The following is a 144,179-nucleotide window of genomic DNA, read 5'->3' on the forward strand; positions in this document are numbered from 1 at the left end:
CCAGTTTTTAAGGATTCTGTGTTATCGAAGGTGACGCCCTTCTATGGTTTAACAGAGAGCGAAAAAGATGGTAATTGGTCGGTGCAAGGTCCGGAGAATACGTCGAATGCTGAAGCACCTCCCGTTCGATCTCTTGGAGTGCGGTTTGACGACTTGTGCAACATGAGGCCTGGTGTTATCGTGAAGGAGTATGGTTTGACCATGTCGTTCTGGTATTTTCAAACGAAAAACCTTATTTACGTGGTGTATCTGATCAATGTAGAGCTCCTCGTTGTCCGTGGCATTTTTTTCGAGCATTTTCCAGTGCCCCATGCCCTCTCAATCCTTCTTTGGATGAAGAACCGGCTTGACTATCGGCTTTGGCGTATTTCCTGGAGCCATCCACACCTTTCATTGCTTCATATTGATGTATGTACACCATTCCTTATCTCCCAATTTGGGACTTTCTTTGTTTTTTTCGTTGAGCTCGTGAGGCACCCAGGCTCGAAATTTTTTGGTAAATCCCATTGAATGAAGGTGATTGACAATCGTTTTATGATCGCAATTAATTTTTTCCGCCAATTCACAACCAACAATGGTTTGAGACTTTCTTCATCCAATTCGGAAGGCCTTCGGTTGAGGACGTGTGATCCACGTCAAAACCACCATTTTTGAACTTGGCAAATGTTATCGGGAAGCCGTGGGCAAACAAACATATGGTAGCAGACTATGGACGTTTCAACAGGACTCGGCACCGTCTCACAAAGCTCGGGTGAACCAAGAATGGCTAAAAAATAACGTTCCAAACTTCATAACGCCCACACAATGGCTCTCAAATTCACCAGACGCGAATCCGATGGATTATTCTCCTTGAGCCATTTTGGGGAGCAAGGTCCGAACTAAAAAATTCACCAGTCTCGAGGCGCTGAAATAAGCCATTGTCCGCGAGTGTGCCAAAATACCTGCAAGTCACATTCGGGCAACTTCCGATTCGATTCTGGACTGTCTCAAGGCCATAATCAAGGCAAAATGTGGTATTATCGGGCAAAAATAAATTGCCTATTAATTTTGTATTATTTGTACACATTTTTTTAAATGTACATCCTTTTTAATTGGTTACACTTCGACTGCCGGACCCTGTATAATTAGATTATGAAAACAATTCTCAAATTCTGGCTTTGTGGAAACGTTTTATAAGCCTTTAAAAATCTTTATGTTCAAACGGGGTTTTTCGGACATTGATGGCTAATTTCGAATCTCTGCTGATCTCAGATCTAACTTTTATGTATGTGAATTTTTCAACTGAGTAGAGAATATACGAGTATACATATGGATGTGTGTACCTCTAGGACAGATGGCAACTCTACTTATTTTCGTATTAAAAGTATTGGGTTAATACAATTTTAGCACAGTACAGTTACAATAAAGTTGTGCAAATCCCTTAAATATTTTATGGACACAACCAAACAGTTCATATTGAAAAAAAACTTAAGAATTTACCTGTAATTATAGTTGTTGCAAAATTGTTGCCTGTGCGTGTGTGTATACTTTGGAACGTGTTTCTCCAAAATAAATTTGTGGATATACAAACATACATACATAATATGGCTCAAGGAAGGCAGGAAATGAACTGACGTTCACAGACTACTATTGAACTTTTTCAAGGCTTGTGGGCAGATCGCATGCGCAACGAATGCGAGACGACAGAGCGCATGCATGCTGCGAGCGAATACATTTATAGTTTAGCTACAAGCACATACATACATATACTTACATATATATGTATTGTAGATTTCGAAAGCGCACTTAGTTTGCATGTATATGTAGGTATATGGATGTGCACACATACATAGGTCCAAACAGCCAGAGGGTGTGAGGGCATTTTCGTCTGTGGTCACGCAGGTTCATTAACTTGTCGCGCACACATTTACATGTATTTACATGTACATGTATTGGTAAGTTCCGCTACCTTCTACTTATGCATACAACTGGTATTTTCAAATTGTCTGTCAATCGTCTGGTCGATGCCTAAACGCCTATGTGTTATGTCCTTTTCTTACCGAACTTTGAAACAAACTTAATATTTACTTTTTATAAAAAATTAACAGGCCAAGCATGCCATATAACTTCCAACAAAACTTATGCAGCCCATTTACTTATACATAAGCACGTACATACAAAACCATGTTTGTAGTTTGGTATATTCACTTCTCTCGCTGTCTAAGATCATCGATCAATGACCATCCGAAATACATATTTAGGTACAACGATCACAATATAACGCTTGCATGCACCGTCGTTCGCTGGATTGCCAGTCAAAACCATTATTACTCGTATAACTTCTTTGTGTACCACTTTGTTGTTGTCTTTGTTATTAGTTTTCTTTGCAAAACAGGCAATCAGGCGTCTGTCCCGTTTCGTTCTGAGCAATTGGAAAGTAAGGCAACTCAGACGAGCCAAATACGGAGATGAGGAAGACGAGGGCATCACACACAATTCGACCTCAATGTCACAGCATTCATATTCACGCCCGTCGACTGTTTAGCCGACTGAATGGCTGGCCAGTTATCGATGAATTTCATTGGAATTCTTATGTGTATGCGTTTGCCAATTTTAAAGCACATATAATGCGCTGCATGTGTATGAATTTGTGATTTAATTGCCGCACCAAAAGTTTGGTTCCTCGATTCCATATAAATTTAAAAGTGCGCCAAGGATACTATAGAAATACGTACAGTGACACATAAAACATAACGAGCTACGTCTAAGAATTAATAAAAAATTATTGCCATATAACTTTAAAAATGGCAAATAAAATGAAAAAAAGCCCTTAAAATTTAGTTTAATAATTATTTTTTATAATCGCATACGATTTGAATTATTAACAAACAGTTCAAATTTGTAACTTAAAAATTAAAAAAATACGCAAGTTTCCTTAAACCACGGAAGTTCATGCACTTATTGTAAAAAAAAAATTCTGAAAATACCCTAAATTTTCGAGCTCTAGACCACCGGGACCCCTTAAATTTTTAACATTTTCTTAAAAATCTTGTAAAAAAGTCTTTCCTGGAAACAGACATTCAGTTCAATTGAAAAAATTTATTACACGATTCTACAAAATTAATTTTTTTTTCGTATGGTTTCTGATGTATTTTTGTGCGCTGAACACCATTCTGGGGTCCGAAAGTGTCCATCACATCATGGTAATGTTTTTGATTATGCTAAGAGACTCTAACTTGTGGATACCCAAATTAAAGCTTAAATCGTATACTATAAGTACATACAGTTACCATATATTGCAAGTTCCAACAATAAAAAAAAAATAAACAACTTTGAATAAATTGTTCTGGACCTCGTTTAGATCCTGCGTAAGCTAAGACTAAATTTCCGCCTCTGTTAAAAGCTGTAAGCCTCATTGCATATAAGTTTGTTTGATTACAAAAACTAACAGCCAGTCAAATTAAATTTTACTAAATTGTGCGTGGGTGTAAAAAGTGTGGTAAAAGTTGATTCTATATACTTTTATTATGGTATTGCAGAATAATACAGAACGGTACTTGTTAATGCAAAAGATGCTAATGTCAATAAATGGCACTCACCGGTCGAAAATGTTTTATTCGACACTGTATGTATGTATGTATGCACATATGAACAGAAATGTATACATGCATGCATACATACGTACTTGAATGCTGTTCTATATAAGTACATACATAAATATGGATGTCTGCGCATAGTTTTGTATAGATGCGAAACAGTATTTTGCACATCTGAAACTCGTTTTGGTTTCAATCATTTTCTTATTTATTTGTATGGATTTTAAGGGCTCCAACACATGCTTTCATTCTTGTTGCTGTTGTGATTCTTTGACTTAAATTTAGACGCAGTTTAGTGTTGATGAAAATTGGAATTCCATATTTTTCATCTGTCACCATGGTTCATGGTTTATCGAATGCCATGCATTGCCCTCGGTTTGTGTTCTCTGTTTGGGGTTATGGCAAACTCAACGGAGTGGTATTATGGGTGTGGTTTCTTCGAAAAATGCTGTGCGATAGCAAAATTGCTGGAAATTATCATAGGGAGTTACATACATATATGTACGCATATGTATATGTATACATGAGTGTGCATATATACTATATACGTACGTATATAGTTTTTAAATTTTTATATGTACATGTTGGCATGGTGAAAAGAATTCAGAATGGGAGGCCAACATAAAATCTTTAACCAGCTCTCAGCAAGTTTGAAGGAATCAGCTGATTTGCTGACGTAACCGAGGTTATAACAACGGCTTATTTACGGCAGAGGTCGGCAAAAACTGATATTATTTTGGTGATAATAGAAAGAATGTTACTTCGGTGATGTCTAAACCATAGATGACTTGGTGCTAAACTCTCTCATTTTATGTGAGGAACTCGATGGACTGATGAACAGCTGATAGACAAAACGGCGAACTGCCAGAATAGCCTTAATTAAATTGGTTTTTAAAATTTCCATAAAGATTCTGCGACTTCTACTTTTAATTCATCTTGTGCACTGAAGCATGAACATATGTATATGTACGCATTTTGGTATGTTGCTTATGAGACCAATGTTAAATTCAACCATACTTTGCGGTATACATTTTGCATAAAATAGTCTTGCCATAAGTTCAGTTGCAAGTTAAGTCCGTTACAGAAATGAAATTATATTACTTTTTTAAGAAAGTTAGTTTTATTTAATCATGTAATTATTAAACATTTTTTTTTTTTGAATCGGCCACAATTTGAACTTACATAAGTCTTCAAACGATTAGGCCATTCAGCTGTTGCAGCACGCCCGGTTTCCATCGATATTGACGTCGCTACTCGAACCAAAGATTGCTTGAGACTCTCCAAAATCTGTGTGGTCTTTGACAGGCCATGCTCTCCAAATCTGACCACAAACTTAAGTCCAAGGGATTCAGATCTAGACTTCCAGGTGGCCAAACTTCTGAGACTATAAACCCAGGAATATTGTTTTTAAGCTACTGTTGGGACTGCTGGGTGGTATTTGCCTTATGGGCTGGAGCGGAATCTCGCTGAAAGATCCAACACTCTCCATTGAAGAGAGTACTGCTCAACTGCTTCCCCACTCCTTCTAAGTCATCCTCTTGGTACCTCTTTGCTCCGGTCTTAACCCTTTTTTCGCAGAATGAAGAGATGTAACCCCTTTACAAAACACTGCCCATCAAATCATTACGCTGAACCATTGAAACATTTTTTGCTTCCTTAGAAATTGTAGAATAGATTTTGTCGTTTTGCTTATTAAAAACTTCTTCAACAGTGAACATTTTCTCATCTGTGAAAAAAATATTTTCATGGTCGTTGCCTGCGTGCCACCAAAAAAGCTGCTTACATCTGTCGAGCCTAATTTTCTTCAAGCGCGTGGGCAAAAGATGACCAGTTGAGCGACGGAAGGCTTTCATGTGAAGATAATCTCTAATTAGTTTTGACATGGATCTGATCGTAATATTCATTTTCCTGTACATGATTTTCTGCCCACTTTTTATGTTATATTCGAAAATTGCTATATTTTATGTATTTCCTTATTTGTATGTTTTTCGTGTTCATTACTTCTCTAACAGTAAACTCTGCCCAGCATGTAAAATGTAAAATGTAAATGTGAACAAAATTCTGCTGCCGAGTCCCCGATGACTCTCACAATTTTGATTCGGATTGTCACACGAATGATAGCAACAAGATTGCGCCCATCAGAGAATGTGTGACGTCACATTAGTTTAGTTGTGCAGTGCTGCCAGCCCTTTGCACAATGAATAAAATGCGAATATTTTTGAATTCGGTGCTTGTTTTTCTCTTGAATTTGAAGCTACCGAAACGGTAAGTTAAAAAAAGGCTTTATAATTTAAAAAAGGCTAGAAAAGCCTGCATTTAATGATCAATGCTGTTGAAAATTTGTTGATTTTTATAAAACTTTATTTTTTGAAAGTGCAAATCTTTTTGAGGTTATGCAAGAATATTAGATCTACTTCTCTCAACTCTTCTTAGCATTTAAATCCTTTTTATTAATTTTAAAAAGCCTTTGAATTTACTGAATACGAATTAAAGCCATAGAGGTGTATTCATAGTAGAAATAAACAAAAAAGAGCAGATGATACTGAAAAAGCCATAACGACCTTTTTAAAAAAGGTTACATAACCATATAGCAAAACAGGGTTTTTCGACCATTTTCTTTCTCTTAACATATGTTTTAAATACAACGATGGATTCTTAAAACTGGTCTATTGGGCATAACCACATCATATTTATTTAAAAAAACCCACACCGTAAAGACAATTATCACGCATACAAAGTTCTTTAAGTAACTCAATAAAAATTTGGTACTTTCTTTTCTTTAAATTAGCATTTTATATCCCGACCTAATATTCGTACAGAAGATAAAATTAAGAAAATTAAATCTAGGCGATCTAACCTCTATCACCACTTTTCTTACCTTTGGCAACCGTTTGAGCCCGGGTTGTGAAATGAGTTTTCTTATTTTGTAATTTTGAGCAACAAAAATGTAGTTTCAACAAACCAAATGCACTTTTCGAGAATTAAAACAGTATGCACTCCTCTATATTTTTAACAGCATCGGGTACTTCCACTCGTTGTCACTGATTGAGTGTTGACGTTTACTACTCTAGAAGCTCTCTAACTCTCAATAATAAAAATGTAATACATAGTAAGTGAAAATAATTGACCGTAGCATCCGCTGCAAACTGAAAAATGATATCAAAGTCAAGTCTTATAAGACCCAATAGGAGCATGATCGCACACTAAAGCAGCAACAAGTCGGATTTGATAGAGTGAAGGAGTTGCTTCGCTTTGTCGAAAGCGGTCAATTTCCGAACATTGTGTTTCAAATTGAGCAATTCGTAAACTGCCAAAACGATAGGGTTTATTTGACCGACCGTTCATACGAGAATTTGAGTCATCGATTGGCTACCAGGAGGCAGCACCCGCCACAGGTAATGGCTTGGCTCGCTGTAACCGCAGATGAGCACTCTCCAATCGTTTTCATCGAGCCTGGCGTCAAGGTAAATGCGAGTTATTACCGGGAAAGTATTCTGGAGATTGCTTTGTAGCCATGGGCACACAAATATTTCGGTGGCAGACCATGGATCTTTCAACAAGACTCGGTAACATCTCACAAACTCGAGTGAACCAAGAATGGCTAAAAAACAACGTTTCGAACTTCATAATGTCCATACAATGGCTCTCAAATTCACCAGACGCTAATCCGATGGGTTATTCTCTTTGAGTCCGAACTAAAAGATTTACCAGCATTGAGGCGCTGAAAAAAGGCATTGCCTGTGAGTGCGCCAAAATACCTGGAAGTCACATTCGGACAGCTTGCTATTCTTTTCTGGACCGTATCAAGGCCATAGTCAAGGCAAAAGGTGGTCATATCGAGCAAAAGTAAATTGATTCTTAATTTTATATTATTTTCACACATTTTTTACTTTGAATTAAATAAAAGTAATTTTCCAAACCAAATTTATGGCCTTTTTAATTGGTTACACTTCGAGAGCCGGACCCTGCAATATTCATACAACTTGAGAGATTGTAGTTGTTATAACAGCGTTACTAAGCCCAACCTATGCATTTCGTTGACCTAGTAAGTACATATTATCCTAAAAGTTATTTAACGATAGTATAGGCTCAAAAAACATTCTGTTTCGAAGAATATAGACCGAGTTTATTTTCCTTTAGTATTGAGATGTTTGCTGTATTTGCTTCACAGACTTTACTTTCGAGGTTCCCCTGGTTCGAGGTTCTCTGGTCGTGTGTGGCGTGGTGCCATCTTGCTGAAACCATGTGTGTGTACTCACGGAAGGATGATCTCTCATTTTGGCCAGAAAATAATCGTTCAGCATTCGCCGATAAGAAGCACCATCAACAGAAATTGCTTGCTATCGACGATTAAAAAAAAAATATGGCTCAATTATTCCACTTCTTGACAATGCACACCAAACTGCCAACCCTGCCACTTTACGAGTAGGACTATAAAGTGGCTGTTGATGTTTTAATAGTGGGTTCTGTATTTTTGGTGACCAATAACGGCCATTTTACATAGCTTCTGCTCAAATATGAACGAGACGGTATTAATAAAACGGTCCGCGGATGACATATGTATGGCAAAAATAAATTTTTTGTTTTTTGGTAGGACTGTTATAAGCTTACATGGCAAATTTCAACATGATATGTCACATAGTTTGTTTTCTGTGCTACTGTAAACAAGTCAGCTCCAGTGTGTTCTTCGAATTCAACGATGGAAATTCAAGTTGAACAAAGAATTTGTTTGAAATTTTGTTATTCCAACAAAATTTCGGCTTTAGACGCCTTAAAAATGTTGCAGACAACCTATGGGGACTCTGCTCTATCGCGTGCACGTGTTTTCCAGTGGTAAAAATCGTTCAAAGAGGGCCGTACATCGGTTGAAAACTTGCCTCATGAACGTCTTCCAGCAACATCAGTAAACGACAAAAACATCGGAAAAGTAAAGGAAATTGTGCTTGAAAATCGCACAAATCGCAAAATCGGTTAACGCTGAATATTATTTAGACGTTTTAAAGCATTTGCGTGAGAACATTCGTCTTAAAAGGAAGGAATTGTGGGACAACAAGTCATGGTTCTTGCATCACGATAATGCACCAGCTCATACATCACGTCTTGTTCGCGATTAATTGAACAAAAATAATGTTAATATCGTTCCGCAAGCACCGTACTCGCCTGATATGGCTCCATGTGACTTTTTCCTGTTTCCCAAGCTCAAGTTGCCGCTCCGTGGAAAACATTTTGAGACAATTGAAGTCATAAAAGAGAATTCGAAGAACACACTCGATCTTGACTTGTTTACAGTAGCACAGAAAACAAACTATGCGACATATCACGCTGAAATTTGCCATGTAAGCTTATAACAGTCCTACCAAAAAACAAAAAATTTATTTTTGCCATATGTCATCCGCGGACCGTTTTATTGATACCGTCTCGTTCACATTTGAGCAGAAGATATTTACACTTCCATTGAAATGAAAATGGGCTTCATCACGTCTCAAGACCGTTTATATGTTTACCGTTCCAAATCGCTCCAAGATTGTCTCGCATAAATGTTTAAGCAAATTGTAACTGTTGATCTTAATCCCTAAGACGAGTTGAATTTTGAATAGATGAAGTCTAAGATCCTTCTTTAATGACGTGGATAATCATGTTGTATCGGACGGTTCAATATTTTTATTTGTTCTCGCTCTCCGGCTGGGCTCCAGCTGTGGGCTGTTTGCCACCGAACTTGTTGCCCGGAACCTTTGCACCTATGAACGAATCAAATCTTCACTTGGGGCTTCACGTAAACGTGGATATTGTAACGTAAACAAAATTTACGACGGTTTAATTGGACTTTAAAATACGTTACGATTGCGAACGCACTTTGTTCACCCGCACGAATAACGAACCGAACGCAGGCCCCACCCCGTACATTCGCTCAGCGGTTAGGAAGAAACTTTAAATTTCAAACTTATTTCTGCCACAGGACACCCTTTGTTAAATGCATTCAGGTCGAGCGACTGCCGTAGCCGAATGGGTGGGTATTCGAATGTATTTTGTACTTAGAAAAGACAAATTTATGACCTTTCTTTGATTTTTTCTGATTGTTTGCGAATACAGGCGAATACGGTGAGTGATTGACGGTTAAAATGCGATTTCTAGTCAAAAAATCAGTCACAAGAGTGGACCGATGAGACGGTGAATTATCATGCAATAAGCGCCAACTTCCTCCTTCGCGGTATTCAGGGCGAATTTGACGCGATGCAACAAACGCTCCAAAACGCCAAGATAAAAAATTACATTGACGTTTTCGCCCGTTGGTACGAACTCCTTGTGGACAATTCCCTTGGGATCGTAAAACCAAATGAGCATCGACTTGATTTTTGACTTCTCAAAACGCGATTTTTCGTATGGTGGCTCGTCTGGGGCCTTCTATTCGACATTTTGACGCTTAGTTTCAGGTTCATGTTGGGAACACCACGTTTCATCACCAGTTGCAATGTCGTAAAGCAAGTTCTCGTCTTTTCTCGCTCCTTTAAAGGGGTCTTTCGAATGTTGAATTCTGAGAAATTTTTGGTCCTCAGTTAACTTGTGCGGAATGATACGTGCACAGACATTTCGTAAGCCCAAATGATCAGTGAAAATGCGATAAATCGATGTTTTGGAGATATTTAATTCTGATTCCATAAATTTCAACGATGCTTTCGGTTAATTTTTGATAATCCGGTAGCCGAAGGCCTTAGCAGCCAGTGCTTGTTCCTTTTTTTTCTTACCTTTAAGTGGAATAATTATTTATAATTATTACTCTTTTCAATAAATAAATTTTTGATAAATTTACCAACAATTTCGATGGAGTTTTCGGTGATTACTGGTTTTGGGCGGCCCGTAGTTTCATTGTCATTTATGCCCTCACAACAATTTTTGAACCGTGTAAAACACTCATGAACTCTGGCACGAGATAGGCAATCAGCGCCATCAACTTTTTTCATCGATTCAAATGTTTCGGTAAACGTTTTAACGATTTTCAAAAAAAATTTGATAGCTATTTGTTCGAAAGTCATTTTTGTACCGATGCGCAAATATACTGACACTTTAGACGCAATAACTTCGCTTCCACTGAACCGAATGTCACCAAGCTTTCATTGGAAGTCAGTTAGGGATGTAACTTCCAACGCACTAACTCATTAAAAAGATGGCGCAATGGAAAAACATTTTTATGACGCCACTCTTGTTTATTTTGGACTTCTCCTTGTATTTTGAATAAACGGAAACAAAGTGTCTCAAATCTTAATTAGCCTTGATTTATTAATAGTGTCTCCGACCCAATTTTTTTTATGGTAGTTGTTTACGTTTCTAGGAAAATCGATTAAAAATCATCCAAAAATACATGAGAAATGTTCCATAACTTCTAAAAAAAGCTGTCAAAGAAAAATGAATTCATCACAATGAATTATTATTAAACACAAAAAAATCATTTTTAAAACATAATTTAAATTAAATTAGTAAAGTTAAAATTCACTCCATAATTAAACAACATATAAAAGTTTATGTAAATTAGAAACTAGGAATTAGAATGAGTTTCGCACGAATTTGTTGGTGGTAGTCAGCACGCCGAACGGCTGTTACATAAAGTTAACGAATGCCTTTTTTACGTTTCGTAGGAGAAAATGGTTGACTGTCTTACCGTTTGCGGAGGCTGGAGACTTTAGAGTGCGAAATATATTCAAATAGTTTTCTTTTATTAGAAAATTTTGGTTTCACTAACCGCCCAAAAATCTTAAGCACTCGGTAATTTTGATATCTCCACTATATGTAAATTTGATTCTTAGTGCACTTTTTACCGCCCCTTTCCAGTTTTCATAACTGTGTGGAACGCTCCTGTTCACTGACAATCAAAAACAAAATTGACACTAGAGGGCGCAGTCTAATGGGCAGACAAGACTCTAACTTGCTAGATAATCCTAACAAACTGCTTCGCGCGCCATCTACTGACGAATAGCTCTAGATGTGAGCTAATGCTCTTGTCAAACAAATGCCACAGAATGTTGATTGTTTTCTGTCATAGTTGCCAGCTTCCCACTTCATGAACTACCAGAAACATTGCAATTTTTACTGCTTTTCCTGAACTCACATTTATTTGTGTTGTTGTATTAATGATTCTTATTCAGTTTTTAGAAGTGTTGTACAATTGCTCCTAATAAATAGGATAAGGGTGTGCTATAAGCATACTAGTAAGCAATTTTGGTTTAAAAATTTAAACATGAAAATATAATCGCTATTCGCTCTCCCTAAGAAGCCGTATTAAATCGAAGTAAGCTGGATGCTGCCTCGTTGACATGATTTTTAGTCGCTGTTTCTGAGCTACGTCGAATTGCCTCGCTACTTCAGTCACAGCCAAGATCGCGAACTGAACTCTCATTCAATTCTAATGTATTTTACTAAAAGAAAGATATATTAATAGTGGTTCACTGATGTACTTACAAATTTTCAAAGAGTAAATAGAGCTTTCGAAGCAGCACTAATTACAAAATTAGTGCGGCTTGATGTCGAATTAAGTTTTTTGGAAGATAATATTGATGAAACCTTCTACCAATTTTGCTACTTGAGATAAACAAAATGTTTGCACATCCTTATAAATAAGTTCTGAAAAAAGGGCATTTCAAAAAATTCTATTGGATACATCACAATATATCAGATAACGAGGAGATATCTAGACCTCCCCGTAATTTTAAAATATTTATTGTAATAAAATAAGAAGCATCTCTCTTTATATTATCGTATTAACCCATTTGAAAGAGATACATATACTGCCATTGACGAAAGAATTTGTTACAGATTCTGAGACTTTGGCAAGCATTGGCAGTGGGTGGAAAAACACAATGGAGTCATCCCGGGTATAAACATCCAGCTCTTTGGTCTTTTTGCCATACAAACACGTTTATCAGAGTTTAAAGTATGACTTAAATTCAATTTTAAGGCCACAAGGTAAAAATGATGAAGATATGGACTTTGCAGTTAATTTATGATATAACTCCTCCATTTGTTTTACAAAACCATTAAGAAAGCATAAATTTTATGTTATTCTTGTTCTTTGATTTAAAAACTTTAGTGCTTCTAGTGTACTGATACGCTTTTCCCCCAAGTTTTAGTGCTCTTTGTAACTCAAAAGTTGGCAATACTGCTCTTTCTTCTTTCTCTTTTTCTGCTTTAACTTCATTTCTTTTGACTGCCCGTACTTTGTAGCGTCCCTTTTCTTTTGTATTCGTTGCTATATTTATTCTATATGCGATTTCCACTCATTCTAGTTTTGCAGTGCGAAAAGTAACTTCGTTTCTGATAACTAGTAGTAAAAGAGTGAATAATTTTTGCGCTAATTAGAAAGAAATATTGTTAACTTGTAAACTTGTGAAGACTTCATAAAAAGTGTACGTAAGCCTATGTAAACTGCATAAGTTCCCTAGTTTTCGCCAAAAATATGAAAATGAAAAAAGGTTGTGAAAAGAATTTCGAAAAACAAAAAAACCCATCGACAAGAAGAGAAGTGTGTGTAGTGTAAGAAGAAGCAGAGAGTGAAAAAGTAGTAAACGAGAATGCAAAAGAATTGCATGTAGTGCATAAATGTGGAAATATAAAAACAACAACAAAGGTTGGAGCAATTTGTGAAATAGGTTTGGGAATTATATTTGCTATTTTCAATGGTTAGATTTTGTGAAAAGATTCATTTGGTGAATCCGGTATAGTGACAGTCGTTGTCGCTATAAAACAAAAGTGACGACGCGTGCAGCGCAGTAGCGTTGGACAGAGGCAAATCGGTGAATGTAGCAGCGAAACGGAAGAAGCAGCTGATTACCAATCTCGCAACTGCGTTAGATGCCGAACTACCAACTTGTTTAGCAAGAAAGTAAGATTTGTTCAAGCCAAAAATTTATAAATGATTTATGTTATATATCTACCTATGTGTGTACATATAAATGTACGTGCATATTTAAATGTAGTTGAAATATCGTCACTTGACAACCTGAGCAGAAATAACCGTTTGATAATCGTTGGTACTCAACTAAATGCCCAATAAACGTTTAAAAAATCAAGTTTGTAAGAACCTTTCTTGAAAGCTGCCTCGCGTTTTTCCCAACAAATAAAATTTGGATTTTAAGGTTAAGCGTTTAATATTTACTATAAAACAAAATGTGTAATAATCTTAATGGTTGATAAGAATCGTCATAAATAATTTAATTCATATTGACTGATTTAGTAGAATAAAGGACAAAAGCCTACCATCTGACAACAAAATAAAACAACAAAAAAATTAAAAGAAAATTAAAAAAAAAAATATTGTAATAGTCTTAATGATTGATAAGAATCGTCATAAATAATTTAATTCATATTGACTGATTTGGCGGAATAAAGGACAAAAGCCAACCATCTACTATACCATTTGCATTAGTGTTGTTGTGGTATTAATTCTGCCAATGGATATGTGCATGTGTATGTATTACCTAGTTTGAATACATATCAAGTCGCACAAATTCCAAGTGGAGTAAAATTAGTCAAGAACGATGGGCCTATACTTAAACGCTGTCGGTATATGTACATATGTAGATCTCTGTGGATTTCTAGAACCTGAAGTGAACATGCAGAAATCGACTGTTTGTAAATGCTGATGCCATCTTGGTCAAAAAGTTCCCGGAACAACCGCCAGATGACGCTCTAAGACAGCTGATTTGAATTGGGTTACCGCATCTGTGATAAACATTCCTACCAAATTTGTATCGCCATTGACATTTGTAAAAATTCCACAATCTTGAGTAAATCTACCTCTGCACGTTTTTACGATTTTTTACAGTACTTCTACTTTGTATTAAATTTTGAACCAGAACCAAAAAGGTCACGCCGTTTTCAATCAAAAACGAAGTAGATGCTCACAGTTTTTATGGATTCCATCGGTATTGTACATCACGATTTTTTGCGAGAAGGTCAGACAGTTAATACGGTCTATTATTTGGGTGTTATGAGACATTTGTGAGAAGCAATTTGCCAAAAAATAAATTATTTATGGGAAAACACCTTGTGGATTTGCACCGTGAGAACGCACCAGCGCACAGTGCCATTATTATGTGTGAATTTTTTCCCAAAAATAAAACAGATACCGTCCAACAGCTATCAAACTCACCTGTTACGGCTCCCTGCGATTTTTATCTCTTTGATCGGAAAAAAAGTTCTACAAATGTTTTGAGAGCTGAAGCAAAACGCTGGCATAACTGAGTTCTAGTTGCTGGAGATCACTTTGAAGGCAATAATATGACTTTTGTGTTACCATAAACATTTTTTTTTTTGAATTTTCTGAATATGTTCCAAGAACTTTTTCATCAAGGTGGTATTCACACACGGATATGAGTATATCGTGATTTATATGCTAGAATAAGAAGAAAATTTAAAAAATTAAAATTTAGTCGATGTTTTCAGGTAGAATTGATGAATTACTAAACTATAGTAAGAATATAAATTAAGAAAAGGACAGTTGCTATAGGTATCATATGTCTAGTATTTAAATACGTCCATGTATACGTGGTGAAAAGAATTTTAATGGTGCGGCTAATATCAGACCTTAGCCGAGTGTCAGCGGATGGAACTATGTGAATCGGTTTGTTTGCGAAAAAACCAAAAATGTGTTAGTGATATACGAAAAAAATTAACACAGTGTCACTTCGTTGCTGTCTGAAGGGCACATTTGACGAATGCGTGAGTGTGTGAATGCATGTGAAATGATCGTGCAGTATTCGGCCGGCGCATCACCCCCTGTGCGTGGCAGCCGAAGTTCCTCTCACAATTTTGTTTTTCACCATAGTTATTGGCCAAACCTATGTAGTAACCTGTCATCCTTGCTTGCATACATTTATGTTCTGCTGTTTATTTACTTCAATGTTGCTTCTACAGTTCTCCCCACCCAAGCATACATACCTTTGCATAAACAAATGCGGCGTTTTATGCGCATTAGCTTTCAGTTTTAATACATCGTGAAATAATTTATATATAAATTATAAAAAATCATGTCCTTCATTTTCAAAATATTTCTGTGAGCCCCTGTATGTATGTATTAGGTTGGGGAATAATTTCGTATCGTTTCTACCGAAGACTTTTATTTAAACAAAAAATAATAATTGTGTCAGGAAGTTAATCAATTATGTATATATTCGCCGTTGCTGTTTACAACCTCTTCCCACCTCTCCGCGAAAAATCGCCTGGTCGTGTGGCGAAGAAGTTATTGAGCCAGTTTTTAAGGACCTCTTTTTTATCGAAGGTAACGCCCTTCAAATGCTTTGATAGGGAGCGGAAAAGACGGTAATCGGTCGGCGCAAGGTCCTTGTTGACCGTGGCCTTCTTTTCGAGAATTTCCCAGTGCACCATGCCCTCTCAGTGCCTCCAAACACATATCATGATTTTCTTTGGATGAAGATCCGGCAAGACTCTCGGCTTTGGAGCATCTCCTGGAGTCACCCACTCCTTTCTTTGCTTTATATTGATGTTTAGGCAACATTTTTCATTTCCCCTGACGATTCGGTACAAAAAGCTCTGTTTATGGCCGCGTGTTGCTCGATGGCGGGCGAGATGCTCAGAAGCAATTTGAAGGCGACTTTCTTTGTTTTTTTCGTTGAGCTCGTGAGGGACCCAGTCTCCCAATTTTTCGGTAAATCTTTTTGAATGATGGTTGTTGAAAATCGTTTTATAATCGCAGCTCATATTTGTTGCCAATTCACGATGGGTTTGGCGACCGTTCTCCTTCAAAATTGATTAGAGACGTTCGTCATCGAATTCAGAAGTATTCCCCTGCGGGACGTGTCATCGAAAGAAAGAAAAGCAGGTGTCGAAAATGTTGATTTTTGCTTCGTGAGTATTCCATTTCTAAGCCTCAAAACTAATAAGAAATTAAATAACTCAAAAATACTATTAACATTGTTTTGTAGATCAGAAAGAGTTCTATCGAATACTTACCCTTTGCCAAATAGCAAACAGGTCGTTGTAAAATAAAAGAAAATATAAAAATGCTATGAACATATTTCCCAACCCAATATCGTTTGTTTTTGCATATTTTCAAATCGTAAGCACCGGAGCAAGCTTTGCAAAGTTTAGATAGTTTTTTATTGACAAATGATTTATAAGGGGTAAGTTTAACAGAAAGGGGTAAGTTTAACTGCAAAAATAAGTTGTCAGTGTGATAACAACTGTTTTTTTTTAATATCTTCGTGCGAATGGGCAACATTTATAAATTGCCAAATTTTGACTTAAAGGAGCCGATTTCGTTAATTTACTGAGTTTTGCGATGAAAAAATTTGCATTGCCACCCCGACGTTGGTAATTTTAGAGGTCAAAGTAAGCGCCGCTGTGTTTTTAAAAGTACTTCCAAAAACGTCATTCCAAAGACGGTTAAAATAAGACTTAGGGATAGTAAGAGGCCCGAAAAAATGATAATTTTCAATAATTTTTTTTTGCCAGTCTATTGCTTTATTTTACAAAAAAAAGCATAAATACATCCTGTTTCAACTTGACATTAGCAAAATCTCAAAAAAGAAAAATTAATAATTGTAAAAGTTATCGCTGTTAGTGTGAAGCCCGTTTCTCCAGAAGTCCCTTGCGGTGATCATCACAAGTCCTTGGAGATTCATCTAAAATCAATCGGACAAAAGAAATTAGTTTTATAAATTGACAATGTCTTTTAAAATTAACAATATGGCGGCCTCAGGAAATATTTTTTAGATTTCCGAGAAAAAACCGACAATTAATTGTTAAAAAAAATCGAAATTTTTGAAAAAAAAAATCCTTCGATCAGGCCCGAGTTTTTTATGCTTTTCAAAAGAAGTATACATTTTATTGAAATCTACCAAGCGGTTTTTAAGTAACAGTGATCACCAGTTCATCCATAGTTTTGAGAAAAACGCATTTAAAGTTTTGCTATCGATTCCGGAGCGCCCGAGCGCCCTTTGTTAGTTGTTGAATAACTCGAAAAGTATTTGTCGGGTTCACTTCAAATTTTCACACAATAGTTTGAAGATATTATACTTTAAGAAAATGAAAAAAATCCAATTTTTTGAAAATTCTGACTACCCCTAACCCCTTAATTTGTTTCATTCTCATTCTCCACGTCGCCAAATGTTCATTGCAAAAGGTAAAAAATGTAAAAATTCCTCCCCCTGAAAATTATCGTATGGAGTTGTCTATTTCTAATGCCTGCAACGGCTGTAACACCTAAACAACTTAGAAAGCCACTACGCCTGAAAGGACTGCTGTGAAGTTTTAGCTTAGTTCACTCGTTATACATACATAAATATATCCACGTCTGTTTGCTGATATTTTCACGCCTTGCATTTAATACCTTGCGAGGTAATTAAAATTATACACTACCGAACCACATACCTACATGCATACGCATTCCTACCCCTCATTGTGTTAAGCGTTAAATAGTTCTAATTTGCATGCAAAGGGAGTTCTGCATTAGAGTGTCAAGAGCCTGAGTGCTTCACCTGCCACCACAGAGTGAAATGTGCCATTTGAATGGAAAAATGCATTGTATTTCACGAACTCCGGTACATTGAGACGCGCATGTGAAGGCCAATGTCGGTGTGTGTTGGTGTTATTTCCCAATGTCAGTGATGAACGCACATTAGTAGGAACTAACTTGTTGGTAAACAGAGAAAGAAAAGAGACTAGAATATATAAGCACTACTTTGTAGATATATAAATATGTTACGCGCGTCCTCGGGCGATAGATCTTATATCATTTGGCATAAAACAATCTCAGATAAAAACGCAATGTTGAACACATTTTTTCGTGACATCACTAAAGAACATGAATTCAAACCATGATTGATTGTAACAGCCTTAAATTGTCCTCTTTATTTTTTGGAGGGTACTATAAGCAGACAGTACTTTGCCCGATTTACATGAGAGCTGTTCCGGTGACGTGGAACCGACTGTCGGGAGATCGCGCCTTAATTGGCATTCTCTGGTTGGCCATGTAAACTTACTTTCTTGCTGAATTGTTGCCCTCAATAATTTTTTGTTTTTGTTTTAATTTGTGATGCCCTAAAAAATTTCTCCTTCACATAAAGGTAACACATAGGCTGAAAAGTCCTGGCCTTAACACATAGGTAGTAGTTAGTACTAACCCTAGAAAGACAGCTGTTAAAATTTCACGATATTCTATTCAATGGATTCGTCGTTGGAGTCGTTGTGCTACTTTTGTTATTTTCAAAACAATAGATCGAAAAGAATTTCTTGTTTTAATTTGACACAACTTCTTTATGGGAAAAATTCCGTTCAAGCGAAGCAATGGCTTGAAAAGTGTTATGGGGACTCCACTCCACCAGAACCAACAATAAAACTATGGTTTGCAGACTTCAAACGTCGTCGTAGAGACACCGATGATTCACACCGCGGTGGACGTCCGGTAACACCAGAAAACATAAAAAAAATCACAAAATCGATTTGAATGATCGAAAGATGAATTTGCGTGAGTTAGCTGAAATCGTAAAGATATCAAAGAACGTGTTAGCTTTATATTGCTCGAGCATTTGACTATGAGAAAGCTCTGTTCAAAGTGGGTGCCGCGTCTGCTCACTGTTTTGTTTCATCAAAACAACGCACAGTGTTACAAGTTAATCAAAAAAATGGCAAAACTATATGAATTAAACTTCAAAATGGCTCCCACATCTAACGTATCCGCCAGATTTGACTCCCGGCGACTACTGGCTGTTCGCAGATCTAAAAAAATGCTCGCCAGTAAGGAATTTCACTCGAGGTTGTCGCTCAAACTGAGGTCTATGTTGAAGCAAAAGACGAATCAATCTACAAATGTTAGTGCGGCGCTGGTTGATTGCGTTGTTCTTGGAGGAAATTACGTTGATGAATAGAGCTAATTTTGAACGAAAAATACTTGTTTTCTTTGTTACGCCTTAAACTTTTAAGTCCATGTCTTAAGTTGAAACTTAAAACTTGTTATGCACACAACGAAATCTTTTAATCGGTGACCACAATTACTCAAATACCATTAAATCGGCTATTTTAAAATCTAATAAGATTTTTCATCCAGTGACGGATCTTTTTATGCAAAACATTTTTTTTAACAGTTGAAAATCACATTTTTTAAATGAAAGTCAATCTTTCAATTCTAATAGGTCGCGATTTTGTTAAATATGTGTACATATAATATAATTTTTTTTAAATTCATTGAATCACTAGATAATCTTTCAATAAAACTAAATTCCAGGGGCTGTAATCATTATAAGTTCAAAAATATTAAAAAGCATTTAATTATTATTGTCTGATTTTTATTTATCTGAGCACAATTAATAATTATTTACTGATTTTGTTTTTTTTTTTGTTTTGATTTGATTAAAAGTAATTTTGTTTTTTTTTTTTTCATGAAAATTGCTTTAGTCTTTATTTCACATTTCGGATCATGGGTAATTATTATTATTCGATTTCTATTGATTATTATGCCCTAGAGAATGACGATTATCTTGTGATTTTTTTTTCGTGATTTTTATTTCTTCTTTCACAACATAAAACTCAAAATCTTATAGAAATAATCTAGGCCATGGGATTTATTGAATTTAACTTTTATGGCAACATACCTTTTAGGAATGGGTACCTGATTCTGTTATTGAAAAATTGTAAATTCTATCCAAAAGGCGGATCACTTTCTCTGTAAATGTCCGGGTGGGGCAGCTAGATGATTAAGGTCACTGGTTGCTCTTTTCTTCGAAGGTTCCATGAATCTTCTCCATTACATCCACAGCTCTGACTGGCTGTAGTTATCTGCCCGTTGGAGGTATTTGTAATGGTGTCAAAACGACGCTTTAATGCTACTTGGGGAGTGCCAGACTGGTATTTCACCCACATTTTTATGTACAGTAGCGTGCAGCTAATTAACATTGAAATATTTTGACTAGTTTTCCGTTTTTTTATTTGATGTAATTTTTTTTTTATAAAAATATAGTCCATTCTACAACAGATATCATATAAATCAGAGCTTCAAACTTAGACAAACAAATAAGGGTTCAAAATTATGGTTGATTTTTATAGTTTTTTTCCTTGGCGGAATTGTCCAGGTTCTCCATACAAAAAAATGTCATTGATTCGTTAAATGGAGAAAATGTGCAACACCGCCAAGGGAAGAAATTAACAAAAAGCAAGGAAAAATATTGAAAATTTGTAAACTCAAAAACGACGTTTTGACGACTTTTATCACATGTATATATAAATATATAAAATTGTCTTAAAATCTCCATAAAACAAGTTTTTTTCAGAAATACATATTTACATATATACATATATATACAATAGTTTATAACTATTCTTAAAATGTTTTACAGAAAACTTACTTTTTTCACGAAGTAGGTTTGAATTCAATATCGACATAAACAATATACGCTACAGCTTCAAGAAGCTTGTTATGCAATGCAATTATGTGAACTTTCTGCATTATAAGAAAGATCAACTATTAAGCTATTAAATAAAATTAAAATACGGTGTACTTTCTCTTAAATGGACACCTACGGGACTGAAAAATGTTCCCACTTATGGGAGGTGTCCGCTTATAAAAAAGTATACAAAAATTAAAAATATATTAAGGGTGGGCTAACGTGTTTTAGGGAGATTGTCCGCTCAAGAAATTTTTTTTTCTAAATTCTTAAGGATTTGTGGTATGTACTGAAAAAAGTATCCACTTATTGTAGGTGCCCGCTTAAGAGAGGTCTCCATTTGGAAAGAGTACACTGTACAGTGCCGGCAGGGACATAGAACATGCTCAGGCAGGTAATCGATACACCAAACGGTTAGTACTACTAGACACACTGGATATTAGAAATGCTTTCAACAGTTTAAGTTGGGACGACGTAATTGAAGCCTTAAAGGTAAATTTCAAGATCCCGAATAATCTGTTGAAGACTATTCGTAGCTATCCAAGCAATCGTGTGCTCTTATACGAAGCGCGAGAAGGATTCAAGACTAAACAAATAGCAGCAGATACCGCCCAAGGATCAATACTCGGACCTGAACTTTGGAATATATGCTACAATGAAATCCTTCGAATAGAGAAGCCTGAGGATGTGCATTAAGTGGGACATGGAGACGACATTGCAGCTTTAATAATCGTTAGAAACACTGACGAAGCCAATAGGAAGGTTAATCAGGTTATGATCCGAGTTCAGACATGGGTCCTTTCGCAATTATTTGTGCGAATGGGAAAAGTGAGCCTATCAAACTGCATATATGGAGATACTGAGTATGATGATGATTCTTTAAATGCGAGAGGTGGAGCATTGAGAGAACAGTTCTGCAACGAGCTATTGGTGTATTTACACCTGAAGAAATAATCGAGAAAATGATGATTGACGAAGAAAAATGGAATGCGATAGCGAATTTCGTGGAGGATATTATCCGAAAAAAGAAACGTGAAATGGAAAGTTATGCTGAAGAGCATTTACAGGCGTCCTTGGACAGAGGGTGAGTAAGTGTCCTTCTTAGGACGCAGTCTTGGCCCTCTGCCTCGAAGCAATGCGAAGCAGTCCCGGGGTCGAGGGAAAAATCTAAGAGAAGAGGAGGGATAGTTTTAGTGGAATCACCACACACGTAGTAGCGACTGTTACTATAGGATGCGTAGGCATTTTCGGCTAATTCCTCCTCGTTGTCTTTATAAAATCCTCTGGTGAATTTCCTTGCTTCATTTTTACAAGTAACTCTAATTGACTCTTGTTAGTAGTTTTTGACCTAAAAACAAATTTGTTTCATTTTTCCATTGAAAAGTTTAAATTTTTACATTTTTGTTTAGTGCTGGCTCACACTTCGCTGGCGGAAAAGTCCTTTGATACTTTCTTTTCTCCAAAACGTAATTGCCTTAATGGAAGTTCGTTTGTGATAAGAGGAAATGGAGAAGAGAAAAAAAGTTCCTAGAAATTTTTATTCGTGATAGGAGGAAAGGGGTAAACAAAATCTCCCTGGAATTTCTAATTAAAGTCGAGCTGTTTATTTTACTAGAAAATGCTTTTAAAAATTTACGAGTAGCAAATGGCTCTACTAAATTGGCAAGCCGCTGTAAATTTGTGTATGTACATATGTATGTAAAGGCATTACCCACTTAAAGGCACAATGTCTCTGATAAAAAAGAGTTTTTCATGGCAGAATTTCGCAAAAGAACATGCATTTATGTCAGTGTGTTCATATGCACATAGATATTCATATATTTCCTTCAATTAACTAGCAACTCAAATCCTCTTCGCCATGAATATTACAAGCTGGGCGGTATGCACATCTACATATTTATTTGCTTTTGATTTTCCTGCATTTTTGAGGGACGCTATGATTGAGCCTTGACCTTCAAATGCTGCACGCGCTTTAGCCGTGCACTCGTTAATGTATAAACAACCGGTCAAAAGCAAAGCATAAATATAAACTAAAGGGTATTTCAAAAGTGATATAGTGAATAAATCCTAAATGGTACCTTTTTTATGTCATCTTTGTTATTTGTCAAGTAGGCAGATGTACAATGTTACACGATAGAACGACTCGTTAAATTTATTGAAAGGTATTATAAAAATGGTCCATCTTAAAGAACAACATATCGTAAAATTCGTGATTTTTTTGGTGGAAATGATCGTTTAAATGAGTCGAAATTCAATATTTGGTGAACAAGTTTCAAGAAACTGGTTGTATCAGGGATAGAAAACAGATGGCAGACCAAAAATCGGAGTTCTGTTGAGAATATAGCAACGTGTTGCTGAACAACCCACACACAACAACATCGACATCTCGACGTTCTCAACAATTCGGCATTCATGAATCGACTGCTTAGCGAATTTTACCCTTAAACCTTCCCATGGTGGACATTTAAGGGTGGTCTAGAAATTTCAAAAAATCGGTATTTTGTTTTTTCGATATATCGAAAGTATAGTATCTTAAGATATATTGTGAAATTTTCATGCGGAAATTCTTAATATTATAGCTTCTACAGTCCATTAAGGTAGAGAGCGGTCCGTGCGCTCCTGTACCTCAAGCTTTAAACTCATTTATTTCGATACGACTTTTTTCGGTCTGGTGTTGTCAAAAAAAAAGTGCGCTTAGCGTAGTACACATAACAGAAGTGAAACTTTCAAGGCAGACAAGGAAATAGGGAGAGACCCGCCCCAAAAAGTAGGCACCGAAAATATATTTCCTACAAGTTTGCACGAACAAACAAGCGCCAAAAAGTAGGCAGTGTTATTTCTCACAAGAAATTTGCAACCACAAGAAAAAACTCAGGAAAAGTGTATCTAATATATATATATAAGGTATAGCTCTCTCTCTCCTTTTCCTCTACGTTATATCTTTTTTCTCTCTCGCGGAACGAAAATGCCCAAAACTTTGCATGGGCTTGAAATTTTGCTCTCCATTCTCGCTCGTCCATCGACGCCTAAGAAGTTTCACTTCAAAAACTATACAACCGAATCGTCTGAAGTTTTAATATGATGGGCACAACATCAATCGCTCTTACTAGAATCATATTATTATATCAATTATTTCGAATTTTTTTGAAAAAAAAAAACGATTTTTAGAGTATCAAATTCAAAACCGCGCCATTTTGTCAATTTTTTTTATTCTCATGGCTGGACATAGCTACAGTCATACTAATTAATAATGTTTTTAGTTTTTGTACAATATTTTAGATAAATAGAAGATCCAAAATGGACAACACCGTCCAGTCAACTTCAGTGCCATTTTTAAAATTATTATTTTTTTATTTTTGTAAAAAAGTTAAATAAAAAGCCTAAAAAATGTAAATATCGTTTTCCATTTTTATATTGTAAATAAATTCTTGAAAATATCCTAAATTTTCGAGCTCTAGACCACCGGGACCCCTTATGTGATGTCATTTTGCACTTATAATTGTTAAGCGCCGTATTTTCAATAAAAATAATGAACCCTGAAAGAATCTGAATTTTTACATTTTTATTTTAAAACAACATCTAGGAGCGTTTTTGAAGCACCCTTTACAATAAAGAAGTAACCAGGGGGCTTGCAAACGAAAGCTTCGCTTCCATTACATACTATTTTTTATTTTATGCTATGCAACAACAACAAGAACACTATTAATGCCGTCATTGTGAAAACACATTAAAAAGAACTTAAATATGTTTTTTTAATTCCTGTTTTAGAGTGTTTGCAAAAGGCGTTCCAATCGGGCATCAAGAAAAAAAACTAACATGAGTGCGAAAAAATAGCGAATGTGGGAGTGTATTTAAAGCGTTTATGTTAGTGGAATATAAGATCTGCGGCCTACATCAAATGATGATTTTACAAGCGCTTTGTTCTTTGGCAATCAGTTTGTCACCTGCAGCTTGTGGGCACTCTTCGTCCTACACTACCTGTAATATGATATAATTTTCATGACTGCTTTCTGTTCAACATCAACAACTCCATAATATGCGTGCTATTATATAAAGTGAAGTGCTAGAGGGAAAGGAAATCGTTTGCAGGCTTGTCCGGCCTCTACGTTTCAGATCACTTTCCCATAGTTTTGGTGAGTAGAGTAAATTTTTTTCTACATACTAATTATAAACTTTTTTGTTTCAAACTAGAAATTGTTAACTTTTAATTTCTTTCATATTTTCAGAGTAAAAATATTTGTTGGACTATAAAAACAACAACTTAATACGACATTTGCTTTATTAGTGTTCTGTATATTGAAAGAAGAGAAAAGTAAAAACAAAAAAAAAACCGTAAACAACGTGGGAAAAACAAGGGTTGCCTTGGAGTGACCATAATATTAGTAAGTTACAAAATAATTTTTACACTATTTTAATTGGCATATTGTGTGATTGAAATGCATTAGAATTGTGGATACAAAATCTGGACACCAAAACAATTTAAAGTTTGCTAAATTACATTATTGCAACCGAATGTTTTGATATTTCTTTTAAAGGAGAATTTGGGAAATTATTTTTAATTTATATTAAAATATTTAAATTTATACTAAAATGCGATTTGGTCAAAAATACAATGTATCTCCGCGGCCAGCAACTTCAAAACAAAAAGCTTAAAATCGTCACCCTGAAACAAATGAGAAAGAAATTTTCCATATAAAACCCTTAAGAAATACTTAGTATCATCGATTACCCAGTCGACCGAACCGTATTTGTATACAGCGGATAGGTAAGTATTTTAATTGCTTGCAGCAAAAAAGGTTAAACTGGCGGCAATCGGCAATTGTATCTCATATTATTTGTGGCTGTTCATTAAATTTGAGAATTACTAGGTTGTTCAATAAGTTTTGCGGCTCGATTAGAGAGGGTTTCGCTACTAGGCTAATATATTTTTGTAATGTTGGTACATTCTTCATATGAACGTATGTGAAATTTCATTTCAATCTGTCAATTGATTCACGTCATTTCATTCTGTCATTCATTCGCAAACCTCCGAGTGTATTTCTGCCATGAAAAAGCTTTTCAAAAAAATTTCTGCTGTTCGGAATCCGTTTGAAACTGTAGGTCCCTCCATTTGTTGAACAACATCAAGACGCGCGTCACAAATAGGAGGAGGAGCTCGGCCAAACACCCAAAAAAAGGGTGTACGCGCCAATTATATATATAAAAAGAATTTGGTTTATGGATTACACGCAAACTGGTAAATTAATAAATTCTGAATATTACTGTAACCTTTTAGGCCAACTGAAAAAAAAATCGTGAAAAGGACTCTGTTTGCAAAAGAAAACAACTATTTTTCATCAGGACAATGGACCGTCTAATTTCACACAAAAAGTTATGGAGTTTTGAATAGGTAACACTTCATATCGTTCATCCTGTATTTTATTTTATAGCAGCACCAATCCCTTAATCTATGAATAAAGAACTCGGACACCCAAGTGATATGGTTTTAAATCAAAAAATATATATATTAAAATGCAAATCTAATGCGTTTATGTGCCACATTTATTTTGTTCTTCAAGCCTATTTTTAAAAGTTACAAGCACCGAAGGCCCACGCAGCTAGTGTGCTCTGCTTTTTTTTTAAGTTAGTGTAATATTTTATATTATTTTAATAAATAATAATAATAATAATAAAAACTACAAAAAAACATTAACAAACTTCAGCAAAAACTTACAGGGTCGGGCACTCAAAGTGTAACCAAATTCAGACCGCCCGCGTAGCCGATGCACGGGCATCAGCTGTCTGTTAGTTGACTATTTGACAGTCCATAGTTCAGTCCATTGTTTACAAGCGGGAGGGAGCATTTTGCCGAGAGTAAACGCGAAAAAAGAATGCCAGTAATGGATTTCAAACCTTATAGTGTGATTGCATTATATTTGGCTGGAAATCACAGCCAGCAATTGTTCGTGAGCTCAAACTCCTTAAAGTAAATAAAATACGAGAATTTGAGTCATCGATTGGCCACCAGGAGGCAGCACCCGCTACAGATAAAGGTTTGGGCCGCTGTAAGCGCAGATGGGCGCTCTCCAATCGTTTTCATTGAGCCTGGCGTCAAGGTAACTACGAAATATTATCGGGAAAGTATTCTGGAAGTTGCTTTGAAGCCGTAGGCAGACAAACATTTCAGTGGCAGACCATGGACGTTTCAAAAGGACTCGGCACCGTCTCACAAAGCTCGATTGAACCAAGAACGGCTAAAAAACAACGTTCGCTACTTCATAACGTCCCAAAATGGCTCCGAAATTCACCAGTCGCGAATCCGATGGATCATTCTCTTTGGGCCAATAGGAAAGAAAGGTCCAAATTAAAAGATTCACCAGCCTCGAGGCGCTGAAAAAAGCCATTGGCAGCGAGTGGGCTAAAATACCTGCAAGTCACATTCGGGACCTTGCGTAAAGGTGGTCATGTCGAGCAAAAGTAAAGTGATTCTTAATTGTGTATTATTTTCACACATTTTTTACTTCGAATTGAATGAAATTAATTTTTCAAACTAAGTTTATGGCTTTTTAATCGGTTGCACTTCGAGTGCCGGACCCTGTAACAAAGTACATGACAAAAAAGAACTCGGACATATATATAAAGTAGCATTAGGCAAATACTTTTTAAGAAAAAAAATACAATATTAATATGTAGTCAGCCTTTATTTTTTTTCACAGCATTCAGATTCTTGCATGTTAAAGAATCTATTTTCCTCCAATCTTCTTCTAGTAACAAACTTTTTCAGTTGGTTTTCCAAATGAGCCCACAGATGTTCAATTACATTGATGTCTGGAGATTGCGGAGGGGTTTCAAGTACTTTAGGACAGTTGTAAATAAGCCATAGTCAGAGATCAAGTGCCTTATGCTTGGGATCGTTGTCTTGATAGTACTGGAAATTGCACTTAATTCCCAACTTGTCAGAACTTTGGACCAAATTTTCTTTCCAATTGTTAGGTATTGTTCGTGGTCTATATTGCCGTTACACAAATTTCCAGTACCAAGAGCGGACATATATGTTTAGCTGCCGGACGTAACTCTTCATTAGGTCTTCTCCACACATATGATTCTCCATCTGGCCTAAATATATTAAACTTGCATTCATCTGCAAATAAAGCATGCTTCCAGAACTCGAAATCCTTATTCCCATGACGCTTTGCGAATTTTATTCTTTTGTGTCGATTAATCACGTTGATGAAAGGTTTTTTCGTGCAACACTTCCATATAATTATTCTTTCGCCACATAATACGTATACTTTGGGGGTTACAGTTAATATAATATTAAGGTGTTGGACGACTTCTGTTGCGAGCTTAGGAGCACTTAGATATGGATTTTTCTTAATTCGTTGCACTACACGCCGTTCATATGCATCCGGAAACAGTTTTGGTCGTCCCTATTTCTTCTTATTTTTTCTCGGATTTTGTTTCCTTGAAACGCTCTGTCGCCTTGTATACAGTCGAACGGGGTCTATCTACTATTTCTGCGATTTTCCGAACGGTCTTACGCTTTTCGTGATGACTAATAATTAAATTTATGACTTGAATGGAGCTGTGTCCGCGCTGTTTACCCATATCTGGAATTTAATTCAATAAAACACAACTGAAATTTTATTTTAATTTATTACGTTTGGTTCTTTCTGTGCACTGTTCTACCGAGAGAAAATTAATTGTAGGATTCCCCGTTTTAAAGTGCCAAACAGCCGCAATAATGCCAGATGTCCGACTTCTTTTTTGACACCAATTTGGCGAATGCTGCATGATGACTTTTTTATAACAAGGAGGTAATAGATTGGTAAATTGTTATTACTATTTGAATCCTTAATAGAACATTAAAAAGTATTTAACTTGCATTTCTTACAAAAGTTTTGAATTTGAAGCTGCATGTTATGTGTGTCCGAGTTCTTGATTGAGCCACTGTATTTCTGTTTTTCCAGTAACTGCTTCATTGGTTCTTTGTCCTTTAGAATCGAGATCGTTTTCTCTTTCATGTCATTCAGCGAGAACGTGAAGATGTTAATGCCTATTAGTTACCTTCAGTTTGGGTTTCAGGTGCTTTCTTTCCCGCATCAATCTTAATGAATACTTGTCTCGCGTGCGTAGTATTCAGTTTTCTTTCAAGTCGATTGGTTTTGCCAGCTAAAAATGTAGACGTACATGATTCATAAACGCTTATTATTCTTAAAATTAGTAAGGACGCATCCCATTTGTTTCCTCATCACTATAGCAGCAGCCGAAAGAACTTAACTATCACAATTTCTCACTAGGCAGAAGCAGCACACTTTGATTGGCTGTCAACCTCACCTGTGCCATATCTAAATCATCTCATGGTGACTTATGCTGACTAAGTTGCGCAGCAATTTTTATACTCTGTGTAATATGCTTGTTTTTATGTACATACATACATTCCTACATATGTACGTCTTTACAATTAAGAGTTTTCATATTCGCAGAAGGATATATTTGATAAACATCAGCAAATTCTTTTTTTTTATTGCCTTATTTGCTTCTCTTTTTCGCTCGCATTACTTTTCCAATGTGCCTAACATATTCGCAAGTTTAACAAATTTTTCCCCAATTTTTATTTCGCTATTGTTGTGACGTTTTTTGTATTTCTTTTCATGTTGTACTAAGCTATTTTTACGTTAACCTGCTTTCAATTTCGCTGTATGAGATGAGATATTCGCGTTTCGTGTGCGCTGATACGCTAGTCGCTTGCAAGCAGCTGGCTTGTCTGTAGGAAAATGATGATCGGGCGGCCGAAACTTCTGCCAATGATTGCCTTCTGGGCATAGTTCACTTGTAAATTTACTCGATTTTTACAAAAATCGTACTAAATTGTTGGGTGTGCTAAAGCCTAGATATTCTTCTTCTCGGAAAGCATCTCATCACAGCAGGTGGATTAGGTGTTTTAACCATAAAAAACTACCAGTAAATAATTTCAAGTTGTAAATAATATCATCTGTTCAGTATGTCTTCTGATGTTGAGAGCACTAAAGTGTAGCAGGCTTTGTTGGCTCCCAATTAATGCTTTTGAACAGCACCTGCAAATGTTAAAACTTTATCATGACCGATTTGCGGGTATGGTTATCTTTCGCGGAGGTGGCGTAAATTGGATACCAAGATCGTGCGATTGGACTTTACAGACTTTTTATTGTGTCGACCGATGTTCTCAAAGTTAACACCACTTAGGAGTTTATACAAATTCAGCCGTAGCAACTATTGAAATCTTGGCTGGCATTTTAACGATGCAATAACGAGTCACGAGGAAAATACGAGAAATCTTAAGACGCCTGTTATAACAATACCTTATTCTCCCGAAAAGGAGACGAAAGTTTAGGAATTCAGAATTTTTTGTGGATCTAAGGGACACAGCTAAGTTAAGGATGCGACAGTTGTTCCGATTCGTTGACTACACACGTTGTTCATGGTTGGTGGGAGAGACTTCATCTATTTATGAGGTGTCGCAATGGGTCCAATCACAAGCCGCTTCCGTAGTCTATTGTTAGCCACTTCAATCTAATCCAAAAATATATTTGTTGCTTGTTTAACAACATTCTCGTATAAAATGAATACTTAATTCCCCACTCAGTTCACTTCTACAAATTGTCACGGTTTACTCCCTGCTGACAGAATCCGTATGATTAATGAATGCAACGGTAACTATCTGCGAAGACCTAACAAGTAATTTTGTTTCTTAGGAATACCGATACAGTCACGAATATAGTCAGCTTCAAGTGCTGTTGCTCCCGAGGTCCTACGGGGCTTTTCTACCACTTAGTTTCGTTTGCTATGTGCTGACAATGTGCTCACATACCATGCGCTTATCCACTCATTCATTTAAATTATGTAGGTATGCGCGATTATAGAAGCATAAATTAATCTACCCGTTTACACAGTCGGACTCAAGATTCATTAAATTAGCTGTCAAATTTGTGTTTGTTTGAAGATTTATGCTAGTTCATATTGGATTTGGATAAGTAATAGCTGCGTTTGAATAACTAACAACTTAGCGAGTAGGCGGCATATAATTTGGCAGCACTGCTTTATTTTTGTTTTGACAGTTTGCATAGTAAAAAATTTGTGGAACAATTTGTTGTGATCAAAGAAAAGCAAGCGAAACAGAAACATTTAAAAATATACAAATAGACATTCAACGATTAAATTTGGTAAGCAAATATAATTTAAAAAGAAATAGCCCTTGGAAAAATGTCGCTTGAGAGCTAAGAGGCTAAAAACAATGTTGCTTGAAAATCGATGAACTTTTGTTGCTTTCACATATGTAGGAATATTTCGCTTGGCGAGCAGGGAAGTGGTGAGTCGAACCCAGCTAATACTAACAATTTGGAAGAAAGGCAAAAACATTCAGCGAATTATTTAATGGCACAATTGATTGCAGTAGTAAGCAATTGGCAGATAACCGCTGACTGGTACATAGATACATGTGTTAGTTGCATAGGTTTCTCGATCTTTATTCGTTTAATTTGAATTTTTGTTGTGTCGGATGTTGAGATCGTTCCGTCTGAACGCTCGCAGCCCGGGGAAAATTCGTTTTTACTACGTTATTTTTTGTTTGTTGTTTGGGTGCTACTGTACAATAATTTTACTTTGGTTGCATTACTTTTGGCATACAGCCAAAAATCAAAAACTAAAAGAACAACAATAATATGAGCGAGACCACCAAAAGCAGCTGCTGCGTTAGCATTAGTGATGATATCGAGCAAGCGCACAAAGCTAACCCTGCTGTAAACATAGCTAGTTCTGAACTAGCGATTTCTCCACACTTCGGTGATCTTCATCATCAAAATTTCCTTGTAATCAACTGGAGAATTTAACGTTAAAATATCCTAGGCGAAGCCAGTTGACCTCTCTCTGCATTGCCATTCGTCAGCCACCTCGCTAGTACTGAAAAGCCAACTATTTCATTAGTGTCACCTGTCTTTTTTCGAAACAATCAACTAGTATTTGCCATACCGGATGTCAATTATCAGATTTCGATCAGAAATATACTAGTCTGATACTAGTTCTCATTATTAGTTCAATTATAGACCAAAATCAGTAATATGAGTAATTAAAAATTAATAAAAAATATCATGAATACACTATAAAACATTTTTTATTAGGTCAAATTTAAAATATTAAAAGGTTTTTACTGCCTTATATAATATTTACTCTAATATTAGTCCTCCCTTTCCTGAGTATTGCTAAAATGGAAAAAAACAATTTATAAATATTAAAGATTAAATAAAATCATTGTATAATCGGTATAAATTTGGTCTTTTTCGGACTAGTTCGATTTTAGTAAAGAAATTCTACAGGGTCCGGCAGTCGAAGTGTAGTAACCAATTAAAAAGGCTAGACATTTAGTTAGGAAAATTACTTTTATTCAATTCAAAGTAAAAAATGTGTGAAAATAATACAAAATTAATAATCAATTTCCTTTAGTTCGATGTGACCAGCTTTTGCCTTGACTATGGCCTTGAGACGGTCCAGAAACGTATCGCAAGCTACTCGAATGGGACTTCCAGGTATTTTGGCCCACTCGCGGGCAATGGCTTATTTCACCGCCTCGAGACTGGTGAATCTTCTAGTTCGGACCTTGCTCTCAAAAATGACCCAAAGAGAATAATCCATCGGATTCGCGGCTGGTGAATTTGAGAGCCATTGTGTGGACTTTATGAAGTTCGGAACGTTGTTTTTAGCCATTCGTGGTTCACTCGAGCTTTGTCCTGCTGCTTCAAAGCAACCTCCCCATAATATTTCGCATTTACCTTGACACCAGGCTTGAAAACGTTTGGAGAGTACCAATCTGCGGTTACAGCGACCCAAACCATTACCTGTGGCGGGTGCTGTCTCCTGGTGGGCAATCGATGACTCAAATTCTCGTATGAACGGTCGGTCATATAACCCTATCGTTTTGGGAGTCTAAGAATTGCGCAATTTGAAACATTTTCTCGTCAGAAAACGCAATGTTCGGAAATTGACCGCTTTCGGGCAAGCGAAGTTACTCCTTCGCCCTCTCAAGTCTGACTTGCTGCTGCTTTGGTGTGAGATCATGCGTCTTTTGGACCTTGTAAGTCATGACTTTGAGATCACTTTTCAGTATGCGGCGGTGGCTACGGTCAGTTATTTTCAGTTCTTTCGCCATTTGATTGGCACTTCATCGGGAATTTCGCTCAAGTCACTTCTTCACATTTTGAACCATTTCACGTGACGTTGCAGTCTTTTGATGATCACCTCCATGACGTTTCGCGGTGCTACCAGTATCATTGTAACGAGTAATGGTGCGATAAACAAAAACTTTATTTACTTTAAGGTGCTAAGGTCACGAACAATTGTTGGTTGTAATTTTCCAGCCAAATATAATGCAATCACACTATTAGGTTTGAAATTCATTACTGACTTTCTTTTTTCGCGTTTACTCTAGGCAAAATGCTCCCGCGCTCTTTTAACAATACTCTGGACTGTCATTTAGCCAACTAACAGACACTGATGCACGTGCATCAGCTGCGCGAGCGGTCTGAAGTTGGTTACACTTCGAGTGCCGGACCCTGTAATAGTAAACTAGTATGTTTTTCTCAACACTTTGGTGTTTCACTGCCGGGAACATGTGTGCACATACACACGCACGCCCAAAATATTTTTACAAACTGTTGGACTTGTTTACACTATAAGAAAAAATGATTTCATTCTATTTAATCGCATGGTTTATTTTTATTGTCACTCCGTCTTCGGGTGCTTCTTCCCTGCTGACACGCGTACCTCCACCGCCATATTGTACACAAAGTGGCAAACAGCCCATAACGCGGTTAGAAAGCTGAGTGCAGGACAAAAAATAGAAACTACAAAATCAAAGAAACAAATTAAAAATTAGATTCAAATCGGAAATAAGAGAAGCAAAACATTAGAAAATGAATGGTTATTTAGTACATAGGTTGCATTTTTTCAACTCATTTTAGATTTGTGCGCGCGCATTCATATATTTCATTGGCTTTGGCTGCGCCGCTATTTCGAGAATTTCATTTTACAAGTGGTCGTCCACAAATATATGCTGTCACACATACACTCACTCACCGAATACTATTTTTGCATTGCTAAAGGCACATTCTGTCAAAAAAAGTATCGAACATTCATTATACAAAAAAGCCCATTCAAATATTTGCAGGAAACTAACAAATTCACCGAAAATTTCAAATTTATGAAAAAAAAAATTCATAGATTATGCATCTCGATAATGCATAATCTCACAAAGCTGCCATTATCTGTTGTGAACGAATTACTGGACAAGGATCTCGACGCAGATCATCATGCATACGAGTACCATCATCATTTTCCCCTGATTTTTCGCGGCTGACTTTTTCTTCGCTCTGAAACTCAAATTATCACTTACCACAAGTCTGCAGAAGTCATAAAAAATAATACGCGGCGAGAACTGATGCCGATTTCGAAATATTTGTTAGACAAATGTTTTTATGATTGGTTTATTTGTCGGTTTATTATTCCGAAAGAGTTCCATCTTGAAAGAAATATAATGAATTTGAATGAATAACAAATAGTTCATGTTTTATTTACCGATTTCTGATACTTTTTTGACAAAAGGTACATGGAGCGTATCGCTGTAAGCTACAACCAAAAGAAATTGATTAGCCATTTTATACGAGAAAAGTCATATAAATTTCGGCAGCTATGGCAAGCACATCGAAGCATACAATTTGTAATTTCAAATATGATGAATCTATTCAACTGCAACTGTACAGGCATCTGTGGGTCGATGTGTGCCTATAAGAGCCAACACATTCACTTTGGCACAGTTTAGCGAAAACGTGTGCCATGTCGGATTTTGTGTCGTAAGTGTGCTGCGTTTGACTTAATCAGTATTAGAAGCAAAATTTTCGTTTTGACAATGAATGTATTATAGAATGACGTAAACTTTGAAAAAATTTTAAGTAGTTTTTGCCGCGGTATGCATTATAAAATATGTAGGAATAAGTTTATAAAAACGTATGAGCCTTGCTTAATGTACGAGGGCATTCAAACAAAAGTTTGCTCTTAACTAAAATTAGTTTGATAGCTAACAATTGAACAGTTTGTTACTATCACGGAGTACTCGCTGTCATACAATAACTGCTTGGGATGTTGGTCACTTAGGCGCATAACTACAGACTCGGTTGTAAGGGTCTAGTAGCCCGTGGAGAGTTTGTAGGTGCTCACAATGTCTGTCGTCTACTTTATAAGCCTGTCGTCTGTTGCGATCTCTACACGTAATCGAATGAGTACCAGGCGCATGATTTAAAGCTCGATCGCACGGATTTCTAGTGTCAAGTGCTTCACTTAAACTGGCAACTGCTTATTGTGTTTTTAAATTCTTCAAAAATGGACTCGTAACACTGTTCGAAAAATTGTTTTTTAAGCGAAGCAAGAAATTCAGTCGTTAAATATACATGAGATGCGAATCTCCCTTAATCAAAGTTTTCAAATCAACAAGTTTGTGATTCTGAATTGGGAAAAAAGGTTTCATATTACAATTAAAGATGAGGGACGGCACAAGGGCATGAAGCCTGGCCATAGGTCTTTTCACATCTACACAGACGTCTCGAAAACTTTAGACAGAGTGGGAGCTTGAATTTACTGCTTAAAACTAAGGATTAGGCAGCCTATCAAGGTGCCAGACCAGAGCAGTATTTTCCAAGCGGAAGTTTTTGCTGTGGGAAAAGCCGCAGAGCTAGCCTACACAAGAACAAGAAAGAGCTCAATAATTAATATATACGTGGACAGTCAAGCAGCTATAGACGCAATACGCTCATATTGTATTAAGTCCAAAAATGTTCAACGGAGCGAGGCCATAGAAAGGCTAGCCGAAAACAGAAGGCTGCATATCTATTGGGTACCTGGTCACAAAGCCATTATAAGCCAAAATGTGCTGTTAGACGACCATTTGAACAAGAGAACGACATACCAAAACCGCTAAATACGAAATAGACGACTACAGGAAAAAACGAATGGAAGTTTGTTGGATTAATCTGACCACATGCAAAACAGCAAAAGTCATATGTAGAACTAACGACAAAAAACTGACTCAATTCATATTTACGCTCTTGCGAAAAGACTGCAGAACTATCATAGGTATGCTGACAGGTCATAATCTATTGACTGCACAAGCGTACAAGATAGAATTGCTAACACGGACAAATGCAGGAAATGCAGAGAGGATGTTGAGGAAACTTTAGAACGTCTTCTGTGCGTCTGCCCTGCATTATTAAAAACGCGTTGAAAATGCCAGGGAGCCCACCGGATCTAACAGCTCTGCTTAGATTCGCCAAAAGCGTTGACATCATACGTGATGGATATCAGTATTCGTAGAGGTCGGTATCCATCTGGTATCGCTAGGGACCAAAAGGTCTATACGTGGCTTAATGTCAACCAGGCTAACCTAACCTTAGCTATATCGCAGCATAATTTGTTAGAACCCCAACCACATCTTTGTTGCGCACTTGTTGCCAAATACAAACAAAATACATATGGATGTTCATATCTCATATATTGAGATATGTTTTTGGGTGTGCAGTTCTCTCACCGGCTGACATCCCAAACTCGCACAATTAACTCAAACTCACATCCAAAGTTTGCTTACGCTTTGATTTTTGTTATGTGGGCCAAATGCACCACTGTCAGGTCATGTGGGCAAGTTACGTAAATAGTTTAATTGGAACATGTATATATGATACATACATTCTTATATACATACGTATGTATTTACGTGCGTCGTGCACATGCACTGTAAATGCTAGCCATTTTCTGTATATAAACCATTTTTTAATACATGGTAAGTAGTGCAACTATGTAATCCATGCGCACTTACATATGTATACGTGAACAGTAATTAAATTGCATACGTATTAGTATAACCTAAAAACTTCACTATTCATCGCAACTGCGAAAAAGCAAAGTTTTTATGAAATATACCCATAATTGTTCTAGTTATTACTCACTCACGTTGTTAGTCGTTATCAATTCTATTATCGCTTTCGCTTGTTTGCTTGCTTGTTGATCAGAAATCTTGCAACCCAACTCGATTCCTGGGCATCCCATTTGACTACCCATATTCATTTCACTTCACTTACGACACAATTATTATTTTCTCGCTCATTAACGCAATTATGTGTAATGCGCCACAAAACACCAGCCAATAGCAAATCTACACCTACACGCACACGCACACACCAATCTGGGCATACTCCCACCGCAAACACACAACCATAGTTGCAAACTATGTGCATATATAAATTTTAGCCGCACTCACATAAACCAGAAGCCCGCCAGCACGACGGTCTGTGTTGCATCCAGTTTTTAAAGGATGCTCATTAAAGTGTCGGCACTGCAGCTTCTCCTACTGCCATGTTACCTTTTACCCTGCACCGCTCACTATTTATCCATTGGCCTTTGCAGGCTTCGTTTTCCTCCATAATCGCGTGCATTATTTATTCTTTTGTTGGAGTTCCTGGTACTTGTCTTGTTTTTATCGTGTTTAAGTGAATTAATTAAAGCATTTTGTTGACATCATTTTAATTGAATAATAAAACATCCTACTTCACACTACATAGCAAAATGGGATTTATTATGAGACATTAAAGTTAAATGTCGTGTGTTTTATAATTATGATGAAAACGCCTCTGATTACCGTGGTAAGTAAGCGAGCATAAAGGGTTTTTCAATAAGTCCACTCGAATTGTCTCTGTGTGAAAGCTACCGCTGTCAAATTGGCGGATTGCAGAATATGTTCTTCAAGTTGATGGGGGTTACGAGAATTCACGGAAGCTCCATGCGACCGAAACCGAAAAATACACTGTTTTACAATCTTATACTTATTTTATTTACGCAAAGAGCTGCGCTTACTGTCTATGACGATCGATATCAGACGATGAAAGCAAACCTTTTTTGACCACAAAGATTGGCTTCTACAGAATGGCGCTACTTACCATACTGCGTGAGAAAGTTCCTATGCCTTTCCGTCCTTTCTTAGGCAAAGTTATGAATTATTTTAACAATTAAATAATACACGCCATTGGAAGCCACAACTTTACTCCATCTTTCAGCCAGCATACGGATTCCTGTGACGAAAAATTCGAGTTCTTTGGCTTGATCTATTCATTGAGCCAGTTCGCGATGCTCTCGTAAGAAGTGAACCGCTCTGCAATAAGTCAACCCTTGCATTGATCGGAACAGATGGTACTCCGAAGGTGCAATGTCTGGGGAATACGGCGAGTGGGGCAAGATTTCCCAATTCAGTACCTCTAAATAGTTCTGGGCCGATTTACCAACGTGTCTCGTGGCGTCGGCATGCAGCAAAATCGGTTTGTCATGTCTACCGTCCCATTCCGGTCGCTTTTCTTTGAGAGCTCGATTCAAACGCATTAGCTGCATTGGGTAACGATCGCCAGTGATGGTTTCACATGGTTTAAGGAGTTCATAATAGATGACACCTTTCTGATCCCACCAGATGCACAACATAACCTTTGAAGTATGAATATTTTTTTTTTTTGCTGTCGATGGACCTGGTTCCCCTGACAGAATCCAACCTTTTTGACCCTTAGGGCTATCAAAACCCTTTCTTTTCTGCCGTTCAAGAAGTATCGCGAACTCACCAAACGTCTCTCGATATCCCTCTCCTTCAATTGATGGGGCACGCAGTTACCTTTTCTTTTCTGGACCATTCTCATCGCGTCCAAACGTTTACCGGCGGTTGAAATGTCAACATTCAACTCTTTAGACATATCATTAAGGGTTCGACATGCGTCTTAATCAAATATTTATTGTAGTTGAGTAGCTTCGAATTTTTTCGGTGTCCCTTCGCGATCTTTATCACTTACGTCGAAATTGCCACTTTGGAAGCGTCGAAACCACTCTTTACAAGTTGTATTTCATGGAGTGTGATTACCGTAAATATTGATCAATATACGACACGCTTCAGCTGCACTTTTCTTTAAAAGGTAGCAATGAAGCATGACTTCCCGCAAATGCTGTATTTTCGGGACGAACGTAGAAGTTTTTGACGTCGGATAAAAAAGGATCTTTACGCTTCAAACGAATGTCAGCTACTGCGATCGAGACCTTACATATACACCTTCAAAACACCAGTATATACTAGAGCGAACATAAAAATAGTATCAACAGCGACACCTCTTTTACGAGGGCGCAAACTTATTCCCATGCCCAATAATTGAGAAATTCCAGGCCTTCGTCATCTTGGCATTCACTAACCACCGAGATCATATGACGTAACGCCGCTCGACTATTTTCCTTGGCGCTATGTACATTGGTTGATCTGTGCAGATACACCATAAACGTTTGCCGCCATGAAGGTCAGCACAGATCACAGCTCACACAGCTCCTCATCTGATTTGTGGTGCGCGTCTTGATGTTGTTCAGCAAATGGGGAAATCTATAATTTTATGCCACCTCCGAATCGCAAATGTTTTTTTATGTCCAGCTTTTTCGTGACGGAGAAACAGTCGGAGGTTCGCAATTGTCTGCTGAGAAGCGACCGCTACTAGAAAATACCTTTTCTTTCATGTGGTGTTACTGCCCACAGTGGTTTTCGAATCCGAGTAATAGTCATACACAAACCCAATCGACTACAGCGGCCGCCAACATATGAAATAAGAAGCCAGTGTGACGATATCACTTAAATTGTTTGCTTTATTTAATTTTAAAGTTCGAGCACTCTTAACGAAGAACCCTATGTATAATATATTCATTTTAGTGCCAGATATTCACACTTGTTCCGTGTGGCTATTGTAAATAGGGGTAATAGGGGGTTTATTAACCCTTTCGCGGGCAATAGTTTCTGGATTGACGTTTCGGTGGGGCATTTGCTATATATTCAGATACAAAGAAGGTAATCACTTCGGGATTGCAGGAAAATGATCGAAATCAATAATTGAATTAGCTTTTGCACATTATATATGCATTCTATTTTTACGAATATAGCCGTCCTTTCCTATTTGTAATCCAAACTTGATAGCATAGGTCAGATCGGGAAGTCCCGTGTTTGTGGCTTTTATCGTTTGTGTTAAATTTTGTTCCAATAATTAATGACGGGGGGCGGCCGCCGTAGCCGAATGGGTTGGTGCGTGATCACCATTCGGAATTCACTGAGAGGTCGTTGGTTCGAATCTCGGTGAAAGCAAAATTAATAAAAACATTTTCTAATAGCGGTCGCCCCTCGGCAGGCAATGGCAAACCTCCGAGTGTATTTCTGCCATGAAAAAGCTCCTCATAAAAATATCTGCCGTTCGGAGTCGGCTTGAAACTGTAGGTCCCTCCATTTGTGGAACAACATCAAGACGCACACCACAAATAGGAGGAGGAGCTCGGCCAAACACCTAACAGAAGTGTACGCGCCAATTATTTTTTTTTTTTTTATTAATGACGGGGAATGTCGTCCTGCTCTTATGTTATGGCGTTTGCCGGTTTGTCCGCGAAAGGGTTAATAGGAAAAGTGGAAAAGCAACAAGACATACATCACAAATAGGACGATGAGCTCGGCTAAACACCCAAAAAGGATTGTAAACGCCAATTATATACCTATTTATATATGTAATAAGTGAAGGAAAAGTGAATAATGTGATTATACAATAATACGACGTGGTAATGGATACCAAAAATTGCGTTCGACGCTCTTTTCTGCTGAAACTAAGGAAACAGTCCAAATTTGGCTAAGCCATATATTTGGTCGTCCTGTGTGCGCGCTTTCAGCCTAATTCGGATAAATTATTCGCTTACCAAAATAAAAGGAAAGTGTACAGACGTTTGCTCTTCCCTACAAATCTTCTTAGATTGGAATTTAGTAGTAGAGATATGGTTCCTGGCTCGGAAGAGTCGTACAGTCCTTTTAGCTAGATTCCATCATGAAATATGATGTTATATACAATATATATTAGTTAGATTAGGTTAAATTTTTGTGGCATTTGGCTTATGGCTCACTTAGACCATATAGGTCCGTTGTGGTGCCACTGTGTAACACGGGAACTTTTCTTGGAACTAGTTAGACCTTCTTATGAAGCGCAGGATAGGTTTTATCCCAAAACCTGATAGTTCCGTGACAGAGTCAAAATGGTATTTTCCTAACATCCTTGCTTTACTCCAAGCTAAGGCTGAGCAATTACAGAGGAAGTCTTCTACTGTTTCTTCCTGTTCCTCGTCTCTACAACTTCTGCAGTATTCATGCGAAAATATTCTTAGCCTAGAAGAGTGCCTACCAAACAGCCAATGACCAGTGACACAAGCCACGACCTTCGAGATGTTCTCTCTTGAGAGGTTAAGCAATTTTCTTGACCTTTTTAATCTACTTGCGCCCAAATTAGCCTGGTTGTAAAATACGTATTTTCTTCTCTCCATGCAGAATATTATTTTTTATCCCTAAGTTGAAGTTGCCATAGGAATTCCAATATTGCCTCTGTTTTCAAACAGACGAAGATTTGTACCCTTTCTGGTTAGTTCGTCGGCCTTACGGTTCCTTCAGTATCTCTATGTCTCGGAACACATATAAGGCTGACCCTGAAGACAGTGCTAATATCATTTAGAGCTGCCAGGCTTTCCCTTGATCTTAGTATAACTACCTCCATTGATTGATAATGTAGTCCAGAAGTCCGAGAAAAATAAAACTCCATAGCCTCTTATTTTCTAGCATGGATCTATCTTTGTAGAAATTAAGGGTTTAGGGATGGAAAATGGTTAAATACGTCAAGCTGATGTTTTTATTACTACTCAGTAGCACTCATAATTTATGTACATTCGAAGTAGTCCGCAGTTGAGTCCCCTTTCTGTTCTGTCGTGGCCTAAGCACATGTAAGATTTTTTAATTGGGACGGGCGCTGTGGATAACCGGTAAAGCGAAGATGACATGAATCGGCTTAAAAGATGGGGCGATTTGTGTGTAATTTAAAATCACCGGTGTATACCACAAGCGACCGATGCCCTTAAAGTTAACATAACTCAGATCTTTGCTGGCATTACGCGGAATCTATGTAGCAGAGGCATACGAAGTTGGACTTTTGGAATGCATGCTACTGAACGGTGCCATATTCCATACCTGATGGCATATACATGTACATAATCTGAAAGCAGAGATTCGTAAATACCTCACACATAGTTTGTTCACAGCTTGGCACAGCAAATGGTGAAAGTGGATAAGGACTTTTCGCCATCAATTATTACTGTAGAAATATGGGTTGCTCAATTTAAATGTGGTCGTACAAGCCTTGAAGACGATCCAACTCAAGGACATCCAAGAACAACAATAACACTAAAAATCGTAGAAAAAATACAGGATATCGTATTGTAAAATTGTCCAGTGGAAGCCCTAGGCATCTCATTGGGCAGTGGAGGCAATATTTTGACTGAAGTATTGGGTCTTAGAAAGCTGTGTGCACAATGGGTGCCACATTCGCTAACAACGAACAAAACCACCAGCAACATTTAGAACGTTTTCGAAAAGATAAAGTGGATTTTGTGCGTCGTTTCATTATTATGGATGAGATTTAGCTCTATTAGCATGATCCTACATTAAAATAAGAGCCTAAAGAGTGGTGTGAACCTAATTCTTTGGCTCCGAAACGAGTTCGTAACAAGAAATCAACCAAGAAGGTGTTAGCATCAGTTTTTTGGGATGCAAAAGGAATTGTTTTGTTTGTAGATTACTTGGAAACTGGCAAAACAATAACACTATTATAACATTTTAGACCAGCTGAAGGAAAAAATTCGTGAAAAAGACCTTGTCACAATAGCATATTAACAATGGCTGAAATCCATGAATTAGAGCTGTTGAAGCATCCACCGTATTCACCAGATTTGGCTCCTAGCGACTGCCATCTGTTTCCAGACCAAAAAACATGCATGCGTATAAAGCGTTTTTCGTCAAATGTTGAGGTCATAACAGCTGTGGAAGCATATTTTTCAGCCCTTCCAGATTCTCACTTCAGGGACTTATTGCACAACCTAGTAATTCAATTATTCAAAAGTAGTACAATCGATTCTTCATCCACCAGAAAATAGGTTCAGCACACAAGGTGCCACTTTTGACTCATTAGATTCCATTATGGGAAGTCCTTTCGAAAAAAATTAAATGACCTGAATGATTGGAACTTCAGTTAAAGTTGTGCCTCACTTCCTCCAAAAAATAACAACATCAACGCCATATCACCTACAGTCTAAAATGAGGAGACGTATAAGCAGCTAAACAGCCGATTCATAAGAAGGAAAATAGATACCATTTTTTTGGTTGGGGCGAAAATAATAAATATTAGTAAAAATGTTTTCAAAGTTGCATTACATATTCAACCCATTAGCGTTTGGGATATGATCCTACTTGAATATGTGTAGCCAAGAGCAAATTAGAGTAAAAGAAAACACATTGGCATCAATTTCGAGAATGCTCAAAGGCTTTTATTTCCTGGTAGACAGTATTTACTTAAATACGAAATCCATTGTGCACAGGTGCATTTGCAAGAATTTACATACATACACACATATGTAAGTATATGTATGCACATTTATGTACATACTTATTTGTAATAGTCGCATCGTGGATGCTCGTATCATAGTCCAAAATTCACGATCATTGTCGCGTGCTCATTGTTGCAACATACCACTCGTATGTAGTTTAGTTGTAAGCCAGCCACACCTCCTGCCTTAAAGCACACCCACACCAACTTACTCACAAATGCCTATATACTAGTGCTGAATTCAAATCAAATCATGCTCACAGCACAAGCATCAAGTCTAGTCAACTTAATGTCTGGCCAAGGCGCCGAATAGCATCGGATGCACGCCTCCTCTCGTACACCACACCATACCACCAATTGAATACTTTGTATGTATATGCAACAACGAATACTGCAACAGAAACACACACATATGTACGTATACAGCTTTATATTAATGCGTGTGTATGAGTAAGTAGCGTGTTCAGAATCTGCAATTGCAACGAAGCTGGTGCCATTGTTTCTGCTACTGTTGCCCCTACATCTAAATGTACAAATTTACGTGTGTATATATGTATGTGTGAAGTTTTCGTTTTGGCGGCGGCCTCGACACAGCATCACAGCTTCAATCGTGTCCTTTGTACAGGATTTCTCTATTTGCCTTTTTTATCACTAGTCCCTTCTCTCCTGCCGAGAATATTATATGTGCCTGTGTGTGTGTTAATATGTACATTTACAAGAGAACGCTGATTATATAACATGCTTTGAGTGAACACAAGCATATATTATTTACATATTACAGAGATTGTGTGACATTTGTTGTTGTGTGGGTCGTGTGACCTAAATACGAAGGCATAACAACAGAGCATAGTGCTGAGAATGATACTCTCTACTTTTATTATAAGGCCATTGAGTAATCTTCATTCTTCAAAATGGCATTCCTTCCATTTTGAAAATAACCACGCATATGCACGTACATACATACACATAAAGCATCGTTCATTTGGCAGATTATTTACATCCTATCAGAAGGACAAAAGAAAGCGATTTTCCAAGAAATTTACTGGAAGATATGTTAGTACATGTTGCATGTTGTAAACTTTGTATCGAAGTTGTTAAACAAAAATATGCACTTGCATAAGAATCCGATGTCTAGGCATGATATTTGGAAATTTGTTAATCAAAAATTTGAAAAGAAAAAATGCTTCATTAATAAAAATAAAAATAATTAATTTAATTGAAGTAACGAAAAAAATCATATTAATGAAATCGCGTTTCAGGCAGTTGGTCGAGAGGCAAATCTGTATATGCCTGCAGAGACAGCAAAGCTGTGCTCGTGGCCTTAAACAGCCCTGCAACCACTTTAAGGGTTGTTGAGTCCTGTAAATCCAGCCTAAACTATATCTTTAGACATAACATCCTGATGCTAACATGAGTCCCGGGACACGTGATTATCGCGGGACACGTGCGTACCTCTGACTCTTTAGCTAGAATAGGCTCCGAGCCAAAGAAGTTGGCCACTCGCTTCTGCAGCCATCAAAGCCGTGCTTAGCTTCAACCCACAAGCGAGTTGGCGAGCAGGCTGAGAGCGGCTCTCGCAGGTCCTCATGTTATTGAGCAGAAGGAGCTATAGGCAGCTGGTTGGACTGATAACGGTTCACTTTCTATAGGCGAAACAGACAGTGCACTCTGCCTACCATGTGGAGAAGAGGATGAGACGGCGAACCACTTTTTGTGCGTCTGCTCGACCTGCGCCCGAATCAGGCTTGAGGTCTTTGGCACTGATGTGTTAAGAAGCGACAGCCTTGACTCAGGTTTCTTCGGAAGTCGAGTAGATTTAAAGAAAATTAAAAAGGGAACCCGAGTGCAGTACAATGGACTAAATGGCGTGCATATGGGAATTTTTATCATGTCGCACGTGACCATGGTACACATTTAAACTGAAAAAACCGTCAGCCAAAACGTTCTTTTATTTTCACAATTTTCTTAGCATTTAGCACTTAGTCCACCAAAGTATTCGCACAGGACAAACCGGAAGTAGTTTACGCGAAAAATAATGCAAATGCCGATATCAGCGAATCTCATACAATATTTCGGTGTGACTAATTTTATAACATTCTGCATTGATGTATCATAAAAATGGTTTTGATTGTACCCGAAAACTATTTGTACTTTTGTTTTTCATTAAGTTTTAATCACTGTCGCACGTGAAATTTTAGTCCATCATGATATTTATGTTGTTTTACAAAATTATATGTAAATAAGCTTTGTAAAAACGTTTTTGAATCTACAGAAGTGTTCAGAGTATATACCTTCACATATAACAAACAAAAACAAATTTAGATAAAAGTAGTAGCAGAATTATTGCTTGGTTGATACGGACTGATTATGTTTCTTAAACAAAACTCAAGTAGGCAGTAGGAATTAAATGCAACTAGTGCGTTTTCACAACTAGACTTAATTCTCATAATTTAAGCGGATTAGGAGAATTTTGGATGGCAACACTGCCGAAAAATGGCAGTTAATATCTATCGTGATTAAAAAATAAAAAAAAACTTTTAAAGAGTAGAACAAGAAGAAGAGAGACTGAAAACAATCACTGCAGTGTGGATTAAATAGTGCTAGTTTGCACTAACACGATCGAAATCACATTAAATATGTGAAATAACAACTTAAGATTTTCGTTTTTTTAATAATTTATTTTTTAGTATCAGGGCATCTAATACCCATATTTGTTACCTAGGGTCCACCTTTTACTGGCAAAGCTATCCAATAAACAAATCAAAAGATCACTAATCCGCGTAACAACCATCTGTTACATTGCAACTTTAATCAGTATTAACTGCGCCTGTAATATCGATTGACGCCGCCATCTATCTACGCTATTAGACCACTGCCAAACCGTTGTGATACTACAGTAGCAGCTTACCAGCTACTTTTCTTAATCTGGCTGGCACTAGTATCCCTAAGGTCATTAGTATCAATCAAGAAAGACGAGCCAAAGTATCTCAACCTAGTGGCATGCCAGACAGAACAATGACAAAGAAGATGTCTGGCAGACTCTTCCTCCTCCTTATTCTTGTAGCTTCTGCAATATTTGAAATGACGGACATTCAATCCTTGAACATGTCGACCTGTGATCAAAGCACGTTTTTCCTTGACCGATTATGTAGCGCCTTTGAGCGCCTGCCGTCTCATTCTGAGGAAATTATTTTTGTATCATTACATGCCAGACTATCAACCCAGTGCCCCGTCTCGCTAATTTGTCTGCCTTACAATTCCCTTGTCAAGGTTGTTTTTTTTACTATGCTCTGGCGCCCATATCAAATGATTGCGCAAATATAACGCCATCTCGTTAAGAGATGCCCGACCTTTGCCATCAGTAAAGAACCATAAGCAGTTTTTCCGAGCAGGTATATTGTCACTTACGTCTAGTTGGAATTCTAGCACTAAATAACCTATTTAAATATAATTCATCCAAACATTAGTCAACAGGATTAGTTCGACCCAGATCGAGTGTTATGGCCAAGTGTGCAACCCCTAAATAGTGCCATTGATTCGTTACGACAAGAATAGCAGCAGTGTTACCTGCATTCTAACTATTTACCAACCATATCTAAGGCAGGTAAGAAAAAAAGAGTATTCAGAGCATCAGAGGGTGTGGTTCAAAGAGCCGATGGTACACACATATAAGCGCCGTACGTTGAACTTTCTGTAGCCTATTTCTAATCGTAGTCTTGTTGAGATCAGTCCACAAGACTATAATCCACTAAAGGAGGATAGGTCTGATAACGGTCCTGTACAGCCAGTGAGTGTTCTTCGGAGAAAGACTCTACCTACGGCCTAAGGCATTTTTGCATGAAATTAGAGCTACCGCAGCTTTCTCCACATTCATTTTCCAATTTGGTTTATTGTCGAGAATAATTTGTTTCTTAATAAAATTTTACAGTATTTAGCTATTAAACTTTAACTATTTTAAAAATTTACAGTATAAAGTGCCTTACAGACTGGACAAAAATATAAAGAAAAACAGGTCAAATTTGGTAACAAAAATATTAGCAATCAATATATGTGCGATATTAAGACACTAAATTTTAAATTTTTACAATTAATAATTAGATCCAGATAAAGCGAAATCAACCAGCCTGGAATTGGATAATGAATTATAGTCACGAAGTGCGCGAGCAATGGATATATTATTCGCAAATTTAGTCTTAAAGTTTTCCCCATAAAAAGTGTAAAAATTGCAAAGGCTTCTTTGATGAACATTAAAGCTTATCCGCTCAAGTAGAACTGGGCAGTCGACGATAATACTGAAAATAAATAAAAGTGAAAGGACTGTTCTTCTCTTTTCTAGGATTAATTATCATAAGCTTGTAATTATAGGATAGAACAGGGGCCTCAAATTGAAGTAAACGTAATGCTTGTTTAAGAAATATATTTTGAATATGTTCAATTCTATGTTATTCAAAGTTGGTCGCAAGGTCTCCAAATGATAAGTGAGAAGGAACAAGAGCCGTAAACAGTCGTTTATAGGTATACGGATCAGAAAATTAAGATGCATTGCGACATATAAAGCCTAGAACCGAGTACGATTGTGAAAGAATAAAATGTGACGACTGAAAGAAATTTCGTACTCAATAAAATTGTATGACCTTTAAAGTCCTTTACCCTCTGTAATATTATACATTCTTAGGAATGATGGCGGATGTGTTAAAAACGTATTGACCTTTCATGACCCTTAAACTCCTTTACATTATGTAACACATTCTTAGAAATGGTATCGGATGTGTTAAAAACGTAGTTACGCCTCACAAATGTTAAATGCAAACACCTAAATATTTGGCGCTATCTCCTACTTCTAGCCTCACACCAATTAATGATGGCTTCACAAATTGTGGATGTTTATATTTCCTCGAGTACTTTTAATTTTGTTTTGCATGTCGCTTGGAAACGCCTCCACGTTTTTACAGCTTGTGCCAACGTTGGATTGCATTTGTAAGGCTTGCTCGTTTTGCATTTCACATTTCTGCGAGCTTCTCCCGAATTTGTCTCAAGCATACGCGCTCATATCGTCTTTTATTTTCATTCATTATTTCATTTCATTGTTTCCTTTATCCAACGCTTTCCGCTGTTGCCTAGCATTCCGTATTCTTTTCGTGTTTTTTCATTTATTCTTTTGTAGTTTTGTTTGATCTTCCTTCACCTTTTCTCCCCATCGTTGCTTTCCTTATTTTATTCTCCGTCTTTTTGGCTCATCCAGATTTAAATGATTCAAAAGTATATATTTACAGAATGACTTATTGATAAATACATATAAATTTAATTTTAAATTTTTTTAGTTTCACCCTTACAATGACCTACTTTATATACGAAAGTACCAAAACCACAAATCTTCTTATTTTTCAGTACGATTCTTTTATTTTAATTATATAAAATACCTCGCTTTATGCTTAATATTTGGTGATTTTACTGCATGTTCCTTCGAGAAAGTGATAACATACATATAGTCGTTTTTCAGTGTCGCACGGGACATCGAAATATGCGATAATGCAAAGCAGAAACCTATATTATTTGCAATCAGATAGTTTACTTTTGTGTTCTCCGAAAGATTTAAGGGGGGATTCTACTGTAAAAATCAAATTTTCATGGATTTTGTTTTCATACTTGTATTAATTTAATTAGTAAAAAAAAGTTTAGGGTTACATAAACACAGGTCTTGAGTGTACAAAAAAATTTTTTTAATTTATTTTCATTTCAAAATGGCAGCTGTACAGCCGCTCCCCCGAAACGCCTTTTGAAATCTGCCCACACTGTCGCGCATTTAAAAAAAATCTGAAATGAAAAAAACCAAATTTTTTTTATTATATACATATCATTATTTTTAGTTGTTAAGCCTATTACTTGCAAAAAAAAATTTTTTTGTAAAATTTTTGAAGTTTTTTAAAAAATCGACATTTTTTTATTGTCATTTTGTTATTAAAAAAGGGGTTATAAATAATAAATTTTTTCCCACCATAGCTTTAAAAACTAGTAAATATTGTTAAAAATATACTATCAAAGTTTGAGCTTGATATGTTAATTTTTCACGGAGCTGTGATGTGGGCAATTTTGAAAACGTGGTTTCGAGAAAAACACGCTTAAACAATTTTTCATACTTACAGCTTAATCAGCTATTTCTGCCCCATATAACATTTCGTCTGCTCTTAGTACGAGCTTTTCGGGCTTCGTGGGTGGATTCAGAGCGACGTTTAACCTTTTTCTTCTCACGACGATTGTGGAGTAGGGAACGTCTTATCTCTTGATCAAGCGCATATGGCCGTAAACCGCTCGAGCGCTCAGTTTATACCTGCTTTGCTAAAGCTTTTATAACTTGAAAACTATTCAAGATTTCTTTTTAAGATTTTCATGGAACATTCTGGAGTTGTTTCTGAGTATGTTTCAACAAAAAGTAAAAAATCGATTTTTTTTTTAAGTTTTACAGTAGAGGCCCCCCTTAAAGGGCAAAAGTCAAGGCATAATGCCTCTCTTTAAGAACTTGGCAAAACAAAAAGTGCAATAGAGATATACAAATAAAAAAGTTGGGCTTGCACGACTTTGTACTCGGATTTTTCGAAATGTGTTATGAATACATTAAATATGATTGTTTCCATGTGCAAATATGCTAAATAATGTAATATTATTAATTGCTATTTAATATTTTGTCTGCGGTGGACCTACTTGTGTAAATGCCCATATATCGAAATTATTTTCCCGCAATTTACTTTTTTATGCAGAATTATTCTAAAACTCAAGTCAACTGGTAAAATAATTTATTGCTAATTGCCGTGCTTACGAAAATGAACGATATTCAATTTCCTCGTGTGCAGCACCCGTTTTTTTGAGTTACCAGAAAAACAAACGAAAGTTAGTAGTGACACTAAATGTAAAATAGAGCAGGCAAAGAATGAGGAATAAAGGCAAAATATTAGGAATTTATGATCAACTGTAAACGAAGAGAGACCGTAGTTTTCGTCTATCTGTCCTTCAGGTATTTGGTTTTTATATCCATGGACACTTTTGCCTAAGGTAGTTTTGCTCAAATAGCGGTTGCATTTAACAGCGTAAAGAAATTGAGATATGCAAAATGTTCAGAATGGTGAGAGAAGTCTGCTTAGCTATATACACATGCCAGTCCTTCTGTCTGTCCGTGTGGAAGATGACTTGAGCAAAGATTAATATTTTTGAATTATTCCGGTTTTAACTGCTTAATGATTTTCAACGAACAGCGCTCGTTTGCTGTAGACATACTCTCTTGGTACCAATCCGAGTGCTGCTCGTAGGTTTCGAGGTGTTTGTATTACATGCGACTCATGAACGAATCGTGCTCGGCATTCGCTACTTGTCATTCGTTATTTTTATTTTTAAATAATATAAAATTTATATGTACAAAATAAAAAATGATGATGCTTTTTGTTACATTTTTGTGATAAGACCCTTTGCGTCAAGTGGTTAAATTTCTAAATGATTTAATTTTTGTATGCTTTTATGCGTCACGAAACAATTATCAATTGTAAGCTCTTCCCTCAACAAAAATACAACTCTGGTGAAAGCATTATTTGCATATACATTTTTTGAATGGTTTCTTTTGCACTAATTCATATCTAAAGGAAGTACTGCGTATGAATTAATTTCTATCATCCAATTCTTGTTGGGACTGCAATCTGTAGTAAAGTGGATCTGTACGCTCTTTAGTTTTTATTGTAGTTACTATAACGTTATTGTTGGCATATATGTATGTATAGATTGCTCTGTAGCAATTTTTAGCCTCAGTAGGCCGATTACTGTATTAGCGGGTGTGCAGTAAAATAGGTAGAGCCAATATATAATCTCTTTTTTCTTTCACATTATACCATTCAGTCTGTAAAACACGGAGCTGGAACAAACATACTTACATATATGGGGTTATTTCTTATACAGAGAAATAGGGCCTTGATATCGGACGGAACCTGTTTAATATACATACATAAATATTTAAAGTAACACGATAATGCTTTCTGTTGAATGAAATTTGTTGTCTCTGTATTTCAATGAGATATTGGAAAAAAAAAATTATTCCAATAATATCAACTAATATCAAGGTGTTGAGCTGCCCTCTACATTAGCCAGACGTACTATAAATCCTGTCGAGTACTGGCTATTTTTTAAAGGTAAAAAATTATTCAATATGCATACTCCCACCACAATATGAAAAAATTGGTAATATTTATTTCCTAAGTTGTTATTAAAAATAACTCACTTCACTAGGCATTAAGGGGTTATATACCTTGTGTTTTTCAAAAAAATCAAAATAAATTTTATTTCTTTATCGTAAAGTAATCTCCCTTGAGAACATTTTCCAAAAATTTCATAGAGATCTGAGCAATAGATCGAAAGTTACAGCGTTTTAAATTGTGCGTCGTCACGTCCTGAGCGTACGGCCTCATGCGGCGCTTGAAACTTTAAACGCGATTATCTCAAAAACGTGTTTTTCCAAAAATGCTTTTGCGGTGGACGCGATTGCAAAAAAAGTATTCAACCGATTTTTATAATTTTTTTTTAAATTGTTCGTAATTGATGTCGCCTCTTAGTGAACGATCAACTTTTTATGTATAAATTTTTATTTTGCAGATATGAATTTTTTAATGCCAATTTTAGGACTGTAGAAGTGGAGTTTTTTAAAAACATGTTCCTATTTTCACAAAAATCAAAATATTTAATATATTGATCGTTCACTAAGAAGATATAACCCTATACTAATGAAATCTTTTCGATTTTTTGATTTCAGTTGACTTGGTGGACTTGAATCGCGTCCTCCGCAAGCCTCTTCCAAAAAAAGGGTCTTGGGGGAAAACGCCATAACTCCGCCATTTTAAAATATTTTTACACAAACAAAGCCTTTTTTTTTTCTTTAAACATTGTAATATCCAATAATAAAAACTTTTATACAATAAAATTATTGCTACATATCTTTAAAAAAAACCCAACTTTCGCTAATTTCACCGGACCACAAGGTATATAACCCCTTAAGAGAGCAGCTCCTCCAGACAACGATCAATAATTCATACATTTTTGCGAAAACTTGAGAGTATTTATTCTCTTAAAAGAATTACATAATAATATTCATGCTTAAATAAATATACAAACATTTTTTTGAAATAAAAAAATAACGACGCTACAGCTGCTCAAACGTGACTCCTTTAATTTGCGCCGTGGAATTTATAGCCTCAACTGAAATCAACCAGACAAAAATGTTTCTAAAATAAGTTATTCCGCTTTGCACTTAGCTATTTTTAACGAAAAAAAATTAAAATTTGAAGTGAAAAAAATTACATTTTTTTATTAACAAATTGATCAAAACAATATATTTAATGATAACACAGGTCTGCAAAAAAATGGGTTCGGAATGTTCTATAAAAGTGTAGTGTCATTTCCGAAGTAATTTTTTGCGTAGAATCCGAATACGAGGTTTAAATTGCTCTATCACGTCAGGATTTTGATATATCCTAACCTAACAGTGCAAAAAACGCTGTTTTTGCCCATTTTTGAGGTTATGTAGCTACGCAGATTTTGCTCTTCATAAAAAAGTAAACATAGTATTTTTTAAGTATAAGTCTTCCTCTTTTAAATGCCGTTGAGTTTGCTTAAATATCTTTATTTTTCACTGAGATATCGCATTTTGAAGTTTCCATGTTTGTGAATTTTTCGATATTCGAAAATCCATTGAGATAACATGAGACGTGATACGGTCGATTACATAGTGGCACAAAAAAAACAAAACATGGAAGCACGCAAAGTTTTTGATTGGTAGTGTTGCAGGATTTCTATATTCGATTTGCTAGCAGTTCCCCAAAGCTGTATACCGTAGGTCCATACAGGCTTTAAAATAGCTTTATATAGTCTTATTTTGTTTTCTAAACTTAGCTGAGATTTGCGACCAAGCAGCCAGTGCATTCGCTTGGTTTTATTTTTAAGCTGCTCTTGTTTGGCCTTAATATGGGATTTCCAAGTAAGGCGTCGATCTAAATGCATTCCTAAATATGTCACCTTGGTATTCGTTGGTATTACAGCATTATTTAAAAATATTCTAGGGTAGTTATCTTCTCTTAACGTAAAGGTGACATGGGTAGACTTGCCGAAGTTAACTTTAATCCTCCATTTATCAAGCCAAATTTCTAAAATATTTAGTTGGTTTTGCAGCAAAGTGGATGCTCTTGCAGGTGAATCGCTAGAAGCTATGAAGGCTGTATCGTCAGCGTAAGTAGCCACTTCCACTTCTTCTGTTATTGGCATGTCGGAAGTAAATATTGTGTATAGGACGGGGCCCAACACACTACCCTGGGGCACACCAGCGCTAATATTGTATATTTCTGAAGACGCATCTCGGTGTCTAACATAAAAGTGCCTTTCACTCAGATAGGATTTAAGAATCAAATAGAAATGTGCTGGCAGGAGTTTTTTAATTTTGTATAGAAGTCCCACATGCCATACTCTGTCGAATGCCTGTTGAACATCTAAAAAAGCTGCAGAACAGTATTGCTTCCTTTCTAACGCATCCCTAATTACATTTACAACCCTGTGGCATTGTTCTGGTGTGCCATGTCTTGCACTGAACCCAAACTGATGTTCGGGAATGATGTTGTGGTCCCCAACTACTGGTAACATACATAAGAATATTTAAGTGAGAAGTCCTTCAAGTTGTCTTGTTGCCTAGAGTGCAACGTTGCCTGCACTGTCGACGCAGTAGAGTGTCTTCAAAATAACTACAAAAAGCTTACCATTTACATACGTTTGATGGAAAATTGCAAAAGTCCAAGCAGAAGACGAATGAATATGAAATAAATGCGTTAAGCCAGCACAAGTCTACCCTGAAGGAAATGTCGATGTTTAAATGATTAATACATCGACCGTATCGATACACTATTGACCTGCCACCATTACTACTGACCAATTATACCCTAAGCAATGGTTTCTGCTGTAGCCATTCAACATGTGCTCATCATTGGGGTTCTACTAGTATGCTTAGATCTATTGATTGGGTAGTTCCTATGAAAAAAGTAAAATAACTTTCACAAATGTAAAATGGGTGCAAGTTTTGAGTTTCAGCCTTTTTGTGTGCGTTCCTTTTGATTGAAAGTTTATATGCAGGTACACTTATCTTATTACTCAATTAATACAAAACAAAAAACTAAAAAATCTGCATGCCTAATGCAATACATATTTTTTGGTATCAAATTGTTTCAAAAAAGTTCATATTCTACAAAACTGCCTAAACTTTTCAGCATTTTGAGTTGATGCAAAAATTATTGATCTTTGTCAGAAGTGTCGTCTTGGGCAGGCTCAACAAAATCTCTAATGTTTCAGCGTTCACTAAAATTTCTTGCCTCTTTTTCAATGTTTCTATTTGTGTCAAAATTGAATGCTTTCTTGTTTATATTTTGTTCAAACTACTCGATTATTTACTTTTTAAATTCACCTATTTTATATAAAAATTCAATTTAGGGGCCCCCACGCGTACTTCCAGCAAAACAAATTGAAACAATTAGCGTTGCAATTGTCAAAAATTTCTCTAGCCATTAGAAAAAAGTGTAGACCTTTGGTTGATAATGTAACCAAACAATTACCCAAAATAATTGCGGGCGCTCTAGCAGGGCATTGCCTAAAATATCGCTACACACTTAATAACGCATTTTCCCCATCCCTCTGCCTTACAGCGCTTCGTGCGCAACCCCCTTTCAATGTAAGGTAGTTTGCTTGGATTGGCAGTGGTCGCTCGTGTCTATAAAACGACGCTTTCAATCAGCCGGTCGTCAGACTTAGCCAACAGACACTGAGTTCGTCGGTAGCAGAAAAATAACATATTCCACAAAGACAACATTTGTTGGAATTGTTATTACTCCTACCTACTTCTGCAGCTGCTGCTAATGCTGCTCTTCTACACGTTCAACCATACTCTACTCACTGACAGCAATTCACGTAAGCGCATCTATTTTTTTTTTATGTTTGGGTGGAAGTGCAATTGCCTGTGTGTATTTAAATGGATTTTGTGTTGTTGCCTTTTATACGCATAATTTTACATCTGAAGTCAACAATAACTACTCTCACTCTTGTGCTGCTTTGTACTCCCTGCACATAATTTTTGTTGTAAAATATTTAAAGCCCAAGACGCTCCCTCGATAAATATGCGATATTGTTTCATTTACTTTCTTAGAGTCCTTTAATGATTCTTAAGCAGCGCTTTACTGCTCTAACTTGTCATGTACATACATATGTACGTATTACATAAAATTTTGTTATTGCGTATGCGTATTGGCGAATAATTATGCATGACTACTAATCGGGAGGTTCTGGATCCGATTCGAACTGTGTTCATGAAAAATCAATTCTTAGAAAAAGTTATTTTTAATAGTTTTTAACTTTTCTCCCATGAAAAAACTTCTCATAAAAGACGTAAATATATGTATGAACTTTGTAAAATGAACCATTTTACCCTTAGAAAAAGCTTTTTGAAATCAATTGAAAGTTGAATTTCCTGACTGAGGAGTTATAAAGGAATTGCTTCACCATTAAGTGCTTGAAAATGTCTTTTCAAATAAAGAAGTGTTGTTGATTTTGTAACTAATTAAAAAAATTGTTTCTGGAAAGTGTATATGCAGGGAGAATCAGCGATTAAGATATTCCGAGAAATCGGTTGAACGCACCGATTTGGGTCATATTGGGAATGGGTAGCAATTACCTAAAATAAGGACAATTTTATTTAGACAAACATTTTTTTCTTAATCTAGCTTTGTTATGCTAAGTGAAAACAATTTGCGGGTAGCGACTGGTAGCACTAATATACATAATATTTAAATCTTTGAGTCTGTTTGAATCTGCATAACATTAATCTTAAGTGGATCCAAATGACCTTGCTTTGGGTACAGGGCGCTTCACCTCTTGCTGATTGATGTGACAATCGTACATTTCTGTATTCACTTCCGCTAGGATGCTTACATCTATACAATTAGTCTTCAGCATTAACTCTAACTTACTTACGTTACTTTCATAAGAGATTTTTCGAAAATAATGCAAGGCAATGTAATTGAATTTGAGAAATTAAATTTTTTTCAAAAAGTTGCTGTCGAATTTTATTTGTACGTATGTACATACTTATGTACTTAGATAATACAAACTGCAGAAAAAACAATAAAGTCTACACAATAGAAAAATCACCCCATTATAAAGTTGCCCAGTTTTAACCTGTTTCACTATGAGCCTGAGTGTACGATACCTCTCCGTATGCTCTCTTCTTCTTTTTCTTTGCTCTCGCACATATTTTTATAAGCTCTAGCGCGAACGTTTGCATTTTTCCCACAAAGGTGCCGTTGTAAAAAATCTCTACAAAAATAAATTTTTTTTCAACTCATTAGTTTCACGATTTCAGTCGAGAGCATGCAAAGTGGCAATGATAAAGGTAGTGCCTCTCTCGCCAACAATCGGAAAATATAAATTCACTCACGCGCCACACTTGATTCTAACAAAGGATAAATACAGAAATGAGAAGAGCGCGGAAGGTAAGCAAGAATAACATAAACTGAATGTTGAAATAAATCTTCCCAGAACTGCTTGGCCCAGTATCAATTCGTACGTTCCCCATAATGTCTGTCATAATAGTGGATACGTCGTGGTCGCCTTGTATGGAAGCAAATCAGCAGAAACAGGAGTATAAAGCTCAGTTATTGCAATAGTGTTGTAGCAACCAAAACAAAAAAAATCGAAACAGGAAACAAATGTGTACAAAATTACACCAGCACTAGTAATGAAATGTTTGAATAAACTTGTATTGTTTTTCTACAAAAATTTGCACAATTATGCCCGACTACTCTGAAGATGTATACAAAGTTAGTTTAAAATCGAATTGAAATAAATTTAAAACGAAAAAAAAGTCAGCAATGCTTGAAATAATAAAAAAGGGTTAGAAATGTAAGTGGATAAGTGGTAAAACAATTTAAGGGAAATTAATGTAAAAATACTCGATATCTATTGCCTTCACCCCACGTAAACTTTGTGAAAAGTTGTGAATTGTTCGTAAAATATAGAAATATAGTGATTTTGTATAGAATGAAAAAATTTTCTTCTTTTTCCATCTAAACACACATACTAATGCAAATGCACAAGCACACATTTTTCGCAACTTCGTTGTCGTCGCCGACGCTCTCGTGATTTTGTTACTGGCGGACATCGCGTTTTCATCGTCGTGAATAACAATCAAGTACCAGGCAATCCGAACAGCTTGCTGCAACATTGTTTTTGTGCTGGTCGTCATTGCCGTCGCCGTTGTAGTTGAACATAGTGGTGTCGTTGGACGTACGGACGGACGAACAGTTGACGACTTGTCAGCCTCCATCCCTACGGAAGGGCACTTGCAATAAAAAAATCGAAAATGTAAAAGAAAAAGAAAAATAGCAATGGATTTTTTATGTAGATATGTAAATGTTTGGTATTCAAACACAAAAGTGTTTTAAATTTAATAATATCTGAGAAAAGTCTGATCAAAATAGAAAGGGGTGTGTAGGAGTGCTTGGAATATACTAAAAGTATTTAAATATGTAAATCAAAAATTCGAAGTGAAATTAATTATAAAAGTTATTTCCAAGGAAACAACCATTCAAATACTTTCGTCTAAAAGTCATTTACAAATAACAGTTTTTAATAAACAACAAAAAGTAAAAAACACCCATTGAATAAAGTCAAAAAAACTGTTTTTCGTGTAACCCAAAAAATTATATCCGGAAATGCATCACATTTTTCTTGCATGCGTAATATTAAAAACGACAAAAGCGCAACAACATGAAATGACAGGGCAACTGTGCTCCTGCCTGTGCCAACAAAATGTATGAAAACAGCAATGCACTATCAAAGGAGCTGTACAACAACAATCAAATGAAAAGTTTTCGGGCACAAAATAAGCAAGTGAATGAGCACACTTGTGAGAGATTTTAAGAGAATGGACTTGCTGTCAGAATTGTGGACTTTCTCAATTCAAAAAAATTTCACCACCCACTCATACACAGAATCCACAATCCGCTGTTTGCAATGCAACTGTCGATTAGCTCAGCAAAAGAAAAAATGAGAGGAGGTGAACAGTTGAAATGGGAAAACACAGTCTACATATTTAGTAGTGTTGCCAAAGTGTGAATATAAAGTAGAAAAATGTGCAGAAAAGTTAAAAGTCACTGTCAATGATTTTCTACTAACTTAATGAATAATTTAACATGCAATTCGAAATTATAAAAACCGCTTTTGCTTCCAATGGCTCTACTTCATGTTAGATTAAAACTGCTGTACTCTAGGATGGAGAGTATAACTTTGCTGTAGGAGAGAGAAAAAGTACGTTGAGTCTCTTCTAAACCGAAATTGAACTTTATAAGATCGATATACTCCACTTATCTTATGACTTCCCCGACTCGAAAGGCGTCGCCTGGCGGGAGCAGTGCACTGTCACAATGCAGCAAGATCGTTCTCTTCGCTTCTTCGTTTTGAAAATTTGTACTAAAACAACTTGTGTACATCTAGTCCGTATATACATATGTACATATTATGTCTGGATGTCAGATAATGCCTCGTAATGACAGTTGTTATTAAACAAATATTACTCATATTTAGGCTTATTAAGTTTAGTGCATTCAGCAGGAAGCGGTTTTTTTGTCAATTTTACAGGCATATTTCTCATGTATATTCTTCTCAAAAGTTTAGTGAGTTTTATTATTTTTCTATTAGATTAATTAGTGGAGCGCGTTTTGGTTAATTATTTCCTCCCATTTCGTTCCTCACTCAGTTGAACGGGGGGGTTAAGGTGAAAGCGCTATGGTTCTAACAAAATAATATATTTATTGCATGAAACATGCGATGACCGCATAATTTCACATAAGAGATCAGTTGGCATACTACACAACAATTAGTTAGCCTCCTACCTACAATACACACCTATGATTATTTTTTGTGGGCTTATGTGAATTCGGTAGTCTACATCGTTAAATTGTCGGTGTGCCAAAAACTAGAAATCAGCATTCTCCAAAAAGTGATTGAAAATTTAGTTTTTGAGTTATACCCCATAATAAGATAATCTTACTAATAAAATCATGCACTCAAGGCCTGTAGCACGATATTTGTGTGCGTCTGTTATTGTTTTTGTTTTTTATATAAAATTTCCATCTTCCCTTGGTTGATGTTTAACTCTCAGCACACATTAATATTATCTGTAAAGTTGTAAAGATATTCAATGATTAATTTTAAAAACTACATTTCGGACCTTATTTTGCATCTTGAAGCAAATTTTCTGAAATTTTTGAAAAGTGTCTCGAGTCTAATTTACAGATTTTGTTATATTTTAACCTTTATATTTTTTGAAGCTGAAGCTTTTTGGCAATCCTAAACAGCAATACAAACCATTCAGTTGCTCTTCGCACTTTCTTTCTCTACAATACTTTGTCGAATCTAGGGGTGCACAGCAGAACTCTCCGCTCACTACGAAATGTGCTCTTTGTATGGCCTCATGAAGTGAATTTATAGTGACGTTGTAGAGAATTTTCCGCACTACGAGTAGTATAATCAAAAGCACGAGGTGCAGACACAGACACATACAAAATACGAATATGTAGGTATGTGAAATGCCCCATTGTTAACCGAATGGATTTTTGGCGTAAGCGATTTTCAAATGAGGCAGGCCAAACCAGCTAACATCAACCACCAGCTGTAGTCATGCGTATGCATACATGGGTATGTATACGTGTGTATTTGTATATGCGTATATCTACATACATATGTATATACTTATGGCTGTGCTTATGGACAACTGCCTAAAAATTATAAAATGTTTGCAACAACAAAATAATAAGGTCCGTAGTATACATTCATGCAAACATGCATACGTTGTACGAATTAAAATGCGATTAGATTTTGTGTCTTTAAAATGAATGTGAGCTGCAAACTGTATTTCATTTCTATTTTGCAAAATGTTTGCATATACATAATATACATATGTACATATGTACCATATGTGTATATGTGTTTCTTTCGTTATCTCTCTGATGGTCAGCTTATGCTTAAGTCAAGGATACCCACGTACATACATACTATAGCGGTTGTTACTATATGTTTCTTTGCTTTTCCTCTTTAGATTGTGTACCTACAGTATCCATATTTTTTACATTTTTCCTATGTACACATTAATTGTAGGCCGTATATCAATAAAAATAATCTTTCTTTTATAAGCTACATACATATGTATGTGCACGTGTACATATATATAAGAATGTTTAATGTCTACATTATTTTATATTTTTATCTGTCTATTCTTTGTTTCTACCATTCGCTCGTAAAATACATATATTTATGTACAAACAATATATACCTATGTATGTAAATATGTATATATAATACATAAATATGTAAGCATGTGTGTATAATTGTACTCTCTTTCGCTCTTAGCTAAAATCAGAATAGGTGTACTCTTTGATGATAGTACATATTTTATGCCGCCGTTGCTGGTTTCCTTCTTGGTCACTGCAATCGTTGTCACCACTCTCGTGTACAACATTTTTGCCCCAAATTTCTCGAACTTCACCTTTTTTTTGCTACTACTGCTGGCTATCGAACTAAAACAAACACATCCATATGTTCTGTTACGTAGCGTGTATACATATACGCATATTTGTATGTATATAAACCCATATATACATATATATTCGCAAGTAGCCTGTTCGATACCCCACTATTCGTAACTCTCGCTTGCGCTGGCTTGCAGCTGTTGTTGCAGGTAGTTTAACTCGCTACTGCTTTATTTCGTCCATATGCATGTAAATATCCCCTTCTTCTGGTATATAGTACGGCACATATCCAATATTGGTTGTTGGCACCAAAAGCAAAGGATATAATATGAAAGCACACACATATCAACTTATGTACAAAGACATATTATAATATACACATATGTACATACACGTACACACGCATAGATAACATCCGCATATGTAAATATAATTTTTGAATTTATCGATGCATAGTGTTTACTTGTTAATATAATACATATAAACACGCACACACATGCATACACCAACTTTGGCAGCACATGAGCTGTGAGGAAAGTAGGTATATAGATTTCTTCATTTGGCGTGCTCGGTCGTTTATGGGTATTTCCCCATCATTTCGCACGTTTTCGCGTTCATTTCTTCGCACGCGCCACTGATGTGAGACACCTTTCTCAGTGCAATACGAGCACATATAAGTACAGACATATGGATGTACATATGTATGCATAATCAATTAATATTAAATGAATTGTTTGACCAAATTACTGTGTTATTATTGTTGATCGTATAATTTATGGTAAAAAATTAAGTGAGCATACGTATGTACACCTGTGCTCATAAAATAGCAGGGGGGCATATTGCAAAGTTTCGACTTTTCTATTTTTTATTAAATTTATTTATTTATTTTATTTTTCTTCTAAAAATGTAGTTTATACGACAACAAAAACCACATAATTCGAAGTTTAAAATTGTATACCGAATTTTAAAAACTTTAACAAATTTCAAATTTTTAATCAGAATCTTCTGGTATAATAAAGCAAAGTGCAAGTGGCAATTTATGTTTGCTGGCTGTTAAGACATTTTCCTAAAAAGTTATTTTATAACATTTTCCAGCATTTGTTATATTGGAAAACATGCATAAAACCGTCAAAGTTATCAAAAATCAACGCTAGTTTCGGGCCACCTTGCACTGCCACAAAATTATACAAAATGTGAATAAACTATAAAACTGTATACCCAAAAATTCTCTAAAAGATCTGACTAAAATTTTAAATTTATATGAAAATTTGTTGAAGTTTTTAACATTTGGTGTAATGCCACAATTCGCCGTAACCAAATGGGTTGTTGCATAACTGCCATTTCAAAGTGGCCTGGATCGATTCTCCGAACATAAAAGATTAAATAATAAATAAAAAAAAAACGTTTTAAAAAGCGCTCGCCTCTCGGCAAATAATAGCAAACTTCCGAGTGTATTTTTGCGAATGAAACATAACTGCAGGCCCCTCCATTTGGCGAAATCAAGAAGGGGCATAGCACAAATACCAATTACGTGATATATGTATATAAATATAATGTTTGAAGCTTTAACTTCTATTGTTCTTGTTGTATTATTAATATTATTTATAATAATTATTATTTACAAAAAGGCGCCTTCGATTCGCCACTTCTCTGCTCACTATTCTGGGCTGTGCTCACTTGACGAAAAATTTGCATGTGAAAGCAATAACAAAGTTATTGAGCCAGATTCACCTGGCGTGTGTGGTTATACAGCAAGGCGAATTAAATACTGAAGGAGGCGTCTTCCTAAATAGTTAATTTATTTTTCGCGATTATGACAAGGATGACGTCATGCTCCATACCAATACAAAACAAATAAAAAGAGGAGGAGTTACGTGTATGTAAAAATTCAGTGAATGGTTTGGTATTATTGTGATATGTGATTTAAACTAAAGCAAAATATTTCAACTAAACTAATTAAAGCAACAAAAGTCTCCCTGTATGAACGCGGTCTAATGAAGCTCTCATGAAACAGAGTTGGCAGCATTGGAAATAATGAGTTATACCAGTTTTATGAGGTACAACCATAGGTGAGGTTGATATGGTTGCCCAGGGAATGGGCACACTTGGACGAAGAAGGATTCGTCCTTTGTGATGCCATTATGGAGGGGTGAGGCGGGAGAGAAAGACCGATGGGATACGGGGAGAGGGCGGGAAGAGATGGTGCTGGGATGGTTAGGAGCGTGTGGATTACGAACGATGACTATATTTGCGTCGACCGCATAATGCTGCTGATGAAATTCATCAGATTTTTAATGTCAGCACCAGCTATATCAGCAGGCGTGGCAAAAAAGTAGGAGCCAAGATGCCTAGATCTTAGCCCAGCCAGAGCTGGGCTGCTAAGGAGAAGGTGCTGAGATGATTCCACCTCATCCTCCATACATCCAGCGCAGAAAGGACTCGAGGCGATTCCAAGTCTCACAGCATGCATTCCTCGCGCATTGTGTCCAGAGCTCACGACCATACTCGCTTGCGTCAAGTCTTGCTCGATAACTTTGTAGTTACTTTCACAAGCAAGTTTTTCGTCAAGTGAACAGAACCTAAACGTAGCGAGCAGTGAAGTGACTTACGATAAATATTCATGACATTTAAATTTATATTGAATATTAAATTGGTTGTTCAACTTTTATGAAAGCAATTGCAAAAATATTGCTAATAATAATTATTAATAATTTTATTTCAGTAAAATTGTGGTATTTTTTTTAAATATATAGTAGCCATCGTTCAAATAAATAATTACCAAAAATTTAGTAGGTATGCAAAAACTGTGATAAATTGGCACAACACTGATTCGAACGAAAATAGTATTATAAATATACAAATAGAACTTAAGTGAATGCGTTATTTGGAGAAAATCAGCAAGATACTTAGCGGAAACCAACCTAATATCCGGACCCGGTGACCTACTCTGAAGAATTTGATGAATTTTCGGACTTTTTTTTGCAAAAAAAAATTACCTCTTTTTAGGTGGGTGCACTTTGCATGCATACTCAAACATTTTTATAATAACCAACACAAAAAACAAAAAAGTAAGTTATGTAAAAAATAACGCCGAGTTTGGGCCTAGGCGGCGAATGAAACTTAGATTCTTTGACTTATCTGGGAAATAAAAAATATTTTTAATATATAAGTCGTATATGTTTTGCCCGTTAGATGCCTCACAATGTATGGATATATTGCAGTGATTTAAAGGTGACAATATGCTTTAAAAAGGATCTTTGACAGTTTTGTGTTTGTTGAAGCCCACCCGTTGTGTGCTACAATGGAAATAAAAAAATATAAAAATGTTTCTGTTTATGACCCCATTCAACATCATCATCATTTAGCATTACAACCTAGGGTGAGTTTTAGACTTCTCTTCGATATTCTTCCAGTCCTCTCTGTCTCTCGCTAGATATTTCCAGTTGGTCACTTCGAGAGTTTGTCGTCTGCGTGGGCAACCTTTACTTCTCGTTATCATAGGTTTGTGCTGTCTTCCATTCTTAGAACATGTCCAATCCACCCTAGCCTTTGCGCTTTGGTGAATTTGCTAATGTCCTCGCCATGCGTAAATTGGAGAGACTCTTCGTTGGTTTGTATTATGTAATCACCTCTTTCGTTTAGCCTGGGGCCATATATCCTCCTGAGTATCCTTCTCTCAAAGACTCTGAAAGATTATTTTTCGGGTGCTGTCATGGACCACACTTCAGAGCCATATGTAGCAATGAGTCTCGATATAGTTTTATATATACTTAGCTTGCTAGTCCTAGATAGTATCTTCAATTTAACCCTCCGTTGGACACCTTTTCTAAAACCTTCGGTTGAGCACCCGGGTCTGGTCGTTTTTTCGTCCTGTGCGAGGGTTCTTTTTAAAAGGTTATATCCATAAATCGATAGAAAATTAAATTTTAGGAAGCTACCTGGAAGCTAAAGTCGTTAGCTATAATAGAAATATGTTAAGTTCACTTCTAAAGTCGAAAAAGCCAGTCGGGCTAGACGCGGTTGCCGAACGAAGGGTTAAATAGGTGCATATGTCCAAAGTATGCTTTCCTTACATTAATTATCCAGTCCTGAATGCACTCTCTAGCGCGATTGTTGTTTGTGATTAGAACGCGCAAGTATAATACTTGAATTTATCAATACCTTCAAAAGTGGATTTACTTAATGTTATGTTTTACGGCCTTCTTCTCTCAATACTTCTGAACAACACCACCTGCTGTTGCCTCTATGTTTTCGATTAAATCGTTAAGGTAGCGCTTGTTTCGAGCAAGCTAATATAAAAATTTCTTACGATTAAGAGCATACTTAATGTATCATGGCATGTGTATGACAGTCAGTGGTAGCTTTTGAATATTTTCAACCCACTCGCACATCAACTTGCGAAAATGTATTGCAACCCTTTCCCCTCTAAGTAAATAGAAACGTATGATATCCTTCCTTTCGTTTTTATTATTTATGTAGATTTACAGTGCATATTTATTTACATATTCTGCTGCTGTTCGCGCAGTATTTTGTAATTTCGTGGAAAGTAGTACCGGAACTCCCTCAAATATTCCATGTTAGTATGTGTTATATACGAAAACACACATAAATCAATGCTACAAATTGATTTGAAATAATTAGAAAAAAAAATGTTTGTGAAAAGTCCCACTTGCAACGGTTGGCTGCTAAATGATTTGGGTTTGTTTTTGGCATTCGTAATGTTTATGGCGCCCCCCGTAGCCGAATGAGTTTGTGCGTGCCTACCATTCGGATTTCAAAGAGAGAATATAGGTTCGAATCTCGGTGAAAGAGCAAAAGAAAGAAAAACGTTTTTTCTAATAGCTGTCGCCCCTCGGTAGACAATGGCAAACCGCCGAGTGTATTTCTGTCATAAAAAAGCTCCTCATAAAAAAAATATTTGCCGTTCGGAGTCGGCTTAAAACTGTAGGTTCCTCCATTTGTGGAACAACATCAAGACGCACGCCACAAATAGGAGGAGGAGTTCGGCCAAACACCCATTTATATACATATAATGTTTATGCTCCTCAATTTATTACCGCGCTCTCAATCAGTCGTTCTTCAGACGGTAACGTAATGACATTGGTTAATTTTTTTCGTATATCACTAACACATACTTAATTTTTTCGTAAACAAACCGATTCATTACCCCTGCTACGTCAGCCCATCAGCAGATTCTGTCAAATTCGCTGAGAACCGGCTAACGGCCTGATATGTGCCAAACTATTAAAAATCTTTTCACCGTGCAATTGCATTACTGTTGTTGTTTTCCAAGCATACAGAAATATTTTTTATTGATTATTTATTACTCATTGTGAATTCCAGATTATACAACAGACATTAAGTTTAGCCAATAGTCAAGTATGGGTGCTTTCGGTGTACAATAAAAAATCTGTGTATATGGAACTATTCAAAAAGTAAACAAAACAACTAAAAATAAATAATTGTGTAAAGCAAAAGAAAAACAAAAAAAAAAACAAAATAAACAGTGTTTATAAAGAACGATGTAAAAATAAAAAAAAAAAACGATTTGTCTAACGCAAAAGAGCTTTAAAAAAGGAAAAATTACAACCCAAGAAAAATATACGTAAACTTATTGTTGTAATTTGTAGTGATGCGCTATTGTGATAATAATTTTCCCTTTCCCTGAAAAACCAAATCAGAAAGTTACATCTAAGAATAATAGAATAAAAATTTCAATTTTACATAATATGTACTTACTAAAATCTATTAGTGACTTTTTTTTTATAAATTAGTCGCAATCCGCGAAAACCTTCGAGATTTCCTGAAAAGAGAAATAGTTTTCGACTTGTGTTCATTTATGAAATCTGCTAATATTTCGGATATTTTTTAAAGTTGTGATTTTGGAGTTACTCCAGCGAATAAAATAATAAATAATTGTAATGAAAAATATGTAATAAATAACAAATCGCCAAATCACCAATCACAGCACAAAAATCCCTAAAAATGTTCATTGAAATCTTTTGTGTACAAAATCGAATTCTTCTGTACGCTGCACTGCCAACTCGCTTATAATGATAAATTTAAATTCAAAATGAATTCCATCAATCCATATTTCTGAACGGAGGCAAAAAACGAAAGATAAGCATAGAACAGGAAAAGAAAAGTAAATATCACGCAAAATGGGTGTAATGGTGTTGTATAGTGAAAAACGTAAAAACTCCTTTCTATTGCCACAAATAAAGTTTTGCAAATAGTTGTGAAATTGCAGTAATTTAACACTTGAGGTAAATTTGAATGCTTGTGCTTATGCCATAAATTTTAACACTCACTTTTCATACTATTATAATTAAATTCTCTTTTTTTTTAATTTTTACGATGAATGCTCCTTAGTTAGTATATAAAATAGTTTCCTTTTCCTTATTTACAGAATTTAATTAAATGAACTGTGATTATGAGTTCCACAAAATCGCAAGTAGCAGTCGCTACAAATATTCCAAGTCTATCATCATCACAAACTCAAAAAGAGTACAGTACTGAAGAGTCTCTAGGTCGGCAAAATAGTTTCGGCAATAATCGCAGAGTGAGTATATTTAATTCATAGATTTTTACATATAAAATATTGTTTCGGGATTGTTTGTAATACAAGGTGGCGCAAAATTATTAGGTTACGGAATAAATTCGTAGTGTGGGCTTTTATTTAAGCAAAGAAGTTGTTAAGCCTGTTTTTTAAGGAACTCTTTGTTGTCGAAGGTAACGCTCTTCATATGGTTTAACAGAAAGTGGAAAAAATAGTAATCGGTTGGTGCAAGGTTCGGAGAATACGGCAGATGGTGAAGGACCTCCCATTCGAGCTCTTTGAGTGCGGCTTTGACGACTTGTGCAACATAGAGTCTGACGTTGCCATGAGGGAGTATGGTTCAACCATGTCGATGAGGTCTTTTCAGTCGAATTACCTTATTCACGCAGTGGAACTGGACAATGTAGAGCTCCTTGTTAATCGTGGCATTCTTTTCTAGCGTTTCTCAGTGCACTTTACCCTGTCAGTCCCACCAAACACATATCATAATCCTCTATGGATGCATATCGGGCTTGACTCTCGGCTTTGGCGTATCTCCTGGCGCCACCCACTCCTTTCTTTGCTTCATATTGGTGTACTCTTATAGGCCCCATTTCTTATCTCCCGTGACGATTCGGTACAAAAAGCGCTGTTGCGCGATGGCGGACGAGATGCTGAGAAGCCATTTGACTTTCTTTGTTTTTTTTCGTTGTAATTTTTCGATAAATCCCATTGAATTAAGGTGATTGAGAATCGTTTCATGATCGCAGTTCCGTTTTCAGTTTTTTCTGCCAATTCACGACTGGTTTGGTGACGGTTTTCCTTCAAACGTGATTTGAGACGTTCTTCATCATTCATTCATAAGTCCTTCCGCTGCGGGACGTGTCATCGACATCAAAGTGGGCATTTTTGAACTTTTCAAACCGTTTTCGTTTTGTAGACTCGCCTATGACACCTTCACCATACACGTCGCAAATGTTGCGGGCAGCTTCGGCAGCTTTTTGACCTCGATGAAAAGCAATGAATAGGAGGTATCGAAAATGTTAAATTTTGCCTCTTGGGTATTCAATTTCTAAGCCTCAAAACTAATAAAAAATTAAATCACTCAAAAATATAATTAAAATAGTTTCGTACAGCAGAAAGAGTTCTATCGAATGAATACTTACCCTTTGCCAAACAGCAAACAAATCGTTATAAAATAAAATAAAAGAAAATATATAAAAGCGCTATAAACTTATTTCCCAACCCAATAGTTACCCTATCGGAAGATGTATCATTTTTGCAAATGGTGTCGTACATCAATCATATTTGATTCTCATGACAAAAATAGCTACAGTATACAAACAGACAAGCAATGGAGCACGTGAAGGTCCAATTAAACACTTCCATCACTCAAAATTATTATTTTTTTTTTTTTTAGTAAATAAATTATTCAATTATTCTGGGAATGAGAATGATTTGCCCACGTGGAATTCGCAATATAACTTAAAGCAGGGAAGATACGCTCTTTCCGGTTGAAACGCGTTTTCTTTTTCAACATGGTATCCTTTTAGCTCGATGCACTTTACTTAATAATGCATTAAATAAATAAATATTTCTCCTTCCAATTTGTATTTATTACCAAATCACTTAAATTCGGTCAAACACTCTACACCAAATCACACAGGAAATAAACACAAAGAGTTGAATCTAGAGAATTTGCTAGATAAACGAGCCATTTGGGCCCTAGTTCTTGTAATATTGTACGATTGCCACCACGCATATTCCCATAAACTCTGTCGTCCAATCTCATTAGCCGGCAGACCTACCCTAGCCTTCTTCCGTCCTGAGCTTGTATGAATTAATTATACGTTTTGTTCTCATTACCCAACGGCGCAAATGCCGTATCCGATTGCGATTGAACAGCACCAAACTACTCTTTGAAGTTGTCAAACCACTGTATTTGTTGCCAATAATCCTGTCCTGCAGACAGGCATTGTATATACAAATATTTATGCAGAACTGAAACCCCTGATCCATGCGATAAGCTTGTAGCTTAATCAAGTTCGCTGAGCATCACCCTCCGATCGTCCATTATCATATCGTGACCATTTCTGGTGTAGTGACCTGAATAAGGCGACCAGAACTTGCGTTGTCGCTCATGGAAGTGAGCGCTGAAATATAATAACTTTCATGTCTCCATTTTCTTTCATATTAATTATTTGTAGCAAAAACTGAACTTTAGGAATTTGAAGAATCAAAATAAGCAACTCTAAAGCCAAAACACCGTATGACATCTTTATACTATATATGGAAACGGCAATAAATTCTAAAGATGATGAAAGGGAAATGGGATGCATTCGTTTAAATGATTTTTTTTCATATTTTTGTATTTATTTAATTTTTTTTCTTATAAAAGAAAGAATTAATTTGAATAAAGTTAATGCGAAAAATACTATCCCAAAAATTACTTGGCATAAGAAATCCACTATTTAATACATTGAAGAAAATATCTTAATTGAGATTGGGAATTCAACAATGACTATCCTCCTTATTTCCGTAAATACTAATATTATTATATACGGGAGCGATAAACAAAGATTGAACCGCAAAGGTGGAATATAGGAGATATAATTAACATAAAAAAATGTCCAAAACTATCGGTAGTGCTCATACAAAGTTGATCGATCTGAGCAGCTGATGAGCGTGAAACTCGATTTAAGGCAATTAAAACTTCCTTCTTGCAATTTCTGCGGAAGGCATTCCTCTTTTTTCGCTTGATTTTAGCTAATATTGCAGCTTCTTAGCAGCCTCATGGTTGCAAGCTGCTTAACGAGCGTCTTATGGATGTTTATCGATTTCTTGTTATTTATTTTTTGCACAGATAAAAATTCTGTGTGAAGTATTCTGTTTATACAAGTACGTACGAGGTGTATTAAAAAAGTATCGCAAATTTTGTGTTTTTTTTTAATTATTTATTTATTCATTAATACCTATTTTGTCCTCTTCAAAGTAATCCCCATGAGATATTATGCTCTTGTGCCAACGTTTTTTCCTATCTTCGAAGCACTTCAAAAAATCATTTTTTTTATCTTGTTCAGCTCCACCTTCGATGCCGTCTTTATCTCGTCAATCGTAGCGTAGCGTCGTCCTTTCATGGGCCTCTTCAGTTTCGGAAACAAGAAAAAGTCACAGGGACCCAGATCTGGGGAATACGGTGGGGTTGTTTTTGGGCAAAAAGTCGCGCACAAGCAACGATGTGTGAGCAGGGGCGTTATCGTGATGCAAGAGCCAATTTTTGTTCTTCCACAAATCCGCGCGTTTCTGGCGGATTGCTTCGCGCAAATTGCACTTAACTTGCAGGTAATATTCCTTATGACCCTCTGGAGCAAATTTGGGTCGTCGCGGACAGAGTCCAACATCTCATTAGCAATGATCATGCGATGCTGATTTTGGTCGAAATTGAGCAGTTTTGGTACGAATTTTGCGGCGACCCGTCTCATGCCCAAATCATTGAAAAAATCGAATGGCAGGAGCGAATCGATATATCTAGGTCCTCAGCAACTCCTCGAACAGTGATTCGACGATTGGCCAATACCATTTTCTTCATTTCATCATTTTTTTCGTCTGTTGTTGAAGTGCTAGGGCGTCCGGCACGCGTTTCGTCGTTCATATCTTCTCGGCCTTCTGAGAACATTTTGTACCACCGATAAACGTTGCTTTGGTCCAAAGTAGCTTCTCCGTATGACACAGTCAACATTCGGAATGCATTCGCGCACTTAATTTCGTTTTTCACATAAAATTTGATACATGTTCTTTGATCCATCTTTTTGAATAGGTAAAAATCGAAGATGAGCCGAAATACGTGCAAGCAAAGCGGCTGTCAACCATTAACTGAACATTAAAAATGGTCGAACTCGTCGGCATTAGTAAGAGACATGAGTACCAACATATCGACACAAAAAAATCGAAATTCGAATATGCGTAACGTGCGAAAGTTCAAAATTTGAGATACTTTTTTAACCAACCTCGTATACATGCGCACATCATTGTCCCATTAACTAAGCTTTTATTTTGTATCTAATCTTATTTCACTATCGATGTGCAAAGCTCCTATTTCCTTAGTTTATATTATTCGTCTACGCTAAGGCGGCAAATTCAATAAATCTTCCGCGGATGTTTCCTCTTCAACACATATCATGTGCAGCTGTCGGCGTTCATCCTTTTTGTGCCATTTATTACTATGGATATTACTAGAAATTCATAAAGTAAGCCTCCATTACTGCGCAATTTCCAAAATAGAGCTTATTAGCGCAAGCATTTTCTGATTTCTAGTAAACAAGATTCTCAACCACCCATCAACAGTGAAGTGAGAACAGTGCGTTGACTGTTTGATGAAAGAAGGTACTTATCCTCGTCTAGTAATTCAATCCTCTTCAATTCTTTGCCTTTTCGATAAATGCTATTGAATAAATTTGAAATATATTATAGCTCCTCTTCTATACAAGTCACTAGTCAATTTCAGATAGGCTTTACTTCGATTCTTAACACCGAAGAGTACAAAACCATTGAGAAGTATTTCGTACCGCCTACTGTAGGAATTTTAATCACACCCAAATGTTACAGTGAACGATGAAATGAAAAGCAAGACGAATGAGCAAATATTCAATTATTGAAATTTGCACTTGAGAGCTAAAGTAACCAAAAGCTAAATAATTTATTTATTTTTATGAAATATAAGTTTACAATAAATAGTTGCATTCCAGAAGTAAGGCAACTGTCGAAGAGGCTATCGGCCTGATAACCAAAAATTAAAAAAAGGCAAAACAATGTTTCATTAAATTAAAGCAATGTATGTTCAGTAATAACATACACATGATTTGTACATATGGTAGTATATTTTCCTAATTCGATGAACTCAAAGTAAAACGTGTATTTTCGCCATTGGCAATGCGACAGTTGTTTCAATTTAACAGCAAAGTTGATACTGATGGTTAAAGTGGTGGGTATAGAAGCTGTTTGAAAAGTAGGTCAGGTCAACGGAGTATAGAAGCCTACGCAACGTACCATATAATGTATATTCACTTCGCATATGCATACATACACACGTATAAATATAATATAAGGAGTATCTTATAGCAAGAAGCAATCGGCAACAGCATCACTGAGCATTGATCGTAGGTATGTTGCGTATACGCCGTGTTGTACTGTATGATGGGGGTCCCCACATGTGTATTTAAATACTGCTACAATGAAAATTATGCAAGCATTTATTTGTCTGAAAACTTATTGTAGACACTTATAACATCGTCTATACAATGTTTAGTGGAGGAGGGTTCGGTGGTCAGAACTTTACGCAAATATTGAAAGTTTCTTTCATTCAGCTGAGAGTAACTGGAAAATATTGTTTTACGTACATTGGCGACTAATGTTAAATGGTCAACACTGGTAGAAACACTCCAAAATGCTTCTGCTTAGTACGTTCACGCCGAGGCCGACTTTCACGTTGTGCGGCCGCGCTTGGTCGTTTGTTTGCGAAAGCGTCGAAAAAGCCTACGATGATGCCCTTTTAATGGGTTGCCAACATTTGCCAATAAAACAGGGACAACTATTTATGGATATGCACCTGTAATATCCGAACCCTCTAGAGGATAAGCGCATATATTTAACGGTTTGCGGTACGCAAAAAATATAAAAGTTACATAAAACTGAACAAAAAGAGATTTTGGACATAGTACAATATTTTAGATGTAGAAGTGGTCGCTTTAGCCGAATGAGCTGATGCGTGACTTCCATTCGGAAGTGCACAGGTTTGAAGTTTCGTGCATGAAACACCAAATGACGAAAAAGTGTTTTTCTAACGCGGTGGCTACTCAGAAGGCAATATAGCAAACGTCCTCTGACAAAAAAAAAACCACTGATAAAAAACTATCTATTACATAGTATATATATATACGAGCGCCAATTATATGGTATATATATGTATATATATTAGATATATCAGAAAATGAAACATAACCTTGTGACTTGGTTTGCGATTATTTACTTTGCTTTAATATAAATAATCATGTTTAAGTGCTATAATTTTCAATATACCAGTTGTCGTTAGCGATCTAGATTTTACTGGCTCAGCTCATTAATTCATTAACAATATGCATGCATGTACTTAATGTAGTTTTAATTTTGATACTTAAGGGTCGTTTGAAGGTTAGAGAACAAAGTGAATATCCTTTGAAAACGTAATACATTGATGTGTCCTTACTTTACACCAATAATAACCTTAATATCAAATTATGTATCTTCATTCCGATTGACTTCGTTCTTTCTCAAATGTTTGTTTTGATTTCTGTTTCTTTCAAATGCAAAGTACTGCAATTTGTAGTGACATCGAATGGTATGTTTTGATATGCTTTTTACTAAAGAGATTCACTCGGAAATTTGCTATTCAGGCAGGCATTCGCTATTTGAATACGTTTTTCTTTTAAGCATTATTATCTTTAATTCCCTAACTGTGGTTCCCTAATACCTGCTTAGAACAGATGGATGGGCTTCTGCTAACCACTCTTATTGAAATTACTGGTGTAAAAGTAGCGTCTGACTCTAAATTCTAATTCTTTAGATGGTTCATTGATGATGGTTTGACGCCGGCTGCAAAACTACCAACGCCATATGATCTGAATATAACTTAAGAAACGTCCAATTTTTTGGAATAGGCCAGGCGTACAGTTTCGAGGCTTGTAGTCTTTCTTATTGGCCATTTGGGCCTATTCACATCAAATAGCTTGCAATGATTACATACTGTATAAGTTGCATGAATGAAAATGTAAATTAGACTATTTAAAACCTATTTAAACCCCGAACTTTGTTGAGAAAAGACCGGACTAGAAGTTTCTGCAGGATTTGTCAAACCATAGTATTCACAAAATTCTCAAATATATCAGCTACACCGGCTGATCTTAACACAGTGGTACCGGGGACTGCGAGTTCGTGGGTCCGTTTTAAGTCTCTACCCCGCCATTTTAGCTTAGGTGCTGTTGCGTACACTTCGAAATTACTGTTTACTTTTCGTACACTTTTGGCAGCCGCCGTAGCCGAATGGGTTGGTGCGTGATCACCATTCGGAATTCACTGAGAGGTCGTTGGTTCGAATCTCGGTGAAAGCAAAATTAATAAAAACATTTTTCTAATAGCGGTCGCCCCTCGGCAGGCAATGGCAAACCTCCGGGTGTATTTCTGCCATGAAAAAGCTCCTCATAAAAATATCTGCCGTTCGGAGTCGGCTTGAAACTGTAGGTCCCTCCATTTGTGGAACAACACCAAGACGCACACCACAAATAGGAGGAGGAGCTCGGCCAAACACCTAACAGAAGTGTACGCGCCAATTATTTATTTATTTTTTTTTTTTTTCGCGTACTACAATTGTCGTTTTTAAAACTTTAACGAATTCAATAGCCTTTTGCATCCTCTAGGCCCAATTTTCTTACCTACAGTATCATTTTTATTAGAGAGAGTTAGAGCTACATACAAGCATATTTTTGTTTGCAATTCTCTTGTACTGCATTCTTAACAGATGTAGCGAGCGGATATAGCGCATCTAAAACTAACGAAGCTTTGCTCATTTATAAACGCTACAGAATGGTTTAAAAAGGAACCCATAGTGTAAGGATAAGTTCTAGTTGTATCACAATGGATCTACGGCAGGTCTAAGTGTGTCATTGCGACAGCCAACCTACCTAATTCTCATGGACTTACTGGCTTCAATAAATTTGAATTGCTCTCGAATTCTTTAGCTATTGATTTGTCTTCTTCCAAATCGAATTTTGTATTATTTCTAAACGAAATCTTTATACATTTTATTTATTTTTATCAGTAGTACAGCATAAGACTTCGGTATTTTAATAGTAGGCACTTTAATGATTCGCAACAGCTTGGTGCCTACTGCTTATACTATGGAGTCTATAAAAACCTTTATATTTACTGGAATATAATAACTAAATCAATGAATTTTTAAAAGGTATAAAATATTTTTTGGTATTTCAAATATTCAGTTCATATTTAACATTACTTCGGAAAAACCGATATTCATATGCGTGTGTATGCATGTAATTGCACCAACAGCAGTTAAATCGTAACCTCCACATTACCACTGCATTTAATCACTTCTTAGAATTAATTCCATGCCTCGCAGACATTTTCGCAGAAATAATCACACTTAAATAATATAGGAAATAAGTAAATAGTTCCACTATTTCCCATTTACTTAGCACTTAAAGTTCAAGGTTCAAAACGTTGAAAAAACTCAAAACAGCAAAGGAATAAAAGTGTGCATAGAAATCGCTGTGATAATCTGCATAATCATACAGCAGTTGCGCTAAACATGCGCCCCCATAAGCCAGTTTAGAATAGTCGGGGTTCGTTTTTTTATGTAATAAACAGTTACTTCTCACACTGTATTACTCACTACTGGCTGCAAAAAATTGTTATTTCCTTCATTATAAACTTTACTTAACTCGGGAACCTACTTTGCACCCAAACTCCTATTTCATTTACATTTTCCTTCCTTGCGTTGTTCGCTCATTTCGCCTATAGTACACCGAAAAAATTGCAACAATACTCACATATGTACATATGTATGTGCACCTAAGCACGTTTACACATACTCGCTTAGCATTTTCCCTTTACTACTATTTTTGCAAGTTCGAAAAGCGCTCAAGGTCGATTTATTGATTTTTCCACTTTCTGCAGCACCAGCAACAGCAGTCCGTAGCTGCAAAGTACGAATACACCCTTAGCTATGGCTCTTGCCCAAAATGTGTAGTAGTTTGTGTATATGCATACACGTGTATGTATGTATGTATAGATATATGCCCGTCAACAAGGGCCTACAATAACTATTAGTGTGCACTTTGTTCGTCATCTACGTTTGTTGACGATGCTGTACTGAAACCGAGTTGAATTCGCTTCGTTCGCAGTTTGCGTCGTTTCACGTTTTTTCCGCCGGAAGTTTATCTGGAAATCAGGTCACTGTAAATGTATACATTTAATTGAAGTTTGTTAGTCACAATTATCCAGATTTGTATGGCGAGAGACAGAGAAAATAAGTAATTGTTTTTGCTGTTGGTCTGTAATTGATTTCGTATAAGAAGTACGTTGTTACTGCTGACTAAATATTTTTTACTTATTTATTTATTTCAGAAGAAAGAAAATTAATGAATAGCTAGTTTCTAACTCAGTTGTGGCTGCCGTAGCCGAACGTTTAGTACGCGACTACCATTCGGAGTACGTATGTATGTATGTTCGAATCTCCGTGAAACAGCAAAATGAATAAAAAGTTTTTTCTAATAGCGGTCACTGCTCGGCAGGCAATGGCAAACCTCCGAGTGTATTTCTCCCATAAAAAAGCTCATCATAAAGAACCATCTGTTGTTCGGAGTCGTCTTAAAACTGTAAGTTTCTCCATTTGTGGAACAACATCAAGACGCACGCCACAAATAGGTGGAAGAGCTCGGCCAAGCACCCAAACATGGTGTACGCACCAATTATATATGTATATCATATATACAGGGTGAACGATATGAAGTGTTACCAACTTCACACTGCTTGTATCTGTAAAACAGCTCATGACATCAACGTCAAAATTGTTCTAATGACAGTTCAATATATTGTTTATAAGCTATCAAAAGTATTTGCGTCTGAGTTTTGTTGAATTTTTCTGTGATGGAATTCAAACGTAATAGTGTGATTGCGTTATATTTGGCTGGAAAATCACGACCAGCCATTGTTCGTGAGCTCAGTCACCTCAAAGTGAATAAAATGTTTGTGTATCGCACTATAAAACGTTACAATGATACTGGTAGCATTGCAAAACGCTATGGAAGTGGACCAAAAAAAACCGAAACAACGCAAAGGAGTTGTTGCGCTTGCACGAACGTGGCGAATTTCCTAATTTTTCTGATGAAAAAAAAATTCCCAATTGAGTAGTTCATAAACACTCATAAACTAATTTTTTGACCGTTTGAAGGCTATAGTCAAGGCAAAAGGTGGTCATATCGAGCTAAAGTGAATATATGTTAAAATTCTAATCATTGTTGAACAATTTTGTCTTTGAAATCAATAAAAACTAATTTCACACAAAAAAGTTATGGTGTTTTGAATAGGTAACACTTCATATCGTTCACCCTGTATATAAAAGAAAGTAAATACATTTTTATTAAAACTTAGAATGAATTTAAATCAATTATATATTTTCCATTTTGTTTGATATCCTTTTACCATCCTTCTGGCAAATTCATTATTCCGCGCTCATAGAACCTTTATTTGCAAAAAACTGAACCAAGTGCGATTTTATAGCCTCGTCATTGCAGAAAGTTTTACCATTTAAGGAGTTCTGCAAAGACCGAAACAAATGGTAGTTTGGCGGTGCAAGGCCAGAGCTATATGGTGGATGCATCAAAAGTTCCCAGCCAAGCTCCCTCAGTTTTTGGCGAATGACCAAAGATGTATGCGGTCTAGTGCTGTCCTAATGAAATATGATACCTGACGATTGATCAATTCTGGTCGCTTCTCGTTAATGGCTGTATTCAATTTGGCGAATTGTTGCTAGTAAACATCCGAATTAATCGTTTAGGTCCTCTGAAGCAGCTCAAATATCAATCTTTTTTACCAATCCAAGACTCTTTTATATGCTTATGAACGGTTGATTTTGGTATATTAAACTTTAACTCCAATCTCACGCAAAGTTACATGACGATCAAATTCGATTAAAGCCTTGATAACGTCTTCACCGGCATCACTTGGCCGACCTGAACGGGGCTCATCTTTAAGTGAAAAATCTCCAGAACGGAATTTGATAAACCAATTTCGACACTGTCTTTCTTTTAAGGCTTTATCACCATACAAATCACGCAACTTTTTAGCAACCTTCTCTGCGCTTTTTCTTTAAGGAAATAAGCAAATATAAACTAACTAACTAAATAGTTCTAACCGTGCCCAATCAGAAAGTATCATGATTACGTAAGCTTCGTTGAGGAATATTGCAATAAATTTTCTCGAGTACTGAAGGGGAGTCAATCACTCTGTCTGCTTTTTTGTCTGCGGGCCATAGAATTGTATGCCACGCCTCTGAACAGCAGATGGTTTTTTACAATCGGAGGTCTGGCATTGCCTGCCGATGAGTGACTGTTATCAGAAAAAAAATGGATTCGAACCCATTCTCTCATGGTAAAGAAATAAATTGTTTACTTGTTAAAAAGTGTCAATCGAAAATTAATGAGACTTTTTGTTTTATGTATATGGATCAGCGATATTAAATTTCGTATTCTACAGAAGCCCGCTTAGGCCTGCAGGCTCATTGTGTTTACTAATTTGGCCTCAAGTTCTCCTTGTAATCCCAATGTGGTGAAGCTACTTCATTTCTTGAATAAACGATAAAATGGCTTACTTAATATAGCTGCCAATTCCAAGTCTGCAAGATATCGAAGGAAGTATTGAGTTTGAACTGTTATATCGCGTTCTGGCAAGAGTGGGGCAATGGCAGATAAAGTTTTCAAAGCTCCGCATCTCCTTCTCATTCCTGCAGATACGACAGTGAACTTCGTGGTCCGTCTACTGTTGACTTGATATAGGCCGACTTGATCCAGAGCTTGCTTGAGAATAAAGCGTAGCCAGAATATAAAGCGTGGGCAGAATTGATTGTTTCAAGATTAGATCCCCTTGTATCCAGCTCATCCGCGATGTTGTTTTCAGGAATGTTTCTATGTCGAGGAACTCTGACCCCGTTCGTGATGCACCGCTTAGACAGTTTATTAAGAATAGCTCAACATTCAATTGCTACTTTGACTATCAGAAGAGAGTATAGAAGTGTTGCGGCACTTCTGACCATCCCTCCTAATTATTTAATCTTAAGTCGAGAGTAAAGATAGCCACTTACCCTGGGTCAATGTCTTTAATGTTATCCCATTCATGTATTTATAAGATTCGTGTGGAAACATTATTTTCAAACAGATTTGTGGAGCTGTGCTTTAGCTACCTATGTGCTCTCGGAAGTGTTCTGAAATTTGCCGAGTGCCCAGATCTGAAATCTTTGCAGGGTTCGTATGTATTGAGTCTGCATTGCAATTAGCCATGAAATTTGCCAGAAGTATTTACGGGGGGAAGGTTTAATAGAATCTTGGTTGGGGTAGAAGGCATCGCTTCTGTGACCCTTCGGATTTTGTACTTGTACCCTTTTAATTTTGCTCTTGTATACCGTATTTTCCAATGCTGGCCACCAAACAGAGGTTCTGTAGAAAAGGATTGGCCGCAACTGCAGTGTATACTCACTGTACTATGCGCGACTTTAAGCCTATAGTCCTTTTGCATGCATATAGTGCAGTAATCGCTTTTCTTGTCTTGCCAAACTAATAAGAGGAGCTGCACTCAAAAGAGAACGTTTAGTAAAATATAATCAGACAGACGCATAGAAATTTAGTATTGACTTATTAAGCGTGGTTTATCCGATCTATAGTAAGATTGCGATCAGTACGCTTAGTAAGTTTGGAAGAGTTTTATTAAGTAGTTATCCTGATACAGGCGTAGCTTCGGCCATTTTTTAAATTTTACTTGCGTCATATTCCTTTTCTTAGGTTCATTATTTGAACCAAATTTTAGTTATTTTGCTTATTTTTTAACACAGATATATTATTTTTTTGCTCTTTCGAAAATTACCGTTAGATGTGATGTTAGCGTGCTTATTAACCTATTTCGCCCATTTTCTATACCGCGCTACCTTGGACAAATAGTTATTTTTTTAAATAAGTTTCATTGAAATACATACATTTTTGCTCGAGCTATCAAAAGCGCGGTCAGACGGACATACATAGCTAAATTGACTCCTCCTCACTCTGAGCAATTTGATATAGAGGTATATGTATATGTCCGTTACAAAGAGACCGTACGCGGACATATATTCGTAGTTTGATACAAATTATGCAACTTTGAGTAGACCTATAAAAAAAATTAAAGCCATGACATTTCAAAATACGCCAAGATTCACTTCAAATGCATGCACGTGTGCAGGTACCATCCACTTAATTCCTATTTGCAACCGAGTAAACTAGTACTTCGCTATTGCTGAGTAAATAATTTTTGTCAACAACACTGAGGAAAGCGGCAGGTCTTTGTCAAAAGCATCTACGAGTATCTACAAGTATTTATGAGCCTACGTCTGTACTTAAGCAATACTAAAGCGTATAAAGGACCCACTCACTCGCATGCGTATATGTACATACTCGTATGTATACGAGTACCTATACAATAGAACAGCGTATATAATACAAGAAAAGCACAAGAATCGAATTGAATGGCGTGACTTGCACGATACGTCAGTTGGCTGAACAAAAAAACGGCATTGCTTGAGGTGTAGCAAGCGATTTATTGCATGTTTAGTGATTGCAAAGCGAAGTAGGTTTATACAGGGTGGGCCATCTAACGTTTAAAGGTTGAAATGCAAAGCAACATGTACAACATGAGGCCTGGCGTTGTCTTGAAGGAGTATGGTTTGACTATGTCGATCAGACAATTTCAGTCGAATAGCTTCCTTTTTCCCGCAGTGTAGCTGGGTAATGCAGAGCTCCTTGTTGATCGTGGCATTCTTTTCGAGTATTTTCCAGTGCAGCACGCCCTCCTAGTACCACCAAACACATATCATGCACCTCTTTGGATGAAAATCCGGCTTGACTCTCGGCTTTGGCGTATCTCCTGGAGCCACCCATTCCTTTCTTTGCTTCATATTGAGGTACTCGTATAGGCCCCATTTCTCATCTTCCGTGACGATTTGGTACAAAAAGCGTCGTTTATGACCGCGTGTCGCTTGATGGCAGGCTCCCAATTTTTCGGTAAATCCCGTTGAATTAAAGTGATTAAGAATCGTTTTATAAACGCAACCCATTTTTTTCGCCAATTCACGACTGGTTTGGCGACCGTTCTCCTTCAAAACTGATTTGAGACGTTCTTCATCGAATTCCGAGGGCCTTGCGCAGCTGGGCGTGTTTTCGACGTCAAAGTCACAATTTTTGAACTTTTCAAACCGTTTTCGTGTTGTAGACTCGCCTATGACACCTTCTCCATACACGTCGCAATTGTCCCGGGCTGCTTCGGCAGCTTTTTCATGAAAAGCAAAGAAGATAGGTGTCGAAATTGAAGATTTTTGTTTCCTGGGTATTCCATTTCTAAGTCTTAAAACTAATAAAAAATTAACTCCAAAAATACAATTAATATAGTTTTGTAGAGCAGAAAGAGTTCCATCGAATGAATACTTAGCTTTTGGCAAACAGCAAACCAATCGTTGTAAAATAAAAGAAAATATAAAAGCGCTATGAACTTGTTCCCCAACCCAATACAAAACAAATTATTGTATTTTTATTTTTTCTTATTTAATGTTTTATTTATTTTTGAATGTAAAATCCTTAGGGCTAATTATGGAATAATAAATCATTCAAATGAATCCCCCAGCAAGTATTGCAGTAGCCGACGCGATGAACACAATTTTTCATTCCCACGACGGCGGTTCTATGTTACCGGAATGACCCAGACTTATATCCGACTAAGGCCTCTTGTAACTCCAGCGCCATTTCCTGTGCATGTACGGAGAATGTTTATGCTGCTATAACATGACCCCAATTTGTCAGCTTTTGAGGCTGGGAGTTGATGCTGTTGGCTTTTATTGCACTCTTCCAGCAACAGTGGCGAAGTTTTCGGACATGCGTGCTGTACGAGCATGAGGAAGTGTTGTTGTATGCAATTAAGATACAGTTTCACGCACACGTTACATAAACTTATGCACAAATTGCACGGGAGTTGTTTATCTTTTACTGAATTTAAAACGTCATTTTCTTCTAGAGTCGCCAAATCACCAGTAAATTTTTAATATTTCCAAAATTTTTTCAAGCGTAATTTGACCCATTTCGTAAATCGTAGATGCTAATCGAATATTCTGATTCCAATGTTCTTTTTTTTGACACTGTAAAGACAATCCGTTGTTCAAGTAACAATCGTTAGACGGCCAACCCTTTATATTTGTATGTCGCTGGTACGTTTATAGGTCATTATTTGGCAACGAACTTGCAGTGTTAGCGAATTAAATCTCAACTTTCACGCCCACCCGAACGCCTTGACTAAAACAGGATGTTAAAAAAAAGAATTTAAAATATTTAAGGAGAAAGAATTTAAAATATTTAAGGGCCAATAGTCTGAAGCAATAAAGTGTTAATAAACATACATCTGTAAACTAATGGTTTTGGATATATGGTAAGTCATTCTTTTTTTTAGCTTCTTTCTTACTTGCTCCTGGCTATTACTCCTTTTTTACTTAGATATTCTTGTCACAGTTGACAGATATTTTGTGAAATTGTTTGTGTTAAATTCGAATAAAAATATTCCTTGTCAAATTATATGGAAATTCTCACGACCCATCGAGGGGAATATATTTACCAACCATCAATAAGAGTTTTAAGTGCTCATCAAATATTTTATTCACCATCCGAATCATAATTTCGAATTCAACAAGTTCACATATTTTCGTTTGCTACGGTTGCTTATTCTGACGCGAACTAACCGATAGGCATTTCATAAATGGATGCGCTAAATCATCAGTTTCCTTCACATCGTATGCTTGGAAGAATTCACTAACTCCTCAGTATATACCTCCTATTTGATTGACAAATATACATAATTGGCGCTTACACCGTTTGTTGGGTGTTTGGCCGGGCTCCATTTTGTTCCACAAATTGAGGGACCTACAGTTTTATGCTGCCTCCGAATGGCAAATGGGTTTCGTGAGGAGTTTTTTCGTGACAAAAATACACTCGGAGGCTTGACATTGTCTGCCAAGTAGCGACCGTCATTAAAAAAATGTCTATCAATTGGCACCCAGGCCTTCGAACCTGTGTACTTCGGCTACGACGGTCACTAAAATGTTTTACATTCTCTTTTTAACACCCTGTATGTGCAAATTGTACTACAGGTGCAATAGACGTAGACCATTTGAATTCGTGTTATTGGGTAATGGTTCAAGTTCAAAGCCAACTAAATTATTGTTAGCCATATACTTAAAATCAAAATTGCGCATTTGCACGCAAGGTACACAAGTAGGAGTTAAAGACTTATTCATACCTTCAACCGAAAGTTTGTCCAAATACAAATAGTCTTTTGGGGAAAAATAAAAAATAAAATGCAACATATGTATGAATTTTTTGGTATGCTAACTTGGCTAACAGTTGGCTTTGCAGTAGTGCATTCTGTCGGCCCAAGCTCCCAATACTTTGTTTAGAGTTTTTGGCTTTATAACTCATCGGAAAATATTTTCTTTAACTGCGTGCGCAAACAAAACACAAGCTGCACTTCTCGCCCGTCCCTCTATCAAAACTCGTGAACGACATTCAGTTCACTAAAAACCAATCGCTTATAATTTGAATCAATTGAATAATTGTTGGTCGCGAGTTTAAGTTTAAGAATGAGACAGAAGCTACAATTTATTTGTTATATTTACCTATGATCTCTCAGGCCACTCTAAAAATGTTTAAGCAACTAAAATTACAGCTTCCAGAGGGTCAACTGGCTTCGTGAAAGTGGCTACCGAATTTGACGCTCATCGTCTAAGTCTGTGTCTACTATTAGCAGACCATAAAACCTCTGTCAAGAAGGATGGTATTGCATATTGTACATACATGGAGGTTGAATTAAATAATATATTTCGCTTTAGCACTTAAAAGCTAAATAAATGTAATTCATAGCAGTATCTGCAAGTTTAATCATTCCGAGTCATAGGTAGCGTGAACTATAATCAAATAAAAACCTTAAACATTTTGTGGAAACTATGATTTACTGCACTGGACTTTACTAGCTATTTTCTTTTGTCGACAGTTCATATAACTTTAGTTTACTACACAATTATTCGCAGCTTTCGTGTCATATATTAATTGTATTTTCACGAAATAACGCTTCCGATTATATTATATTGCGTTTAGTCCACTAATATTGTTTACTCATGTCAGCCCTAACTATGTACGTGTGGTGGTATGCTGACCATCACAATACTCGTGCCCTACTCCCATCCACACGCACATGCACAACAAGGAAAATCAATGCCAAAGTCGAAACTGTAAAGTTGTACTCCTACTTCTGCCGAAGTGAAAAGCGCGCCATTACAAAGTTTAATGTCACTTGACGTCAGCAACCAAATTTGTCCCAATACAAAACCACAGATTTCCAGGAATGTCGCATGTAATTTGCGCTGAAACAATGTACACCGAACTGCCCACGCGCAGGAAAGCAAAAGCTTACACGACTTGTTATCGTAGCTGCCACCGGATATGGGTTAATGTGGTGCCTTATAATATAAACAAATACAGTACAGTATAACCGCTTTAATGCGAACAATTCAAAGGCTTTACTGGTGGTATTATCGTTGTAATGTATGTAATAGTGTAAGCATGTTTTTCGCTTACTCAGAAAAAACACAAAACACTGCGAGTATTTATCTGTCGTTGTCTGGCACACGAATTTCTTAATATTAACGTTTTAAGTAGTCAGCTGATTTTCAGGACAACCAACTCCGCTTACAAAGCTTCTCAAAGCAAACAATTTGATTCATTTGCCTTCGTTGAGTGTGGTATTCTTAGAATTGAGTATTGAGTTTTCTCGCCGGATTTCATTTATTTTAGAATCGAACACGAACGTAGAGGGGCAATGGAAATTTCGAGTCTGACTGAACAATTTTTGTTTTTCTCTAAATCACAGATATTATTTCAATTGATGAGAATAGTGCCCAGTTTCACACTCGGTGCTTAAGTTATGATTAGATAAAATCTTAAGTAAGTACCATTGCTTGACAGGTGAAGCCCAAAATAAACCAGACTGGCGTCATACACATTTTTTTGATAGCGCCATCTTTTTAATGAGTTAGTGTGTTGGAAGTTACATCCCTAGCTGACTTCCGGTGAAAGCTTGGTGACATTCGGTTCAGTGGAAGCGAAGTTATTGCACCTAAAGTGCCAGTATGTTCGAGTCATCGGTACGAAAATGAGTTTCAAACAAAGAGCTAATATCAAATTTTGTTTTAAAATCGCTAAAACGTTTACCGAAACATTTGAATCAATGGAAATAGTTGATGACGCTGATTGCCTATCTCGTGCCAGAGTTCATGAGTGGTTTATACGTTTCAGAGATGGTACGAAAGGTCTGTGCACGTATCATTCCGCACATTCGTCGAATTCGCCCTGAATACCGCGAAGGAGGAAGCTGGCGCTTATTGCATGACAATGCACCATCTCATCTATCCACTCTTGTGACTGATTTTTTGACTAGAAATCGCATTTTAACGATCAATCAACCGTATTCACCTCATAGGGCTCCCAGTGACTTCTAACTATTCGGAAAATTGCATTTGGTCATGAAAGGAAAACGTTTTGTGTACGTAAAGGCTATCCAACATTCCGGTCACTGGCCTGAAACACTCGTTCGAAAAGCTTTCGTATCGCGCAAAACGAGGCCAGAGGGGACTTTTGAATAATTAAACTCGAAGTTATCAGAACAAAGCTCTTATCATTTCTATTTTAGCTCAGTCTTGTTCATTTTGGACTTCACCTTGTACATATCTAGAAATTTTTGTGATAGAAATAAATAAATTTGTGAACGTTTATTTAAATATTGAAAAGTTCAATGGAGCAAAGCAGCCAAAGGATACCAAATTTCACCGCAAGCGAGTCGAAGCAGCTATCCATCAAAAATTAAAATTATCCGAGGAATTAAAAGTAATTTTTTATTTAATTGGAAGCTTCTGTTATACTCCAAATGATATGAATTATTCCAAATAAATTCCCCAGTGTCCTCAACTTACTTCCCGGGGCGTAAAAACGCAGCAGAAACAAAAAAAAAATTGTTCTGGCAATAGAGATTCCTACAAGAAATGTAGACATTATTAAGCCGCGCTAAGTGAATTAGATTTACCACTTGGTTTTAACAATCAAGTTTTAAAATGTCTTCAGCGGCCAAATTCTGTCCAATGCACTTAATTTTCCAAACTCTCTCGCAAAATGGATTTATTTGTTTCAGAACAGTTGGTTTTGACAATTATTCGAAAGCAACGCAAAACAATTGAATTATATAGCTCTGACACCTTTTGATAGACTTTTCTCTATAATCCATTCGATACTGAATCCTGGCAAGACCGAAATTATTTACAAAAAAAAATGTTACGGTGTCCGTACTTTAGAAGTCAATAAAAGCAGTGCAGCACACAAAATATAAAATATGATAGTCGGAGTGCGAATTAAACGCTGTTCGATTTATCCAAACTCTAGTGCAGATAAGTATATATAATAGTATATTTATATGTATGTACGTATCCATAAGCTACCCACACGCGCATAATTAAATTGGCTGTATGAACACTTTTATTATTTTTTTTTTGGCTAATTAGGCCAATGGGAGAATATGAAACTCGTTTTTGGTTTCCAGTACGTCAGAGGCGTTCAAATCACTAATGGTTTTCTACATTTTTCAGGTTAAATTATTTCTGTGCATGAGAGGGAAAATTATATGAAAATGTTGTATTTTAATCCATTTAATTGACAGAAGCTTTTATTACAATCCGATTATTTCATTGATTTAATGGCGATTTTACTCAGTATTTGCATGTAGGCTGGGCCGATTTTCTTGGCTGTGTAACCATATGCACTGAATATGTTAAGATTCTCAGTGAATAGTGTCATCGAAGTGCAAGTGATAAATTGAAATTTGAGCAACACCATATTGCGTAAAATACGATTTTAGTTTTGTTCCATGGAAATGGAAATTTTGCGTCAAATATTTTAAACTAATAAAGTTGAAATAGCTCAAGACCCCACGGGAAAAATCAATACTTATTCCATTAAATTCTCTCTCAATTTTTTATCTAATAATTAATGAAACTTATTTCCATACTTATATATAGGAGGATAGCGAATCGCAGAAAATTATGCAATCATTGTTATAAATTCATTGAAATAGTTTTTTTTTTAATTACATCTAATTTTCACACTGAACGCTTTTTTGAGTTCACAAAATCAACAGTATGAAATGGTTCGCTTTCCGCCTGAATAAAGTTTCAAAATATTAAAAACTTACTTTCAAAGTGAATTCTGGGTTACTGAAATACGAAAATGTGTAAAAAAGCTCGAGAAATAGATGAGAAAAGTTCGCCTGTTGATAATTTTCCGACTCTTTTCAATAGTGTGTACATGGACCCGAGAACATCAGCAAGCCTGAGGATTGCTCTGCGTAAATGCCTCGTTTTATTCGCTTTTAGATTATGTTAACTCAGAAATTGAGGGCAAGTGCTCACCCTCTCAATGTGGCTTCTCTGTATGGACAAGTACTACTGTGTCCAAAAAATAAGGTGACATTGTATTTATTTTGAAAATTCTTTATTTATTCTTCCAAATCAATTTCATCCCCTTCAAAGTAATCCCCTCCCGACACAATGCACTTATGCCAACGTTTTTTCCAATTTTCGAAACACTGGTTGTAGTCACTTTCCGGGATGGCCTTCAGTTCCGTCTTCGTTGCGGCTTGAATCTCCTCTATCGTGTCAAAACGGTGTCCCCGGAGCGGTCTTTTGAGCCTGCTGAACAGCCAGAAGTCGCACGGTGCCAGATCAGGTGAATACGGTGGTTGCGGAACGATATGGGTTGAGTTTTTGATGAAATGATCACGAATTACGAGTCCAAAAAATTCAATGTTTTCGGTACCAGTCGAGATTTGACGCGCTTGAGGCCCAAAACATCCTTCAAAATGGTATTGACTGAGCCTTTCGATATGCCAACATCATCAGCAAGGTCTCTAATCGTTAATAGACGGTTTTTCAACACCAAATCTTTGATTTGTTGGACGTGAGCTTCGTCAGTTGAGGTTGATGGTCGCCCAGGACGCTCTTCGTCTTCGACACGTTCACGACCGGCTTGGAACTCACTATACCACTTGTAAACATTTTTTTTAGACATAGCCTCATCACCAAAGGCTTTCTGCACCATCCTCAACGTATCCGAAAATTGATTCCGCAAACAAAATTTAATGCAAATTCTTTGCTCAACAAATTTCGACATTGCAAAAAACGAGAAACTCACTTTTAGCAGCTCACAAAACGACGCGTATCTCAAACAGTAAATGAATATTTCACATGAAATTTGACATAGATGTCACTCACAGTACTACCAACCTAAAAAAAAAAAGAATTCTCCTAATCCTTCAAAGCGCGCAGTTTAAAATCAAATGTCACCTTATTTTTTGGACACAGTAGTACATACGGGAATACGTAGGTTCGAATCTCCGTGCGTAAAACAGCAAAATGATAGTTTTTTTCTAATAGCGGTCGTCCCTCGGCAGCCAATGGCAAACCACCGTGTGTTTTTGCCATGAAAAAGATCCTTCGGAGTCGGCTTAAAACTGTAGGTCCCGCCATTTGTGGAGCAACATCTAGACGCACACCACAAATAGGAGGAAGAGCTCGGCCAAACACCTAACAGGAGTGCATGTGCCAATTATTTATTTATGTTTATATTTTAGTAAAATTTTATTTTCACTGTCAGTTCATTTTGAAATATTGGGTTGGCAACTAAGAAATTGCGGATTTACTTTAGAAAATCAAAGACAATTTTTTCATGAAACTAAATAACTCTATTCTGTAATGCATTGTCAATGACCTTTTGCCATCTTTCAGGCAGCATCATAATCCTACGTTCATAAAACTTCTGGTTTTTATTAGCAAAAAACTGAACCATTATTGAAATTTTTTCCATTAAACGAGTTTTGTAAAGATCGAAACAAAAAATAATCAGATGGTGCAAGGTCAGGACTATATGGTGGATGTGAACATCGCAATCAAGCTCCAATAATTTTTGCCGAGTGGCCAAGGATGTATGTGCCTTGTATTATCATGATTGAATACAATACTTTTTCGATTTGTCAATTCTGGCCGCTTGAAGAAGAAACTGCATTGTTTAATTTCGTTCGTGTTTCAATGTAAACATCAAAATTGATCGTTCGATTGGGTGGTAAGAGTTTAAAGTAGACAGTTCCTTTGTAATCCCACCAAACTGATAACCAAACCTTCTTTTGATGAATAGCAGCTTTTGATGTTGTTTGAGTTGGATCACCTGGCCTGCTCCACGATCTTTTCCGCTTGATATTATTGTAAAGAACCCATTTTTCATCGCCAGTTATCAGTCGTTTTAAAAATGGATCATTTTCATTACGTTTCTTTAGCAAATCGTAGCTGTTAATGCGTTGCGTTAAATGCGTTTCTTTCAGTTCGTGAGGAACCCATGTATCGAACTCTTGAACATAGCCAAGTTGCTTCAAGTGACTTTCAATGCAGTATGTGATACACGAAGTTTCTCTGCAATCTCACGTACTGTACTGTGACCATCCGAATCGATTATTGCTTTGATTAGGGCGTCATCAACTTCAACTGGACGATCAGAGCGTTTTTCATCTTTGAGTGAAAAATAACCAGAACGAAATTTGGCACATATACAGCATATACATTTTTATGAGCTTGCGATGCGGTTTTCCCTTTGCGGAAATAAAAAAGCAAAATATGATGAAAATGTTCCTTTTGATTTTCCATTTTTTAACGAACGCCAAACGAAAACTACGCAAGCGATTAAAATACTGTTTTTTTACTGATATAGCTGACAGCTGAATTGCCTATTATGGCAAATAACGAAATGTGTTTTACATTTGTACTACGTCTGCAAACTTAAAAAATTCAACCGAAGCCATCTATGAGGGAAATCCGCAATTACTTAGTTGCCAACCCAATAAAGAGAAGTCACAGACAATGAGAGTTATGGATTGTAGCATTAGAAAATTAGTATTAGCATGTAAAAAGTAGGCTTAATTTTTATCTGATCTCCTTCTCGAGATACACGCATTTGTCCAAAAGTGGACGTGTGGACGCCAAATTGTTGTTGTTTTTTTTTGTTTTGTTTTTCTGAAATTTACTGTTATATGGGAAGTTGGCGTGGTTATTGATCTAATTATTCCATTTTCAATACCAGCCTGCCTTTTTACAAAATTTCTTATGTATTTTTGTGTATTTGTGGGTTTCATTATATGTATTAAATTTTTGTTCGAGTATCGTGAACAGGCACATATAGACGAACAGATATATATTTAAATCAACTATATCGATTCTATCTCGATTATTTTATGCTGTTACATGTTATGTGAAGAAGATTACAACACCCTTGTGCATGAGGGCGCGAATATAAAAATCATATCTATTGATACAAAAGTAATGCCTTATTCATTCCTTATTATCTCTCTCTCTCCCCCTCTCTTTCTTTCTCACATGCAGGGCAACATGAAGGGAAAGCATTTGACTCGCAGTCACGCCATGCGTGAGGCCACATCGCCTCCGCGTACTCCTACACCACGTGCCGAACACGGCCAGGTGTCACCGAACGGTCAAGCGACCAACAATTATCATCAACAGCAACACCATCAGTCTCAACAGCAACACATGGATGGCAATGAGAATATACACAATAGCAATAGCAATAACAATAATAACAACAACAACAAATTGAATACACAATCAAACGTTGCCCGAGGCAATTCACCGATAATAGATGCGCCTGCCGTGATTGTAACTAGTCAACACAACCAACAGCAACAACCAAATGTTGCACTATGCAATGAAGCCGAATTCCCCAAACTTACACCGCCGAAATCGACAAAGGGAAGCAGTGGTGGTGGCAACAATGGCAGCAGCAGCGGTAGCAGTGGTCAACGCAATAATAGTAACGGTGTTACCGATGGCAACAACAAAGTGGAATACAATAATAACAATGGCAGAAAAATGGCAAGCAACAGTGCAAATGGCGGAAACGGTAGTGTCTCTTATGACTCGACAAAAAGTAATGTCAGTAAACATCAGCAATACAATGCAAGCAATGCATTGCACCAAGCCCTTAGTGTAGGCGAGGCGGCGGTGCGTGGTGGTATTGGCGGCGGTGCGGGCACATCGCTGCACAATTCCGGCATGAACTATCAGTTGAATTCAAATGATAGCCAGCAGCAATCACACCATCAGATCGTATATGAGAAGGAGAATCGCTGCCCACGCAACGACAGCCAGAACAGCAACATGTCCAACATGCATGATGAGGAGCCACAACAACAGCAACAACATTACGATCGTCAAGGTGGTGGCGGAGGTGGCAATAAGAAGCATCGCACCAACTCCAACTCGAAAGGCAATAAGCCGCGTTTGAAGAATATTGGCGGCTCCTCTTCGGGCAGTGCAGATGGTGGCAATTCGAATAGCAACAACACGTCGGGATTCATATCAAGAGGTGCGTACCGGGAATGTATCAAATCAATTTAATATATTCATAATTTTTAGTCTTCAACAACTCAGAGAACTCGAGCGAACAATTCACTGATCATGGCGGCACCGATCTGTTCAGCTTCTTCAAGGAGACCCTTAATAAGCATCCCAAAGACAGACATTTTCTGTTGAAGGTGGAAAAAGATCTCACGGAATTCGTGCAAGAAAAAAGGTGAGTTCATTTACAACATCAAGTTGCGCACATTCTTTTGTTCTGTACTGCAGTTGAGGGTTGTGGTATTGTTTACTATTTTCATTGTTCATTCTTAGCCGCGGTGAATTGCGCTTCCCACCGGCTTCATCGTACAACCGCATGTTGATACATCGCACGGCGGCCTTCTTTGGCATGGAGCATAATGTCGATACCGAAACACAGCAATGCGTAATTGTGGCAGCTACCAAAAACACACGCATACCCGAGGTAAATAGTTTACATGTCTCTCTCGCTTAGTTCCCCTAACAAATACTTGATATTCATTTCCATTTATAGATTCGTTTCAAATCGTTGGTGCGGGATCATCGCGACGATACACGCAAATCGATACTAAAACGCGATACGCACAGCTTCGACGAGGCACATCAAAGTAGTTACTTGTGTCCGGATCGTGGCAGCATGCTGGACCGTAAGGCAAAGAGTTTTGAAGAGCGCGAAGAGGATTACGAACGCGCACGCAGTCGCATTTTCAATCGTAGCCAAAACGACAGCGGTGAAGGCATAGACGATGGTTATGGAAATGTCAGTTGGACTCAATCAGTAGAGCAGCAACAGCAGCATCAACAAAATCGTCCACGTCCCAATAGCAAAATTATAAAATTGCAAAATGTAACTTTAAAAATACATACCTTTTTGGCGAATTATTTTATTGATCCTTTGACATTTTTTTGCAGTCAAATGACCCACGCGATGGCCGGTCTGGTGGTGGTGCAGTACCAAAAGCTCCTAGCTTTAATAATTACAGCAGTGGGTCATCACAAAGTAGTGGTCCGCCTATGATGCGCGGTGACTCGGTAAACTCGCACAAAAATGGCGGATCTGGCGGCAGTGGAGGTGGTGGAGGATCGCGATCGTATCCGAAGCAAGATTCAGCTGGCAGCACAAATACACCCTGGCGTTTGTCACCATCCAGCAGCGGGTAAGCCCAACATTAAAAAAAAAACATAATGGAACGATATTTTACAGCTATCTCTTGCATCCAAGGCAAATGAGTTTTTATAGGTTTACAGTTATAAAAATATATTTATTAAAGCTTAGTAGTTGGCTAATTATAAATTAAAAATTAAATTTATATTGATTTTTTTTTTACTTTTGTTATTATTATTATTATTATTATCATGTACGATATCATTTATTACAACTATACCAACCGCCACAACTTCAACCGTAGTTATAAAACTCAAACCCAATCGGTGCATTCCGATTCGGTCACACCTTCACCGAATGGCTATTGTAGTGAGGATCAAACGTCGGAGCCGTTAATATTGACGGCGGAAAGAGTAGCAGTTTGTCACCTGCAATCACCAACTCATCTTCATCTGCAGCCTACGATATTGTGCGGTGCCAACATCATTCCAGCGCATTGCGCCGATACGACGCCAACACCAATGGAGGACAGCACGACGATGTCCAGTCGTGGACTGGTGTGGGCTGTAACGGACATTACGAGTGTGCCAAAGGGCAGCGTGCTAATCAATCCGCAAACATTGCAACCATTTGTTAACCAAGACGGGTAATTTACAGAACAAACAAAAAATTACAGATTCGAAAATTATTCTTAAATTAATAATAATCTTACGCTACGAAGAAGAAATGCTACTGGCGCACAGTCCTAGTCAAATGTGAAACTATAGAACCTTAAATAGTTTTTTATGTGTATCATAGTAAACTAGTATACACTATTTATGTACAGCATAATGGAAAATTATGTCGCCAATGTGACAAGTGAGCTCGTAGAGAAATCTTTACTCGCACTTGCTTTTTTGTAATTTTGTATCTAATTGTAGTGAATAATGATGGTTACTGTGGAAACAGAGAGTCGCCCTGCCGTATTAACGAGAAAATTTTATCAGTAACTCATACGAGCGTAATGAAAAAACAGTAAAATAATAATGAAAATGGTTTTTCAAAATATTCTCCAAGCAATCTTAATTTACTTCTGCATTCACTTGAAGCAATTTCCAAAGCACTTTTGCAACTCAGAAGTTGATACCTCCAAAACGAGCTGTTTAACGGCTTCTTGAACTGTTGAAAAACGTTAACCTCGCATTTTATTTTTGATGTTCTGGAACAAAATGAAATCATTAGGTGCCAAGTCAAGACTGTAATGCCGACGATCCATTAATTCGATCTTTTAAGTGCTGAAAAACTCTCTTGTGTGAGCCGATGCGTGAGAGCTCGCATCGTCATTGATTCGTCTTCGGCGATTGGTTTTCCAAATGGTTGTGCACTATTCAGAATAGACTAGTTTAAGTTTTTCTAGCGGTACGGTTGTGACATGACTAGATTTTCTGATAAAATTGGTGAGCATTTGCTGTGAAGTGCTTCTTCCGCGACCAAATTTTGTTGCATTAAGCTCATCTTAGAACATCCATACGATTGCTGTATTTTTTCCACTTCATATGAATAGATCTAAGATTCGTCAGCTGTAACGATGTCATAGGCGTGCTTTGCATTATAGTAACTCAATTTCTTCAAAATGTCTACACCTAGCGACACAAGTCCATTTTTAAACAAATCTTCTTGATGACCAAATGTTCAGGCAATATTGAATATACGCTGGTCTCATTAATTCCCAAGAATGCCTCTATCTCGTAAAATGTCACATGACGATATTGCGTTATCAATTGACGCACAGCATCGATTTTTTCTGGCACAAGAACCGTTTTTAGACGGCCTTCACGAAATTTATCCTGCGAAGATCGACGGCCACGTGAAACTCGCTTTACAAGCATTCACAGCGTTTCAACATTGCTCGTTTATGGGGGTAGTATGGTTAATTCGGTGTAAAACAAGCATATTTTTCGAAATTTTTTTTGTCGACACAGTTGATTTATTCAAAATTTTAAAATTACTTCATTATAAAGTCATATTTAAAGAATATTGTGTGAAATTTTCATTGATTTTTATGAAGAAATGAGTTGGTGGCAGCGAATCTTCGCGGACGTCTCATAAAAAAGTTTTATTGCGGTGTCCCTCAGAACTCATTACTGGATCAACTAAAATCAAAAAACCAAATTGATTTCATCAGCTGATAAAGTTTCGCAGGTAACAACGTCGAATTTTTTTTTTTTTTTTTTTTTTTTTTTTTAATTTTTTAAAGCGCTTTGAAGTCAAAACACCGATTTTTCATAAAAAAAACTTGAAAACTTTGTTGTTTTAAAATATGACAGAATTTAAAAAAAAAAAAAACTCGACGTCATTACCTCGTGAATAAAGTAAAGAAACAAAAAAACCAAATTTGAAAAGAATCGGTGCAGATATGAATCTACAGTGGACACCGACCGTAAAAAAGGCAAGTGTGAGAAAAACGCGTTTAAAGATTTTCGGCAGCGTGAAATCCGGTTGGAGAGGTAGATACTTAATCCTTTGTGTCTTTGTCAATTTTACTCTAATGCACTTCAAACTTTCACACAATAATCTTAAGATGTTATAGAATAATTAAAAAAAAAAAAAAAATGAAAAAAAAAATACCATACTACCCCCTTATACACTGGATCTCGGTAGCGGTCTCGGTAGTCTAGCGTTAGTGCACTAGCCTGCCATCCCAGAGGTTGTGGATTCGAGTCCCACGTAAAGCACGGTCCTCGCATTTTTCCAAACATACCTACTTTTCTAGTTTCTACAAAAAAAAATTCACTCAGACACACCAAAATTTAGCGAAGTCCTCAACCATCTCTGTGATCCTTCTGACAGAAAAATTTGAAACACAGATGGCGCTCTAAACAATTAGAATGCGTATTTAGGACTGGTAACGGCAGGCTAATCATCTACCCTGCCAGAAAGCAAAATAGATAAACGAAACAAACGCAAGACTGAGTCTTGTCGAGGTCCTATGCTTCCAAGTGGAGTGAACAAGGAAAAAAAATACTGGATCTCTAATTTTTGATGGATAGTATTTTCTTTGTCCTTTCTCGCATAAAAAATTAACCCTTTTCCGAAATCGTTGCTCTCTGAAAATTGCAATAAAGTTTATTGAAAAAACTGTCTCAAATGCGCATATATTTGCTTATATAGGGATAAAGAAAAAGTCATCCCAGTTACATAAGAACATTATTATTTAGGGAATTTCTTTTTATTTGGTTATGTGGCAAGGTGTCCAAAACATAGCCGGTTTTTTTGTATGGAAACTTCATATATGTTTTTCGAAAACTATTGATCCTAGGTTGGTAGGCTATATTTGTTTTACATCTGGCTTGCGGAGGAAGGTTCAAAACTTCTTATATTTTGTATTCGTGTCATGCCAAAAAATATGCTCTTTGTAATTGTCAATCTATTTTCTAGAGTTAATCCGGTAGCATAGAATTCAACTCAAATTCTTTATGTCAAATCAAGTAGGCTGTAGTTGGTAGGAAAGTTTATAATATAACAAACCTGGTATATCCGATTGAAATTCATCTAAAAATTACCCAAAAAAAAAAGTATGAACTCCCAATGCGTAACTGCATTAGAGAAATAAATAATGGGATTAAAAATTATTTGGTTTTCTTAAGTTTTTGTAATTCTGTTCCACACGACCTAATTATATTTTTTTGATAAAATGCTATAAAAGTTATAATTGACTAATTTTATTATTATTATTAATTATATTATATTTCGACTATGACTGTGCGCCATTCTTTGTATTTTTGTTATATGAAGTTTGCAAAATGTTTTCTGCTTATGCGCACGCCGCTCTTCTAACTGCAATTTTACATAGCTTTTAACTAAACACAAATATGCAAATATAATTCGTAGAGTTTCTCAAGAAAAAAATTGTACATATGTACATATAATATATGTAATAATGTTACCTAAATTTCTACAATATGATTTGTTGCTTTTATACACTATATAAAAGGACTTTCAAACGGACGGGCTTAGATGTTGTTTTAAACTAAAACATGTAAAAATGTAGATAATTTCAGGTGTCCTTATTTTTATTCAAAATACGGCTCCTTACAATTATACAGTCTGTGTCAGAAGAAAAGAACCGGTTTTTTTCTTGTAACTTCAATATATAATATAATATAATATATTCCCTTCTGCTTTTTGCTGTGTAATAGTCCCACTCAAGTCAGATAATATACGTACTTGAGAGCTCGTCTAGAGACATTGTACGACACATCATTAATATACTAATACTATTGTTTATTGTAGTACTTAATAATATTAATTGATAATAAATAAACAAATATAAAAAAAAAAAATAGTCCCACTCAAGGGCTACGACGCCAGTACTAAAAAATTTCACATAAACGCAACCAAGCAAAAATGAGTGAGAAGTACACGAAGCATTTCAAGGCCGTATTTTTATGCACGTATTCGAAAGGGCCGAAATTATCTTACGCCCTAGCTGCAAAAGTGATTAAAAAATCAAAAAGTTTGTTGCAATGTGGAATCAGGTGTATAAAGTGCAAAAAAATGTTGATGACTTTTCCGAGCGCGGCTTGAAGCGAGTGACTACAAAAAAGCAGGTTAAAGATCGTCCAACTTTTTAAGCAGGACCCTTTGCGACTTCGCCAAACACGCACAATTTTTGCTCAACAGAGAATAGATATGAGTATCAACACCATCGAACGACGACTGAAGGAGGTGAACATATCCAAATCCTACCGTCCCACATCATCAAAACCATTGCTCTCAGAAAAACACATTGAGAAACAACAAAACAAGCAAATGGCGTCTCAGTATTAGACTGGCCTTCCAGTCCACAGACGCCAACCCCATTGAAAATGTGTGGGAAATTATGAAAACGCATCTTGTCGTAAGGCCAGTCCACGATTTAAAGTAACTCGTGCGTCAAGTTCGCAAAATCTGGCCTCTTTATCGACGAGCTACGCAGAAAAGTTGGTTGAAAGTATGCCAAAAAGATGTCAGGATATACTCGACAACGATGGAGACAGCACGGCTTATTGAGTAATTGCGACTCGTAGTTTTGTATATCTAAATTTTAAATATAAATATTTTATACTTCATGAAAAATCGCGGTTCCTTTTTTCTGACACAGACTGTATATGAAAAATGGCATCATTTCCACCATGGGTAAAATCCTCCAAACAATACTTTGTGCTACATCAGCAATATTCTCAACAGAACGTCCAGTTTTTGATCTGCCATACTTTTTTTTCTATCCTTGACAGACCCATTTTCTGGAAAATTTTCCAACAACCTTTGAATGGTTGGCTCAGTCGAATGATTATTTCCTGCAAAAAAACACGAATTTAGGCATTATTCACTACTGACATTTGAAAGACCATTTACTATACCATATAAAGGGTTTTCCAATAAGAGGTGTTATTTTGATATTCAAAGAAAGATGCTATTTTTAATTATGAATGATCGGATGTTTATTTCATTATAAAGAGGAGGGTATGCCGTTAATAGTGGAAAATAATATCAGGCAAATGACCACCACGACCACGTTTACAGGACAATATCCTTTTCATGAAATTTTCCGTAACCGAATTGCAAAGTGGCAGCCCTATGCCCTCGATAGCCTCACGAATTCCATCTTTGAGGTCTTGAATCGACCCTGGGTTGTTGGCTTAGACCTTCTCTTTCACGTGTCCCCAAAGAAAAAAGACACAAAGTGTTAAATCACAAGATATCGGTGGCTAATTGTGTTCATATCTTCGAGAGATAACACAGCCCGGAAACTTTTCCCGTAAAAGATCAATGTTTTCGTTGCTTGTGTGGCACGTATCGCCGTCTTGTTGAAAATAAACGTTGTCCAGATCAATACCATTCAATTCCGGCCAAAAAAAATCGTTAATCATCTGTCGATAGCGCAATCCATTCACCAATAACACCTGTTATTGGAAAACCCTATAGTATATATACATAGAAGCTTAGAAAAAGCGTAGTAGGCAAACTAAACGCATTCCTAAATGACTTGAGCTTGTATAATGACTTGTAACGTGTAAAATGTACTGTGGCGCCACAGTGAAAGTATTGCCACATATAAAGAAATGAACAATGGTAATCGTAGATAGTCGGTGCGACCATAATCTCGAGATCGGCACACACATTAATTATTCAGAACAACCTAATTTTTTCTCTACTCCTTCACGCTTTTACAGAGAGATAAGGACTCTTATGAATTGACTCAATTAATCCTTCTTCTTTAAAATCAGTAATCATTTTAGTCGAACTTACCATACGGCAAAAGTAGAAGTTGTCAGTTTTGTAATATACATTTTAGCTGTCAGTCGGATTCGTTGCCGCATCGGACCCATTGTGACGGGCCCATTAGACAGCGTTTTACAAACAGACAAGCAATGGGGCGCGTAAAGGTTAAAATAAAGATTTCCATCACGCGATCCCGGTTTTTTTTAGTAAAAAAAGGTATTCGAAAACAAAAATGGATGATTAACTCTTAGTATATATATGAATGAATGTTAAGTGATAAAATAAATCGTAATTGTCTCGTTAACTAAAACTTTTTAGCTTCTCTAGCTTTATTTCTTATATACCCAGAAGCAAATTTGTTTCTGGCACTAACGTTTTTAAACATATGCAGGCACTTAATCTATCACAAATATTGAATAAATGAGGCGATCCTTAGTTGACAAAAAAATAACGTATCATCGGCCAAAGTTTTTGAATAAAATATGCTTTTGCAAAATTCTCAAAAACAAACAATTTTAACGCGTTGATATTTCGCGTGTAAATAAATTTTGCTTTTTATTGTAAAATTTTGTGTTCACTATACTTCAAGCACTTCTCTCTTCTCGTCCACATGTCATGCATTTAAACATTTTGCAAACTTTGTAAACGTATTTCCAGTTTCTGCTATCAAAATATAATTTGCAAGTGGTTTTCGTAAATTATCTGCCGATGATTATAAAACCAACTAATCTTAGCCAACACCAAGCGCATTAGCATTATTATAACTGTGAAAGCACTGGGTACCGCTTCTGACAGTCTGCAGCATAATTATATTTTTTTAATAATTTTTACTAATGAAATAAGTTTGAGAAATTATATTTAATATTTTTACATATATTTTCCAATTATTTGACAGTATTTACATTGCTTTTTGTTACCAGTAAAAAATGTAATTATCAGCAATACAAAATTTAATGCGAAAATTAAAAGTACAAAACTGAAGAAATAAATGTGTTAAATGAAGGTATAAATTATTTAAAACTACCTAAATATTTTGGAATACTATAAGTACATATGTGCGGCCGCCGTAGCCGAATGGGTTGGTGCGTGATTACCATTCGGAATTCACAGAGAGGTCGTTCGTTCGAATCTCGGTGAAAGTAAAATTAATAAAAACATTTTTCTAATAGCGGTCGCCGCTCGGCAGGCAATGGCAAACCTCCGAGTGTATTTCTGCCATGAAAAAACTCCTCATAAAAATATCTGCCGTTCGGAGTCGGCTTGAAACTGTGGGTCCCTCCATTTGTGGAACAACATCAAGACGCACACCACAAATAGGAGGAGGAGCTCGGCCAAACACTTAACAGAAGTGTACGCGCCAATTATTTATTTTTTTTTATAAGTACATATGTGCATTCGCAAATGATGGTCCACATAAAAGTTTATTTTTTATAACTATGACAAAATGAACATACAGTTTGCCAAGAAAATGCTCTGATATGAGAAACATTCAAGTCATTTGCATTTCTTCAACTAAAACCATCGTTTCTTATTGAATTTGGGGAGCCTTTCAAAATTATTTCATTAACTTACAAAGTTACCAGTGCATCGTAACGCTGAAACTTTTGAATCCACCAAACCAAGCCCAAACAAAGAACAAAAACAAAACAAATGCTTCTCTCAGCTGTCAAAAGTTTTTTTACATACCAATTTTCGACTTGGTTTGCTCAAATGATTTGCTATACCCTTATCTCACCGAGTTGTTACATACGCGTCAGTCATCAATCAGCCATAAAATAATCGTAAAAGTCAAAAGGAAATCATAACGCAGGTTTTACAAAAGCACTATAATAATTCAAGAGCTACTCGAAAGAAACCTTTGTTATCTGCGCTGGATATTGAAAACCGGTCATCTTTCGCTAAAACGTACCTAGCTCAGCCAGATAACTACTGGGATGATATGATACCATATTCTGCGATGAGACTAAAATCATGCTTCATTACAACGAGGAACTCAATAGCGTGTGGAGGCAGCAATTAAAAGCACTGAAAAGGCAGTGAAATTGGTGCAACAAAATATGGCTTTGTTGTTGACAACAAACCTCAGTTTAAATTCTAGCACGGCAACGATCCAAAACATAAAGCTCATATGGTGAGAATGTGGATACTTTTTATTGCAGTAAAGTATTGGATACACCAGCTCAAAGCCCGAATATTAATCGAATTGAAAATGTGTGGGCATACTTAAAGAAAAAGTTACAGAAAAACACTCAAAAGTTCTGTACAAGGTGTTATAGATGCTCGGGTTAGTCATACAAAGTACTGATTCACATTTAATTTTTTAAAACATATAAGTATCGTGCAGTAATTGAATTTTTATATTTGGAAGGTTTAAAAGAAAAGAAAATTTATGAACGAAAGCTGAAAGTGTATAGGGACTTTTCGCCATCAATTAGTACATTAGAAAGACGTGGTCGTGCAAGCCTTGAAAACGATCCACGTCAAATACGTAGAAATCGTAGGAAAAATACAGAATGTCATATTGGATCATCGTCGAGTGACTGAAAGCAATTTAGTAGAAGCCCTAGGCATCTCATAGGGCAGTGGAGGCAATATTGTGACTGTAGTATTGGGTTTCCGAAAGCTGTATGCACAATGGATGCCGTATTCGTTAACAATTTAGATCATTATCGAAAGGATAAAGTGGATTACGGGCATTGTTTCATCACTATGGATGAGACTTGGGTTTATCATCATGATCCTAGAGCAAAACAAGAGGCTAAAGAGTGGTGAGAGCCTGATTTTTCGGCACTGAAACGAATTCGTGTCCAGAAATCGGCGAAGATGTTGTCAGATTATTGAAATGAGAAAGAAGTTTTGTTTGTGGATTACTTGCAAACTGGTAAAACAATAAAATCTGAATATTACATATAGTAACCTTTTCGATCAGCTGAAGCAAAAAAGTCCTGAAAAAGCCCCGGTTTGCCAAAGAGAAAAATTATTTTTCATCATGACAATGCACTGTGTCACAACAGCATTTTAACAATAGCTAAAATCCATGAATCAATGTTCGAATTATTGGGGCATCTATCGTATTCACCAGATTTGACCCCTAGCGACTTCCATCTATTTCCAGACCTATAAAATGATGCGTAAAAAGCATTTTTCATCAGGACAATGTACCTTGTCACAAGAGCATCTTGACAATGGCTAAAATCCATGAACTAAAGTTGTTGGAGCATCCACCGTATTCACCAGATTGGCCCTAGCTAGCAAGTTTTATCTGTCCAGGCCTATAAAATGGTGTGCAGAAAGCTTTTTTCATCAAATGATAAGGTCATAACAGCTGTAGAAGTGTATTTTTCTGCCCATCCAGATTCTCTCTTTAGAAATGGAATGCATAAATTGGAATCTCGTTGGAACAAATGTATTGATGTTCTTAGCGAACCGCTAAACTTATTAAATAATGTGGTATTGTTTCTACTGTTTATTTTTGTATTATTTATATTTTGACTTACTTACATTAGTCAAATAAAACCAAAGATTTAAAGAAACCCAAGAAAAAATACAATTTCCTAAACCATATTTTATATATTTATAATTCGGCTAGATTAGTAGATGTCAGAACACTTCCTGGACAAACTGTAAATCAATAAAACGTGCCTATTAACATCTTTTGGCTTGGCGGCCCGCGTATCCGAGCCGGGTTTTACGTGGCTACCCATTCGGTTTTGCTTGCGCACCATTGCACTCGCTTTGTTTGCAATATTATCCAGTGTTTTATTTATTTTTGTTTTATTAATATTATTTAACTTAAAGCGATTAATTGCATTCTGCGTACTGGAAGTCAAAATTTTGAGCTGGAGAAAGCTGTAAATATCGCAGAACTTAATACTTATGGTATTCCAAAATAAACTGGCATTTTGAACGCCACATATTTACGTGAAATTGTTTTTTTTCAGTCGCTCATAACAACATATATAAATACTGTATTACAAGCACAAGCACATATGTATGTATGTGTATAAAAATGTTTTGTTTAGAGATCGCAAATAAACTGATTCCTAAAAATCAAAATGTATTGTGCATCTTTGTGAAATTGGTTATTGTACCTGATGAAAATGTATCATTGTTTTTAAACAGTTTTCTTGTATATATACATATGTATTTATTTAATTTTTTATATTTTCCATAGCAAGCACTACTATTTCGCTTTGTCTTTGTCAAATAAGTGCATACATGCAAATAAAAATTGTAAAATATTAATAAGCTCACATACAAGCATTGCCATCTGATATATATGTATACAGTTGCGGACATAAAAATACCGAGATGTAGTAATTTTTCGTATATATCTATGTTAGTAAATGCATCCATTACGTGACTTTTGAAATCAAAAAGTGTTTGTGAATTGCGAAAGGTATGTCTTGTCTAAATAAAAAATGGTTATATAATAACGGTCGCCCCTCGGCAGGCAATGGCAAACCTCCGGCTGTATTTCTGCTATAAAAAAGCTCCTTATAAAAAACCATTTGCCGTTCGGAGTTGGGTAAGTCCCGCCAATTGTAGAGCAACATCAAGACGCACCCCACAAAGAGGAGAAGGAGCGCTAATTATTCTAATTGGTAATCATAAATAATTGAAATTTAATAAGTTTTTAATTATTAAATTGTTGCAAACGGTTTGAAAAAACGCAAAAAAATGTAATTAGAGATTTAGATGCGAGATTCTTTAGATTCTAAATTTTTTCTATGCCAATTTAATCACTTTTGTTCTAGAGCAATTTTTCGAAGTGAAATTCCATAAGCACGTATTGTTAAAAAAATGTGTTCGCCTCTTTCTGTGAAATGGCCTTGTTTACTACTGCCGCGATATACAACGACGTACAATGGAGTACCGTTTTTAGCACTTCAATTCAAATCCAGATAGGTCGATGTTGTCGATTTCACAGCGTATCGCTCCAATGAGTAAAATTTTAAACAACAATTGTTTTTGTGCCCATATTTTTATGTTCGCAACCTGTATGCGCATTTATAAGTACAAATATGCAAATAAAGAAAATCACTAAAAGCTGCTCAAATCGCATCTGATATTAGTTTAAAAAACTTCGCTTCTAAAATCTTGCGCGCTCGTTTTGTATATATGTATATGAATTTGTCCCATAAATAAGTTTGTAGTATTCACTTTCTTTTTGCCACTTATCTGTTTACAAATTTGAAATAATACTATAAATGTGGTAATTTTTCGCATTCCGTTTTTTTCTAATATCTTTTGCAGTTCAATTTATCACTTTGACCCGTCCAATCTGCCACCCAACCAGGTTACATACCATCCAAATCAAGGAAACAATACCGCCAATTACGCACAACAGCAATCGCCTCCACAGCAGCTGCAACAACAAACAACACCACATCAACATAAGCAAGACATCAATACAAAGAAGAATAAAACTACACAACCGATGTCGTCACCATCGCCAATTACATCACCGGCTGCAACTCCAACGCCACAACAACAAATTCATTGCAAGAATGTGTCATGCCATGAAAATGTCGTCACAATTCCGCTAGCCGAATCTGTATCTGAATCCTCTACCCAGACGGTGGCTATGTGCAACGATGTTAATTGTGAAGGGATAGATATGGAAATGGCAATCAATACCATGGAAGGTAAGTGTGTGTGTGCGTCATTTTGAAATGAATTATATTTATCGAAAAAAATGTTGTAGAAACATCTACCCAATTGGGTGTTGACGAGTGCGATGACACATCTGCCACCGGTTGTTTGAGCATCACCACTACAACTTCCACCAAAAGTTATGATCGCATCGAGGTGCAAAAATTCAAAAATCAAGCCACCAGCCCGAATATTCCAGCTGAAAAGGAGGAGGTGCCAAAGCGTGAGGTAGTAAGCTGAGTCGACATTTTTTGTAGCGATTGTTTTAATTTTTTTATCTCAGACTTCAGCACCTTTAGATGCTACAAATGTGCCACCCCCAGTAACACAGCCACCACCACCACCAAGTCAAACACCCACAAATGGCGTAAACGTGCCATTGCAACGTGATACACCACATTCTGCGCGTTCCACACCATTCAGCAACAGCGAGTCAACGCAACCGAAGAATCGCGCTTCCGAAGAGTCAAAACCCACTACGTGGACATATACACAAAGCTACCAGGCACCGGATGGCTCCACGGTGTTTCACACCACCTCAACGCCTAGTGGCACACCGTATTGCGCAACATATCAGCAGGGGGTAAGATCAGCGCAGTGTTATTTTTTTTTAGATAAAATGTTATCTACTAATGAATTATGTAACACTATTTCGCTTTCTATCCTTAGCCTGATGGTAGTGTTTATGCCATTCCACAAGGCATGGTCTATGCCTATCCGCCGCCAGTTGTAAGCCACGCTCCGCAGAAACAGTTGAAATGTCAATTCAATTCGTTGTCTGTTTTGCAGGAGGGTGAAGTGCAGAGTTACTTCATGCCTGTGTTTGATCCAAATCAACCGCGCACCGATGCAACCGGTCTCATACCAGCGGGAGCACAGGCCCTATATCCTGCCGCTACAGCAGCAGGAAGTACAGCTACAATGGTACCAGTCGCAGCCGCATACCCGACCGCACAATTCGCCGCCGCCAATGGTACACCCATCTACGCCCCGAGTCAATTGATATATTCGGCCGACCAATTTACAGCGGGTGCGGCGACTGTCGCCGCAGCAGCACCGGCGAATGGACAACTGCAACAGATACCGATGACCACTTACCCAATCGGGTATCCGTATGCTTATAATGGTAAGTGATTATTTGATAAAATAAAATTTTATCTCTTTGATGATGAAATAATTTGATACCAAATGTGGTTATGTGCTAATGAAAATTATAATAACAGTGGTAGTAGAGATATACAGATAAAGATAAATATTGAGATGAAATGGTAAGATCTGAATATAGTAGTTTTGATCCAAAATCCTGGGACATGAAAAATTGTTAATTTTTTTTTAACATCGATCGCTCTGCGGTCTAGGTCATATCGGGATTTATATTAATTATCATAAATGACAGTTCTGACAAAAAAGGATGCTATCAACAAACACACATTTTTTATAAAACTGTAGGCGAGGAGTATTGAATAAATGTAGCAGGTTCAGCGTACACCAATTAAAAAATAATAAACATAAAATACATATATACGAGGAGAGTTCAAAAAGTACCCGTGTAAATAAAAAAATAAAGACACCATTTTTTCAAAACAGTTTTTGTTCTTAGAAAAATACATTTCTCCCAACGCTCCGGCCATTTTTTAACCCCTCCAAAAAGATAGGATTTGTCGAACTCTGAAAAATACGCCTCTATATGCCTTTGAACTAAATTTTTTTCCCGCGAGCCATTTCTTCATGTTTGGGAACACAAAAAAGTCGCAGGAAGCCAGGCCGGGGAAATATGGGCAATTCATAACGAAATTCATGCAATTTGGCGGCAACAACTCCGGATGAATGTGCTGGTGCATTATCGTGGTGAAACAGCACCTTCTTTTTCGACAAATGCGGTCATGTCTCCTTCAATTTTTTGTGAAAAGCAGTCCAATAACTCACTGTAGTACTGTCCAGTGATCGTTTTTCCTTTTTCTAAAAAATCCATGAGTATGACGCCGTTCGCATTCCAAAAAATCATCGCCATGACTTTTTTGACCGATGGGACTGTCTTTGCTTTCTATGGAGCTGATTCACCGGGAGAAATCCATTGTTTTGATTGTTGCTTAGTTTCTGGTGTGTAATGATGAATCTAGGTTTCATCAACAGTGACAACTCGACGCAAAAATTCCTTCGGATCTCGCTTAAATTGCTCCAAACACTGCTTCGAGGTAAACGGCCACATCCGCTTGTTGTTACTTGCAATTGCGGCACCCATCGAGCTGACAATTTTTCCATTGCCAACTCTGTTACTTCACGCACTTTCGTTCATCTTTCAGCGAGAATCATGACGTGAACTTTTCGTTACCACGACAGTCGGTTCTACGTTACCGGAACGGCCCGGAGTTATATCCGGCCCCATATATGTATGGGGAATGTTTATGCTGCTACAACAACAACAACATCGTGGACCTTTTTGAATGATTTCCCTGGTAACTCCATCTGCCGGGCTTTGGTTGCTCCTTATCAAAAACGGATGTTCGCCCACGTTTAAATTCGTTGAACTATTATCTAAATGTGGTCATAGATGGCGAAGCGTCCCCATAGACAGCATCCCACTTTCCTTTTATCTCCTCGCATTTTTCCCAACCAAAAACAAAAAGCGAATTATCGAACGATACTGCTCTTTTTCCATCTTAGTGAAAATCACGAAACACGTCTTATTCGAATAGCTGCCAAATCCAAACTAACAGCCAACCAGTCTGAAATTTGTTTTGCCGTCGTTTGATAGATGGCAGCACACGATGCTAACACTAACCTCCCTCAGGAACGCCCTCTGTCATCGAACACGGGTACTTATTGAACCGCCCTCATATAATAATACGCCTGTTGGAAGGAAAGACTTTGAGATGATGGTCGGTATTATTACAGGACAGAACCCATGAGGTCAGCATATGACCACGATTTTTAGCCTGAGTGTTTTAGAAGCCACCAAATCTCTCTCGACCAATTAAAATTTCATTTCATATGCCTGTTAAAAAATACATAGGAGGTTTGTTAAAATATCGCGGATCAAATATATTTAATTTTTTTCTTTCTGTTGGTATTCATGTCACCAACAGATGTGTGTTACAATTATAAACCATTCGGTATTCTAAGTTTTTCACAGATGTAAAAGTTAGCCAAGTTTATTTGTCTTGTTGGTTATGGCTGACCAAAAAACCGTCCGCCACAAAGTTACTGCTTGCGATCAACCACGAACTACTAGAGTTGCTCAAAAGGGTTAAAACTGGTTATGACGCCAAAGTCAAAGCTCTGCCATTTCAATGTAAAGGGCAGAAGAGATGAGGCCATAGGGAGAGCAGGTTAAGTTCGGTGTTTGCTGGTGTTTGTTATAGTAGCTCACTAGCTAAGTTTGGTAAAATATAAAGTGATTTCTTGGATTACAATAACGCGGTGTTTAGTGAGTTTTTGCCTTGAATTTATGCGCCTTTTGCAGGAAGCAAGACTAAAAAACGCCTGGACCTGTGAAACAACCAGCTTTTGTTATTTTTGTAGCAGTTTACAAACCCCTGCTTGGTGCAGTGACGTTCCAATGAAACAGGCTGTTTCATCAGGGTGCGACCAGAAGGGAAGGAGTACTAGATGAGTGAGTTTTTGTGGGCATATAAAGAGTTGGTTAGTGCATGTGGGTATCTTCACATTTTAGACATGTTTCTGTCAATATAATATCCGGAACGTTATTGTCTCAGAGTAACACGGGACCCACGCAGCAGTTTAATCGCTTTGCTCAATATCTTCATACAATATGTAATACATACAAGAATATATACATACAAGTATTGTATTAATTTATGCAACAAAAAATGATTCATTAGATATAATTATCTATATTTTGTTTTTATTTTCTTTGTATTTTATCACAGGTTACTGGAGCCAACCGATGACATACTATGTGCCACAACAAGCGCTCACGAATGCCGTTGCAGCAACTCCGCTTTTACCAGCACCGACACAGCCACAACCACCTACAGCAGCAACCGCCCAACCTGTGGCCGGACCACACATTACTAGCGGTATCAATATCGCGAATGGCATTGTTACAGCTACGCCGGCGGCTGGACCGTCGTCGAACACCAACGTAGGGCCTTTGGTCAGCGCTACCAATGTTGGTGGCATTCATGCTAGTGGAAACCATGCTGGCAATGCATTTGCGTCCACAAACAGCTACCAAACGCATAGCGGCACAACGTACTTTGGAACGGGGCGTGTCAAACGGCCGACTTCCTCGCATTATGCCAGCCATCAGAATAGCGGCCATCAACTGGTTACGGCAGCCATCCCAAGTAACGGCAGTGCAACTACCACATATCAATTGGGACCCGCAGTACCCACACTCACATTGGCACCTACACCGGGTAGTGCAGCAGCAGCAGTAAACACATCCACAGATCTCAGTGTTGGCAGCGGTGCCGCTCCAGCCACCGCCATGTATACGCTCCCCCAACATGCGGCGCTCCTTCATGCTAATATTTTTCCATATGCACCCGCCACTGCTGCCACCGCCGCAGGAACAGCAGCAGGCATGGCGCCCACTGTGCACACATCTGGCGCTCCACCACCGGCAGCACCACAAATAGCTGCTACCGGCCTGGCTGGCGGTGCGGCTCATGCACAACAAACAAATGCTGTGATCACCCCATTATATGCTCATCACCCGCCTATGACAGCTGCCACATATCCCACACATGGCAGCACCGTGCATACGCCTGGACCAGCTGCCATACCTATTGTGGACCCCAGCACACTCACGGCCATCTCGCATGCAACACCAACCGGTGCAAATAGTTCGAACAATGTAACGCCCGCATACAGTGGTGGTGGTAGCGCTTCACAATCGGCGCCCAGTACGCCACACTCTGTACCTACTCAAGCAGTATTGCGTAATCCACCACTCTTCTCCACACCGCCCATCATCAACTCGAATGGTGGTAGCAATAGTGGTGGCTACAGTGGCAGCTCTACCCCGCAATATTACACTGTAAGCGGCGGATCTGACGGTGGCACAACGCTTATGAACAGCCCTCGTAGCAGCTCTTATGTCCAACACGATAAGCGCAACAATACAAATGCTGGTGGCTGTAAGAAACCGCCAGCGTATCCAAGCAACTCGCTGAATCGTCAGAACTCTACGTCCTATAACGGAACTTCGAATGGAAAACCGCCTCTACTGGGTGGCAACAACGATACGCGCTCCTCTCCCAACAACGGTAGCAATAACAGTAGTAGCGGCTATCAGGGGTCACGCCCACATGGTATGAATAAGCGTGGTGGTGGCGACAAACCCCAGACGCCACTTCTTAGTGGCCCACCCAGCTACGGTAGCGGTCCAACCGTGTCTGCTGTAAACAGCAATAATAATAGCGTCTACCATGTACAGCACAGCAACTCGTCACCAGATGCCAAGCCGCCAATTCGTTTGAATGCAGGAGCGGCTTCCTTCCGGCTCAAAGGCAGTTTCGGTATCGCTTATGAATTTCGGCGTAGCGCATCACAACGCAATTCTCCAGGCACTGGTAACTCCAGCAGCAACGACAATAGCAGCAATACATCACCGAACAGTATAGTCGGATCGAGTGGCGGAGGTGGTGCCAACACGCCGAATTGCTATGCCACCACTCTCACGGGTGGCTATGTCAACACTGGCATCGGCATACCTGGCAGCAGTATGGTCGGTGGAGGTGATCATCAAGCGGTTGCGACAGCATCTGGCACATCATTATACATTACACCGGCACGAGGCGCACACATTCCACCACAACTGCAACATGGTGGTATGGTGGCGGCCGCCGCTGCTGCTGGCGGCACGGCAGCCGGTCTTGCAGGCACACAACAGGCTACCACAGCCGCGGTACTAGGAGGTGCAGCAGCAGCGGAAGTAGCAAATGCGGCAGCTGCCGCTGTAGCAGCAACAGTGGCGCACCATCAACCGCTGTTGAGCGCTTACCAGCCGAGTGCATCGGGAGTATACATCAAATACGGTCAAACGTATTTTGCACACGTAAGTGGTTTATGTTCCACCTAGGAATCACGAGAAAATATATGTATGCATATATAAGCGGCTTGCGCGGCAGATATATTTTATATTGGCTTTTGTGACTGGGCTATGAGACGCAAGAACCTTGGGTTTTGCCACTCAAATTTCCGGCATAAGCACAACTTTTGTACGAAGATGAGGCTTGTGTTGGCGAAGTGAACATTTTCTTTCATGATATCAACATATTTTCTGCTTATATTTTGTTCGTTTCATTCTCATACAAATACATATGTACATATATAACACCTTATTTGTTGGTTTACTTTTAGCCCTCAGTCGCTCTACCGAACAGTCGGCGTTCACCCTCAACGGAGCTGCGGCCGGCTATGGCGCCCGTCGCTGGCATGTATCCCACAGTCAATATGATGATACCAGGTAAAAAAAAAACTTTAACTTAAAAAAAGAGCAATTAAACAATAGCAATATTTTTAGCTGCGCCGCGACATACCCAAGGGCGTCATCCGAATCCCAACTATAAGGGCACACGGCCTCGTTAAACGCAGCCGAACACTGTCAGCAACAGCGAAAAGGAAAATCAGTGCAAACATTGTCACCAACACTGAATGCATCTGAAAAGGAGGAATATGCAAACGATGACGCTATACCAAAACCTAAAACTAAGTTTAAGCTAAAAATAATCTAACCTAATGAAACATATGCGTAGATAAACAATAATTAAAACAACATGTTAGAAAAAACAAAGACATATTGCATCCAATGGAAAGAATTAGGAAAGCAGGAACAAAATAAACATAAATAATCATATAACGACAATTCGTAGCAAATACCTTATAGTGCATATGTGTAAAGATAGATAAGAATTTGCAAACAAAACATAAACGAAATTTTGAAAAATATTTTCCGGACCATTTTACAAAATCAATCAAGTTTATTAAAAATTTTGGCACACACGAAATCCTGTTACACAAATCAACTCGAAAACATAGACAAAACACAAAGCATACTTCAATAGCCTACTGAAAAACATGGAATCATACAAACTAATAATCTTCCACAACTAAATATAAAGGTAAAGAATTCGAAATGGAGCTCATATACTAATTATGTCGTGCCATTGCCGAAAAGTGTAAACATGTAGGCATATATATATACGCAAAAACGAATTGCAAAGTAAACACAAACCGTAGAAAAATGAAAATGACACAAATAAAAAGAGACTGACTTGAGTTGCATATTGGCAGTAACAAGCGATAAAAGGAGATGCTAGACTTCGATGGAAATGAGTGAAGCGAAATAGCGCTATTACATATACATGGTGGTCCGTGTGGAGGTTTTTTAAGAATTAAAAAAAAGTATTTCGGTATTCTTTGGGCTTATTCGCTTCATGGAATACTGGAGTATGATTTTGTCAATGCGGTTGCCTCGGCTGGCTTGCCTTTGCGCATTCTGTTAGCCCAGTTTTCCAAGACCTCGGTAAAGGTTTGTGGGTCTACCTTAGGCTTAAGAGCCTGAATAGTTACTGGCTTGCTCGCATAACGTCGGTCCTTCACGGCACTCCCCAAAAAAGTATAGTAGCGTCAAATCGCAGCGATTACCGGACTTGGTACATAACAGATCGATTGTGGCATGGAAAACCATGAAACTGGTAATCCCTCCTTGTGCGTATGTTACTGGGAGTGAGAATTTCCGAAGTGAATCAAGAGGACGCCAACTAATGGCGTTCGAAAATTGGAGAAAACTGAACAAGGAATCTACGCTATGCGAATCTTTTCTATACATAAACCTTGACAAAACCGTCTGATGCGCTGACGGCATCGACTTGTTCAGATGCAGATACTCAATGTTGGCAGAAAACTAACATTGACTTGGATCAAGTGGCAGTGTTACTGGTGCTGTTAAAAGAATGAATGAAAGTACTGGCAATGTTAGCATTTAAATTTTCTTCTTGCTAATGGGCGATGCTTATGTTTCGGGGTTTTTCTTATTTTGAACCATTGGATATTATACCGAATAGGTCAGAGGTTGTATGTATGCTTACTTACAAAAAAAAAAACACTATTATACATAAAACAGTTCAACGTTTTATAGATGTGCATATGTAAATATATATATATACGTATACTTATACATATTTTCTTTAAATATTTTTGTTTCAAAATTCATTTGTGATGTTAAAATTATTTCAAAATTTATTATTTTCTAATCTGAATTAATGATTGGATGCACTTATTTGTATTAAATACAAAACTTTCTTGAATAAGTGTTAATAGTATTGTTTTTTTCGATTCGGTGTTATTTAACAAACTCATGTTTATAAAAAAAAAATTTAAAAAGCTTTTTTTGTTGTGACTTTTTCTTGTTTTTTTTTTTTGTTATGACTTGTTCTTGTTTTTTTTTTGTTATGACTTGTTCTTGCCTTTGTTATTTTTTTTTTGCGTTTTGCGCTTTTTTTATTTTCTTTTTTGAATTCTAATAAATTGTTTATTTTTAGCATTGAATTTGTACACACAGGTTTATGTCAGGTCAAGGGCTGTTACTTCAACACCGTTCCCCAAAACTCTGTGTATGTAGTATATTTTATGCTTCCATTTGAAATAAAAATAATTTTTCACCCAATCCGCTGTTCAATTGAAAAAAATCTGATTCGCCGCAACGAATTTGTTGAAAAGTTTGAGTAAAAACTAATTTACGTTGCTATACTCGAATTACGTGAAGCGTGAACCACTTTCAGTGGCACCAAAGCGATTATTACACTACTGTAATTAAAATTGTAGTTCTACGCTTAAATTTGAGGCACGCAAGCGCTATAAGAAATATCGCCAAAAACTCATGTTTCCGAGCTATTGAACTAGAAAGAAGTGGTCAGAAGTATGTATCCAGCAAAATCAATGCCTAATCAACTGTATGAGTCAGTCAAACAGTCAGTGTCTTTTTAAACAATATATACATATACATATATATATATATATAAATATTAAAAATACAATTACACGCTAAAGTAATAATAATTTTATAGTATGTAAACAATTTTACTATATATAATAATAAAAATAATAATAATAATCCTAAAGGTAGACTTACAAGCTGAGAAAGTAAACACCTAGTGAATAAAGAAAGGCGTAAACCGTGTACTAAATTAAATTAAAAACGAAGAATTAAGTAAAACATAATAAAAAACTGGTAGCATATATATATGTATATCGGCTGCCTACTACTACGCTCCCACAAACTATACATGTTTTTCTACACCACACGAACAGACACCAAATTAACAGCATAAATTTCAAATTCTACAACTCAAACTCGAAAACTGTGTGCGCCTAGGCGTATGATAACTCCCTGCATACATACATAGACACAAGCTCAGCAAGGCGTTGCCTGTGTAGCGGTTTGTAAGTTGTACGAAAGCTTTAATAAATGTACAGTAAACGCGTTGAGAACAATGTATTCTATTAAAAAAATTAGTAGCTTATAGTATGTTTTCTAACTAAAAATTATTATTAAGAATTTTACACATCTGGCATGAAAGAAAAAAATTTTAAATTTATATTTCTTTAAAAACTTAAATATTCAAATTCTAAAACGTGAGCTAGTTTCGAAAACAAAGTGATAGACTATCTGCAGTAACTGCCTACTGCACCTGGCAACGCCGACTGCAATTGCCACGCCAATTAAATAATGTCTTTTTTTGTACTTTTCTCCTCCTACTTCACATCAATTGTTTTTTCATACTTTTACCATCAAATTTTAGCTACCACACTATTAACTTGACCTGTTAACCCTCTATGCGCACATGTATGAAACGATAAAATATTCAATGAGCAACATAGTGGTGATATTAAACGAAAAAAATTCAGCCGAAAAAATGCAATAGACCAATCAGTGGAAATTCATTGGCACATACACATACATGTACAGACAAATGCGTACTCGTATAATTTACTATATATAAGCTGTATACTTTATTTATATTAATTATAATTTTGATTTCCTAATATAGATAAACTATTTTGAAAATACCCAACAAATTGTTCGTTTCCTCCATGAATTCAAGTCTCAGTAACATAAAAGTCAAACATTTTTTTTTTAAATATGGTTTCATTTACTGATTAAACTTAAGCCAATCAGTAAATTTGTAAATCTTAATCTAATTTAACTGCTTGTTAGACCATTGTGTGGGCTCGTTGTGATATACTCCGACTACCCATCTAATGCTTGGTGATCTCCTTGCAATTCTCTTAAGACAATGCTTGTTCGAGACGCGCAATAAAAGCGGCAATACTGCTGCACTGATGACAATTTGCAACACTGTTGCAATTGCTCAACTGATACTTTTTTGATGTTCGGCAAACAAAAAAATGTTGATGCCGATTTATTTGTATTCGCGAGCAACTTTTTCAACACTTCGAACGTGATGCTTTTGACAATGTTGCCAGAATTTTACATCAAACGTGATACTTTCACAAATCATGCAACACTGCGGTTGTGACTGAAGTTCGAACAAGCCCAATCTTTTGGGTTTTTAGATTCATTGTGAATCATGGTCTTTTGAGCTCTGGGTATTTTATTGCACCATCTAACCGCATCCACATAGAACACATAGGCTAAAAAGTCCATGGCCTAACAAAGAAAACACCTTTTTTTTATTCAAAATTAACTGTATTCGTTAACGTAATTTCCATCAAGAACCAACGAAATTATCCCAGCAAAGCTCTAACATTTCAATACCACTTTTGTAGAACGAGTTTTCTTTTGCCTCAAAATAGGCCTCAATTTCAGCGATAACCTCTTCATTCGAGCGAAATGTTTTACCGGCGAGCATTTTTTTTAATCTACGACCAACCAGTAGTCGCTGGGAAGCAACTCTGGTGGCCAAATACGCTGGATGTAGAGGCAATTCGAAGTTAAATTCATGTAGTTTTTCCATTGTTTTGATTGACTTGTGACACGGTGTGTTGTCTTGATGAAACAAAACAGTGAACAAACCGAGCACCCATTTTGTGGATTTTCTTTTTATGTTTCTGCTGTTACAGCCTCATTTGAACCTTCACTGCGTTGTGCATCATCGGTGTCTCTACGACCACGTTTAAAGTCAGCAAACCATCATTTTATTGTTGTTTCTGATGGAGCGGAGTCCTCTTAACACTTTTCAAACCATTGGTTGGCTTGAACGGTATTTTTTCCCATCAATATACAATGTAAAATTAAAACATGAAATTCTTTTTTATACATCATTGCTTTGAAAATAATAAAGGTAGCGTCACTCTTAGCACAATAACTCACGAACGAATGACTAGAATATCACAAATTTTTAACGGCTGTCTGTTTAGTAAGTAAACTCTTCGCTTTAAATTCTTTTTTTCTCCATCTCTGATATCCCCCCCAAAAAAAATAATGATAAAAAGCTAAGAAACAACTTCTGCCAAAGTGAATTACGAATGCGCCGTGGAAACAGGGTAAGAGCTTTTGATGACGCGGATCGCTTAGAGAAATAAAACACAACCTTTTCGTTTAATAGGTTCTTATATTATAATTTAACACTAAGCGCGGTTGCCTTTATATACATTATCTAAAGCGGTAAGTTATGCGGTAAAAACTTAAGCGGTAAAATATGCGGTAATTGCGAGATGAATAATAAGCAGTAAATAAATTCTAAGTTCAAAGACCTAATTAAACAGCAATATGTACCTACGCACGTACATACGTGTAAGAAAAGGATATGCGGTAATTGCGGGACGAATAACAGTAGCAGTAAATAAACTCTAAGTTCAAAGACCTAATCAAACAGCAATATGTACCTACGCACGTACATACGTGTAAGAAAAGGATATGCGGTAATTGCGGGATGAATAACAAAGCAGTAAATAAACTCTAAGTTCAAAGACCTCTAATGCACGTACATATGTACGTGTAAGAACAAAGGATATAGCATAAAATAGAATAACAAAAGCGATCGTTTACATTGCTGACATTAACCCTTAAGTAATATTATAAAAAATTAAAACTTAAATTAAATGCATAGACGGACTCAACATACCGCCGCCCTTGAATTATCTCAATAAGTTCAATATAGAAAATTACAAATTATAGGAAAGAAAAAATATGAAAAGCTTAATAATATTCATGATGAATTGGTAGTTTCTTCGTGAAATAAGTCTCCTTTCGTTGGTAGAGGGCAGAGCTTTACTATGGGCCGAACTAATTCGCCATGCGGAGTTTTCAGCGTAACCACTCTCACGCGTCCATCGGCGCCAGGGTGGCATTTAATAACACGTGCCAGCGTCCACTTCGTCGGAGGGGTAGGTTCGTTGAAGACTGCAACTACATCACCTTCTTCGATGTTGCGTGAAGGGCGAAGCCACTTGGTACGACGTTGCAAGTTGACGAGATATTCGTCTCTCCAACGGCGCCAGAAATGCTGTCTCATGGCAGAGATCGCTTGCCACCGCTGACGCAGGTTTCCACGGAGCCCTTGACCCTCAGGCTCCGGGATAGATTTAAGCGGTTCACCGACAATGAAGTGGCCAGGCGTAAGTACCTCTACATCACCAGCGGCTGCAGAATTGTCACAGAGTGGGCGGGAGTTGACGCAGGCTTCTACTTCTGTTAGCAGTGTGTTGAACTCTTCGTAGGACAGAAGAATTTCGCTCATAACACGTTTCAGATGATATTTTACTCTTTTTATTCCAATCTCCCAATACCCCCCCATATGAGGCGCGGACGGAGGGTTGAAACGCCATTCGATGTTAGAATCTGCAAAAAACGATCGGAGTTTGGTATCAGCCATACACCTTTCAAACGCAATTCGAAGCTCCTTCTCGGCCCCGACGAAATTCGTCCCATTGTCAGAAGAAATGACCTTGCAAAAACCTCTGCGGCTTACAAATCTCTTAAAGGCATTGAGGAAACTCGATGTTGATAGATCTCTAACAAACTCTAAATGCATCGCCCCGGTGCACATGCAAATAAAAGCGCAGATATAACCCTTGGTGGCTTTCGCTCCTCTCCCATGAGTGAATTTGTAAGAATATGGTCCAGCAAAATCGACAGCAGCGTGGATGAAACAGCGTGCGTAGGTGGTGCGGATCGCAGGTAAATCCCCCATTGATTGTGCGGCAAGATTGCGGTTGAGACAGGTGCACCTTACGCATTTGCGATATGTGCTACGAATTAGGCTGCGGGCGCCAATAACCCAATATCGATGTTGCAGGATGGTTTGCATGATGCGGGGTCCAGCGTGTAATGTAATTTCGTGAATATCGCGAATGATCAGTTTCGCAAGTGGGCAGTTTTTTGGCAGGATAATCGGATGTCTTACATCAGCAGCTACTTCAGCGTTCTTGATCCTACCTCCTACTCGCAAGACGTTTTTCCCATCGAGATATGGCTGCAATGTCAAAATACTACTCCGAAGCGGAATCGGCTTTCTTCTGTTGCAAAGAGAAATTTCATTAGAAAAATACAGTGATTGTGTATACCTTATCAAGCGTAGTTCAGCTTCGGATAGCTCTTGACAGCAGGGAGGACCGACCCGTTTAGCAGCGTTGATTCGTGTCTTAACACGAGCGTTGACGAAAAACCTTAACACGTAAGCAATGATGCGGCGCAGCTTGGAATACGATGAATATTTCATCAATACCGGCCAGTGGTCATCTGAGCTCGTAGCATGGGCGACGACCTTGCTACGAACGCCCAACTGAGTTGTGTGTTGCGAAGATGATAGCTTCCAGAAATGATCAGGACCTTTTAAGAATTCAGGACCAGACCACCATAGTTTTTGATGCAGTAGTTCGGACGGAGTTACACCTCTAGAAGCGCAATCTGCTGGATTCAGTTCAGAGCGGATATGATTCCAACATTCAGGCGGTAAGACTTCTTGGATGTCAGCAACGCGATTGGCAACGAAGGTTATCCACTTACTAGGGTGCGCCTGAAGCCATGCCAATGTAATAGTGGAGTCAGTCCAAGCATAGATCGGATAGCGGAGATCACCCCAGCTATGTAACACGCTCCGCGCCAATTTTGCAGCAAGATGTGCAGCGCACAATTCTAAGCGTGGCAGGGTTGTTGTTTTAAGTGGTGCTACCTTAGTCTTCGACGAGATCAGCACAACGGTAATACTGCCGTCGTTGTGTAACGTGCGCGCGTACATTACGGCAGCGTAAGCGCGTTCGGAAGCGTCAGCGAAAATATGTAGCTCAGTGAACGACTCACCTGCTCCTGAGCCAAACCAGCGACTTATCTTCAAACTCGATAGCAGTAGTAGTTCCGAGCGATGTTGTCGCCACTGTACTGCGATGCAGTCTGGAACAACGTCATCCCAACCGACACTCATACGCCAGATCTCCTGAAACCACATCTTTGACCTTATGGTCGCTGGAGCGAGCAGACCCAATGGGTCGAAAAGCGTGCTAGCATCAGACAAGAATGTTCTCTTCGTTAAATTAGTGGGTGGTTGATTCAGCTTAACTGAGAACGTGAAGTAGTCCTCCTCTGTATTCCATATCAGGCCCAAGGCATGGACATCTTTAGTATCGACTAGGTAGTGTGATATATTCTCCGACGCGTTCGAAACATTTTCAGAAAGTTCCGCACAATTAGACGCCCATTTTCGAAGTTCGAAGCCCCCTTCCTTCAGTATTTCGGAGACGTTTCGTTGTAAACTTAGCAGCTCTTCTTTAGAAGACGCACCAGTGAGGAGATCATCCATGTAAAAGTCCTCATGGATGATGGCAGCAGCCTTCGCGCAAATGTGTGAAGAATATTTTGCGGTTTGTTGCAGCGATTTAACGGCTAAGTAGGACGCAGCGGCAACACCATAAGTAACGCGCAACATGCGATAATCTTTTATGGGTAACGTCGGGTCACGACGCCAGACAATGCGTTGTAGATCGAGGTTTTTCGTGGACATGCATATTTGGCGGTACATTTTCGCGATGTCCGCGGTTACTGCGTAGCGATGTGTTCTGAAACGAGTTAGAATTGAATATAAATCTGGTTGCAATTGGGGACCAACAAATAATGCATCGTTCAACGAATTCCCGGTGGTGGTTTTGGCGGACGCATTGAACACGACTCTCAATTTAGTCGTGACGCTTGACTCTTTTACGACGGGGTGATGCGGCATATAAAACGTTTGATCCGTTGGCGGTGGTGCAAGTTCCATGTGCTTCATGTCGATGAGTTCTTGCATGAACTCATTGTAGCGTTGGCGTAGGTCGTCATCTCGCGCTAGTCTTTTTTCGAGGCTTAGTAGATTTCGAACAGCATAACTTCGCGATGCTCCCAAGGGTACGTCAGATTTCAGCGGCAGCTCTACTATAAATCGACCGTCGGGTGACCTTCTGTGCGTTTTTTCGAAAAGCTCTTCACAATAGCGTTCTTCGTAGGTGAGGTGGGCCTTTTTCGGTGCTTCTTCTAACTCCCAAAGTCTAGTGAGTGCTCGATCTAAATGGACTTCACAATGCAGAGACTGTAAGCCGTGCGAAGGGGATTCGGATCCATCGACATTTCCAAACAGCGTCCAACCGAAAACCGTTCGTTGAGCCATGGGCGTACCGGGTGGCCCCTTACGAATCTCCGAGCAGAGGAGCTGTCCCATGACGTCCATTCCGACCAAGATATCGATACGCCCGGGTTTCATGAAGTGCTGATCGGCTAAAAGTAGATCTTGTATGTGCGGCCACGCCGACACCTTCAAGGGCTGTGTTGGCAAATCACTTGTGATTTTAGGCAGAATCAATGCGTCAACAGTAAAGCATTGGGCTGAAAAATGAGAGGATAATGATAGTAATACTTCACCTCTAGAGCGTATCCCTTGGGAGGAACCAATTCCAGAAATCAATATTGCGGACCCTCTTCGCGGTAATCCTAAGCGTTGTACACATGACTCGGTTACGAAGGAAGCATGCGAACCAGAATCAAACAGCAAGCGAGCGGGTTGCCAATGACCAGAGCAATCGCGTACCTTGACCAAGGCGGTTGCCAACAGCACAGTCCTTTCTCTTGGATGAGGCTGGTTGGGATTGGCATTCAAATATGAAGACGTACAGGCAGCAGCGGTGTCTGTGGAAGGACCGTTAGCGGATGAAACGGTTGTGTCCGTTTGATGCATGACGTCTGCGGCAGGGGAGAAAGGCCTAAGAGAAGCGCTGTTAACGAAATGAGAAACGGTTGTAGCGTTAGTTATAGCGGCAGTATTATGCAACAGCGTGTGATGGCGTTGATGGCAAATCCTGCATGCAGATGTGCTGTTACACTTTGCCTTATAATGGCCTGAACTCAAGCAGTTCATACACACGCGCGATTCTCTCACAAATTTCGATTTACCGTTTGCGTCAAGGTCCCGAAATTTTTCACAACTGTATATTTTGTGTGGCCCGTTACAAAATGTACAGCCCGTGCTGTTCTGATCTTGCACTGCGTGAAACACATTCGTAGACTTACACACCGACGCGGTTTTACCCTTAGCTGGCACTAATCCCGTTGACGATGATAGCATTGATAGAGAACGACATCTAACTTCTAAAAACGTGGACAGCTGTTCGAATGACGGAGGCTCATCAGTGACGAGTGATAGCTCCCATTGCTTTCGTGTCTCGAAGTCTAATTTATTGACTAGTTCGTACACTAGCCAATCGTCCCAAAACTCCACTGGACGTCCCAAAGCCTTAAGCTCGCGTATGTGTTGCTGGAAGGCGTCGATCACTCCCTTAATTGCGTCGGCGGTGTCACTAGCTGCCCTCTTTACGTTGGCCATAGCTCTAAAATGTCCTTCAACTATAACGCGCATGACCTTATAACGCGATTTTAGTAGGTCCCAAGCTTCTTCATAGTTGACATCACATATCTTAAACCCACTTATGATTTTTAACGCATCACCCCTTAAACAACTGCGCAGATAGTGCAGTTTTTGCCCATTTGACAGGGCTGCATTACTGTCGACCAAGGTAGAAAACGCGTCGAAAAAACCGATCCACTCCGTGGAGTCCCCAGAGAATTGGGGCAGCTCCATCTTCGGCAGTCGTATTGCTGCAGACACGGGCGTTGTCACGGACGCGGGTTGCGCTTCGGCACGACACTTCTGTACGCGGTTGAAGTTTGCCAAGGCCGTAGAGTACCACGTCTCAGCTTGGATTCGTACACTTTCTTCGATGTCCATATTGTCACTTCCGCACGAAATTTCAACCGCATCTTGAGCGGTATTAAAGCGAGCCCACTGCTCACTGAGCAGTTGCATATAGCTTTTTATGCTTTCTGCATCCATTGTAAACGCATCGTCCGTACTCTTGGCCATATACCGCTTAATGGCGTTAAGCGCAGAGTCGCGTGTTTTCACGGAACTCGACATTTTTTTTTTTTTTTTTTTTAGTAAATTCGAAGGACGATACGCGCACTGCTATCACGCACAAATCCACGCACTAATTTTTATTGCCTTGATATTCCCTTTTAAGAGATTCTTCACAATCTCAGGACTGCCAATGATGTGCTCCTTACAGAAATTACAACTCACAGAAATTCTGTATTTCTAATTGAATATCTTCAATTTTTTATCGCTTATATAGCTTTATTTTAATTGCATTTAAACCGTGAACCTACGTATTCAAAATTTTGCAATTTTGTTTCCCTTAATCACACTCGCAAATCCTTTTTTTTGTTCACTGGTTACTTATATATTTTTCGCTCACTGGTTATTTATTATTTAACATTGCATGCACCTTAGCCAAAATCTATTGGCTAAACTTTTAAAATGCGGGCTTGACTATCCGGCTCGAAGGACCAAAAATGATGACGCGGATCGCTTAGAGAAATAAAACACAACCTTTTCGTTTAATAGGTTCTTATATTATAATTTAACACTAAGCGCGGTTGCCTTTATATACATTATCTAAAGCGGTAAGTTATGCGGTAAAAACTTAAGCGGTAAAATATGCGGTAATTGCGAGATGAATAATAAGCAGTAAATAAATTCTAAGTTCAAAGACCTAATTAAACAGCAATATGTACCTACGCACGTACATACGTGTAAGAAAAGGATATGCGGTAATTGCGGGACGAATAACAGTAGCAGTAAATAAACTCTAAGTTCAAAGACCTAATCAAACAGCAATATGTACCTACGCACGTACATACGTGTAAGAAAAGGATATGCGGTAATTGCGGGATGAATAACAAAGCAGTAAATAAACTCTAAGTTCAAAGACCTCTAATGCACGTACATATGTACGTGTAAGAACAAAGGATATAGCATAAAATAGAATAACAAAAGCGATCGTTTACATTGCTGACATTAACCCTTAAGTAATATTATAAAAAATTAAAACTTAAATTAAATGCATAGACGGACTCAACAGCTTTGTTAGCCAAGACTTAGACATAATTTTCCATAACTTCTGACTGCCGAGCATACCGGCAACACGTGTTTTTTGTTAGCCTAACCTTCACTTAACTTTGAAAACATTGAGAGCTGTAGGTCTTAGATTTCTAAGTTCTGTATTTTACGTAAATTGAGAACTAGAAGGGAATCATTCGCCGTGTCATTTCCCTCTTTTTTGGATGAAATTCCTCCAAATATGCCATAAAAATAGATTTTTCGTACAAATGTAAAACATGTGGAGACTTCAATGCGAAAATGAAGACAGAATAAACAAATAGGCAAAACAAAACATGGTAAACATGGACGATGGAAAATATTGTTGGCGCGATCGTGAAAACTAAATAAAATCTAAGTATTAGCTAACAAAAATCTAATTCGCAAATTACTTAGAGAGCGAATTACATGGCGTGGGAACGTAGCATAAATGCACTCTCCGATGAAGATACATTCGGCTTATTATTTTGTTGGTCTAGGATAGCGAATTTATAATATTTGCACCTTGCTGTACTTTTATTGGGCTTGATTTACGCTTGATTGATTGCACTGCGGACCTTTCCTTTTGGATTGGTATATTTATCTCTGCTAATGCTGGATGTCTTTAGTGGCTGCTGCCACTGTTGTGCCTTTATCTCAAGACAAGCACGGGCGAAGATTAATTATTTGTAGCTGGAGCGCCAACGGCCATTGTTTTCTTCGTAGCTGCTGCAGATTGTCCATTGTTTTTTCGATGAGGGGAACTACGAGTAGTAACAAACCCTAGTATTTGTTCCATGCTTTAGTTGGAATGTCTATTCTCGTTGTGTAGAGACTGCTCAAGTTTCTACTGTTTACATTTTACATATTATTCACGAGTATAAAAGTTTCAAAGTTCAGCATAAAATAAGTAAAAAAGTCGTATTTTAATTAGATGTTAATGGTTCCACAAAGAAATTCGTGTTTCATACTAGTTCAATTGCGTTCCTAGGAACCTTATCCTGCACTTGGGCTAATATGGCTAGGAAATGCGAAGTCTTTGCGGTTAAACTTCCAACGCCAACATATCATGAATAGATTCTATAGTATACACATAAGGTCGTAACCATAATTAATATGTATTTTCAGCTTGGGAATTAATGACTCACTAACCAGCCGGTCCTGTAAGGTACAATATCGAATTTCCCGCTCAAGGTACACAGCCTCGTGACAAAGGTATTTAAAAGCACAAAAAATAGTGATCATGATTGGAATTTCTCCTGGATAATGTAAAATGAATTGGATTTGATGAAAATATTGTACTCCATTGCATAATATTATAGATTTCTAGGAAGGCACATTAAACACACCGCAGCAGTGGCAAATTTGATTTTTATCTATTTATTTGTCAAAATTTCTGTAAATAACTCTAAACTGTCAATCTATTTACTGTCTTTGCTACTGCACACAAAGTCGTTGAACGCCATCGAAGTGTTCTGGCGCTGACTGGTGCCAATACTGCTCAAGTTTACTTTGCTATCCATGGGGCCCGTCTATCGAAAGCCAAAATTACAGTCCTCAGGTGTAGTTGTAATGGACTCGCAACCCACTTCGCCGCTACTCTCACAGTCAATGTTTGTTGAAGTTGACTATTCGGCAGAGCTCCTATCTCGCGTACCGGCCGCTAAGCGTTTTTCATTGCCGCTGCGGAAACGCTCGTTTTTTCACCGCTCTGTAGAGAGGGCTTGGCGATATTCTTCGACTTTCTTGTTGAGCTCATCTTAACACGCCTCAAGTGTTTCGCTGCTTTGCACAGGTGTTTTCATACTATTCTTGCCACTGGTATTCTCAGTAGTTGGACGTGGGTTGGCGCGTTCTAATTCCTGTATACCAATGACCAATTGCTCGTACACCTTGAGGCGCGTATCGTTGACCTCGCGCATTGCATTTGTGTATTTCTTCAAGTACACAATTTTCTGTTGCTGCTCGTGAACTGCGCTCTTCAGCTCCTTCACCAGCCTCTCTAGCTCCTTGTAGCGTTCCAGCAGCGTCTTGCCCAGCTTTGCGGCCAGTTGTAAGTCTCTCTCGGACAAATTGATGATAAACATCTGCATAAAGTGCACGTTTTCGTTTAAAATATTGAAATAGTCAAAGCGAAGAATAATCGAAACCATGATTCCTTTATTTCAGTTGAAATTTATGTTTATTTCATTTGAAGTGATTGAAAGTTTATAGAAAATTAAAAATATAAAAAAGTAAAAATTTAATCAAAAAGATTTCAGGCACACAAGCACGCGTAGACCGACCACGTCAGCAGTCGTCGATGGTATTAATGAGTTTCAATGAGTATTAATGGCATATTGTATTTATGTTGTAAATATGTAAGTATATGTTTAATTAACGCTTACATCCTTTGTTGAGTGCTTGGACGAGCTCTTATTCTAATTTGTGGAATGCCTCTTGATGTTATACAAATGGAGAAACCTACAGTTTTATGTTGCCTTCGAACAGCAGATGGGTTTTATGAGATTTTTTGTTGGAACAACATCAAGACGCACGCCACAAATAGGAAGAGGAGCTCGGCCAAAGACCGATCAGAAGTTTACGCGCCAATTATTTATTTTATTTTGTGTGTGCGTAGATGGTTAAAATGGTCACGCTTCTTGTAAATTCGATCACTAGAGGATACTGCTCTTGCTAAGTCGAATATGGAACATTATTTGAGGAGATGTGGAATTCATGTTTTATTGCTTATAGTATATAAAGTACTCTTATCACCGATAGGTACTCTGTCACCTATTTTTACCTATCACCTATTATTACCTGCTGGTAGCTGTTGATGTTACCGCTACAATTCCAGGAAAGCTGTCATTATTTTTTTGCTGCTGGGCTGGTGCAATATTTGACTAAATATTTTATAGTTATTCAAGCGTCAGAACTTTTTTTTGAGAAAGTAATATTAAAGTAGTCACTTGCCAAGCATGTCCTGTACAAATTAATAACTCCGAAAAATCTTCGTAGTTCATAGACTTTTATGGGCAGTTTGAATTCACTTGGGTTTCGGCACCAAAATTCTGCTCGATCATTTCACATGTACTCACACACTCGTCCAATCAATCATATTGCGAGCGGAAATCTGCACGAGCATTTTACATGTATTCATATACTCGTCCAAAGACATATTCACAGTGAGTCGTTGTTCAGACGGCTACGAAGTGTCATTGGTTCATTTTTTTTCGAATATCAACAACACAATCTCAGTTTTTTTGTGAGACTGCCGAAGTGACGTCAGCCCATCAGTTGATTTTGTCAAATTCACTCAGAGCCGAATAATGGTCTGTTAAAGAGCCCACCTTTAAAATTTTTTCACAATGGGCGTTGATTGCCAGTGTAAGTACATCTTTCCTTATGTTCGTATAGGATATTCTTTTGCGTATGTGTGACTTAAATAATTAATTCGTCGTGATATTGCATTAATTGATTTTGGGAAATGCTGCTTAATTCCAATTCATACCTTATCATTTGTGTTACGGATATTTGATGCTTTTGTTTCATAAAATGACATGAAAGATTTTAATGCTGATAGTACAAATACGGGATCGATGTCACGTAAAGTATCGATTAAACATTTTAAAGTTTATGCTCGTTGTCAAGGGGACATTTTACGCTAAAAAAATTCTTTTGCGGTTTTTTGTTTGTTCCATTCATTTCATTTCCATAGATATTGTTAGGCCAGCGAAAAGTTTCTATTTCTAAATCATCCATTCATGGGATGGACTTGTAGTCATTCATTTTTTTATTACTTAGGGCTTAGTAATCGATTGTACAAATACAAGTACAGTGGCCTAAATGCAGATTGAGATTGCAGCTTTTTTCGTTCATATAGTTAAATAAATCTAAATTATATTAATAAAAAGTAAATAACTATAATCATTTCTTAATTTTTTTAATGTAAACGATTTCTTATCACACAAAAGTACAAATTACGGTAACTGTACAGATTCTTACGAAAAATATAATTCAATTATTAATTACTTTAATTTCATAATCATCAACTGCTTTCGATTCATTAATCACCGAGCGGGTTGTGCATAAAACCAAAAAATTTCCTTCAATCCATTGTGGTGGGCATCACAGGTAAAATTGTATGGTATGGTATCAGACTGGGGGATGCAGGTTTCCTCACATACGAACTCTCAAGTAGCCCCAGAAACGTTAAAGACATTCCTTCAAGACTGATCAATGTACACCCTCCCTTAGTCCACGCGGGACATTCTCGGCTAACATTCCATCAAGGGAAGAGTTAGCGGAGGATGCAGCCATTGGAAATAAGGCCTGGTAATCTGTTTCACGGATGGCTCGAAGTTATATAGAAAGGTGGGTAGATGAGTATTCTGTGAGGAGCTCCCCATCTTGCTCAAATTCAGGCTATCGGACCACTGAAGTATTTTTCGAGCGGAGGTAGCCGAAATCAATCAATCAAAGAAAAATTGATTGGTTGCGGTATTTAGAGCCCTGAGCTCATTGTTTGTGCTATCGAAATTAGACGGGAGATTGACTGCATATTGCATATTCGTCAAGTGGGTCCTCGCATGGGCAACCATTTTACCTAACAAAACTTAAGCGTTGGTGAAGATGGTTTGGCAGCACTGCATTATTTTTTGTTTACCATCTCGATAATTAGGACATTGCGACCCTGTTACTTTTTTGATGGCCTGCTGCTGATTAGCTGTCGCAATATTGCTGAAGTTATTTCGCGCCCAACGTGTTGTGAGAAAATATGGAAGAATGAAACATTTACTTTGGCTCATTAAACATATTTCAACTCTAAAGTAGTATTTATTACCTCCACATTGAAAACTTGCAGAAAGCGTTTGGATAGCCAGTGACTCCCATCAGATTGTCAACATTTTAACGCAATTATTACAGCTGGAACAAGCTCAACTGTTATGTTATTATCGATTTTCAAAGCACTGCGCCTGAAAGTATGCCAAACGAAATAAAAAAATATCCCCACTTATACTTGGAAGCACTAGCCTAAGCATTTCGTTTGTGTGTTGTTTCTTAAACATTTTTCCTTAGCGAGCAAAGAAGTGGGGAATCGAAAGTATCTATAACACTGTGCGACCGTGATTTTATACTTTTATGGAGACCTAGTACAACTTGTAGGTATAGTAAAACTAAGAAATGTATAGGAGAAATTTCCAATACACCCCCAAAATCTCATTTTATGGCCATAAAACCGATTTTCAGTAGGTTGATGTGAAGAATCACTCCTAACTTCGCCAATTTCCATCCGATTTCGAATTTGTTTTTTAGTTCGAAAGAACAAAAACAGGCCTTTTTGACAACTGTTTTTGTTCTTTCGAACTAAAAAAACAAATTCGAAATCGGATGGAAATTGGCGAAGTTAGGAGTGATTCTTCACATCTACCTACTGAAAAACGGTTTTATGGCCATAAAATGAGATTTTGGGGGTGTATTGGAAATTTCTCCTATACCATTTTGTTTAGTTTTTCTATGGCCATAAGTTGTGCTAGGTCTCCATAAAAGTATATTTAATTTTTTTTTTTGTCACACAGTGTAATTTAACAGGTCTGGTTAAATATTTTTGTGATTTTCTTCGTATTGATTCAGAATTTTCTATCTTCTTACTTCTTAATTGGCGCGATAACTACTTACGCGATTTTGCCCGAGTTTAATAAAGCGCGCCAATCGTTTCTTTCTCGTGCTAACCGGCGCCAGTTGAACACACCAAGTGAAGCCAAGTCCTTCTCCGCCTGATCCATCCAACGCAAAGGAGGCCTTCCTCTTCCTCTGCTACCACTAGCTGATACCGCATCAAATACTTTCAGAGCCGGAGCGTTTGTATGCATTAGGACGACATGACAGCGGCTACGTATCTTTATTCGCTGCGCTATGTCTATGTTGTTGTAAGGCTCATCCATCGCCTGCGATATTCGCCGTTGCCAACGTGCAAAGGTCCAAAAATCTTGCGCAGAATTTTTTCTCAAACACTCCAAGCGTCGCTTCATCGGATGTTGTCATCGTCCACGCTTCTGCGCCATACGTTAGGACGGGCATGATAAAAACCTTGTAGAGTGTTAGTTTTGTTCGTCGAGAGAAGACTTTACTGCTCAGTTGCCTACTTAGTCCAAAGTAGCACTTGTTGCTAAGAGAAATTCTATGTTGAATTTCCAGGCTGACATTGTTATTGGTGTTAATGCTGGTTCCTTAATAAACGAAGTATTTTACAACCTCGAAATCATAACTGTCAACAGTGACGAGATAGTTAGATAGATAAGTTCTGCGGCTCGTACGATCCTTTTCAACATCAGGTTAAAGAAGTCGCACGACAGCTAGTCACCCTGTCTGAAACCTCATTTGGTATCAAACGGCTCGGAGAGGTCCTTTCCAATTCTGACGGATTTGCTGGTGTTGAGCAACGTCATCTTGCAAAGCCCTATTAGTTTTGTGGGGATGCCAAATTCTGGCATCGCGACATACAGATAACTCCTTTTCGTACTGTCGAATGCATCTTTTAAGTCGGCGAAAAGATGGTGTGTGTCGATTCTCCTTTCATGGGCATTTTCCAAGATTTGGTGTATTGTAAATATTTGGTCGATGGTAGACTTTCCAGGTGTAAATCCACACTGATAAGGTCCAATCAGTTGGTTGATGGTTGGCTTCAGGCTCGCTAGAACCTTATAGGCGATATTTAGAAGACTAATCCCGCGGTAATAGGCACAGATTGCGGGATCACCCTTCTTATGGATTAGGCAGAGCACATTTAAACTCTAATCGGCAGGCATACTTTCCTCGACCATATTTTGCATAGAAGTTTGATGCATAATTTTCTATCACCATGACTAAATTTGGAACATTGTAAATTTGACCTACAAGGTCTACGTTTGATCTGTTCGTATTCCGTTTCTGTGCATTATTTACGAGAATTTTTATATATGTACATAAATTACATATATTTATATTTGTTATTTGAGTTACAAGCTTCTTCACCAAACCTCCACCCGTTATCCAACCTTAACCCCCGAATAAAATATTTTAATTTTATTGAAAACAATCAAAAATATTACGAATATGATTAGTGAGATACTATGCTTAGTGAGATACTATCAGCTCTATATTTAAATTTTTTTTTTTCGATATTAGCTAACGTCTTCTTAGTTATAAAAAAAATTCCGACACCTAAATATAAAAAACTACGGAAGAAATCTCAGTTAGCCATTCACTGGCGGGTCTAAGGAACTTGTATAACCTACTCGGGACAATCTTAAAACTATTTCTGGTTTCGTAAGAGGATACAACAGGTTAAACTACCAAGCATAGCTCACGGCCGTATACACTTCGGAGTGCGACTAACGCTTCTATGCTCAAAATATGTTGCACTCAGTTTAAACAGCCTTAGGTTCAGTTATCCTTAAAATTTCTTGGCACACGTTACTACCGGCTCTCCAAAGTACTATTTTTTATATAATATTAGTCTGAGGTTTTTAGTGATCTTATTTTTAAGTGTAAGCAGAAAATATCTGCTTAGGGCGCAACGCGAAAGTTTTTTAGCTACGAACTAATCTAGCACTGCGACCTGAAAGATCTATTGTTTTCGCTTCATGGATTCAAAGTATCATATTTCTCTGAGCCCAACTTCCGCAATAAATATTAGTATTTGTTTCATTTTATTAAGTTTTACTTCATCCTCTGGTAAAATATGTTTACGCAGGTGTTTGGGCCGCCTATGCATCAGTGCTAGGCGCGATATCAGCACAGGTCTAGATGCTTCGTTTTCCTCCTTAAAAAATCTACAAATTCTATTGGAGTATATGCCCAGGTTGATAAGATGATAATTCAGTTTATTTACGTGCATATTTATATACAAGAATTTGTTAAATTCGCAAGTTAAAATATAAAATCAGAGGCGGCAATAGTTTTAATTTTGGTGCTTTTTATGCAAAGTAAAAAACATACATAAATTCTTCTGTATAGTGAATTTGTCGCTTGAAATTATTTTATTTTACTTTGAAAAGTATGTAACTATTAATTTGTCAAAATGTACTTATTCATTTTTGAGCTTTTCCGTCGTTTTCTTTGGAATTTAATTTAGTATTTTGTACTGATGGAAAATACCCATTTACGAAATACTTTTTGGTTAGGCTTTCACTGATGTCCAGCTTGCTTTAAATTTGAGAAAATGGCACTAGTTTTCAGCTGGTTAAGATTTGCTCCTACAAGCAGACTACATTTTTTTCCACTTTAATTTGTACAGCACTAAATTTTGTTTTTTAGTGATCCATATTAATACTACGCTATTGTACAGACTATTTTATTGGACTGTTCAAAATACATGGACTTCTGTTGCCTATATACATACAATGATTATTCCAATAATCGAATGTCTGTAGTATATAATGTGTACTTGGTACATGTTGTTTGTATGTCTAAATGTAAATACAATAATTTACGTATACAATTATCTAAGCAAAGTATACACTTTTATGGTGTATGTTAGAAGAAATAGTATCTAAATACATATATGTATGTATGTAGATGTATTGAAATCGTATTTAATAGAAACTGTATACATATGAAAATGGACACATGCAAAGGTCACAAAGCCAATTGAATTAAGGAATAGAAAAAATATGGGTATTTGTAAAAAAATATTGCACGAATTAAAGCCAGAAAATCAGTGAGCTAAATAGATTTTTCAAATTGATTTTAACGATGTAAATAAATTATTAGATGCATACTACATAGCAAAAAAAAAAACAAAAACAGTCAATAATTATAAGTGCATCGTAAGCATACCGAATTTCTAACTAATGAAACTCATCTATTTTTCATAAATTTAAATTACTGTAACTTCTTTCAACAATTTACAATTCTTATGAAAATTTACCACACAAACTAGGAGCAATAGAAAGTAATCAACAGTAAACTATTTTATCTCAGTGAAATTTCAGCACAAATATTATTGAACTATTGAAACAAAAACGGAATCAAAATCGAAATGAATGATACAGACATAGTGAATTTTTAGTTGCCGTAAAAGCGATAGCTATGAAAACTCAGTTACATCTGCAGAAAGCATTGACACAGTGAATGAAACGAAAAATGCAAAGATATAGGATCAAATGCTTTCAACACACCAGAGGGCCTTCCAGTATGTACATACATACACACATACTATAAAAGCAACTCGTCTGTTCATACGCGCTCAAGCATGTGCATTTGTATAATATGTATGTATGTACAGCACTAAGTTGGTATAAAAGAGGCAGCGAGCGGTTGGTTCACACAAACAAATGTGACACTCACAAAAATAACTATACCATACATACATACATCTACGTAAATTTCGTCACTACCCGACAAGTTACTATTGATTATATACACACATACATATTTGAATAATTCATACTGTTAGCACTTTTCTATTTTTGCTCTCCCTAATTATCTACATATATTTTTCGTTGAGCGATTAACAACTATCTGACCAAATAAAATATTAATATAAACAAATTTAGGTATTGAATAAGTTACTAAGTGAGAAGGGATTAATGGCGTAAAGCAGAAATGGTACAGGCAGCAACAATTTGCACGAATGTTATACCTATACATACAACCAAACCACAACAAGGAAAACGAAACTAAATAAGAATATAATACTAACGAAAATGACAAAGTATTACATACAAATTAGTACCAAAACTGAAATAAAAACAAGACACAGGCATACGTATACATAAATTATTATTATGTTAGCTTAAAAATGCAAGTATACACAATTATATAACTGAGGTAATGATAATAAAATAATTATAATTCTTATGTGACAACACTAATGTGAATTATTAAGTGAAATATCTTGAAAAGAAAAACTAAAATAATAACAACAACTAATAAGCTACTCGTAATACAAAATTATTTCTTAAAATTCAAAGAGTGCAGTGGAAATTAAAACAAAAAAAAAAATCAAATAAACATTAAACATAATGTATTTATTTATTTTAATTTATATACACTAGAGAGATAAAAATATATATACATATTAATTAAGTGAATTTTAAAATGTGTATAATTATTGTTTGTGTGGGAGTTCGAAAAGTACTAAACATGCGGAGATGGATATATACGAGTGCATAAGGGTCTTTCAAAAGTCGCAGAAATGCCACGCTCCCACTTATTGTTTCCAAATAAAATATTTGAAGATTTAGATTCAATTTTTATTCAAAATATGGCTCTCAACAACTGTATGTGCAAAGTGACATCATTTAAATATCCGCCATGAGTACTAATTTGTTGAGAACGTTTTTGGTCTGCCAGCCCTTTTTCTATGCTCGACAGAACCAGTTTCTTGCAATTTTTCACCAACCTATGAATTGCCGACTCATTCGGTAAAAAAATTCAGGGAGAAAACTCCATAATTTTCTAAGTAGATGGCTGTAGTGATTGATATCTCGTGAAATATCGATCAAACACTTTAAAGTTTATGCTCGTTGACCCTTGTTATGGCGGCATTTTTCATTAAAAACTTATTTTGCTGTTTTTTTGTTTGTTCCATTCAGTTGAGAGTTACAGAGTATTAACAATGGAAGTCAACAAAGAGAAAACTTGGTACATTTTACAGTTTTTCTTTGATAAAGCCCAAAATGCACGCTGGGACACTGAAATTATTAATGGTGTCCATTCTGTGGCAGCTAATTGGTATAATAATGGTGTTATTTTCCACGAAACTAATATATATTTATATACGAGAGCCAATCAATAAGTGGTAATAATCAATATATCACACAACATTTATTTTTTCAAATTAAATTTATTTTTCTACACAATCTCCTAATATGTGGGAGCATTTAGTTAATCTCTTCTCTAAAGTAAAAAACTATTTCTATCGGCCCTCGAAAAAAACGCTTCCACGGCTGCTATTACCAAAATTTCGTAAAGTTGCCGAATTTCCTGTATCCGAGCTGTTCCTGTAGCCAAGAAAAAATGAAGAACTCGCTGGGAGCTAGATCGTGAAAAATGAGATATGTATGTATGAGTGCGGGTGCATTGTTTTCATGTAACAAAACTTGTGATCCTAGCTGCCCTACCGCCTTTCGTTATTGACTTTCTGCAACCCTTTTATTTGATTTGTATAGTATGTAGTCCGTAATAGTAGCTCCCTTTTGGAAATAAGCAACCCTGAACATTCAAGCAGAGCTCGAAACATGCAACTACTTAGAGGTCGGTAATGGACGTCTATTCGATAGGTAGCAGAAGAAGAGGAAGGTCTCCACTGCGTTGGAAGGGCCAAGTGAATAAGGGCTTGGCTTCAATTACGTTAGCACGTGGAAGAAACGATTGGTACTTTGTTGATTTATGAAAACTACATTTCGCTAAATTCTGCATACATTCGGTTATTATAATAAATAAAGGAATTTTAAAAATCAATAGGCAAAATATTTTTAATAAATCACGTCACATCAAATATTACATTTTACTATACACTGTCAGCAAAAAAAATTCTAAAAACCAACGCGATTTCTAAATTTTTCCAAGGCTTCTTATTAGAAAGTTTGAAACTTTAATAAACACTTTTTGATTTTTTTTAAATATACCTAAAGTTTGAAACTTGGATTTAAATAAATAAATGAAAAAACAAGAAAATTAAATATGTCACAACGATTTGTTTGTTATTCGGCAAAGGCTAAGTATTCATTCAATGGAACTCTTTCTGCTTTATAAAACTATGTTAATTGTATTTTTGAGTTATATAATTTTTTATTAGTTTCGAGACTTGACAGAAAGCCACCTCAGCATCTCGCCCGCCATCGAGCAACTTATGACATCTTTTCTCTTTTTAGCAAGAATTGTGTGTGTTTGGTGTAGTCACAAAGAGGGACAATCACTTTATCCTGCTTGTTTGTCGTCACTCGCTTCAAGTCATCAACATTTTTTTAAACCTTATACCGCTGATTCCACATTACAACAAATTTTATTGATTTTTTAATCACTTTTGATATTGATAATTTCGGCCCTTTCGAATGCGTGTATAAAAATACCGCCTCGAAACGCTTCGTGTACTTCTCACTTATTTTGGTTTAGTTGCGTTGACGGGAAAGTTTCGAACGACACTAACTTGAGGATGAGACGACGGAGCACTTTGCGTGCGTCTGCCCCGCCTTCGCGCGAATCAGGCTTGAGGTCTTTGGCACTGATGTGTTAAGAAGTGACCACCTTGGCTCCTTGGCACCACAAGATCAACTCAGATTTTTTCGGAGGTCGAGTAGATTTAAAGAAAAGTAAAAAGCAAATCCCAGTGCAGTACAATGGACTTAATTGTGTCTGAGTGCCGTACTTGCTAGTCTGTCCCGACAAAAAAAAAACCAATTCGGGTTAGCACTGGGGTCGTAGCCCTTGAATGTGACTATTACGCAGCACAAAGCAGAACGAAATATATCTTAAAGTTACAAGAACGAAAAATGGTTCGTTTGTTTTGACACAGACTGTACATCACCCCCTAAAAAGTATTTGAGAAAAAGTATCCGTAGAAACACTGAAAATAAAATCCTTTTGTAAATGACGTCTTCATTACTAAAACTGACTTCACGCTTGGTGGAGATATTTTGCATTATCACCGAATGTTTAGTGTTAGCGAATTGTTCAGTGACTTTATTATCAATAATTGAATAGGTGTCACAATTAATCGTTTTCATTTGAATAAATAAATCCTTTTACTAAATAAGAAAAATATTTTGAGTGATGATGATATTTATTTTGACCTTTACACGCTTTATTGTTTGCTTACTTGTAAGTTTACAATTGTCAAGCAAACATTATAAATCTTCCTATAGAGTGATTAATTGTGTGCCACCTTAATGTGACCGCCGTAGCCGAATGGGTTCGTGCGTGACTGCCGTTCGGAAGTGCGTAGGTTCGAGTCCCCGTGCATGAAATACCAAAATATTAGAAATAGTTTTTTTTTTAATTGTGATGGCCCTCGGCAGGCAATGACAAACCTCTACGTTCTGCCTTGAAAAAGCTCCTCATAAAAAATATCTGTTACTATATATGTGTAAATTCCCACCGCAGCTTATGGTTACTACCGCATACTTAAGCGCATATTTGTCAAGTCCCATACAAATATCATAGCTTAAACCCATTTCAAACCTATCTTTCACGGTGCGTTTGTGTTGAGTTTGCATATCTTTAGTATTAAACGGTGAGAATAGTGTTCATTTCTGATTTTTTCTCTTTTGTTATTGCATTCTTATTGAAACATGGCAGCAATGTTGTGAAACTTGTCAATATCGAGAAAATTTCATTGGCTGCCGGCGTCTAAAATTTATATGAATTTACAGTGTTGCCAACTCTTTGCTCTTGGTAATTAATTTAGTGCTTTTTTATACATAAAATGGGAAAATTTTTGAGTTTGGTGTTTGTTCCTTTTTTTAGTTTGAAGCTACCAAAATTGTAAGTTAAAAAAAAGTGTATAATTAAAAAAAGGTTATAAAAGTCACTCTGAAAAGGGTGGTAACCCATTTATAAATTGTAAAAATCTTTTTAATTTACTGAGTACGAATTAAAGCTATATCAGGTTAGTTATAGTAAAAATAAGTACAAAAATAGCAGATACTACTGCAGAATCCATAACGACTTTTTTGAAAAAGAGTACTTCATCTTATTACATAACCTCAAATACAGAAAAAAGTGTTTTTGGTTTAAGATTCTCTTAAGTTCTCTGTGTTAGGAGATTTCTTTTAATGCAAGGATGGATTTTTAACACTCTGTTTTTTCCCTACAGTCTATTGTACATAGTCATAACACATTTATTTAAAAAAAACACACACAGTCAATTTGTCATGCATACAAAGTTCTTTAAGTAATTCAATAGTAATTTAGTATTTTCTTTAAATGAGCATTTTATTGGTGTTTTATATCCAAAGCTAGGCAGCGCTGCAGTTGCGAGAGAGAGAAACAAAAGCTAGGGTGACGTCACTCAAATTGTCAAATTCGCTGAAAATAAAGTAACGGGCCACTATAGGCGCGGTCTCATTTTTCTCTTCTTCGTGGCAGTGGAAACAGTTGACAATTTCTCTAACTCAAAACCTTCTGTGTCAGCCGCTATGTTAACACATATACGACTGAGCGGATTTCTTTTGGAATATATGGATAAATAATGCCATTTTTTTAATCCTATGCACATAATGTTGCCTCTCGAGGCACATGGAAGTTTTTGTAATTGAAATTGTATAGGGGTTTTTAATAAGAGGTATTATTTTGATATTCAAAGAAAAATGCAATTTTTTAATATAAATAAGGGGATGTTTATTTCATTATAAAGAGGAAGGTATGCCGTTAATAGTGGAAAATAACATCAGGCAAATGAAATTTTCTATAACCGAACTGTAGCCCTATGTCCTCGATAGCCTCGAATTCCATCTTTGAGGTCTTGAATCGACTCTGGGTTGTTGGCGTAGAGCTTCTCTTTCACGTTACCCCAAAGAAAAAAGTCACAAGGTGTTAAATCACAAGATATCTGTGGCCAATTGTGATCACCTCTTCGAGAGATAACACGGTCCTTACTTTTTCCGTATAATATCAATGATTTCGTTGCTTGTGTGGCACGTAGCGCCCAGAGCCGTCTGTTGAAAATAAACGTTGTCCAGATCAATACCATCAAATTCCGGCCATAAAAAAATCATTAATCATCTCTCGATAGTGCAATCCATTCACCTGTTATTGGAAAACCCTTTATAAAAATGGTGCTTTATCGAAAAAATGGTTTGTTTTTAAATGGCTATTTATGTCAAATACAAATTAATTGGGAAATTTCAAATCAATTCGTACAATAGTTTGAAAGAAGAGGCTTCGAGGAAAGTCTGCACGTACAAGCACCTTCTGGGTGCGGCGGCAAAGGCAAGAATAAAAAAATTTACAAACGGTTTTCCACTATAGGACCAATTGGTTTTTTTTTTTGGGACCTTAAGCCATGGTTAAAACAAACAAGGTCCTAGAGGGTTTTACCCTTTCAGTTGATCGCTAATAACTTATTTCTCATGTTTTCAAAGTCATCGAATTATTAACGCGGTAGCTGAATATTTCAGTATGCAATTAGTGGATCAATAAATATTAGACAAACCGTAATTTAGGAGGCTAACTGACAAATTATGACATCCAATTAGGCACGTAAAATAAAAGATAACATCAGATAAACAACTAATACCAAAAAGTATGCAAATATTTGGATGCATGTATGCGATATTATAGGTGGAGTAAATAAGCATACACATATGTATGTATACACACATATTAATTTTGTATATAATGGGCCAACAAATGGTCGATGATACGAAGAGAACAGACCGAAAAATAAACAAACTGGTGAAACACACGCTGAGTTGAACGATTAAACAGCATACAGACATACCTAAATACGTGCGTGTATGTTTCTATGTGCATATTAAAAAAAAGCGTTTAGTAAATAAAAAATAAATAGAAATACCACAACAATAACAATAACAATATCGAGAAGAATGCATGTAAATATGGCAAATTGAGGTTATTTCCAACCGAATGATTTATGGGCCAATGAAATCGCATTAAGCAACAATGTGTGTATGTATATGTGTATCTACATAAGTGTGAGTCCATACTTATGTGCATATGTGTGTGACTGCGAAGTGTATGTGTATGCAATGTGTTATCGCCATTTTTTGGAAATGCAACATGTGCTGCTTTTCGATATTTGTATTTCTCGTCTTGTTTGCTCTGCACTTTTTTCTAGGCTATTTACATACATACATACACATGTACATCCCTCAAAATTTTTTATTTGGAGCGTTTTTATTAACTACAAAAACAATAATAACTATTGCTTCTGATACCAACGAAAAGCACTTCGACCTAAAACCTACTAAAGGGCCAACCCATCTATGTTTAGGTACAAAAATAGGTATGTATGCAGAAGATAGTAACACTATACAGGGTGTTTTGTTACCGACTACAAAGACTCTAAGGTTATATTCAGTGGCTAATTTTAAGATGAAAGAGACCTAAAAGATGGGGGCTCAACTCGATCGCCCTAGAAATAACAGCGATTTTTATTTTTATCTTGCCCCTCTAGAGTTTGTGTCTATAAAGCAAGAAATGAAATAGAAGTCTGATGCGTACGAGAATTGGTTCATTCGAAAATTTATAAATTATCTACTAGGTACTGTTCAAAATTGTTTTCGTTTCGAACACTTAAAATGAGCGAGCAAAATAAAAATATTAAAAATTACGCTGTTTATTGAAAAACGTAGGTACTAACCTGGGCGTATTTTGACATATGTACATACATACACAGAGTCCGGCACTCGATGTGTAACCAATTAAAAAGGCCATAAATTTAGCTTGGAAACGTACTTTTATTCTATTCAAAGTAAAAAATGTGTGAAAATAACACAAAATTAAGAATCAATTTACTTTTGCTCCATATGACCACCTTTTGCCTTGATTTTGGCTTTGAGACGGTCCAGAAACTAATCACAAACTGCCCGAATGTGACTAGCAGGTATTTTGGCCCACTCGCAGACAATGGCTTTTTTCAGCGCCTCCAGACTGGTGAATCTTTCAGTTCGTTCCTTGTTCACCAAAATGGACCAAAGAGAATAGTCGGATTCGCGTCTGATGAATTTAAGTGATATTGTGTGAAGTTTGTTGTTTTTTAGCCATTCTTGGTTCACTTGAATAGAATACTTTCCCTATAATAATTCACATTTACCTTGACGCCAGGCTCGATGAAAACGGTTGGAAAGCCTCGATCTGCGGATACAGCGGCCCAAACCATTACCTGTGGCTGGTGCTGCCTCCTGGTGGCCAATCGATAACTCAAATTGACCCTATCGTTTTGGGACAAATAGACCCTATCGTTTTGGGAATTTACGAATTGCTCAATTTCAAAAATTTTCTCGTCAGAAAACAAAATGTTCGGAAATTGATGGCTTTCGACCAAGCGAAGCAAGTCCTTTGCTCTCTCAAGTCTGACTTGTTGCTGGCTTGGTGTGAAATCATGCGTCTGTTGTATCTTATAAGTCATGACTTTGAGATCACTTTTCAGTATGCGGCGGAGGCTACGGTCAGTTATTTTCAGTTCTTTCGCCATTTGATTGGCACTTCATCGGGGATTTCGCTCAAGTCACTTCTTCACTTTTTGAACCATTTCACGTGACGTTGCAGTCTTTTGATGACCACCTCCATGACGTTTCGCGTTGCTACCAGTATCGTTGTAACGAGTAATGGTCGATAAACAAAAACTTTATTTACTTTAAGGTGCTCGAGCTCACGAACAATCGCTGGTTGTGATTTTCCAGCCAAATATAATGCAATCACACTATTACGTTTCAAATCCATTACTGATTTTCTTTTCTCGCGTTTACTCTCGGTCCGACGTATGCGCGAGCATCAGCTGCACGAGCGGTCTGACGTTGGTTACACTTCGAGTGCCGGGACTGTATATAGAGTCGATTATTTAATCTTAAGGATAGATCTTAATATTCCCTACTTTTTTTATAGCTAATGTGTTTTAAACTTGAACTTGCCATGAAATTAACCACAGAATGCAACCATAAAGTGTTTGTAGTCTGTAACAAAGCACCTTTTAGGGTATTGTGTGACAAAGGAACGCGTGGTGAGTTGTTGGCTAAGAGCCATAAAAAATTCCACAAGTCAATATTGAAACAAAAAAGTGTTTAATACCTGCTTTAGCGTAATATGTGGAGCTTACACTTACTGGGAAATACAAATATAAGTTGCCCCTAAAGAAAAATCTAAATGAGCCATTACCATCAGAATAATAAAAAACAAAAGTAAGTAATAACAAAAATAAAAAGCTATTAAAAGCATAAGCACCACAAAAAACACAGAAGCAGCTCGATGGGCGCTAAGCTGAAATATTGAATGATTATGCAGAGGCACGACGAAAGCAAGAAAAAAACATGAAGCAAAAAAAAATTAAAACAAATGTTCCGAGTGTAGATTATTTATGGCAATTGAGCCATCAAAACGTCAACTTGGTTCAACATCTTTATTGCCGTTGAAGAAGACAGTGAAAAGGGTACGAGGAGGCAAGGACGACAATGTTTCATAGTTATGCAGTGGCTTTTTTCCAGACTAACATTTGATATAAAATATAAATCGACTTGCTGCTTAGCTGTCGGGTAATTAGTCGATGTTATATGTCAAAATGAGGTGAGCGGCAATGCCAACAAAAATTGCGGCAGCCAATTTCAAGTTGTTCTTTGTAACACATATTCACACAGATGAGTCTCTGACGTCCCACCAATTTAACAATGAAAAATTATAGCTCATATTTTATGGCTATAAAATGGTTTTGCATTGGCATAAAAAATATGTTTTCGTAGCTTGTGTTTTAAGCACAAACTAAATTATTTTTTGAGCACCTTGGACCGAAAACATCTCAAACAAGCATGGTAAATATATGCATGTATCAAAACACTGTTCACGATTTTTTCGAGAATTTAGAACCATTTTGTAATTAAAATGTGATTATTCACCTATGGAATGAGTAAAATGCCCAGTTGGAGGCAAATGGTGGGACTTGTATAGTGTATTTATAAAATATTTAAGGTGGTCTTATGCCTATCTTCTGTTCGAAGAGTAGATACCGACCGACCTTGATATTCCGTAGATATAGCACTGTTTACTTAATGAACTCACGTACCATGATCTTAGTTGATTAACTTAGTTCAGTGATTTTCTGTGTGCGGTTCGCAAACTTCTTCATCATTTGTGGTGTGCACTGAAAACAAAAACAACTGTCTCATATTGCGTTGATGTTTGAAGTGTGCACATCGGTGAAAAAATGAGCTCGATCTAGAGATTAATAGTGCAATTAATTGCGCGCCTAAAAAAGGAGCTAGAACTATAGCAAATACAAAATGAAAAATCAAAAAAAAACCAGCGTGAGTGTTGCGAAAAGTTCCAATGACAACCCATCACATTCTCTTGTTTTCTTATTCCCCCCACATTCGCAAATTACAAGTGTCACAGCAAACGTTATTTCTCTGTCATTATTTTTCTGGTTGTTCAAAAGCGCATAGGCGCCGCAAGTATGTGAGATGCATGTTTCTAAATATTACTTTTAAGCCGATGGACTGAGGCAAAATACTCTATTTGTCAAGAATTTGAAGTGCTCGTAGCTTTGTCCTAACACAATAATTCTTAGCGCAGCGGATGATCTCTTGTTTGGCGTATTCACGTTTTGCATTAAAGTATTTTGAAACAATTTTTCTTTTTAAACAGACATCAATAATGGTGCTCACAGTCACCAACGTAAACACAGTGTCAAGTCAGCTGATACGATGAAACTAATCACTACCCTTCCGTTCCGTAATATCGTAGATTTTATAGCAAGATTTTGGATAGTTCCGTAGAATCCTGTCAGCTGCTCTCTCATATGCACAAGTATACCATACTTAAATTTTAAAATCCTCAATGCCCTAGCATTAAGAAACATTGTTACCTTGATGTGGGTTCCGGGACATGAGGGGCACGAAGGGAATGAAATTGCAGACACTTTAGCTAAAAAAGGGGCAAACACTCTTTTCATATGTCTTGTACCTTTTTGCGGGGTAAATAACAGCTTCAAAAGTGTATTTCTGCGTGAGCAGGAACAATGAGGCCTAATCGATTACTGGAGAGCTCAATCGAGCATGCGCCAATCGGAAAGACTCATAGATCCAGAACGGATAAAGGCAGAAGCAATCCTTAACCTTAACCGAAAGGACATAAAACTTTACACTGAACTACTAACAGTACACTGTAAACTTAATTGTCACATAAAAAAGATAGATAGATAGAACACGATTCCTGTAGACTCTGCAAAGACGCACAAGAAACAGCAGAACACCATTCTATGCGACTGCCCAACAGTGATACGACGCAGACTAATTACCTGGGAAATGGGGCTGTAGATCCAAATTTCCTGGTAGAAATTAAGCATACTGCAGTTTTAGAATTTATTAATTGCCTAAAACTGTTCAAGTAGGCTACATGGCTGCACAACAGATCTATTCAGGTCGCAGTGCAGAAACAGCCAATCAATAATAATAATAATAAATAATACTTAAATCAGGTGTAAATCATCATCATTTTCAGGACGTATTTTTCTAGCTGTCCTATAAAGTAGTATAGCTTCTGAATCGAATAAATCTCACACTGCTTTCAGGATATTTGAGTTTTTATGAAATCCATATTTTCACGGAGCAAAATTCTAGGGGTGTGGTCTAATTGGCTGGCTCGATTCCGGAAATTACCCGATCTTAAAAGTCAAAACAGACTTAAGAACAAAAAAGTACAATAATAAAAATCTAAACTGACACATGCATGAACGCGAAAAAGGCAAAAAGTCAAATAGTACTAAAAATTCGTTACTCAAAAACATATAATATAATTTTCAAAGCTATTCGACAATGTATTGTTAGTCCGTATTTGGCAGACACTAGCTTTGCAAGATACTCCTCTTAACGACGCCACTTGAGTGTCGATTGGGTTTCTATATAAATAAATATTTTCTATTGGCATTGGTATCCAGCCATATCAACATATGTAGGTATGATATGCCTGATAGAAACGTGAAAAAAAATTAAAAGTCCGTTATAAAATGAATTTAATGTTGCTAAATATTCGTATCCTTCTCGCAATACGTGTTGTGCAAAATATTAGTTTTGTGAGAAATTTATAAAGCGTATGTTGGGTATGAAAACCATTTGAAGCAGTGATTCTATGCACACACCCAACAGGTTCAACACTGTTACGTGCAACTGCAGAAAAATATGTGACGTATATAAAGAAATGGGCG

The 144,179-nt window shown here is 37.1% G+C and overlaps 2 protein-coding genes across 3 annotated transcripts; one reads left to right on the plus strand and one right to left on the minus strand.

Moving 5' to 3' along the window:
- The first annotated feature begins 25,285 nt into the window (after window positions 1-25,285).
- Window positions 25,286-112,687, plus strand: LOC129240319 (protein encore-like). 2 transcript variants are annotated; one of them, XM_054876046.1, is made up of 16 exons: window positions 57,154-57,175; window positions 67,030-67,327; window positions 67,471-67,623; window positions 90,953-91,952; window positions 92,003-92,159; window positions 92,258-92,408; window positions 92,478-92,810; window positions 92,876-93,120; window positions 93,373-93,714; window positions 104,568-104,959; window positions 105,019-105,194; window positions 105,250-105,549; window positions 105,636-106,092; window positions 108,857-110,991; window positions 111,297-111,402; window positions 111,460-112,687. In XM_054876046.1, the coding sequence occupies exons 3-16, from the start codon at window positions 67,495-67,497 to the stop codon at window positions 111,522-111,524; spliced, it is 5,988 nt and encodes a 1,995-aa protein (XP_054732021.1). In that variant the 5' UTR covers window positions 57,154-57,175; window positions 67,030-67,327; window positions 67,471-67,494; the 3' UTR covers window positions 111,525-112,687. The 2 variants fall into 2 exon arrangements, with proteins under 2 accessions (XP_054732022.1, XP_054732021.1); XM_054876047.1 differs by lacking the exons at window positions 57,154-57,175; window positions 67,030-67,327 and adding an exon at window positions 25,286-25,344.
- Window positions 112,688-118,391: 5,704 nt separating this feature from the next.
- On the minus strand, window positions 118,392-122,338 carry LOC129242036 (uncharacterized). The gene is made up of 2 exons (XM_054878596.1): window positions 118,520-122,338; window positions 118,392-118,418 (listed from the first exon to the last, which is right to left on the minus strand). The coding sequence occupies exons 1-2, from the start codon at window positions 122,336-122,338 to the stop codon at window positions 118,392-118,394; spliced, it is 3,846 nt and encodes a 1,281-aa protein (XP_054734571.1).
- Between the last annotated feature and the right edge of the window lie 21,841 nt (window positions 122,339-144,179).

The sequence above is a fragment of the Anastrepha obliqua genome, chromosome 3, assembly GCF_027943255.1.
Source record: "Anastrepha obliqua isolate idAnaObli1 chromosome 3, idAnaObli1_1.0, whole genome shotgun sequence".
Taxonomy (NCBI): Eukaryota; Metazoa; Arthropoda; class Insecta; order Diptera; family Tephritidae; genus Anastrepha; species Anastrepha obliqua.

Bases quoted from the DNA above. Each gene is read 5' to 3' on its own strand.
- LOC129242036 (XM_054878596.1), bottom strand. From the start codon at position 122,338: ATGTCGAGTTCCGTGAAAACACGCGACTCTGCGCTTAACGCCATTAAG. The intron at 118,419-118,519 runs GTCGGTCCTCCC...TCTTTGCAACAG, and splicing joins GAATCAACGCTGCTAAACGG to AAGAAAGCCGATTCCGCTTC.
- LOC129240319 (XM_054876047.1), top strand. From the start codon at position 67,495: ATGAGTTCCACAAAATCGCAAGTAGCAGTCGCTACAAATATTCCAAGT. The intron at 92,811-92,875 runs GTAACTTTAAAA...ATTTTTTTGCAG, and splicing joins AAATTATAAAATTGCAAAAT to TCAAATGACCCACGCGATGG. The intron at 105,195-105,249 runs GTAGTAAGCTGA...TTTTTATCTCAG, and splicing joins AGGAGGTGCCAAAGCGTGAG to ACTTCAGCACCTTTAGATGC.